Below are 121896 nucleotides of genomic sequence, written 5' to 3'. Positions count from 1 at the left end.
AGCCAGTGATTGATGTGCGACTGCATGCGAGAGCTCGCTCCAAGCGTCTGTCCAGATGAAATGGGAACAATATGAAAACGTTCTCTGAACGATGGAATTTCCCTGACTTTTTAGATCCAGCCCGGCATTTAAAAAATCCACCCAGATATGCAAATCTCCCTCCACCACAAGCCCAACAGCTGTGCCTGGTTTCCATCATTCTTCTGCAAACCTGTAGGTGTCTGTGAAGCCAAAACAGGAATTTGAGGAAGTCACAGACACCGCTGGACAGATTACCATAGACCTCCATCCCTGCTTTACAATATAAGCTTCTAATTGATTAACTTATATGCGGTATAACCACAGAACTTAATTACTGCAGGGAAAGTGAATATGTGCCTGTTCCCATGGGTGGTTTCTGTGTATTCATGCTTTCACACATGCTTGTTTGAGTCTGTGGGCCTTTAGGGATCCCCTGCTGCCTCTGCAGACTGAGACCATTATGGGAAACACTTTGGGACAGGACAGGACCAGACGAGGATGGCGGAGGGGCGGCGGCGGAAGTTTTTCTTGGGTCATTCCCAGCCATTTCCAGAGATCTCAGGTTGCTCCCCCGTCCAGCGTCGGATCCAGATCCTCTTCCTCCCCGACGGGCCGGGAAGGGCTGGCAGCTGCGTCTCCAGGCCCCGGCTCACCCCGCGTGTAATAGTTTCCTTCCTCCCCGAGCCTCTCACCTGAAAAAAGAGTCGGATGGAAGAAGGGGAGGGAAAGAGTCATCTTTTCATCCCTGAGATGGACTGAAGTAACCCTTCAGCTGGAGAGGAAACCCAATACTGCCTCCAGCTCGCTGTCCGAGAGGACAGAAAAGAGAGGGCAAGGGGAAAAGGGGTGTGTGTGTGGGGGGGGTAACCAAAGTGGTTCCATGTGAGAGATGGAAGTGAAGTCTGGGAAAGACGGGGATCGACACCGTGAACACCCCTTCCCTTTTACTCCCCCTCCTTCCCTACTCAAAAACCACCTTACAGAGTCCCATCCCTCTGATCACCAGCATCGCTCGGGTGCCGTTCTGCCCTATTTAATAGACATTTCCTTCCACTCCGTTATGTTCTGTTCATATATGATTGAGGAGTATCAACCCATTAGGTCCCTTAGACCTTTAGGAAGCAGTCCGCTAGTTTTACCTTGAATCAGAACCAAGCCCGGTGACGCTGCATTTACGCTGCACACAGATGCAACTTCCCGGTTATATTCATATTGCCTCAAGTTCTGCCACTTTCCTATCTAAATTAAACCTTAACTTTTAAGCCATAAGAGCTCAAACTGGAAATTTTAACAACAATTTCTATGACAACTCTACATGCTGAGGAAGATCTTATGATACAATCAAAAGCTCCAGAAAAGCTACTGAATGGGCCTTGTGTTATTCTCGGCTGCTTTTAAAGATGGGTCAACTTATTACGATACTTTGACTGAACCATATCTATATATTGTTGTATTGTGGTATTTTAATTCATTTTATTTTACCTAAATGCATTTTTTTTCTGTTAACTTTGTATTTAAATTGTGTTAAATTCATGTCATGTCTTCTCATTTGGCTAATTTGAAGCACTTTAAATTGCTTTTTCTGTTTTCTATTCTATGCTTTGTCTTCTTTTGTGTCCTTGTTTTTATTCTATATGCACTTATGTTCTTTGGTACTGTTTTCTTTTCTACCCTGTACTTTTTTGTCATTTTCAAGTCGATTAAATTTTCATCTGCCCTGTTCTATTCTGCTCTACTCTACTTTTTCCTTTCTCTGCTGTTCTGTTCTTTTATTTCTTTCCATCCTCTGCTGTCGAGCTGTTCTGCACTTTCCTTCTCATGTGATCGTTCTTTTGTTTCATCTTTAAAATCTATTTATGTCTTCATGCACTTTGCTCTCTGCATTATATTCCATTTCTCTGCATTGTGTGCTGTTCTGTTATTAAAATATTTTCTATGGTAAAGGTCTTTCTTTTCTATTTTATTCTAATTCTGTGCCCCCTTTTTTTAGTCTATTCAAGACTGTGCACGTCTATTAGATTTAGTCACAGTCAACTCTGTTGTGACTGTTTTCTGCGTTTAATATAAAAGCCTCTCCGACTGCCTGGTGAACCTGCTGGTGCAGCAGCAGCTCCAGTCTGTTCAGGTAGGATTCTCCCCTGTGGAGCCGCTCTGAGGGGGAGGCGGCCTAATATCAGCAGACATCTATGGCCGCCGCCCAATCTGTTGCACGCTCCATTCATTTCACGCACTGCCAGAAGTGCTTTGTAATTATCCTGATATTGATGAAGGCTGATTCCAGCAGGTAATTGCTGGCAGTTCAGCTGTTTTTACGCATCTCAGCAAAATGTCTCTATCCATTACCACTTGCAAATTAATTTCCACTCAATGGCCATACTTGTTGATAATCTACAAATGTGTGTGTGTGTGTGTGTGTGTGTGTGTGTGTGTGTGTGTGTGTGTGTGTGTGTTTGTGAAGGGGGATGAGTAATCCCTGACAGAGCTCTGAACCATAGCATATAACTTGGTTTACCTCACACAAAGATAACTGTGGGTGTTAGCTCGACACTGCACAGTGGACCGTAGCACACTGCTGCACGTGCTGCAGTGTTACTCCATATGCATTTACTGTTTATTGAATTAATAGTAGTAATGGCAGCACTCTATACTATAGTAACAACATAGTAGCATTAGAAATTATAACATTACTATATTATTACACTAAAGTAGCAGAATATTTGTAAAATAACAGCAAAGTTGCAAGAGGAAATGGGAAAAGGTATGGGAAAATAGATTTGAATGTAGATCTATGAAATGTAAGAAAAGGAAAGGAAATGGGAGTAGGAATAAGAAGAGAATGGGAACAGGAATTGGAGCAAGAGTAGAATTGAAACGGAAATGGGAATAGAAATTGGAATAATGGGAATGATGTTATGAATAGACATGAGGAAAGAAATAGGAATGCAATGTAAAAGAAGTGGAAGTAGAGAGAGGAATAAGAGTAGAAATGGGAAGAGAAATGCGTATGAAAATGGAAAAAGGAGTAGTAGTAAAAATGGGAATAGGAATAACAAATGGGGAAATGAATATCAATAAGAAAGGAATGGGAACGATAAAAGGAAGAGGAATACAAATAGAAATGGGAATAGAAATAGAAATGGGAATAATAAATAGGAATAGAAATAGATACAGGAATGACATGACATTAAATAGATTTTAAATCACATTTGCACGTCTCACCTCATGAAGGCACCAAGGTTATGCATATATCAGTGGATGTTGTGTTTTACACTAGAGCAGCTGTGACGTTTGCAGAAGGGGTGACTCATGAAGAAATGTAACCCCCTGTCAGTGTTTGTGTCTTTCTCTTCACTGACCCGCAGAGAGGATGGATCTCCAAAAACTGACAGAGGTAGGACAACGCTCAATCACTGACGCGAACAGTACCATTCCTTTTTATGACAGACATTCTGCAGGGAAATGGTGCACAACAGACAACACTAACTACAACTTTTACAAACATATGAAAAGCCCAATTCCTCTTTTGATAATGTATCCTGATGAAAAGATGATTCATAAAGGAGTACATCTATATATGTTGTGTACTGCAAGATCAACACATGGTTCATAAATGCAGCTAAGTATACTAAAGATGTGATTTGTGGTATAAATGACCACTTATACTTAAGTACACCATTTCTACATCCTGCTGTGATGTATTGTGGGGCGTATTGGAGATCCCTCACAGTGCCATGGGTAAATAAATACGCTTTAAAAGAGTAAATGAGCTTGAGCAAAGTGGCCCTTTGAGTCCCCATGTTTGTGGAGCAACCATAATGGATTCTTTAGAGCCGTGAACGGTTTATAGGCATGACAGCCATGTTTCGGCACGATGGGCTTATCCCTACGCAAGGCGCTAAGGATATTAGGGAATCAGCGTAAAGCAGCATGGAAATGATGACTGGAGCAAAGCCTCAGCTCGTTGGTATTATAAGCCTTCAATTCTCCAGCACTCCATCCTTGGGAAAGAGGGGGAAGGAGCGGACTTGGCATAGCTCCACGATGCATCATCCTCTTTTATTTCTTGCTCCATCTCTGTTTTAGCCAGACAATTAAAAGGATGTCACTCAATCTGGGGATGGGGCAAATTGAGAGGAGGTCAATGTCGCCTATTGTGGTGTTTCCTTTTTCAAGACGGTGCTGGAATCCCTGTTGTCCATATGGAGAGCTGATGGAACAGTTGGATGAGAGCCAGCTCTCTAATGCCTGGCACTGAGGTACAGCCTCATATAAAGCGTTGATGCCAAGCATGAAAACAGACGCCCGTAAGGTTCCCTAAATTAAATCCTTTTACTTTTGCGACATAGCACTGTTTTCAGTGCAAGTTCATAATTTTCACAGCAACTGTCAATGTTTGGTTCTCATTAACAAGGTGAATGCTTTCATTAACCAAAAAGTGGAATACATTGTGCAGTTTGCAGATCACAGTGTCAATCTACTAAGGCTGCACAATATATTGTTTTTTTTATATAACCCCTTGTGCAAAAGGCTGCGACATATTGCGAAAGACACATTTTTTGGTGTTAGTTGAAAGAAAATATCAGTAGACAACTGCACTTTAAAGTGGAACTGTCATTCTTTTTGCCTTTTATATTCAATTCAATCTTCAATTAGTTCAATAAAAGAATGTTGGAAATTATTTCCTTTCATTTGTATAGACTTCAACAAGCAATTTGTTGTATTTTAGCAGAACACACAATTTCTTTATTTATTGCAAGTAATATCGTTATTGCGATATTCAATGTTATTGAATATGTTATATTTTCCTCATATCGTGCCGCCCTACAAGCTACAACAGTAAGTTGCATCCAAGTCCATGGTGTGCTCACCAAACGAATATCTCCACCCTATCCACCCACGGTGGCTCGCCTGTCAGAGACGGGCCACAGCAGAAGGATGATTAATGTCCCACCTCTCACCCCCCACTGTAAATTAGAGAGCATGGGTCGAAACTATTTTTCTTGGTGAGCAGCACGCTTGTGGCTAAAAAACGGGGCAAACACTGTTTATCATCTGCCTGACGACAGCCCTCCTCGGGGCAAATTAACCACGCGGCCATATCGACTGGCACGGGCCGGGAGTCAGTGCCCCTTCACTTTGATTAATTTCCTCGTGTTCCTGTTCCAACTCTATCAAAGTAATCTAAGTGAAGACACACAGCATTGATCAGTAAACACAGCATACTGTGCAGAATACACACTGAGAGGGAAGGAGGCCCCGATTACCGGAGTTTTTCCTCAAGTTTTGACAAAGAAGGTCCTATTTGCATGAATTATAATTGTATATTTAATTGTAAATGAACTACAATTCAAAAGGACCTGATTTGGGGATACAGTGTAGGTTTGTATCTTGAAATTTAGCTCACAACCGACAACTTTTCATTTCAGATGTTACAAAATTTCTGTTGCAAGACACAGGATAGTGTTTTTGACATCATACTCTATGATTCAAAAGTGATTAAGAAGTCAAATAGGTCAAACAGATCTCCATTAGAAAATATCCTAATTCTGCAGGCACATAGAAAGCCTACATAGACAAAAAAATGTCTGGACAGTTTTATGATTTTGCCAATTCTGAGATTATTCTTTCCGTCAGTATGAAGTGTTGTACATCACATGACTCAGGGAACCTACCCTTTCTTTCTGGTGCAGTGTAAAGTCACCATCAAGCATTCCCTTTGTGTGAGCATGCAATTTGTGGAACTTCATGTGAAATTTGGTGCAAATACACTTATTCCTCAGTGAGTTACAGACATGTATTGGATATTGTCCATTGGCTTTTTTCTGGTACACAGACACACGTGAACATGTGATGTTAAGCAAGGTGCTTTACCACCTGCTGCGACATTAAGAATGGGAAAACTGTGCCTGGCTTAGCTCAGTTGGTAGAGCAGGCGCACACGTATATAGGTTTACTCATCAACGCAGCGGCTGTGGGTTCTATTCAGACCTGCGCCCCTTTGCTGCATGTCATTCCCTCTCTCTCTCCACTTTTAAGTCTTCATCTTTCGTGTGAAAATAAAGACCTAAAAATGCCCAAAAATTAATCTATAAACAAAGCCCTGAATCATCGCTCCATGGAGGAATGAAGAGAAGTTTGGCAAAGGTGGCAGCTTGTGCTCATCTATTTAAGGAATCCACACAAAATGCTGTGTTAATCCATCTTTGCACTGCCCAGCACCGACTGCACCACATATGCAAAACAATCTGTTTTATGTGTAGCCTTGCCAGCATGTTTGGCAGATGGTGACTGAGCATTTTTCATTGTGTTATTTCTGACAACTCATGTGGATCCACTGCTTTAAATACTGTGTTCCATTTACAGTACCCCTCCTATTGTCAGATGGTGCTCACATGCAGTTCGCATTAAACCGGACAGGGCATCAGAGCCTCACAAATGCAATATTGTTAGGTCTCTGGAGTCAAAGTGGTTTCACATAGTTGTTATTAGGAATTGCTATGCAAAAAAAAGAACCTGGCGCCTGACATGGTGATTGTGCGGTGTCAACGTCTGAAATGTTGGGAGTAAAACACCAAATTATCATTGAACTTCTAACATCTAAATAAAGTCACTGGTCTATGAATAATGCAATATCAATTAAACAGTCAACATACTTTTGTTTAATGATCTTTTTTTTGCACATTTCTGATCGTAAAGTAGTGAAAGTGGCAGGTGAATTTAGCCATTTTTAACCTGCACGCAAATACATTTTAAGTAGTTTTAGCATTCAAAATTGAGGCAATGGATGGCGTTGACTGAAAACCTCAAAAGAAAAGGGCATGAGGAATAGTTTAAGTATAGATTTAGCTTTCAACTGCACCATGTGGCCAGCATGTTTTGAATTTCCATAATCATGCTGAACAACACAAGTTTTCAATGAGCTGTGACATTGGGATGCATTGTGGACTGATGTCTAAGAGATGATAAAAAAAGCTGCATAATCGAATCAGCCAAAGCACGTGACTATACTCAATTCTTTTATAATGTTCTGTCCTTTATACATTTTCTATTTCCTCATTTGTCTTTTGAGGCAGATTTTTAAAATTGTGTGGTCTGTTGTCATGTGGCTTACATTATCCTTCTCTTCTTTTTCTTGTCATTTTTTATGGTTTCTTCTCTTTGTTTTTGTGTTTAAAGAGAGGTTTTTATAAAGAATATTACTCTTAAAAACACTTTCAAGCCCCTGGCCATATAGTGGCATGCTGGAAGTGGATGTCTAAAAACTTTGTTTATGATGGTGTGGGTTTGGAATTAGTCCATTTTCTATTGTCATCAAAGAACACTTACTGTAAAAACATACAGCATTAAGATAAGCCTTTATTGATCCTTAGAGGAAAAATAAGATTACACAGTATGATTAATAGCAGTCTATTAGTCTAGCATACATGTAAACAGTGTGTGAATAATATGTACTGTGATACTTGTCTGTATTAATATAGAAAAATAGAAATATAATATAGTTTATTAGTTTAGTACAGCAGTATAACCATAGACTGTAAATATTAAGAGTCTATGAGTATACCATTAACTACTAAACACAGATGCCAAAGCTGTTTTGCTTTATTTTAAAAAGCTGTGAAAACATTTTATTTGGGTGCATTTTGTATTACATGAATAATTAACAGTTTTAATGAATCAATAACAAATAGTTACTAGATTATGAACAATGATTGTCTGGAGAATTCTGGCTATATTTTCAAAATATTTGTATTTTACAATTCCTGACACGTGTCTGTGACGTCTGGGAACTTCCGCCGGCGACGTCATCGTCGTCAGTAATCATGGCGGCGTCCTGTGTGCGAACCGTGGGATCGATTTTCGGAAGATGTGGGACTTGCAGCTCGAGTTTAAACACAGTGACGTCGCAGTTAAGCCGACAGGTAACGTCCGATTTTGACTTCGATAAACTAACATTTATATATATGTTAAACAAAGGTCAACGCGTGGAAATTGACTACCATGCACAAACAGTGACGTCCTTGAGTTAGCATCCTCTTGTAGCTTCTGCTAGCCGAACCTGCTTGACGGATAAGTGAAATAACAGTCAACCAACGTTGCATTTAGCTTTATTATGGTGCTATAGACTTTAAATGATCTTAATTAGAATAAGAGAACTCCTAACCAAAGTTCGGCTGGCTGCTGCTCCACATATTTAGCAAGTAAGCATAGTTTGCGTAATGTTAGATAATTCATAACAGCTCCAGCTGTCCTCCTCCTCAGGTCGTGAGCAGGCAGATATGTGGGAGCTCTGCCCTCCACAGAAAGAACCTGGCGGCTGCAGGACCAGAGAAGTTCACCATGGAGTTCATCCAGAAGCAGGTGGAGGAGTTTAACATTGGGAAACGGCACCTGGCAAACATGATGGGAGAAGACCCCGAGAACTTCACCCAGGAGGACATAGATGTAAGAGACCGAGTGCATAGTGCTTTACTGTTATCTCTGAGTGTCTTTCACGTATCTACTGGCTTGTCTGGCTTCAGTTTGAGGGATAAGTGGCTTCTGTATGAATTAAGAACTTTTTAAGCATATGGAACTTATTTTAAATCAGGGGTGTCAAACTCAGTTTCACAAAGGGCCACACTGGAATATAAGAATCACATCAAAGGCCAGACATTTAGTTTATTCACATGCTTTTATTTCATCAAAAAAGTCAAGGACCTTTGACTGTATTATTGCATGTCTCATATAGCCTTCACACTTACAGTTTTGGTCAACATAAATACCCAAAAAAGTCAGCAATAAAGTAACTCAGCCAGAAAAAAAAGCAACAAAAAAGGTAGAAAAAACGGTGGAAAACGACCCAGTAGCGTCGGCAAAAGTGACAAAAACTTCAGAAAAAGCGACAAAACACTGCAAAAGCTACAAAAAACTAAGTGGGCCAAAAATTATTGCGAACCTAAATTGATAGCGGGCCAGATCAAAATCTGCGAGGGTCCGGATATGGCCTGCAGCCCTTAAGTTTGACATGTGTTTTAAATCAACAGTAAAGTCTCAAAAGTCAACGAAAATGATCTGTAAGTGAGGGCTGCTGTGGCCCGTCTCTGACAGGCGAGCCACCGTGGGTGGATAGGGTGGAGATATTCGTTTGGTGAGCACACCATGGACTTGGATGCAACTTACTGTTGTAGCTTGTAGGGCGGCACGATATGAGGAAAATATAACATATTCAATAACATTCAATAACATTGAATATCGCAATAACGATATTACTTGCAATAAATAAAGAAATTGTGTGTTCTGCTAAATTTGGGTAAGATGCAAGTTTTGGGTTGGGCTATTTTGGGGAGGACCAATAATTCATAGGGTTAGGCCTGTGAAGGATACTTGAGGAAATTTAAAGCAAATCTATTATGAAAGCAATACAACAGTTTTTTTAGGGAATAGACAGTTGGGGGAGATACATCAAGGAACTCTAGAGTACTAATATTGTATAATTTGTTCTGCATTCGTATCACGATTCAAATTCAACAGATTCAAAATTGATTCATAGAATTCCAAAAATCAATTCCTTTTTTTATTGTATGTCTACTGCAATCACATGGGAAAAGTAACTACATTTATTTATTTTTTAAAGATGATGTTTTGGGGCATTTTCAGCCTTTATTTGGATAGAACAGCAGAAGACATGAAAGGGGAGAGAGAGGGGAAATGACATGCAGCAAAGGGCCTCAGGTCAGAGTCGAACCCGGGCCTGCTGCGTCGAGGAGTAAACCGCTAAATAGGGCGCCTGCTCTACCAACGGAGCTATCCGGGCGCCCGTGAATCTTTTTTTTTTTTTTTTTAATCGAGAATAATTATTTTTTATCGAATCGAATCTTGAGCCTAAAAATCGATATCAAATCGTGACATTTTCTGAATCGTGCACCCCTAGAAAAGACCAAAACTAACCCAACCATTGTTGTCCAAAAACCTATTAAAAACGCATCAATGAACCATGCTGTGTCACTGGGTGACATGTTCCTTCATTACGGAACACGCACACACACTGTAGTTTATTTTGATCTCACATACACCATCCTGCTACTGCAAATACTCACTAAAGCACTACGTGTGGATTGATCCGCCACTGAAAATAGTCCCCAAGAAATGCACTATTTACTCCTGTTTGAGTAAAACTTTTCCAAATACAGCAGTGCCCTGCTGTTTTAGCCTTTTTTAACTATATATTCGTGGCCTATTCATATTTACCGTAGTAACCAATGGGTTTGTGACTGAATGAAACCGACAGCATGGGGAAGTTTGGAAGTATTTAGACATGAACTGATGCATTGTTGGTCTTCTCATGGAAATTGTTGACAATAAGAAACATTTTTATGGTGAGCAGGATTTGTTGCTATTGTTGAATTAGAGACATGCCAAAAGTCTGACAGAGCTCATTTGTTTGTTGAGCTCCTGAGCAGTTGTTGACAGGCAGGAATTAAAATTTTCAGTCCCAGATAAACGGGTCTACAAACAGTTTTTACAACTGTTTTGGTGGACAGTCAGACAGACGGCCCACCCCCCAGATAGCCTCCTCTCATGAGACCGAGTTTAAAAGCCACAAGTAGTTAAAGCATTTTAAACAATGATTGGGCTGCCTCTTTCAGGCTGGAGAGGTGTTGTGTTTTAAAGCTCTGTGGTCTCTTCACATCATCATCTTCATTAGCAATCGGTGCTCCAGCAGCAGCCGGCAGGTGGGGCCACCTCTGGCTAATCTGCTGCATCAGGGATATTAGCAACGCCCTCAAACACACACCCGCATGCTTATTCCAGATTTTGGCAAACACATAAGCTCTCACTGCTCCAACCATTTAGCTTGATTTCTCACTTTCCCTCACCAAGTCCCCAGTGTCCCTCATAAATAATGAAGAGAGCTGTTGGCGCCAGGCTGTGAAAGCCAAAGCGACGGCTAGCAGCCCAAACTTAGATGGAGGGAAAAGGGGAACATTTGGGGGGACTGGAAAGGTGCAGAGAGAGGCACCTGATAAATCCCTCAGCCCAGGTTTGGAGTCCAGACTCTTCAGGTGTGACAGTGCTAAAGACCCAGGAAAACTCAAGAGGATGTTTAAAAATGAAGACTGACCACAGACCCATAAATATCTCTTATGACTGAAATATATTTGAAATTATACAGGACTTTCAAAAACTTCTATTATTTTACTAAGCCTTTTTCAAAAAATCTATATTAAAATACCCTTTGGTGGGACTGCTAGTACCCAATGATTAGTTTGAGCCACAGTTAGACTTCCAGTCAGCTTTCTTTCAAAAACCATTATGCAAAAAAACCTTTAAGTTTTTTACAATTAGTTGATTAACTGATCAGTTCATTGACAGATAATAAATCAACAACAGTTTTGATGATTGATTCATTATTTACATCCTTTCTGTTCAATGTCATTGTAAATGAAATATCTTTTGGGTTAGGGACTAGGGCTGCACAATTAGTATTTTTGTTAAATATTTTTCAAAGAAAATGAGAAAAATGATACAGCAGTTATAATTTCCTCTAATATGGTGAATCATATCGCAATATCAGTCAAAATAATCGCTATTAGATATCTTCCTCATATCCTGCAGCCCTATTTTGGACTGCTGGTCAAAACTAAACAGGACATTTCAAGACGCCAGCTTGTCTCTACAAAATACTGTCCGACTTTTTTATGACATTCTGTAAAGTAAAAAATGAATTAACGGAAACAGTACTTGACAGAATAGTCGGCAGTGACACTAATCGTTAGTTGTGCGCTATTATAAACTATCTTGTGTCAGACTCAAAGGACAGCAACATCTGAATGAACACAGGAATTTAGGGTTGTAACTAAAGATTGACATTGGAGCCCTGCCGTGTGTGCAGGCTATTTATTTGTTCATTTCAATATCCGCTCACTTTCGACTCGGCACCTGCCCTCTGTGGTTTGAATGTGCATGCTTACTCCTACCTGCAGCTAAAGATTGTCATCATTCATTAGTCAGTTGACTATTATTGAGATTATTAATTAATCGTTCTGTTTGTAAAATGTCAGAAAATAGACGAACCAAAAATGTCTGTCATGATTTCCCAGAGCCCAAGGTGAAAACAATTGTTTTTCTCTTAATTTGATCTGATTTAAAACTATGAACTGATTATTTCATAAGTCAATTAAGGAAAAAAATAATTCTCAACAATTCTAAGAATTATTTGAATCCTTCATCAAGCGAAAATAGGATTTTCTGCTTGTCTGTCTTGCTCTGTCGATGAAGCAATAATCGACTAATCGTTTCAGCACTTCTGGAAAGAAAAATGTGGTTTTGTAGCTTTTTAAAAAGCTCCTCAGGCCATCTAGCTTGATTTTTGTTGCTGGCCTGTTGAGGCTTTGTATCCCACTTCATTTGGTCACGGGTGACGGTTTTGATTTTGTCCCTGGGCTTGTTCAAAATTTGGCACGATTGACTTCACCATGTCGTTGAAATTAGTAAAAATTCGACACCCTCCTGAGACGTGGCGCTGCTCGGTTTCCACAGGAGGCGGTTGGACTCTTTCTGCCTCTGTCAGTCCGTCTCTGCTCCCTCTGGGATCTCTGTCATACTGGGCTGAGGCTCGGGGGACACACACACACACGGGTGTCTTCATCTGTTCCCTGCATCTCTCTGCCTGTCTTTCCCTCTTTTACTTTTTACCCTTTAACTTCTCTTCCTGTCTCTCCCACCTTTTTTTACACACACACACACACACACACACACACACACACACACACACACACACACACACACACACACACACACACACACACACTTCTCTCGACCAGCCCTTTTCTTCCTGCTTTCCGTTGTTTTGACAACCTTAAAGGCAGCAACCTGCTCCCTCCGTGCAGCACCTGCTGCCTCACTAATTGAACCGACAGAGAGGAGGAAAAGGAGGAAAAGGAGTGGAGAGATGGCGGGATGGAGGAAGAGAGAGATGAACAGACTGTCTCAATAAGTGTGGCGGGGCCAGCACATTTTCTGTCTCCCTCTCTTCTCTCTCACACACACACAAACTTACAGTGCCATCTGTAGCCCTGCTAATCACACACTCACACACACACTGAGCAGAGGATGAACTTGGAGTGAACTGTTGGATGTCCACAGTGTCCTCTGCTCACTGTCACCCAGGCCAGAAACTTGTGCCTTTTTCTGCTTGTTTTCTCCTCTAACTCTACAGCAACACACACACACACACACTCACCCACATCAAGCTCGCCTTTCCTTGAACCCGCAAGCAGCTTGCGTGCCTCTTCCTCTGTCACTTTCACTGTCGTCCGTTGGTGTGACCTCCGTTGTTTGGACATGTCAGCGTTGTCATGATCTGCCATCTCTCAAACTGCCATTTCCCTTCATGTTATTTATTTATTCATTTATTTTCCTCTCTCCCCCACAGAGGAGTATTGCCTACCTCTTCCCCTCTGGCCTGTTTGAGAAGAAAGCCCGGCCCCTAATGAAGGTAAAGTACGTCTGTGTGGGTTAGACTCGTATAAACTTCACTTTCCTAACGTGTATGGCTGACATGAAAGTTTAAAGGCTGTAGATTCTTAGTTTCTAATGATATAAAGTCCTGTCAAACTGATATTACTTTTATTGGCTGGTGTAACATTCAGCGACTTTCTCACATCATATGTCGTTTCCATTCACTTCCATAATAAAACAAGACAAGAAAATGACACATTGGTTCCCAACCAGGGTGTCGGAACCCACCAAAGAGTCCGAATGATAAATCTGAGGGGGTCACAAACAAACAACTTTTTCTGCTTTAGGTGCCAAATAATATTGAAACAAATTTTATGTACCACACTGTTTTACTTTGCATGTACATCAGTGTTGAAGAATAGCTTGAAAAGTGGAGATGAATTGGTCCAATTTAAGCTCATATTTAATGTTTTTACTCTGCAAATATAGAAGTTACAAACAAATAAAACACCATGAAATGGACAGGGAGTTGAATTACATAAATACATGAATGCTGGATATTAAATAGAGCATACATTTCATAAATATTTGGGATATCTATGCCAATATTTATATATATCAGCTGGACCTGTTGACCTAAAATAACATACATTTCCATGCTTAAAGAGAGCAAACTATTTGTATCGTATTCTCTTTACATAATCCTCAGCAAAATGTCTATAATGTAATAATCTGTTTTTATTTCCAGCATCCAGAGGAAATATTTCCGAGGCAGAGAGGTATGTTATCCGTGCACTTGATTACTTTTATTTTTTTATTATTCTAAATGTTTCCAGAATCGTGAGTATTGTGTAAACTGATTGTCTGTCCCGTCTTTAAAGCTATCCAGTGGGGAGCAGACGGGCGGCCGTTCCACTTCCTGTTTTACACCGGCAAACAGTCCTACTACTCCCTGATGCATGTGAGTACCGTGGCACAGTCAGGTTTTTATGTGAGGTGGAGGTAAATCTTCATCCAGCTCAAGTCCCTTGTTCTTCCTCACCTGCCCGCCCCCTCCCTGCCCCTCCCCGTGCACCCTCGGGTCGTACGCTATTCCGACAGAGTGAGTTGAGGGAAGGCTGCGCGGTCCCTGAGGAGATTCAACGTTAGATCCTCTTTTCCACACGGAGAGCTGCAGCTGAATAGAACCGGGGTGAAAGAGAGGTGGGAGATTAGAGGAAGGGAGGGAGGGAGGGAGGGAGGCGTCAAAGGTAGTCCGGTTTAAATGCTGATTCTCTCAGGAATACCTGCATCTGCGTGTGCTCCAGCGCCCGGTCGACAGTGAGCTGAAATTATTTAATATTCCAAAATCAGGCATGACCAATATTATTGGTCAATTCAAGGAGAACTCAAAACCTCGCCAGACAGAACCAAAACTCCCTGCATTGCTCGTGCAGGAATATGTATTTTAAATGTTTTAAAGTATCTCTAATAGCCTGACCGATACTGGATTTTTGAGGTGTATATACTGTACCCATTTGGCAATTTAAAAAATCCAATAACAATATATCAACCGATGGTAACGTCTTGACACAAATCATTATTTATAACATGAAAGACCCCTCACACTCAATGGATCAAAGATATGATGTCTTGTTAGGTATTCACCTAAAGCACAAATTAGGTATTCACTAAGAGGATCGGAAAAACAATTTTTTAAGTTGTGGCGCTCTTTTATTGAATATGTTAAGTCTGTTTAAATAATGCCACTACTATGGACACTTTATTTTATTTTTTTATTATTTTTATTAAATTTTTCTTTTTTATGTATGTATTTGTTGTGTTTGGTTGTAGGTTAATGTTTGTCTGTATACTTGGTTCTTACAATTCTATTTTGATTTAATGGACAGTATGGACGCTATTCTAAGGGGTGGGGGACTGTAAATGTGATTTATGTTAAAAACGAAGGAAAGAAGGGTAAAAGAGAGAACATGAGGCAGCTGATAGGAAAAAGGGGTTATTTATAAGATTACATATTGTTTTTGCATTTAAAGAAAAAAATGTCTGTGCTTTAAAACAAAAAGAACCAACAGGGGACAACACTGGCCCTCTTACTGTGTTGAGAATATTTAATTTTGATATTTGAATGTATAAATAAGAAATGGAAAAAGGGAATTGAAAAGAAAATTAATTTAAGGTCTCAAAACCTTTTTGATGTTCCATTAATAAAACTTAAAAATAAAAACCATGCAGTGAGATTTTGGGTGAGATGGAGAAAAATCAACAATGTACAGAGTGTTTTTGTGTCCGGATTTAAAATAATGTTTGAGGTGTGGCACGTCTGGCTTGTCAGGCTTTGTCCCGCCACGGGGAGCGACTCCTCCATGGGGGATTTTGGGGGGGGAGGCAGGGTGGGGACACAGAGGGTCCTTGATGGGAGGAGGAGGAGGGGGAAGCTGCTTCACCATTCACCTCTGAGCAGACCTCCTCCTCGTTCTTCCGCTTCCTCCTCCACCTTTTGTTGTCTCCACACGCTCGACTGTTACCTTCCCGTCTGCTGCTCACCTTGTTCAAAGACATTTCACGGATGAGAGGCGCGTGTCTGTATCTACAACGCACAGAGAGGTGTGATTTCTGAATATTGGGCCAAGCTCACACTTTTTACACACACACACACACACACGGTTTTGCCCTGCAGCAGCAATCTGCACCCCCTGCTGTTGGTTTAAATAGGTATGTCAGACATGTCTGAGAGCTCGTGCTGCCTGTCAGCATGATTGCAGTCTCAATAACTCCCTTTTACCCTTGTGTTTTATTTCCTCTTCTCTTTGCTGTCTTGTTTTGTCTTCTTCCACCGTTCCTCTTCTTTTCTTAATTCCTTCCATACCATCATTTCAGCAACCAACACACACACCTCCCTTTCAGGAGTGTTGCCAGGAGGGGGCAGTGGCGTGAAAAGCAGCCTTCCTGCTCGGCAGCTCTCCTCTGGCTGTTGTTGGGCTCAGCCAGTGTGGCACATTAACCTGCTCACTGCTCCACTGAGCCCTTTATGGCCATAACCCTGGGGAACCTGCAAACACACCTTCCCCCTTCACTTTAACCCTGTCTACACCTGCATACCGAACAAACACACGACCGTCAGGAGGATATCGTACCAGAGAGCTGCTTCATTGTTACCTTTTTGGTTGACTTTAAATGTGTCTTCCTTTCATAGCCTTAAATTTGAAGGCCTTTCTGTGTATATAAAGACCATTTATTGAATAGAAAGAGTCGAGCTAGCTGTCAGTCTCTGTAACAACTTCGACTTAAATGAATCCAGATACTGGCCTCTTCCATCTGGCCAATCCATGCAAATTATTCCTCGCCATTGTTGGGCCCAGTGTTTGCAAACTTGTAGCGCAAGCCCCCCCCTCCTCTTTTTTTCAGATTTTCTATTACACTTTTTTTTTTCAAAGAAAATTGGATTTTGCTTAATGCTTTTTTTTTGGTACACCCCTCCCTCCTGCCCCTCTGTCGCTGGTCGGTGTGGCAGCGGATTAGGCACACTCTATCAAGAAGGAATTAAAAAAACATCTGGTGAATAATTGACGGGGAAATGAGTTCTCACCCAGGCACTGGGTGGCTGAGGTGGGGGTGCCTGCCTTGGGGACGTGACCGGCGTGCCCCCCCACCCCGTCTGTCTCTCTGCACCCATCGCCTTGACACTCTCCCCCTCGGGTTATTCCCAACGCCACAGTGATCTAATGACAAGTGAAACTGTCCTGTCACTTATTTAGTTCCCTGTTTTTTTTGCTTTTCTTTCCCGTTTTGCTTCAGGCCAAATACAGACACAGGCATCTGGGTCAATTTAGTCCAGAAACTGAACACATGAATGGACAAAGTTTTATTATTGCATCATATGTCATGGGCGTACAAGACACCATAAGACAGATCCAGATGATGCTCCATAAAGTCTCTGGAATTTCAGCGTGTACAACTAAATTCATTACTCTGTCCCAACAACTATTCGCTGTATAATACTGGAGAAATCAGAAGAAATATTAAAGAATCCATCTTGCCTGCTTTCCAGGCTTTAGAGACAAAGTTAACACTTAAACAAAAGGACATGAATCCTCTGTACATCAGGATTTTCTGTTGTGCCATTTCATTGATATCTCTTAAATCATAATGTATACAGTAGAAATGGTCATATTCCAATATGTCAGAGCTGACAAACTTCTGTAATTTAGTGCAGCCTCACATTTGTTTCTTTAGAAAAAAAAATGTTTAATCTGTGTGGGTTACTTCATAGGCTGTGTAAGTGTTATATTATCTAGGTCACATGACACTGATAACCAAAAGCTGTATCCTGGAATTCACTCAAAACTTTAATTTGTTTAAAAAACAAATACTTTTTAAAGTTGGACAACTGTTAATTGCAAATATTTCTGAGACCATTGTACAGCAAAATTTGGAGTGGTTACAGCTCTAGTAGGAATGGGTCATCCTTAAGTGTTTTTGGTGCATTTTAGGAAACTTACGGCAAAACCCTGAAGATAGAGAAATACCAAGATCGTCTGAGAACCAAGGGACTCTTCTCCCAGGACACCAAGCAGCTGTAAGTAGGGGAATGCCGATATGTAGGAAAACTCTGTACAAAACTGTTGGCATTATAGTGACGTTTAGAGCAGTTTGGTTTGTCAGTCCACACAAGCACTAGTACTACAGTCAATAGTCAGTTTTGATGACTGTTAAAATGCTCTTAATATGAAAAAAAAATATGTTAACACCAAAGGTTTGACACCAGGGAAACCTCAATAAATAAGCTTTTAACTGTAAACTGATTAGTCTCCCTCAGCACTTACACTTTTGATTTTGGACTGGAAAATGTAACCACCGGGGTGGTTGTGGGTCTGTCTCCATCAGCTCTCTGGGCACAAGCAGGTGGCTAACAAAGGAGGAGCTCGAAGCGTTGCTGGTCGAGACGATCTCCACTCACGATGTAAGAAGGGGATTTCTTTTCTCGCGCCCTTCTCTTCAGGATTTTCACATGCAGCCGGTGGCGTTGGGCAGACTGACACTTTTGTTGTTTTCTTCAGTACGATCGCTTCATCCGGCTGATGGAGCGCCTGCTGTCCATGCCCTACTGCGCCACCGAGCAGGACTTTGTCCTGCGCCACCGCCGGCAGCTCGAGGCCCTGTCCAGCAAGCAAATGGTGCCGACGCTGGAGCGAGATGACAGGGGCGTGGCCTTCAGCACCGCCGAAGGTAAACTTGCTTGTCTAAAATTTGGAAGATAAGAAAGTGCATGTGTTTTTGCCTGTTGAGATTTCCAGATACCAGCTAAAAGAAATGATGGCCAAATCTAAAAGACAAAAATGTAACTTCAATCTCTTAGCCAAGAAATCCAGGTCTAAGGCCCAATGGGTTTACGGATATTATATTTAAAAAAAAAAATACTCCTATGCTTATTGGCTTTTCCCCTTACCTTAGTTATATTTATTTTGTGCATAAGTTTACAAAGTGAAAAAGTCGCCCCCCCCCAAAGCAACTTACCATCTCCAACAGCAAACTGTTCACAAACTGCTCCAAACAGCTCTACTGTAGTCCAGCCTTTACTTCAGAGACAAACGTGGGTCACTTTGTAACACATGTTATAATGCTAGCCTAGCTGCTAATGTGGCACGCCCTCGTACTTTGCTTCTGACTGGCTAGTAGTCCTTACCTAGGTACTGCACATGAGAGACTGCCAACAAAGATGGTACAGAAGTGAGATGTCTCACTGTAGCTAAAACAGAAAGCTCAACACACAGGGTGAAAAGAGCTGCAGCAATTCAATTTTATTTATAGTATCAAATCATAACAAAAGTTCGAGACACTTTACAGATAGAGTAGGTCTAGACCACACTATAATTTCCAAAACCCCAACAATTACAGTAATTCCCTCAAGAGCAAGCATTAGCAGTGGCTATCGCGACAGTGGCGTTGGTGCCTTTTACTTGTCATTTCAGTGACCGGCTAAGACAAGGCACAAGAGGATGTACCTCCCTTTACTTTGTTGAGAATTGCTCTCTAAACCCTGTTTCTTGTATAGTAAGTAAGTAAAGTTTATTTCTAGAACACATTTAAACACAGTTTAAGCTGACCAAAATGCTGTACAAACAAGAACTAAGGTGCTGTATTAACCCTTGTTTAGAGAGCAATTCTCAACAAAGTAAAGGGAAGTACATAATCCTTGTGTTGTCCTTCGGGTCACTGGGACCCGAAGGACAACACAAGGGTTTAGGAAGAAACCTCGGCAGACCCAGACTCTTGGTAGGCGGTGTCTGACGGGCCGGTTGGGGGTATGATGAACAGTGGTGATAATAGTCACATTAGAGGTCAGTGACTCCGAAGGTTATCGTGGAAGTTCATGTCATAGCAGGGCACAGCAGTGTGCAGTACAACAAAAATCGTGTTTTTTGAAAATTAAACCATGTAAACCTATTCTGGTATAGCCTCTAAATACAATTGTGAACCAGAAAAAGCATAATGTCAGCAATTTAAGATTTTACCTCCTGCTACAATTTCTGGCCACCAAAGTTCAGGGTTACAACCTTTAAGTTTATGTAACAACGTTTACCCAAATCTGTGAAGGCAAGAATAACCAGAACACCAATAAACCAACTGTCGAGACACCTCAAGGCAGTGTAAGAATTTAAGTTTATTTTACAGCAAACAAAAATGACAAGGAATGGTCAATCCACTCAAAGTAGAAGCTGAAAAAAGACCCGGCAGGGTCTCCAATGCCAAAACAACAAACAAAAACCCACGCTACATTAAACAGAACCAGTAACTACAGACTTGAATAAAAATACACAGTACTGACCTCCCTGCAAGCTTCAGATAGCTGGACAGCATGAACAAATAACAGCCACCAACACAGAGTAGTTTCCCCTACTGCAACCAGCATGACAGGCAGCTCTGTGGCAAGAGGAAGGGCTGGGGCCTTGGATCTGGGAGCTTATATGCAGCGTCTCTGATGACCTGATGAGGAACAGGTGTGGATGATCCAGCCAATCAGACACAAGTAGCCCTCTTCCAAAAAGAGGCCCGAGTAATGTTAGGGAACGTACCATTCAGCTTTAATGTAAAACATTTGACAAACGTCTGCATAAATATCCAATTAAACACATTTCTAAGTGCTTTTGGGGTCTGTTTCCTCCTCTGTTGTTTGTAATCAATGATAAGAAAATGGAGACAAAGGTGTTTTTTTTTTTTTTTTTTTTTCTCTCAGGTCGGAGGAAGACGTCGAACTCCTCTGTGGTTCTTCGAGACTGCGGCTCCGGACGCATCACCATCAACGGCGCAGACTACCTGCACTACTTCCCCATACTGCAAGACAGGTAGGACAGTTCTGGGAGTGTTTGCACTGAGAAACAAATAGACGCTTTTCCACATCGCAGGCTCCTGCAGCGTCATTCATAGATAGGTACCATTTTCCTTAAAATGCAAGACCCGATGTGTTTTACTTCCTCCCCTTCAGGGATAAAAAGCAAAAATTAAAAAGCAGCTTTTTCGCTCTTCACAGCATCGCCTCGTTTTTTTTATTTTTTTATTTATCTCCTTGTAGTGAGTTAATTACACAGTTGAGTGGTTGTGTGTCAGTGTGTGTGTTGATTGCGTGCGTGCGTGTGTGAGTGTGTGTGAGTGAATGTCCAGAGCTGGTGTTGTCACGCAGTGTGAGGACGGGCTGTAATTGGAGCAGAGAGGTGACAATTGACTTTGTCAGCAGCCATAGGCCATTCAGCCGAAGACACCATCCATAACACAGACACTTTCTTTTCACACACACACACACACACACACACACACACACACACACACACACACACACACACACACACACACACACACGCGCAATCTTATCCTTTTCCTGCTGAGTCAGAAGTTAGTCTGTAATATGCAGTGGTGAGATTGTAAATGAAAGCTTTTCACAGTGCCAGGATCCTCTATGCTTGTCTGAAAAGTCATCCAACCAGACATTAAATTAGCTAAGCCTCTGCCGTTTGATACCACTATCTGTTAAATAGCACACACTCTCTGCTCTGCCCATTCAACCACGCTTCATTCTTCCACCTCTTTTTATTATCTCCTGGTCATTTTCTTCTTTTGCTCTTTTTATTCCGCTCTCAGAGAGCAGCTGATGTTCCCGCTTCAGTTCATGGGCGTGCTGGGACGCTTCGAGCTGGAGTGCACGGTGAGTGGCGGCGGGCGGTCCAGCCAGGCGGGGGCGCTGCGGCTCGCCGTGTCTAGAGCCCTGCTCAGCTTCCTGTCTGAGGGGGAGGTTGAGACCATGAGACAAGGTGGGTTATTATTTGCAGCGTTTTTTTTTTTTTAAATCACTTCTTAAATATAATTTTAAAGGAAAGCCTTTGTGCTGGAGCTGGGCAATATATCGATAGCATATCGATATCGTGATATGAGACTAGATATCATCTTAGATTTTGGATATGGTAATATCTTAATATGGCGTAAGTGGTGTCTTTTCCTGGTTTTAAAGGCTGCATTACAGTAAAGTGATGTACTTTTCTGAACACACCAGACTGTTGTAACTGTTTTGTTATTTGCCTTTACCCACTTAGTCATTATATCCACATTACTGATGATTATTTATCAAAGATCTCATTGTGTAAATATTTTGTGAAAACACCAATAGTCAACCCTACAATATCGTTGCGGTATCGATATCGAGGTATTTGGTCAAAAATATTGTGATATTTGATTTTCTCCATATCGCCCAGCCCCACTTTGTGCACATTAAATGTTTCTTTCATAACATAATTTTTATGTCCCTGTGTTTTATGATTCCATTTGTTTTTACTTTGCCTTAATACTTTGAAAGCACTTTTATAACTTTATTTATAAAAGTGCTATACAAATATATTTTTTTATTTTAAGTGATTATTTTCCATAATAAGTATTTCCTACCTTCTAAGTAACCATTAGGTTCTGATTGTGGTGTGAAATACAACTCGCAGACACTTAAAACTTGTTTGTAACAGAGTGATCCATCACAATAAGCTTTAAGTTATTAATTGTGTGAAGAATTGATTACCATTGCAAGGTGAGGTGGCATCAAGCAGCAACTGTTTTGCTTGTTTATGGAAAGGTCAAGGTACAACATTCTCACTGTTGTAATAAATCCATGTTTGTGAAGTGATTTCCTGATTTTGACTGAACAAAAATACTTAATTAATACAGCCAAACAGTCTAATCTCAGAGGTTGGTGAACACTGAAATCATATTAAATCAATCGCTGACTTGATTGCACAGTACACTGTTTGTAGTTAATGTACAAAAAACCTGCCAAATTCCCAGTGTAATCCTTTTTTTAAATAGTAACACAATTACATTTTTCTCCTATTTGATATATTTTTGTTTTGTTCAAGTGATGCCAGCAAATCTTTCTACGTCGTCATAGTTCCATCCGTGGCATCCTGAAACTGTGTGCGGTTATGATTTTGTATTGTTCTATCAGCTGGCATGTATTGTCTGTTCTCTGCACCTCACTGCTGCACAGTGTGTTCCCTGTTTGAGTTATTGCTCGGTTGACGATAATATAGATGCATTATGAAAATTCTGCAGCTAGAGTTCAGTTTTGGGTGAGGCTTATTTTAGTATCGTAAAGATAACACCCAAGGAGAAATGCAGATAATGCATTTATGTTATAAAATAACACAATGACAGACTAAGATGCAGATGAACAGAACATTGAAACAAAGAATATTAAAACTAATTTATCCAAAAAGTTACCCAGCGGTGTATATTGACATTAAGGTGCACTTTGTCTCATGAGTCCCTCCTCTTTCCATCCTATTTCATTTGTCTCTTGTTTTTATTTCCAGCCGGTCTGCTGACCCCCGACCCGAGAGTAAGGGAGAGGAAGAAGCCGGGTCAGGAGGGAGCACGAAAGAAGTTCACCTGGAAGAAACGCTGAGGAGGAGAACTCCCCTGAACTTAAATCTGGAACGTTCACACTGACTTCTGGTGTTAATATTTCCCCCGGTTGAACTATTCCCACCTCTGTTTCCCAGATGCTGTATCACTTCAGTTGTCCTCAGTTTATTTAAGCTCTTGGAAGAACACAATCAGAGATGAACAGGCCGCCATGTGTCAATATGCAGCATCGACTTAACAAGCTGCAGTGAGCCTCTTCAGCCACCAGATGGAAGTGTGTGTCAAGGAATAAATGATAAAGATGAATGTGTATCAATGTATTAAACAATAAATGAGGTTTTATATTAAAAAAATCTTGTTTTTTAGTATTTCTTTTTTTCTATTTTTGCTTGCAAATTTAATCAATTTTAGATGTTTTCTACACCTTTTTTTTCACTAAATTTCTTCATGATAAATCTACATATTGGTTTAAAGTTCCTTACATTTCAGAAGCTGGTACAAGCAAAGGTTTTTTGCTTGATAAATTACTTAATTTATAATTTTTACAATTAAAATGATCAATTTGATTATTTTTTTTAGCAATTAATTGGCCAAACTTTTCCAAATCTGCTGATGCATACTGTATTTTCCATCTCGTGTCATTGCCATCTTCAGCCACAAGATGCCGCCAAATGCACATGCATGTTTAGCAGACGTGCTTCTGCTAATTATAACCTAGTTGTATACAGTCTATGATTATAAGCCATATTTATCTGTTCAGAATAATTAAGCCATCAACTAAACGGATGCTGACTAATAACGTTAACAGGTGTGGGCGCAACTGTGCTTGAAACAATGTCTTAGAAACCATTTGAAAAATGAAATGGTGAAAGTTTACTATGTCAAATGAAATCGTACTCTTATTTTGGCTACTAGCCCATCATTTATCCTGCGACAGGTGCAATGTGTACCTGTAGTCAGTGCAGTGAGTTAGAGAGGCGGAGGGTGGGGTGTGCCGGAGGGGTGGAGTCATATTCTCACATTGGGTAACCGTCCAGACGGGCTCACGAGACAGATCACTACGCTACCGGAATACAGAAAGCAGTCTGAGGGCGACGGGTGAGCCATTTCTCATCTCATTTGGAGGTGGAAGTAGCGGCTAGAATAGCTTTATTTCTTTTTGTTCTGCTCCAATGGAGGCAGCGGTACTGAACCACGCCATAATGACCGAGGTCGACTGCAACAGCAACACCTTGAACGCCGAGTTGGAGGTGAAGAAGCTGCAGGAGCTGGTCCGGAAGCTGGAGCGCCAGAATGAGCAGCTGCGGACCCGGGCGAGTAGCTGCTCCGGCGGCGGCCCGCAGGTGCTGCCTCCATCCTCGGCGTGCGTGCTCGGCAGCGCCGGGGGATACCGCCTCCCCAGCCCGCTGCCCACCTTGCTGTGTCAGTCGTCCTTGGAGGCATTCGTGCCCCCGGAGGAGCCTTTCGACTATTTCCAGCCGCACTCCGGTGGGGATGGAGCGGCTGCTGCTGCGGGGGAGGCGGAGGACGGATCCGAGCCGTCGCTTCTGGACGAGCTGGAACTTTTGGATTTTGATTCTCTGTGCTGCTCAGACGAGTCTGATGAAACATGGTAACTCTTTTAAATTTCCCAACCATTTGTTGCTTTATGCAGTACTTAAATCATGTCACATGTGTGATGTAGATGCTTCTCCTGTTAATTACGCCTGGTTTTCTCATTGTGTCTGGATGTAACCAGCCCGTCCAGCCTAGCTACTGCAAGACAAAGCCACGCACATTGGCACTGAGAGAGAGAGAGAGAAAGAGAGAGAGAGAGAGAGAGAGAGACCACTTGTTATCAGGCTTGTCATCGGGGCTGCACAGTGCTGCCATTCTTCCTCTGTGCAGGAGACAAATTAATATCAAAATGCCACTGGCTGAATGCTTAACAGTATTTGCCATGCTTTAAAAACACAATTTCAAACAGATAGTGTAGCCTAACTGTTGCTGCTGCTGCTGCTGCTGCCATTTCTTCCCAAAAAATACTATAACCTGTCATTGCCTACTTCCAGTAAAAAATGACATGTGAGGTTGTTGCAAAGAGACCAAATCAAAATCAGGAACTCACATTTGGCTGACCATGTTGCATCTTGCAGAGTGAACTGACCATCTCATGCAAATAAACCAATGGGAAGCCAGTTTGTAGACCGTTATAGGGCTGCAACTAACTAAGTTGTTTTCATAAGTAACCAATTGATTTAGCTTTTTCAGTTAATCAATACGTTGGCTATTAGAAAGTGGCATTAAACAGCAGTCCTGCAATAAATCCCTACTTTTAAGATTTGTAGAGAGGTGTTGATTCACCACGTTGGAGGATGTAGTTTATGGTTACACTGAGAGGTGCTTCTAATATTTTGTCTTCCCCGTTTATATCAGTAAGGTCAGAGTGCATGGTAGAAACCCAAGAGATCAAAGTTATCTTTGAAGAGTAAAGAGTACTGCTGATTCTGCACTGCAGCACATTTGCATTCATCTTTCGTTTTGTGTTTGGTGTATTCACATTGCAGGCATGTCCCCTCCTTGTGTCTCGGAATAGTAACCGAGATGTTTTTTTGTGTGTCCCCTTCCACCTCTCACCTGATGTCAGTGAAAGTTTTAATCTATAATTCAGCTCCCTCCATGTTGCCTGCAGAGCCAAAAAAAATCGTGGAGTTCAGGGCTGTCAGAATAATCTGATCCACTCCGTTTGAACAGAGCGGCTCCTCTTCCTCATATCGGAAAAGCTTAGCATCACCTTAAGACAGGGCAGAGATTGATTGGTGGCACAAAAGAAAGATCTCTCAGGGACTGCATGGAGAAATAGTCCCAACAGGGCAATTTTTATAATACTTTAATAACATTCAAATCCTACAAACAATGCAAAATAAACCACAGTGATTTGCATAGAAATGGCACCTGTTACTTGTCATCTCTGATTGTGTTTCTATGGAAAAAACCCAAACAAAAGACAATAATAATGAGTTATTTTAAAATAGTAAGATATCAATGTTGCAATCTTTCCTTTTTGTTGCGTTTTCAACTTGGATACCATCACATCTCTGGCTATAAATAGTTATGTTTCCATCCAATGAGCAACTGAAATGAAACTGTTGCTGCTTTTCTCTGATTTATATCATAGTAATCCAAATATCTTTGAGTTTTGGACTGTTATTTGGGCAAAAAACCTTTTACTCTGGGAAACTAGGATTGGCATTCTTTCAGTATTTTCTGGCCTATTATAGTGTAAAAAAAACCCCGAAAAACTCATGGCTGAAAATAATCATTAGTACCTTTTGTAAATACCTGCAGAACTAATGACATTCCCATCAGCCTCAACTGCGCTTGTGTTAGTGCTAATAAGCATGCTAAATTGAGATGATCAGCATGGTAAACATTATACCTGCTAAACATCCACATGTTAGCGTTCAAACAGATCGCAGAGCTGCTAGCATGGCTGCAGACTCCTCAGGTGCTTTTAAATAGTAGCCTACGTTGTCCTGGGACAGTTTAGGCGATTGTTTGACTCTCAGCATTTCAATCTGTGACTCTCTCCAGGTTGTACGTGCCATCAAAAGCCAGAGAGCCCACAGCTGGCTCCCTCACACCTCTGCAGTGGTGCCGGCAGGTTCTGGACAAATCAGAGGTGGAGGTCGCCAGGAGATCGCTGTCCCTCCGCCTGGAACAAGGTACCAAATGACACCCCGTTTGTGTGTGGAAAGAAAATGAGTGATTGGCCCCGGGGCAGGGTTGCGTTGCACAGCTAAAGATTTGGCAGTGCAAGAGACTGTTGTAATAGGGTGTTGTTACATTAGAAGTTATTGTGTGTAACCACGCATGGATGTGTGTCTGCAACGAGCTGAGTGAGTGACATCACACCTTGCTTGCAAGAAAGGGGACAGCAAGAAGATGTCAAATGTGCAGACAAAAACAAGGGCCGTCACCATGTCGGGGCTCTGGGTGCTTACTGTAGTTCCATTATCCCCTGCTTGCCGTTTTCTCACTGGGAGATGCCCAGTACATCCAGTTTAGTTAAGTTGATTGGTTTACACATATACAAATACTACAGATTAATATACACATAATCAATAAAAGATGTGATGGAGAGATGAAAAAAAAAACTCACAGGGGCTTAATCTGGGCCCTTTCCAATGCATAATCAAATTGAAATAGAAAGAAACTGAAAAGAAAAGGGGGGGGGGGGAAGTGAAATTAAATGCAATATCAAATCAACAGAATCAGTACGAAAGGTAAAATAATATTTAACAGCTTTGTGTGTTAGCTTTGAAGAATCTGATGGCAAAGCGTTCCGTATTAGTGTGATACTGATCTTTGGTCTAAGATGCTCGTAGCTGGTCGTCTCTCTAGCAGACAACTGGTGGCCAACAACAACTGTAACTGTTAAGGCTCTGACACACCAACCCGACAGCCGATCGTCGGCAGGATAGGCAGTCGGACTGATCAGTCGGCCCCCCGAGGTCCAAAAAGTGCCTCGGAACACATATTTCTGCATACAAAAGTTGCCAGATGACACAATCTTCTGAACATAGTCCTACTGAGAAATCCAGAGAGAGTTGTGTGGAGCTGAATGTAACGGTCATTAATATCAGAAAGTTACGCACTAAAGCTTTAAAGGGTGTTTGCATGTAGACTCAGTACATGCTAAAATCACCAGATTGACCAGAATGCAATGCAGATGCAAGCATCTTTTTTGTTTTTAAGGAGTTAAATAGCTGTGTTCCTTTGGCGTGCGGAGGTCTGAGGGGTGAAGTCTGTCTAATGAACAATGCTGGCAACGTCTTCGTGGAGTTCAGCTGGAGTTCAGTCTCAGGGTGTTAATAAATTCAGGTTTGTCACTTTCCTTAAATAAAGATGTGCATTGTAAGAGTATTTCATGTTGTAGATGATTTTACACTTCATCTAGGCCTAGTTGGCATCTCCAGAGGTTATTAGGGCCCGAGCACGAAAGTGCAAGGCCCCAACGGTGCCTTGCACTGAAAGTGCAAAGGATCCTATTGTTTTTGTAAATATTATTATTATTATTATTATTATTATTATTATTATTATTATTATTAGGGCCCGAGCACGAGTGCAAGGCCCCAATGGGGTCATTATGATTTATTTTTCTTGTTTATTACTTATGTTAATTTCATTTGTGTTCAGTCTCTTTTTTTTTTTGTCTTCCTTTATTTTCATAAGATCTCTTAGTAGATTAGTTTGCAGGATGCTGCTCTCCTTCAGGCTGTTTTTAAACTCATGTACACAGCTTTTAGCTGTCTTGCCAGAAGGAACTTGACTGAGCGAATGCTCAATGACTCACACAACTCAAGTGTTGGCCAGGAAGAACTGTTAAATTGTTTCTCATCTAGACTTTATAGCTAGATGCTCTCGCTGACCTGTGTAGGAGGCAGTCTGGCACTGAAAATAATGTCCTTTTCAGGAGTTTCAGATGGAAGTGATCAGATAAAATGAGGGCTTGTTCATGTTAAGCTTGCGTTTATCCTGTCAGCCTCAGGCAGAGATGAGGATGTACAGTACACATCAGTAGTAAGATCACATAGTAAGTCCAATTTCGAATTACTTTGAGTATTTCCATTTTGTGCTTCTTGATACTTTAGAGCTGCCACTAACAATTATATTGTCTTGATTCATTGAGTAAGGGTTTGTGATGTCAGAAAGTTGTCAAAAATGTATAAAAAGTGACTAGATCCACAGGGAACACGCTCCAGGTTGAAGTGCAGTCACCTTCACTGTGACTAATGGGACTCAGCAGGACAGTGGACTTCACAGACTATAATCTGTCCAAACCTTGTAGCATTAAGCAGATCAGTCCCGGGTCACCTGACCTGCATGTCTCGGCATCACCTAATTATATCGTGCACCACTGAAGAAGAGGAAGAACAACATGTTGAGCAGGAAGAGCTGAACTTCCCTAAAAAACCAACCAGCTGTCATGGTTACTTCAAGATCTGAAAAGTCAAGACCTGAGAATCAATAGTGGTGTCTTAGTTTGCGTTCAGCGTTGTCATGGATACCGCAGGCGCCTGAATCGACTTTTTAAAAATAGATTTAATGTCTTGAGCTTATTGACAAAGAGACCTGGAAAAAGCAGATCAGGCTTATCAATCTGTGTGTGTGTGTGTGTGTGTGTGTGTGTGTGTGTGTGTGTGTGTGTGTGTGTGTGTGTGTGTGTGTGTGTGTGTGTGTGTGTGTGTGTGTGTGTGTGTGTGTGTGTGTGTGTGTGTGTGTGTGTGTGTGTGTGTGTGTGTGTGTGTGTGTGTGTGTGGCTGCTTTACCTCACTTTCAAAATAAAGTCTGCAGTATTTTTTTCAAGAAATGCATTCTTGCTGGACTTAGAGCGAGGCAATATATCGATATAGGAGGCTAGATATCGTCTGAAATTTTGGATATCGTGATGCGACCCAAGTGTAGTCTTTTCCTGGTTTAAAGGCTGCATTACAGTAAAGTGATGTCATTTTCTGAACTTACCAGACTTACTAGCTGTTGTATTATTTGCCTTTACCATCCATTTCGCCCAGCTCTAGCTGGACTGCTCTTTTTGTCAGTGGCCGGTTCATGAAAGCTCCTACATTCACTGTTGAGGTCCAGCAGCACTGAGGTCAGGGCTCTGTTCAGGGATCTGTTCAGGGCCATCAACTTCTTCATCGCTTGGGCTGCAACTAACGATTATTTTCGTTGTTGATTAATCTGTCAATTTTATTTTCTCAACTAATTGATCAGTTGTTAGTTGTGGTCTATATAACGTCAGAAAATGGTGAAAAATGTCGATCAGTGTTTCCCCAACCCCGGGATGACGTCTTCAAACATATTTTTTTGTCCACAACTCAAAGATATTCAGTTTACTGGCACAGAGGAGTGAAGAAACTAGAACATATTCACATTTAAGAAGCTGGAATCTAAGATTTTTATTTTTACTTTTTAAATTAAAAAAAATACTCAAACTGAATGGACTATCAAAATAGTTAATAATTAATTTAATAGTTGACGATTAATCTTAGCAGCTCTATTCCACACCAAACAGGGGGAAACCATGCCTGTAAAGACCTTGTATTATCAGCATTGTGTTGTCTGGTGTCCACATACTTTTGGCTAGCTCTGATACTGTATTAATATTTGGGTCACAGCGTCGACCCTTGACTTGGCTCAGTGCTCTCAAGTTGCACCAGCTGGGCGGCTGGTTGCATCAGAGGCGCTGGTCCTTTGCATCGCTGTGTTAGCAGGCCAAGGGATCCGCCCAGCAGCTCGGCCCTGCTATCTCTCTCCGCCTCTCAGTACAGTGAAAATGGGGGAGTTGTTGCCATGGAGACCATTTACATGAAAGGAATAAATGCCCTCCCTGTAGCTTTAAATGGCTTATATTTGACAGGTAGTGGAGAGAAATCTTCCTCCTGCATCTTTGGGAGGATGTAGGCTTCAATAACACACACACACACACACACGCACGCACGCGCGCGCGCGCACAACACAGCACATTTTGATGCTTCCTTAGTCCCAAAATATTTATGTCACTGGTGCTTCAAACCAGCTGTGTGTGTGTGTGTGTGTGTGTGTGTGTGTGTGTGTGTGTGTGTGTGTGTGTGTGTGTGTGTGTGTGTGTGTGTGTGTGTGTGTGTGTGTGTGTGTGTGTGTGTGTGTGTGTGTGTGTGTGTGTGTGTGTGTTGAATACAGCTTTGTCCTTTTGTTTGAAGCTGTTGAATAGAGCGGTTGGTGACAGTCACAGTGCTGCTGAGGTAACCGCTGCACAGTACTGCCCTCTCTTCAAACATGTTTGGTTTGTGTGTGCATTACTGTTGTTAGAGCCAGTTAAGGTTTTGGAGCTTTGAGGTGAGAAAGGGCTTTTTTTATTTTTTTTTATTTTATGAATTGTGTTCTGAAGGGTCACGTTGTCCTGTACTGCTGATGGTTACTGATGTCAAGAATAAATATAGTCTGCACAAACTTTGCACTTCCATCTATGGAATTATCTGGATATCACTGATTCTGTGACTTTAATTTAGCAGGAAAACAAATGTGTAGTTCGATAGCTGCAGAAAAATAAAATAAAAACTGTCATCTGCTTTTCTAAATAGAACAATAACCTCATTTCAAATGACTTGCTCCATCATCAAATAAAAACCTGGTTGGACACATGAATTATGAGGCATTTATATATGTTGTTGTAGTTCATCAAATACTGACAAAGCATTAACACATTACTTTAAAGTCCTAACTAAAAAGAAGGAAATGTGGTCGTATGCAAGCACATTCTGCTAGAAATCTGCTGTACTGCTTTAACACCGTGGAAGACGACAAGAAGCAAGGTGGTGTATGGGAAGTGTAGTCTTAATACTGAGAGAGGTAGACTTCAGCTGCAAGTTCAAACCTGAATAAATGAGTGGAGAAACCGAACAAATGCACAACAACTTTTAACAAAACACAGTAAAGGGGAATGTGTTTTGGATGAATGGTATTTGTGTGATCTATGGTTATGTGAATGGAGGAAAATATTTAACAGAATTTTCTGACCAATGTTGCTTTTAAATGTAGATTAAAGGTCCCATGACATGGTGCTCTTTGGATGCTTTTATATAGGCCTTAGTGGTCCCCTAATACTGTATCTGAAGTCTCCTTTATATAGGCCTTAGTGGTCCCCTAATACTGTATCTGAAGTCTCTTTTATATAGACCTTAGTGGTGCCCTAATACTGTATCTGAAGTCTCCTTTATATAGGCCTTAGTGGTCCCCTAATACTGTATCTGAAGTCTCTTTTATATAGACCTTAGTGGTCCCCTAATACTGTATCTGAAGTCTCTTTTATATAGACCTTAGTGGTCCCCTAATACTGTATCTGAAGTCTCTTTTATATAGACCTTAGTGGTCCCCTAATACTGTATCTGAAGTCTCTTTTATATAGACCTTAGTGGTCCCCTAATACTGTATCTGAAGTCTCTTTTATATAGGCCTTAGTGGTCCCCTAATACTGTATCTGAAGTCTCTTTTATATAGGCCTTAGTGGTCCCCTAATACTGTATCTGAAGTCTCTTTTATATAGACCTTAGTGGTCCCCTAATACTGTATCTGAAGTCTCTTTTATATAGACCTTAGTGGTCCCCTAATACTGTATCTGAAGTCTCTTTTATATAGACCTTAGTGGTCCCCTAATACTGTATCTGAAGTCTCTTTTATATAGACCTTAGTGGTCCCCTAATACTGTATCTGAAGTCTCTTTTATATAGGCCTTAGTGGTCCCCTAATACTGTATCTGAAGTCTCTTTTATATAGACCTTAGTGGTCCCCTAATACTGTATCTGAAGTCTCTTTTATATAGGCCTTAGTGGTCCCCTAATACTGTATCTGAAGTCTCTTTTATATAGGCCTTAGTGGTCCCCTTAATACTGTATCTGAAGTCTCTTTTATATAGGCCTTAGTGGTCCCCTAATACTGTATCTGAAGTCTCTTTTATATAGGCCTTAGTGGTCCCCTAATACTGTATCTGAAGTCTCTTTTATATAGACCTTAGTGGTCCCCTAATACTGTATCTGAAGTCTCTTTTATATAGGCCTTAGTGGTCCCCTAATACTGTATCTGAAGTCTCTTTTATATAGACCTTAGTGGTCCCCTAATACTGTATCTGAAGTCTCTTTTATATAGGCCTTAGTGGGCCACTAATAGCAATGTGCAGAGCTGACTGTAAGCCTGCAGTAAAAACCCCGATTAAGACGCATATTCCCGAATGCGCTGTATACATGTCCACAGAATGCCTCGAAAACCGAATAATACCAGAATATCCCTCATGTCTTAATCGGAAAATGCTATATTCGGGAAAAAAAAGGCCTCATTTGGAATATCCAACCGGAATATGCTGTTTACATGGCCTGTATCAAATCCGGAATATTTTTCATATTCAGAATAATAGTGGAATATTGGTGCGCATGTAAACATACTCCTTGATTGAGTATCTTGATATTTGATATGCACTTCTGATGCATAAAGGTTTTTATGATTTCTTGTATTAATAATATCCCCACTGCTTGTTTCTCCTCCTGCAAACCCACCCCCCTCCCTCCTCAGTGTCCAGGTGGCGTAGCTCCTTGTCCAGCCCCTCTCCCACCTCCTCCCCCGGCCCTCCCATGAGTCGAGTGACCGGAGTGTCACCCATCAGTTCTTCCCCGTCGGCCAAACCTTGCTCCACTCCCCACTCGGCTGAAAGACACGGTAACTCAGGACTTGGCTGTTTTTAATTTGAAAGCCTTTTTTTTACCTCTGGAGCAGCTCTGACAAATATTTGTCTTATTAAACTCCAAATTTCTCCCTTAGTTCCAGCCCTCTCCTCCCCGCTCCACCCAGTCCTCCATCGGACGCTGAGTCCTGTAGGGAAGGATCTCTCTCCTGTTTCGGAGAGGACTCCCACCTTCTTCCCTGCCAACCGCAGTAAGCCCCTATGCTCCTGCTTTACACACATCTTACTTCCTGCTTTCCTCGTCTCATACAGCGCAGAACATCAAACTGAATACTAACTCTGCTTTTTATCGCAATCAGAATATTAATGCGCAGGTAGGTGCAAGACTCTCTGTGTAGAACTGGGTCAGCCACCCACGACTGTGTTGTAATGTAAGTCGTGGGAGTAAGGGAATAGATTTCCGCTGCGGCTTCAAGCAACGTTTCAGTTGCAGAGATCCCACTGTGCCAAAGCCTTTTGTGCATTATTCGTGATGGAAAGAAATAATGTTCCAGACGCAGCAGAGAGGGCAAGGCTGCAGGGAACGAGAGAGCCCACATTGGAGTACTGTTCAGGGTTTTTTAGCTTGAGGCTCAGTTCCATGACGGTGCTCATCCAAACAGCATTAAAAAACCAGGGCTTACTCCTTGATTTTCTTTTTCATTCCTTTTACATATGTTGTGTGTTGTTCCAAAAATAAAACTCCCTTTCATCTATCTGCCACATCTGTGCATCACCAATATGATATTATGTTATTCATGGTCATAGCCAGGATTGCCAGGAGTCCAAATTCCATGAACCAAACTGTAAAAAAAAAAAAGTATTATATTTTTGTTTTTAAAGGCCATTTATGTAATGCATTTATATAAAATTATATCTTTTGTAAATTTAAGCTTTTTTTTGCCTTTCCACAAATACAATAGAGGTGAATGATTTTCAATTTTTTACGTCGTTTTGAAAAAATCCATAGAAATTCAGCAGCAACATGTCCAAACTACTGAGGATACTAGAATATATTGCTGTGAGCTGTTTTAATGCTGTAGGGACTATTTCAGTAGTTCCAGTAAACTACCATTAGAATTAAGTGAGAAAATATGTAAAGTGTGGGTGAAAGATGAGCCAGAAAGCCTCAAAGTCTGAAAACTTTAGACAATTAGAACATTAGAGCAAATGTGAAAAAAGTAATTGGAATAACACCAATGATGGGAAGGATTATTTTAGAGAGCCGTCACAGTACGCAGATATCAGGAATATCATTAACCTTAACAATATTTCTGCCTCGCTGGTACTTAATAGACTCTAATTCTCAGAGCCAAGCATGAGCCTTCATTAGTTTGGATCCTTCATCTTTATGTAGAGGACACTCCGAAGACTCAAGAGCTTTTCTCATTACCGAATGTTGTTGAGCTGCAGTGACCGTCTCGTTTGTCTAACACCGTGTCAGAAAACCACTGGAAAAGGTAAGATAAGGAGAAGTGGCACGAGTCAAACTCCGTTCTCTGACGCTGGTTCTATTTTTGTTTTGCAGGCCGCAGCCTCCGGCGCTGCGCCCTCAGTCTCCAGTCGTCCGTGGACAGTGACCTCGGTTCTTCGGAGGTGGAGGACGACTCCATCACCCTGGGATACAAACTGCAAGACCTCACCGACGTCCAGGTTATGGCCCGACTGCAGGAGGAGAGTAAGTTATCGACTCTGTTCGGATTTAAACAACAGACACCCAACACTAGGCAAGAAAACATGCAGTAGATTGGCTCTTCAACATGCCTAATGACAGTATTTCTGTCCCCAGAACCGCTTCTGCTCTGAGAAATGGTGTATAATTTAAAACTCCAAATTGCAGGCTGGCTGTTCTTTATTTTAAGTCGGTGATTCCCTGAGACATTGAATGGAGTAAATTTAGGGTTAAAAAAACCTTTTTTTATTAAATTTTTTGAAAACTCCTGTTTAATCTTAAACGTATACGTGCATTTCTAAGCTCCAAATGATTTCTGAACATTATTGGTAAAATGTATTTTGTGTTTTATTTTATTGTGTCTGTGTTATTGTGCACCAACTGACTTGTTCTGCTGTTCATCCGTCTCTATTGTTCCCTCCTTTCTAATATTTTAACATATGGCACCAGATCTCAGAGCTCATCGCTACTTCAGCTTCATTAATCCCAGGAGGTGACGTGTGTGTGTGTGTGTGTGTGTGTGTGTGTGTGTGTGTGTGTGTGTGTGTGTGTGTGTGTGTGTGTGTGTGTGTGTGTGTGTGTGTGTGTGTGTGTGTGTGTGTGTGTGTGTGTGTGTGTGTGTGTGTGTGTGTGTGTGTGTGTGTGTGTGTGTGTGTGTGTGGCACGCTGGTCCTCATAATCTCGCTCCCCCAGGTCTAAGACAGGACTACGCCAGCACGTCGTCCGTCCTGGCCAACCGCCGCAGCCAGAGCTTCACCTTCCAGCTCAGCCAGCTCAGCGCCGGCCTCGACCTGGAGGAGGAAGACGAGGACGACGAAGACTACGGCCTCCTGCCCCCGCCGCAGCCACGCCTCACCCGCCTCCCGCACTCCCACACTTTCTCCAGCATCCGAGACTGGCGAAGAAGCACCAGCTCCCTGTCCACCCCACCTTCCACCCCCTCCACTCCCCCTTACCCGTCCGCAGGGTTCGCCTTCCAACCTCAGCCCCAGGGCCTGGGGCTGGGCCTGGGCCTGGGCCTGGGGCTGGGCAGCCCCTGCGCAGCCGAGCTGCACGGCTTCCGACCAGGATCAGGTGAGAAATGACTCTGATGTAACTGCACCGAATGGCAGACAACATAGGTTTGGAGGGTTCAAAATGAGCACCATCTACCAGAAATGCAAGTGGCTGATAGATTTGCTTCACTCACCAGCCATAAAAACAATGGTGATCTATTGAGTGGCTGGTGGACCTAAAATGTAAAACAAATGTAATAACTAAGCCTGAATGTTAGTAAGAAAAGATAAGATGGACTTTATCCCACACTGGGGAAATTCCCTTGTGACAGCAGCTCAAAAATTCACATTAAATAGAAATTTAGTAGGAAAAAAATAGATAAAGTACTATAAGAGATGGAAAAACAACAGGAGTAACAATAAAAATAACATGTACACTATAATCACCTTTTATGTACAGACAGGTAAAATAAATATATACAGATAGATGAGAGAATGTAATATAAATAGTGACTAGCTGGTGTGGCATTTAGCAGCAGAGGAGCCAGATATTTGCCTAAGGAGATGGCGCAGACCAAAACAGCTAAAAGGATATCAAATATTGGACTTATCTTCATTGGATGGTGAAAAAACACAAAAAACTCAAATGATAGACTCAGGCATTCTAGTATTGCACTTCCATAAAGTTGGGGGAGCCAAGAGACAGACAAGTAGAAGTAGTATGTAGCAGTGGCTGAGCTACCCATACACCATGAAGCCTACACTTCCCATAATGCAACCTCAAAACTCAAGTCTTCTGATTCTCACTTTAAATTTTCTAGTCAGAAAAGTGAGGTAGTACATGATTGCTTAGACTTTCTAACTTTGAAATATACTGCTCTCATTGCTGTCAATAGTACTAATCAGATATCTCTCTGTTTATGTTTTGTATGTGTAATATTTCTGTGTATTTGTATATATGTGTATGCTGTTGCGCGTATTGCTTTGGGGGAAATGATCATGGCGTCTAGCCGAATATGAGAGTAAGTCAACATTGTTTTTCACTAAATCCAAAGTGAAATGTAAGTCTTCTAACCTCCTAAACCTTTAAACAATATTAAAACTTTTAACGTTAAACCCATTAATTCATTACCTGTAACTGTGCTTTCTTACAATTAGTCTCATTTTGAGATCCCATCTTCGCTCTCTAACCATGTGTGGACGCCCCGGGCTGACCCCCCACTGATGTCCTCACTGTACCACTTAATAATAACTCTGGCTAAGCCTCTTGTACAGTACAACCCACTGTTAAAGCCCTCAGACAGGCGCGTGTTCCCGTTTCTGAGGCGGAGACGAGAGAGAGTTTGATGGGATTAGAGTTAGGAGAGTATATCTGACTGAGGAGGCTGGAAGCTGTTGTTACGGGAGAGATCTCCACCTCAACATAGAGCTTTATGTGGCCTCTTAAGGGATGGAGTTGGTATAAAAGAACACGCTGACCAACAGCTCCCAAAAAAGCAACCAGAGGTGGAAAGAGTACCAAAATATTCAAGTTAAGAAAAGTACGATTACTTTGATGAACTTTTACTTAAGTACAAATATAATTACCGGCATAAAATTCTACTGAAGTAAAAGTTAAAAGTAGTTCATTTAAAATTTACTCAGAGTACAAGTTACTTTTTAACAGCGAATGGAGATATACTTTTTTTTTTTATATTTATACCTATTTTAATATCTTATTTATACTTATTTAATTAAATGACAGTCTTTTGCGATTTGTTAAGGGCACAGAGCCAAAAAAGTAAAAAATAAATAAATAAAAAATAAGCAATAAAATGTTGATTGATCGACATTTTTGATTTGAGTTTGTTGACAGATATTTGGCCATAACAATGGATTTGATTTAAAATGTAGCAAAGTGCAATACTTCAAACAAAACACACTTAAAATTACAGATTTTAAAAACTACTCTAAAGAGTAATAGTACACAAAAAAACTACTCAATTATAGTAACGTGAGTAATTGTAATTTGTTAATTTCAACCTCTGAAAGCAAATAATGGTTTATTGTATTTATTTGGATCTTGAGACGTTAAGGCCAGTAAGACAGCTCTGTTGTTACATCACAGTCTGCCCTAGTGCAGTTATTAACTTCATTTCTTTATGTGTCTCTTTCAGATAAGCTGCGGAGGAGCATGCCTAACCTTGTCAGAGCTCCCAGCATGCCTAGTGTGCCCATTCCAACCAATCCTAGTGCTTCCCCTTCTTTGCTTCGTAACAGCCAGAGTTTTGATTCGTCCAGTGGGCTGGCTCGACTGCAGTCCTTCAGTAAGATACAGAAGTGCATTTGTATTTTATTACATTTTTTTTAACTTTATTATTATCTTGGAAACAAAGGAACAAATCCGGCACTCTGCTCTTGCTATAGCATCACTGTTTATTTACAACAACAACAAGTCTCTCAGATGTTGTAAATAAAAGGCGATGCTATAGCAAGAGCAGAGTACAGGATTTGTTCCTTTGTTTCCAAGTTATGTTCTTTTCCAATGCACCTGCACAGAAGAACATTTGGAAGTCGTTTCCTCATAAACTTTTATTATTATGAAACCCACATACAGTAGGATGTAATTTAATCTTGTATCTGCTATCTCCACCCACCTCCAGTCCCCTCCCCAGGCCAGCTGCAGAACAGGGTCCAGAGCGTCGGGAACTTCTCCACGTTGTCACGGCAGCCGCTGAAGGCCACCGCCTACGTCAGCCCCACCATCAAGGGCTCGGCCCCCACGCCGGCCTCCACCAGCCTCCAGTGTCTGAACATCAGCAGCGGGGGGAGCAGCGGGGGGAGCAGCGGGGTCGCTACTGGCATCCCTATGCTCAGTAAACCTCCGGGCGGAGCAGGGTGCCGACTTCCACCCCAAACACACCACGCAGCGGGCTGCCCCGCCCCGCCTCCTTTGTTGGCACCCCAAGCTCCACCCCCCGCAGCAAGGGCCAACCAGCGCGGAGGTAAATCCTTTATTTTATTACTAGTAGTGCTGCAGCGATTAATCGATTAGTTGTCAACTATCAAATTAGTCGCCAACTATTTTGATTATCGATTAATCGGTTTAAGCATAGGCGTAATTTACAAGTATTTCCAAATATCTAATAATATGATATATAATATTTGAACCCAAAGTTATGCCCTTGGATCATTTTCTATGAAAAAAAAAGTAATAGTTCTCTGATTCTGGCTTGTTGAATGTGAATGTTTTCTGGTTTCTTCACTCCTCTATGAAAGTAAACTGAATATATTTTAGCTGTGGACAAAACAAAGACATTTGAGGACGTCAGTTTTCACTATTTTCTGACATTTTATATCAACTAATCGAGAAAATAATCGACAGATTAATGGAAAATAATAATCGTTAAGTTTCAGCCCTAATTGCTAGATTAGAAAATGTTTGTGATCTCTTATAAAGGTTGTCAAATATGCCTAATTGACGGTTCCTTTATGATTTTCTGCAGTTTACTGACGCCTCCAAAGAGCCTGTCCACCCTCAGTGCCCTTCGGGACAGCAGCTGGAGGGACGGCTGCTACTGATGGATGGATGGACTGGTGGACACCCCGCTGGCTCGGGTAACTCGCCACACCTCAACATAAAGCTTTTCCTTGGGGACGTTTTGAATGGGTTTGACCAAAAAGTAACTGTAACCTTAAATCTGCTTCAGTCCTGCATACAAGAGTTCTCCAAAAGGGCCACAAGTGAACTGACCTCTCATGTCATCCATTGAATTCTATGCAGAATTTTTTCGGGGAAGGCGGGATGTCTTTTTTTTTTTTTCTGGATTTGAGTGGATGCAGATCAGGTCTAATTTTACCGACAGCTTGATGCTCCTGAGTTTGGTCCGTGCCAAGGGGGGAGTTGTTCCCTGTTGCTCTTGTGCAATAAACCACTGGCTGTAGGGTACCAGTAGTACTAACCTGCTAAAGAGGCCTGCCACTTTTTATAAAAAAAGAGCCTCACAATACTGTATGTATTTATATATTTATTTTAAATACCTTTTTTTAACTAATCAGGTGTTTTCCCTCTGGCAACAAGCGCCAAAGATGCTGCTAAAATGAATCCGTCCCTGTTGGTTTGGGCACATTTGGTCTCATTTTTACAAGGTCGACTGTATGTATCTGTGTACAAAGCTTACTATTAAATGGCTATTTATATAAATATATATTGATGCAATATTATTGAATTTTAAATGTGACCAAAAGGAAAAAGGTGTGAATGTGTTTACAAAATAGTCTCACCATGGTGTCACTAAACTGTGCATATTAACACTTTGAAATAGTTTAAGGCCCTATAAGGGATCTGTTCTTGTTGCACTTTGTATAAATCTCTGAACTTACTGATGTTTTCATCTTCTGTTTACTAATGTTTGCACTTCCTTTTACATTTCATCTTCTGGATATTTTTTTTTTTGTGGGAAGATTTCGGTTCTACACGGCATAATGTAGCACTGTTTCTTTGTAATATTTGGCTTGTGTTTTTAAATGGCCGTCACTATGGCACATTTCACTAAATCCTGAGCCTTTTGTTCCTGTGATGAGCTGAATGAGTGAAACATTTTAATAAAACCCACTGAATCAAATATGACTTTTTTTCCTCAGTACTTTATGTTAAATTTAAACCTGCAACTTTTAACTAAATAGTAAACCAGTTTAAATATGCAATGCCTTTGCTTTAAAAAGCAGTATAACCCTTTAAAAGCAATATAACCCTTTTCTTTGAATACAACCACACACTGGAGTTGGCATGCTCCAATCAGTATGCACCGAGCTGTGGTAATAATTCATAATAATTAATATTAACAGTCTATGGTGGTAATAGTAGCACAGACATGTTGCCGCCTAGTGGTAGAATTAGGGAACTCTAGACTCATAGCCCAAAAAGGTACAAGTTCACTTTGAACCCTATGATTTGTAATGAAAGATCTCAGCAGTTTGAACCTGAAATAAAATGTATACTAAGAACTTGCATATTAAATATGTATTTGAGAGAAATGTGCAGCAGGTGCATGTAACTCTTTGAGACCCAGCTCTCACACTTGTATGTAATTAGCATAAATAAGAATTCCTGTATGGAGGACCAAATTACGTTATAATCAATAAATACATGCTGGAAGATGACCAAGTAAATGAAAGCAAACCTTAATTGAAAAAACACAAATTTAATTAATACAGAAAATGCATTTATTAATTGATAAATAAAATAATACACAAAGAAAAAGGCTTGAATAAATACTGAAATATTCAAATTCATATATAAATGAAAACATACAAAACAAATACACAACTTCTGGTTATTATTCGAGACATACATTTCTTGCATTTATATACATGCAAATAAAGAATAAAATAAATGTAATATAGACATAAGTGTATGTACAAAAGAAGTACAGTACTAAAACTAAAAATGTAAAATACCAACAAAAAAAATGCTGATTTTTAGAGTTTCAGATTGAATTTTTTAAAGTATTCATACATTCATCTTCCAATGAATAACTAACACTTTTATGCATGTATTCATTTTCAAATCCATTCATTTCAGTATTGATGAAGTAATTTTTTGTCTTCCATATTTAAGAACTGTTTAACTTCTTTTATACACATCCAACAAGTTGTAGCCACGTACCAGGATTGTAGCGGGTGACCACCAGCAGAATCTAATGTAATAATGATAGACAAGAAAGAAATAAGTCTGCAAATAATCACTCCCAACTGCAGCTGCACAAATGCATAAATAGAGTAATAGAGTAGTGGGTCAAGCCTGAAAAGTATTTGTGCTCCTAACTTGTACAGGTTGAGAGGACAACTAAAAGCATCCTGTGATTTTGATCAGTGATATTAACAGATGCTTGAGATGGGACCTTGAGTGTGTCCTAAATGTTGAGGTCAGTCAGAGGCTGGACGGTAAGTCCCTTCTTATATACTGTCTATGGGAAGTCCCACACAGCAGTCTCCTTCCTTCGGGTTAGGCAATAATCATCCGGGGAACTGTCCACTCGCCGTAGCCGGATACACAAACACACACACGGTTCCTGCATCCCGTTGCTAACTTACAGCTAGCTTATGCTAACGTCTGTACTGTTGCTACTTTGGCTGTTCGGGGGCGAATAAACAAACGACCCCGCGGTCACATTCACCGGAATGATGCTAGGAGAAAAGTAGGCATCGTTGTGAGAAGGAATATGGCGTTTGGTATCGGTTTTGTTTGTGTTTCTGCAAATAGACGGTTGCAGGTGGACTGGTGTTTACATGGTCCGTGGGAGCTGGAAGTCCGCAGGTTGGTCTTTGCCATTGTATTCATGAACATTTCCACATTCCAGTGCTAATGCAAACTATAAATATAACTATACATTACATAACCGTTGATTATCGTTGTATGCTTTTGACTTTGACTGTCAGCTGTGTGGCGGCTGCAGTGCTTTTATTAGTCTCCTAGCTGCAGACCTGCAGCCTCAATGGATGTCATCTGGGAAGAAGAAGAGGAGCCTTGTAGAGACCAGCTGAAGGAACATCTTCTCTGAGCTGAAGCTCTGAGGTAGGACATGCTTTCTCTCCGGATTAACAGCTGCTGGCTGTAATGTTGACGGATTGAGTTGATTTGAAAGGGTCAGGTCACACAGAGTCCAGAATCTCAACAACATTGTCCACAGTAAGGATTCTAACATATATACCTGGAGGAACTGAGACACTGTTTGGAAATGTCCTCAAACTAAATGTAAATGAGAAAAGACTTGATGGCTCACATGCTTGTGTTGTTAGGTCAGTGGTTAAGTGTTTGCATGTTTGGTTGAATTCCTGCTTGTGGTAGAGATATTTCCAGTGGCAGAACTGTTACCTTCTGTATGTTAGAGCCAGGCTGTGTTGGGTTGTTTCTGCTGAAGAAGTCTAATCAGTCTATGTAGTGATGGAGCAGAGTGTAAACTGCTGTCCTCCCTGTGTTCCATCTTCTAAAACCCGCTGGTCGGGTGGCTGCCTCGGTGTTGAGAAGGTTGGAGTTTGAAGCCCTCGGCAGGTCTGCTGGCTTTGGAAGGAGTAAACACACAAAGCAGTGTGTGAAATGTTTGAGAGAACGTGTGCTGAAGCTGAATGTTGTGTCAGCTCATGACACCGACGGCAGCGTTAGTTTGAGAGTTGTCGGTAAGCTGTCAGAGAGGCCGTGTGAGTGTGCTAGGCTTGGTGGTGTAGTGCTGTTGTTGGTTCTCATCGATCTCTGACAACGTTTAGCCGGCTCCATCTTCTCCACTCAGATGGGTTTAGAGTTTGACGTTTTGTAGACAAAACACCGAAAATAATGCAGCCGAGTGTGAAAGTAGATTTATGTTCTTTCTGGTACTTGTAACCCCAACCTTCATCGCTTAATATTGTTCTCCTCCCGCCCTCAGCTTCACGCATCCCTGAACACACACGTTGCATTTTATTTGTGTAAGTTCCACAGAATGGTTTGTGAAGGTTGACAGATCTTTTAAACCCACACCACTTTGCTGGTTATTTGTCAGCCAACCACAAAACAGTTTGGAATTGACCGGTGCAGATGACATCATTTGTGTGGTTTGGTCATCAAAACATTAAATACTGGATCATTAAATCAAACGCACCCTTCCAAGCGCTGTGTGTGTTTAGTAAGTAAAGAAGAGCGGTCGCCCACCATTATTACGCCAGAGTTCCAGAAGTAGCGTAGCTTGTTGGACCTGCCGTCCGTGGTGTAGGAATAAACCGAAGATCAGGAAACATCACAACTTATTTATCAGTCATTTTATTTGGGAGATTTTTGCCATAAACGACCCACAGCACTGAATATCAGGCAGTCAGCTGTAGGAGAAGTAGACGTTAACCAGCAGTAACTAAACAGCTTTGGACAGGCGGTTCCTCCAGCATGGATTAAAAACCCACAGGTCAACCACTGACCCTGGAACGATTTAGAAGCAGTTGATAAGAAAACTACCTGTTGTTTATGTCAGCAGATGTCTTTTCTTGTTGGAAGTGTGACGGTGACGGGTTGTTGTATGTGGGTTTTGGCAGGCGGCTGCTGTTCCCACTTCCTGCGTACCGGGACTGAATCGTTTAGCGGTACGGGGTATCGGGGCCCTTTCCCCCCCGGTTGCAGCCCTAATATTAATATGTATCACAGCTTTCGTTTGTTCCGGTCTTTGTGTCAGCTGGATTGACCTTAGGGTGCAGCTCAGACACTAAATGATGTTAACAAGACAGGGCCCGTCCTCTGCTTGGGAGCTACAGTTCTCAGCACTAGTAGCTCTACCTTGTGTCTCGGTGTCTTTTATTCCTCCTTAAGGAAAAGAAATGGACCCAGATGTATTGAAGCAGAACAATCCAATAAACTCTTCTTTCTCTTGTTTTCTCCCCAGATGAGTGCAGAGTTTCCGGACCACAACGGAGAAGTTCCTTCACTCCATTCATGCCTTCTTCTTTTCGTACTCACTGTATACTCATAGTATTGTATGTCATGAAATAATTTAATAAAAAGTAAGTAGCTAATATGCGTATTATGTCAAAAAAGCTCAGAAAAGTCATACATAATGTCAAAAGTGTTATTACATAGTTTACATTGTTATAACATGTATTATGACAAAAATCTATCAAAAGTCACAAAAAGTGTTATTACATAGTTATTACATTGTTATAACATGTATTAATGACAAAAAATCTATCAAAAAGTTTAAAAAAAATGTCAAAAAGTGTTATTACACAGTTGTACACAGTACATGCCATAAAAGTGGGCGTAAATTATTTTTTTGTCCATGAAAAAAAAATTCACTTTTTTTTTTCTTAAATTAGGATGTTCTCTTCCTTTGTCCTACTCTGGTCTCTTTCTTTCTCTGAGGTGTCCTACTCTTCTCTGAGTTGTCCTACTCTGGTCTCTCCCTTTCTCTGAGTTGTCCTACTCTGGTCTCTCCCTTTCTCTGAGTTGTCCTACTCTGGTCTCTCCCTTTCTCTGAGGTGTCCTACTCTGGTCTCTCCCTTTCTCTGAGGTGTCCTACTCTTCTCTGAGTTGTCCTACTCTGGTCTCTCCCTTTCTCGGAGGTGTGCTACTCTTCTCTGAGTTTTCCTACTCTGGTCTCTCCCTTTCTCTGAGGTGTCCTACTCTGGTCTCTCCCTTTCTCTGAGTTGTCCTACTCTGGTTTCTCCCTTTCTCTGAGGTGTCCTACTCTTCTCTGAGTTTTCCTACTCTGGTCTCTCCCTTTCTCTGAGTTTTCCTACTCTGGTCTCTGCCTGTCCTTGTCTTTATACTCTCCTACTCTCTCCTTGCCTGCACTTCCTTTCCTAGCCTCTCTTTCCTATCTGGGGGGGCCTATCTAAGTGCACATACGCTGATACCGAGCTGGTCTTGAACCCGTCACTGGCGCCTTTAGTGGCGAGGACAAACCAACCGCGCCACCAGCGCACGTACGCATGCAGCTGTTCTCCGGGTGTATTTGTCTTTGTCATTCTGGGTGTAAAGCTCAAAATAAATTGACTGTTCTTGTGTTGGAACCCATAACCTTTGTGTCTCTTAACCAGCGTTCCATCACACTGAGCTATCAGATCTGATCACCAAGCTTATTGTTAGTTGTGTATTTGTCTTTGTCATTCTGGGTGTAAAACTCAAAATAAATTGTTTATTCCTGTATTGGAACCCATAACCTTTGTGTCTTCCAACCAGCATCTCATCACACCAAGCTATCTGAACTGTCAACAGTTGGCATGTGTTTAGTTGTGTATTTCACTACTTCATTTTGGGTGTTGGACCTTAAAATATAGTTTGCCATAAAGGAGTTGAACCCACGACCTTCTAAACATATCATGTGGGTATTATCATGCTGAACTATCTATGATACTGGGACCTTTTGGGTTGGAGGTTGTATTTAACGTTCACATCACTGAGGTGAGAAATGAAAAAATGATTCTGACACAACCGGGATTCGATCCCTCAACCTCACATTGTCACGTCACCGTCTTATCCTGGTGAGCTATTCCTCAGGTTGGACATTTTTTTCCGTTCTATTATTTGTTCTTCACACTACCGGGGACAATCCTTGGACATCTTTAAATAGACAGGGGGGCCGGGGTGGGGATTTGATTTGATCTGATGCTAGATCAGATCCACTAGACGTGTCCATGTCAAAGGACGTGCCTGGTGGCCTGCCTTATATTGCCTCTGATTACCTTGTCACTCAGTGGTTGTGAGGTCCTTTGTTACCAGCCAAACAAGGCCTTTTCACTGGTAAAAAAACTTTGCCTCCACAGGATGGTTTCTTCAATACTTTATTTCAAACCCCACTGGTCCCTTCTGCACAGCAATACAAAAAAACATGACTAAAAAAGACTAAAAAACACAACTCTCTTGCAACAGGTCACAGCCCCGACTTGTCTTTCTTGGTCCTCCTGTTTGTCTACCCACACACCTGTTTCCCGTCCACCTTTAACAACCACATCGTTAGATCCTGTGGCCAATCATGAGCTGTGGGGGGCAGTCACAGCTGCTCCCAGTCTAGGGGTAGATGCTAGATCAGATGCACTAGACGTGTCCATGTCAAAGGACGTGCCTGGTGGCCTGTCTTATATTGCCTCTGATTGGCTTGCCCTGTTATCCTTACCCTAAACCTCAGCACGTCAACACGTCTAGTGGATGTGATCTAGCATTTACCGGGAGGCATCAGCCTGTCTTGCTGAGCCACTTCTCTCTCTATAATGAACATTAAAAGCACCATGTAAGTGCCAATTCTGACCATGGGGTCAGAGCTTGGTAATAAGCAGCTGAATGCTGTGTGGGACAAAAGGATGTGTAGCTTCTTTTAGTCCCCCGGGGGCAATAAAGGTTCCATTCACTCATTAAGTCATTCATGTGCCCTCCCACTCCTGAAAGTTTTCATTATGAGAGACGTGCCACTGATTTGGCCCGAACCTAACGACGGCAACACTTCTAGTGGATGGGATCTGATGCCTCCCGGTAAATGCTAGATCACATCCACTAGACGTGTTGACGTCGTTAGGTTCGGGCCAAATCAGAGGCAATATAAGGCAGGCCACCAGGCACATCCTTTGACATGGACACATCTAGTGGATCTGATCTAGCATCTACCCCCCCCCTCCCCAATGCCTGAACCTAACGACGTCAACACGTCTAGTGGATGTGATCTGATGCCTCCCGGTAAATGCTAGATCACATCCACTAGACGTGTTGCCGTCGTTAGGTTCGGGCCAAATCAGTGGCACGTCTCTCATAATGAAAACTTTCAGGAGTGGGAGGGCACATGAATGACTTAATGAGTGAATGGAACCTTTATTGCCCCCGGGGGACTAAAAGAAGCTACACGTCCTTTTGTCCCACACAGCATTCAGCTGCTTATTACCAAGCTCTGACCCCATGGTCAGAATTGGCACTTACATGGTGCTTTTAATGTTCATTATAGAGTGAGGAGGGCTCAGCAAGACAGGCTGATGCCTCCCGGTAAATGCTAGATCACATCCACTAGACGTGTTGACGTGCTGAGGTTTAGGGTAAGGATAACAGGGCAAGCCAATCAGAGGCAATATAAGACAGGCCACCAGGCACGTCCTTTGACATGGACACGTCTAGTGCATCTGATCTAGCATCTACCCCTAGACTGGGAGCAGCTGTGACTGCCCCCCACAGCTCATGATTGGCCACAGGATCTAACGATGTGGTTGTTAAAGGTGGACGGGAAACAGGTGTGTGGGTAGACAAACAGGAGGACCAAGAAAGACAAGTCGGGGCTGTGACCTGTTGCAAGAGAGTTGTGTTTTTTAGTCTTTTTTTAGTCATGTTTTTTTGTATTGCTGTGCAGAAGGGACCAGTGGGATTTGAAATAAAGTATTGAAGAAACCATCCTGTGGAGGCAAAGTTTTTTTTACCAGTGAAAAGGCCTTGTTTGGCTGGTAACAAAGGACCTCACAACCACTGAGTGACAAGGTAATCAGAGGCAATATAAGGCAGGCCACCAGGCACGTCCTTTGACATGGACACGTCTAGTGGATCTGATCTAGCATCAGATCCGATCAAATCCCCACCCCGGCCCCCCTGTCTGTTTAAAGATGTCCAATGATTGTCCCCGGTAGTGTGAAGAACAAATAATAGAACGGAAAAAAATGTCCAACCTGAGGAATAGCTCACCAGGATAAGACGGTGACGTGACAATGTGAGGTTGAGGGATCGAATCCCAGTTGTGTCGGAATCATTTTTCATTTCTCACCTCAGTGATGTGAACGTTAAATACAACCTCCAACCCAAAAGGTCCCAGTATCGTAAATAGCTCAGCATGATAATACCCACATGATATGTTTAGAAGGTCGTTGGTTCAACTCCTTTATGGCAAACTATATTTTAAGGTCCAACACCCAAAATGAAGTAGTGAAATACACAACTAAACACATGCCAACTGTTGACAGTTCAGATAGCTCGGTGTGATGAGATGCTGGTTGGAAGACACAAAGGTTATGGGTTCCAATACAGGAATAAACAATTTATTTTGAGTTTTACACCCAGAATGACAAAGACAAATACACAACTAACAATAAGCTTGGTGATCAGATCTGATAGCTCAGAGTGATGGAACGCTGGTTAAGAGACACAAAGGTTATGGGTTCCAACACAAGAACAGTCAATTTATTTTGAGCTTTACACCCAGAATGACAAAGACAAATACACCCGGAGAACAGCTGCATGCGTACGTGCGCTGGTGGCGCGGTTGGTTTGTCCTCGCCACTAAAGGCGCCAGTGACGGGTTCAAGACCAGCTCGGTATCAGCGTATGTGCACTTAGATAGGCCCCCCAGATAGGAAAGAGAGGCTAGGAAAGGAAGTGCAGGCAAGGAGAGAGTAGGAGAGTATTACGACAAGGACAGGCAGAGACCAGAGTAGGAAAACTCAGAGAAAGGGAGAGACCAGAGTAGGAAAACTCAGAGAAGAGTAGGACACCTCAGAGAAAGGGAGAGACCAGAGTAGGACAACTCAGAGAAAGGGAGAGACCAGAGTAGGACACCTCAGAGAAAGGGAAAGACCAGAGTAGGACACCTCAGAGAAGAGTAGGACACCTCAGAGAAAGGGAGAGACCAGAGTAGGACACCTCAGAGAAGAGTAGGACACCACAGAGAAAGGGAGAGACCAGAGTAGGACACCTCAGAGAGAGGGAGAGACCAGAGTAGGACACCTCAGAGAGAGGGAGAGACCAGAGTAGGAAAACTCAGAGAAAGGGAGAGACCAGAGTAGGAAAACTCAGAGAAAGGGAGAGACCAGAGTAGGACACCTCAGAGAAAGGGAGAGACCAGAGTAGGACAAAGGAAGAGAACATCCTAATTTAAGAGAAAAAAAATTAGATTTTTTTTAATTTTTTTTTTTTTATGGACGAAAAAATAATTTACGCCCACTTTTATGGCATGTACTGTGTACAACTGTGTAATAACACTTTTTGACATTTTTTTTTAAACTTTTTTTTTTTTTTTTTTTTTAATACATGTTATAATACAATGTAATAACTATGTAATAACACTTTTGTGACTTTTGATAGATTTTTGTCATAATACATGTTATAACAATGTAATAACTATGTAATAACACTTTTGACATTATGTATGACTTTTCTGAGCTTTTTGACATAATACGTACTATTACTTACTTTTTATTAAATTATTTCGGTACATACAATACTGTGACTATACAGTGAGTACGGAGAGAAGAAGGCATGAATGGAGTGAAGGAACTTCTCCGTTGTGGTCCGGAAACTCTGCACTCATCTGCGGAGAAAACAAGAGAAAGAAGAGTTTATTGGATTGTTCTGCTTCAATACATCTGGGTCCATTTCTTTTCCTTAAGGAGGAATAAAAGACACCGAGACACAAGGTAGAGCTACTAGTGCTGAGAACTGTAGCTCCCAAGCGAAGGACCGGGCCCTGTCTTGTTAACATCATTTAGTGTCTGAGCTGCACCCTAAAGGTCAATCCAGCTGACACAAAGACGGAACAAACGAAAGCTGTGATACATATTAATATTAGGGCTGCAACCGGGGAAAGGGCCCCGATACCCGATACCGCTAAACGATTCAGTCCCGATGCACGAGGAAGTGGGAACAGCAGCCGCCTGCCAAAACCCACATACAACAACCCGTCACCGTCACACTTCCAACAAGAAAAAGACATCTGCTGACATAAACAACAGGTAGTTTTCTTATCAACTGCTTCTAAATCGTTCCAGGGTCAGTGGTTGACCTGTGGGTTTTAATCCATGCTGGAGGAACCGCCTGTCCAAAGCTGTTTAGTTACTGCTGGTTAACGCTCTACTTCTCCTACAGCTGACTGCCTGATATTCAGTGCTGTGGGTCGTTTATGGCAAAAATCTCCCAAATAAAATGACTGATAAATAAGCTGTGATGTTTCCTGATCTTCGGTTTTATTCCTACACCACGGACGGCAGGTCCAACAAGCTACGCTACTTCTGGAACTCTGGCGTAATAATGGTGGGCGGCACGCTCTTCTTTACTTACTAAACACACACAGCTTGGAAGGGTGCGTTTGATTTAATGATCCAGTATTTAATGTTTTGATGACCAAACCACACAAATGATGTCATCTGCACCGGTCAATTCCAAACTGTTTTGTGGTTGGCTGACAAATAACCAGCAAAGTGGTGTGGGTTTAAAAGATCTGTCAACCTTCACAAACCATTCTGTGGAACTTACACAAATAAAATGCAACGTGTGTGTTCAGGGATGCGTGAAGCTGAGGGCGGGAGAGGGAACAATAATAAGCGATGAAGGTTGGGGTTACAAGTACCAGAAAGAACATAAATCTACTTTCACACTCGGCTGCATTATTTTCGGTGTTTTGTCTACAAAACGTCAAACTCTAAACCCATCTGAGTGGAGAAGATGGAGCCGGCTAAACGTTGTCAGAGATCGATGAGAACCAACAACAGCACTACACCACCAAGCCTAGCACACTCACACGGCCTCTCTGACAGCTTACCGACAACTCTCAAACTAACGCTGCCGTCGGTGTCATGAGCTGACACAACATTCAGCTTCAGCACACGTTCTCTCAAACATTTCACACACTGCTTTGTGTGTTTACTCCTTCCAAAGCCAGCAGACCTGCCGAGGGCTTCAAACTCCAACCTTCTCAACACCGAGGCAGCCACCCGACCAGCGGGTTTTAGAAGATGGAACACAGGGAGGACAGCAGTTTACACTCTGCTCCATCACTACATAGACTGATTAGACTTCTTCAGCGGAAACAACCCAACACAGCCTGGCTCTAACATACAGAAGGTAACAGTTCTGCCACTGGAAATATCTCTACCACAAGCAGGAATTCAACCAAACATGCAAACACTTAACCACTGACCTAACAACACAAGCATGTGAGCCATCAAGTCTTTTCTCATTTACATTTAGTTTGAGGACATTTCCACAAACAGTGTCTCAGTTCCTCCAGGTATATATGTTAGAATCCTTACTGTGGACAATGTTGTTGAGATTCTGGACTCTGTGTGACCTGACCCTTTCAAATCAACTCAATCCGTCAACATTACAGCCAGCAGCTGTTAATCCGGAGAGAAAGCATGTCCTACCTCAGAGCTTCAGCTCAGAGAAGATGTTCCTTCAGCTGGTCTCTACAAGGCTCCTCTTCTTCTTCCCAGATGACATCCATTGAGGCTGCAGGTCTGCAGCTAGGAGACTAATAAAAGCACTGCAGCCGCCACACAGCTGACAGTCAAAGTCAAAAGCATACAACAAAAATCAACGGTTATGTAATGTATAGTTATATTTATAGTTTGCATTAGCACTGGAATGTGGAAATGTTCATGAATACAATGGCAAAGACCAACCTGCGGACTTCCAGCTCCCACGGACCATGTAAACACCAGTCCACCTGCAACCGTCTATTTGCAGAAACACAAACAAAACCGATACCAAACGCCATATTCCTTCTCACAGCGATGCCTACTTTTCTCCTAGCATCATTCCGGTGAATGTGACCGCGGGGTCGTTTGTTTATTCGCCCCCGAACAGCCAAAGTAGCAACAGTACAGACGTTAGCATAAGCTAGCTGTAAGTTAGCAACGGGACGCAGGAACCGTGTGTGTGTTTGTGTATCCGGCTACGGCGAGTGGACAGTTCCCCGGATGATTATTGCCTAACCCGAAGGAAGGAGACTGCTGTGTGGGACTTCCCATAGACAGTATATAAGAAGGGACTTACCGTCCAGCCTCTGACTGACCTCAACATTTAGGACACACTCAAGGTCCCATCTCAAGCATCTGTTAATATCACTGATCAAAATCACAGGATGCTTTTAGTTGTCCTCTCAACCTGTACAAGTTAGGAGCACAAATACTTTTCAGGCTTGACCCACTACTCTATTACTCTATTTATGCATTTGTGCAGCTGCAGTTGGGAGTGATTATTTGCAGACTTATTTCTTTCTTGTCTATCATTATTACATTAGATTCTGCTGGTGGTCACCCGCTACAATCCTGGTACGTGGCTACAACTTGCTGGATGTGTATAAAAGAAGTTAAACAGTTCTTAAATATGGAAGACAAAAAATGACTTCATCAATACTGAAATGAATGCTGAAAACACATGAGTAACACATGGATTTGAAAATGAATACATGTATAAAAGTGTTAGTTATTCATTGGAAGATGAATGTATGAATGCTTTAAAAAATAAAATCTGAAACTCTAAAAATCAGCATTTGCATCAGCACATACACTTATGTCTATATAACATTTATTTTTTTCTTTATTTGCATGTATAAATGCAAGACATGTATGTCCAGAATAATTACCAGAAGTTGTGTATTTTTTTGTATGTTTTCATTTATATATGCATTTGAATATTTCAGTATTTATTCAAGCCTTTTTCTTGGTGTATTATTTTATTTATCAATTAATAAATGCATTTTCTGTATGAATTAAATTTGTGTGTTTTTTTAATTAAGGTTTGCTTTTATTTATTTGGTCATCTTCCAGCATGTATTTAAAAGTGTATTTAGTGATAATAACGTGTGAGAGCTGGGTCTCAAAGAGTTACATGCACCTGCTTTTGTACAAGTTTTTTTCAAATACATTTTTAAAGTTCTTAGTATACATTTTATTTCAGGTTCAAACTGCTGAGATTTTTCATTACAAATCATAGGGTTCAAAGTGAACTTGTACCTTTTTGGGCTATGAGTCTAGATTTCCCTAATTCTACAACTAGGTGGCAACATGTCTGTGCTACTATTACCACCATAGACTGTTAATATTAATTATTATGAATTATTATCACAGCTCGTTGCATACTGATTGGAGCATGCTAACTCCAGTGTGTGGTTGTATTAAAAGAAAAGGGTTATATTGCTTTTTAAAGCAAAGGCAGTGCATATTTAAACTGGTTTACTATTTAGTTCAAAGTTGCAGGTTTAAATTCAACATAAAGTACTCAGGAAAAAAAAGTCATATTTGATTCAGTGAGTTTTATTAAAATGTTTCACTCATTCAGCTCATCACAGGAACAAAAGGCTCAGGATTTAGTGAAATGTGCCATAGTGACGGCCATTTAAAAACACAAGCCAAATATTACAAAAACAGTGCTACATTATGCCGTGTAGAACTGAAATCTTCTCCACGAATAAAAAGGAAGTGCAAACATTAGTAAACAGAAGATGAGAACATCAGTAAGTTCAGAGATTTATACAAAGTGCAACAAGAACAGATCCCTTATAGGGCCTTAAACTATTTCAGAGAGTTAATATGCACAGTTTAGTGACACCATGGTGAGACTAGTTTGTACACACATTCACACTTTTTCCTTTTGCTCACATTTCAAATTCAATAATATTGCATCAATATATATATTTATATAAATAGCCATTTAATAGTAAGCTTTGCACACAGATACATACAGTCGACCTTGTAAAAATGAGACCAAATGTGCCCAAACCAACAGGGACGGATTCATTTTAGCAGCATCTTTGGCGCTTGTTGCCAGAGGGAAAAAACCTGATTAGTTAAAAAAAGGTATTTAAAATAAATATATAAATACATACAGTATTGTGAGGCTCTTTTTTTATAAAAAGTGGCAGGCCTCTTTAGCAGGTTAGTACTACTGGTACCCTACAGCCAGTGGTTTATTGCACAAGAGCAACAGGGAACAACTCCCCCCTTGGCACGGACCAAACTCAGGAGCATCAAGCTGTCGGTAAAATTAGACCTGATCTGCATCCACTCAAATCCAGAAAAAAAAATAAATAAAAGATATCCCGCCTTCCCCGAAATAATTCTGCATAGAATTCAATGGATGACATGAGAGGTCAGTTCACTTGTGGCCCTTTTGGAGAACTCTTGTATGCAGGACTGAAGCAGATTTAAGGTTACAGTTACTTTTTGGTCAAACCCATTCAAAACGTCCCCAAGGAAAAGCTTTATGTTGAGGTGTGGCGAGTTACCCGAGCCAGCGGGGTGTCCACCAGTCCATCCATCCATCAGTAGCAGCCGTCCCTCCAGCTGCTGTCCCGAAGGACACTGAGGGTGGACAGGCTCTTTGGAAACTGCAGAAAATAATAAAGGAATGGTCAATTAGGCATATCTGACAACCTTTATAAGAGAGCACAAACATGTTCTACTACTGCACAGTACTTCACATGGTTTCATTTATTTATGACATTAGGCCTTTTTAGGGAAGTGCAACATACTCCTTTTTTACTGTCTTCTATTATTGATGTGTGTAGGTTATATATTAGATAAACAGTGCTGGAGATGTCTGGTTTAATGTTTGTGTTGTGGATTATGTGTCATATATGCCTGTACTGGACAACAAGTGGCCTCTCGGGGACATTAAAGTTTTCTAAGTCTTTTCTAATCTAGCAATTAGGGCTGAAACTAACGATTATTATTTTCCATTAATCTGTCGATTATTTTCTCGATTAGTTGTTTGGTCTATAAAATGTCAGAAAATAGTGAAAAATGACGTCCTCAAATGTCTTGTCATGTCTTGGGTCATCCACTTTTGAGCCTAATTGAAATTTTTGGAATATAAAAAACTTCATACCCTGGATTGTGGTAAAAATGTGTGCCTTTTCTGCCTCAATTTATGGTGCAAATGTCTTTAATTATGTAAAGGAAAATATTATTAGATATTTCGCTTGTGGTGGAAGTCGGCGCCCCTGCTCCACACAGCATAGGGATGCCAGTGTTGACCCCGCTGCTCCCCAGCCGCTGATGTTCAGACACTGGAGGCTGGTGGGGGCCGAGCCCTTGATGGTGGGGCTGACGTAGGCAACGTGACAACGTGGAGAAGTTCCCGACGCTCTGGACCCTGTTCTGCAGCTGGCCTGGGGAGGGGACTGGAGGTGGGTGGAGATAACAGATACAAGATTAAATTACATCCTTCTGTATGTGGGTTTCATAATAATAAACGTTTCTGAAGAAACGAGTGCTGAGATCATCTCAGCTGCAGTAGTCGTTTAAGGGCAGGTAGAGGGTCCGTAATATTATGTAGGGCTAGAAATCAACATGGCCAACATGGGTCGCTTAAACGTTGCGGCTCTCTTGTTCCGCCATACGTTTCTCTTTAGAGAGACAGCCATTTTGGGTGAGGCAGAGGTAAAAATATAAAGACTCTGTAACAAAGAAAAAAAACTCCTCTGTTTCAGGGACACTTTTGACTACATCAACTAACACTAAATTGAGACACTACAATGGATGTAGAAGGCAAATTTTGCCTGTTCTTTGATCCTTGCCTGAACCCCTGAATGCTTACCGCTCATAACGGCAGCGCCATCGTACGCTTGGCCTACGAGGTTATTTTGTAGTTCAGGCCATAACGTTCCAGGAAATTCACTATTTTTCCAGTAAGCCCTGCTGCATCTAACCTCTCTGCAAAGTCAAAATGGAGAAAACTCTCCTTAATGGGCCCACTGTAATAGTACCTGAGTGTGAAAGAAATCTGTTCCCTTTTGGAAATAACCTTTGTTTCATCTGCCATGATGCTAAAATCCTCACCGTCCTTCACTTCTTCTAGGATTTCAGACCGAACCATTTCTGCCAAACAACCCAAAACCTCATTCTCTGGATGATCTTGCTTGTGTACTTTGCATTGTGAATGCAAGTTAATCTTCTCTTAACAAGTGGGTCGTGGTTAACAACTGGGTTAAGAATATGCCTAAAGTTTCCTTTGTTAGTGGACTCTTCAGATTCATCATGTCCTCTTTGTGCTAGGTTTTGTGTAACTGTAAGTAACAACGGTTTTAATGTATGACCGATTTTCTTGTACTTGTTCCGTGTGCTCTTTGTCAAGGAGATGTGCTAGTGTTGCGTCAGTTCTAACAGCTCTTTGATCATCCCTCCACGCTATCATTGCACACTTGTGTCGTTCAGACTTTGCGTGCACTGAAAGCCCCGCATCTCTCATAGTTGCCTTTTTTCAGTTTCTAAAACCAGGTGTTGAAACAAAAACAGTGTCTGGGGCATTTGGTGTGCTAAAATGTCTACATGCACAGCAATATGTAGAGTCCATCATGACAGAATACTCAAGCCATGGATGAAGATATTACCAGTTTGGCCTGAAGCTCCGTCTTCTGCCCCCCATCAAAATGGTTGGGAATATATTCAAGTTGGGCTGTACTGGTACATCATTCTTGGACTTGCTGATATCTGTAGAAAGATATACAGTAAACATAGGGCACAACTACAACATGTATTTACTTATGCATGTACTGTATATCTGCATGCATTTCAAAATGTAGGGCAAGCATTTACTTAAATAAAAAAAGAAACAAAGCCATATTCATACAAAGAAGAAGTTACAGCAGAAGGCCCCATTTTAAGGACACACAGTAGGCCTACCATTACATTGTAATTGCACTGCTTTGCAAATAGTAAGAACCTTCTCCATCCCAAACCTGATGGGGCAGTACTTGATCCACATGGATCCACTTGCTGTCCCCTCTCTCTGTCCCTGTAGGTTTTCTTCCTCCTGTCCTCACCCTCCTCTTCCTCCTCCTCACCCTCTGGAATTTCCCTCTCTGTGTCAGAGCCCCCACTTTCATCACATGCTCTCTCACCAACCTCCCCAGACTCCTCCAGCTCTTCCTCTTCCTGCTCCTCAACTCTCTCAACACCTCCATTTGTTTCTCTCACTGCTGTTCTCTCACTTTTTTGTTTCCTGGGGCCAAAAAAAGGACGCTGTGTCCCTTCCTCGTTTCATGCTAACTGTTAGAAGAAGAAAAAACGTAGGGGCGTGCATTACATTTGGTTGCCTAACCATCCCTCCCTACTTAACACGGGCAGATAGCCTGTTGATTACGTTACTCAAATGTATTTGTTATCTCAATGCAACAGCCGAGACGGATGAAGTTCAGTGGTTAACGTCACAGCAAGTTCACAGTTATGAGCAGCAGCAACAAGTCCCTTACGAGATGATACGTTCTGCTTACCTTGGACTCTTGCAAGAGGAGAAATCGCAGCTCCTCTCTCCAAGAAGAGCTGGTTGCTGAGCTCTCATTGAAGAGTGAGGTTCCCGTCACGTGGGCATCGTGGTGCAACCATTGACATATATATAACCATAGGGGTGCAACGATACCCGCACTTCGGTTCCGCTTTCTTTCTTTCTTTCTTTCTTTCTTTCTTTCTTTCCTTCTTCTTCTTCTTCTTCTTCTTCTTCTTCTTCTTCTTCTTTGGAATTTTACGGCAGCCGGCATCCAATAAGCTGCATTGCTGCCATCTACGGAACTAGCACCTTAGTGCACTATATCCGGTTATATAGCCCAGTGTCGGTCCCATTGACATATATATAAGGTCGGTCCGCATCCGCCGTTAAACAATCAACCGAAGAAGGAGCAAGATGGCGGAGTGAGCGGGCGTAAAAGTTGTAGGTTCCGACAGAAAAAGTGATTTTGACATCTAGAACAGTTAATTTTGAACAACAATCACCCCTCAAGCCATTGTAAGGTAGACAACACTCTTCAAAGACTATTGTGAGACACTTTTTTGAAAAGACGCACAAAATAATACACTCGGAAAAAATGGCTAACACTCAGGACCAAGCTAGTCTCAATGAACATGACTACAGCCTGGACGGGATACGTGAGGCATGTTTTGACGAATATGTTGAAGAGATGCAGATGGCAAAAACTCTGAGCGACCACACTCCGTTACAGAGTCCAAATCCAAAGAAACTGAAGAGGAGCGATACATCGAGAGAAGTAAGCATGGAAAGCATATACGATGCTATTCACTCTCTGTCACAAAGATTTGAGGAAAGACTGGAAACACAGCGCATCCAGAATAACGAAATATGACAGATAATAAAAATGAAATAATTCAACTCAGTGCGCAAGTGGATTGGCTGACAAAAGAGAACAAGGAGCTGAAGGAAAGATGCCGGGAAATCGAGCGATACGGAAGACGATGGAATCTCAAATTGATCGGGCTACCGCACAAGGAAAACGAGGATACATGTGGTGATCGGTATTCTCACAAAAGTGATTCCGATGTCAGTGGAAAGATTACGAGACAGGGTTGGTACTGTCCATCGTCTGGGAAAGAAAGATGATCCCGCCTTCAACATGAGACCACGACCGATCATCATACAGTTTGGCATGCGGACGACGAGGGACGAGATCTGGAGGAGGTCGAGGGAGGCCAGAGTCTGCAAGGAGATGCATGTTCAATTCAGACAGGACTGGTCAAAAGAAGATCGTGAAGCCCGGGCAAAGCTGTATCCAACGGTACAGGAGGCCAGACGTAACGGGAAGAAAGCTTACTTGAAGGAAGGGTATGCTATTGTAGACGGAAAAAGAGTGGAGGCACCTTTCACAGGTTAAGTATAGTGTCATCACCTTGATTCAGAATGTTTGATTAAGGCGACTGTTACTGTTAATGTCAAAGTTTAAATCTATGACAGATTGTTCATTCCTGCCTTAAATCCTATTTTTTAAGCGCATTTAAGAGCGAGTATTTTGTTTCATTCGTATGTCTATTGTTTGTAGTTCTTTAAATGTTCGAGGTTTAAAGAATAACAGTAAGCGTAAGGTCATTTTTTTATTTTGTAAGGAAGTCAAAGCCAACCTTATTTTGTTACAAGAGACACATTCTAACAAGGATGACGAAAAATTCTGGAAGCAACAATGGGGAGACAATATTTTGTATTCACATGGAACCTCTCTCTGCAGGAGTGATAATTTTATTTTTTAGGTTTATAGGGAAAATTATTGATTATAAAAGTGATGAAGCAGGTCACTGGCTAATGGTTGTGGTGGAAGTATTTGATTTTAAAATGATTTTGATTAATGTATATGGGTACAACAACCGGTCTCTCAATGGAAATATGATGTTAAAGTTAACTCAAGCTATCAGGGAATGGAGTGCAACTTATGGCACAGATAGCATAATAATGGATGTGATTTTAACATAGCACCTAATTCCTGGCTTGACAGAAAACCTCCCAAGGGGTTACAACCAGAATATAATGACATGTTACACAATTTTTGTTTATCCAATAACTTGGTAGATTATTGGAGAGTGACACACCCTAACACAATGCAGTTTACATGGATCAGCCCAGCAGATGCTAACCTATGCTCAAGGTTAGATTATTGGCTTGTGTCTCCAAATATTACTAATCTTACACCAAAATGTGATATTCAATCATCATCTCCTCTCACGGAACATTGTCTTATTGGTTTGTCACTATCAATAGTCAAACAAAAACAAAAATCAAACAATATTTGGAAATTTAACAATACCTTGTTGCTGAACAAAGAATTCTGTAGCCAGATTATAATAATATGTTTTGAAACTAATGACATAGATTTGTCAGATATAAGTAAATGGGAGTGGTTTAAATTTCTAGTAAAGCAACAAGCTATTGAAGCTGGAAAGAAAATAGCTGACAACCGTAAACGTAAACAAAAGGAAATAGTTGAAAAGATAAGTTTATTATGTGGAAAACTGTAGAAGAGACACAAGAGTTACACACGCGCCAGAACCGATTTTAGATGGTATATACTTGGAGAAGGCAAAAGGCGCCTTTGTTAGATCAAAAGCCAAATGGATTGAGCAGGGGGGAAAAAAACTCATCATATTTTTATAGCCTTGAAAAACGGAGACGGATTAAAAAAATTCAGTGACGATTGTGATGCCTTTATGAAAAATGAAAATGTAACAAAACTAACAGATGAAGACAAATTTTTACTAGATAAAGATGTAACCTTAACAGAAATTGAAACAGCTTTAAAACAAATGAAAACGGTAAATCACCGGGCATTGATGGTTTATCTATAGAATATCTATAGAAGACTTTTTGGACAGATATAAAAAAATGTATTATTTAACGCGTATCTCGATTGCATAAAAAAGGGTCAGTTATCCCCAACAATGAAAACTGGTCTGATAACCTTGTCGCCCAAACCCAATAAAGAATTATTATTATTATTATTATTATTATTATTATTATTATTATTATTATTATTATTAGATAATTGGAGACCTTTAACTTTAATTTGCAATGATTATAAATTACTAGCTTTGGTATATGCTAACAGAGTAAAAAATGTCTTGAACAAGTTAATAGACGAATTTCAGTCAGCTTTTATTAAAGGTAGACATATTCATAACAATGTGAGACTAACCATGGACATGTTAGATTACCAGAGCCTTATTAACACAGAAAGCCTAATATTGTTTATTGATTTTTTTTCAAGGCATTTGATTCCATCGAACGTGACTTTTTACTGAAATCGCTCCAACTTTTTGGGTTTGGCAATAACTTTTTTTAAGGTAATCAGAATGTTTTATGATCAAATATATAGTTATATTTCACTTCAATCAGACATCACTCCAAGAATCAATGTCTCTTGTGGAATAAGACAAGGGTGCCCAATTTCACCAAAATGATTCATTCTCTGTACGCAGCTTTTGGCCTATTTTGTAGTAAATAATAAAGACCTTGAAGGGATAAAAGTTTGTGACACCGAATTGAAAATTAGCCAATTTGCTGACGATACAGTGATATTTCTAAAGGACAAATCAATTCTTCAGAAGGCTTTAAATGTGATTTCTGTTTTCTCCAGGGCATCAGGCCTTTGCCTTTAATCTGTGAAATACTACCTTTGCATAATTGCACTGAGACAAACTTGGAAATGATTCCATTTAAGAATGATGTAAAATACTTGGGCATTCATCTATCTTAAAAACTTGGCAATAAGAGAATCCAAAAATATCACAGAGAAATTTGAAGAAATAAAAAGAAACCTAAATCATTGGTTAACAAGAGACTTAACTATTTTAGGACGTAACATATTGTCAAAATCGGAAGGGATTTCTAAATTAATTTACGCAAGCTATTCTCTCTATATTAGTTCACAAAACATAAGAAAAGCAAATACTATAATTTACCAATTCATCTGGCGTAATAAAACTTGCTACATTAAAAAATCACAACTTGTAAAGGACTATAATAAAGGGGGGGTTAAAAACAATTGATTTTGAATCTATGGTTGGAGTTTTTAGAGTTAACTGGGTAAAAGCTTTTTTAGATAAACCTGATTCTCTATGGTATCATATTCCCAAAAACATTTTTGATAAAATAGGAGGCTTAGAGTTTCTTTTAAAGTGCGATTTCGAGGTATCCAAATTGCCAGTTAAACTGTCTGACTATCATAAACAAGTTCTTCATTACTGGAAGATGGTATTTACTCATAATTTTACACCACATGGCTTCACCTTGTGGAACAACAGAGTGATAAGAATAAGTAGAAAAACACTTTTTTTTTCAGAAATTGGTTTGAAAGGGGAATTATTTTCATCACAGATACATTAGATGAACAAGGTAATTTTCTTAGGTTTACGGATTTTAAAACAAAATTTAATATACAAAGTTCAATAAGGGATTGTAATAAGGTATGTAAAGCAATACCAAAATATTCAACGGTAAACTATTTAATGATTTTAACCAAAATATAAAAATAAGGCATTTTGATGACAAAATAACAAATAAATACATCAAATTCATGAAATGGCCTATACCTCCTAAAATCAAAGAAATGCAATTCGAAATTATAAATGGATATTATCCAGCAGCAGCAATGCTTAAAAAGAGATTTGGTTTTGAAGTGGAGCCATGTGTGTTCTGTTCCCAGGAAGATGAAACTATTGAACATTTGTTTTTCTCTTGTCCAGTGATAAAAAGGTTCTGGCAAGATGTCATGAATTGGCTGGAAACAAAAATGGAGAAAATTACACAATTAAAGTTAGAGCAAATTCCTTTTGGTAATGAAAACCTACCAAAGAACTTTTTAGAATTTAAAATATAACAATTATGGGTAAATACCATATCCATAAATGTAAATGGCAAAACAAAAATCCATCCCTAATGGTGTTTAAAATTAAACTGAGGGAATACTTTGCTTCTTTGAAACTTCTGAAAGACTCCAGTAATAACATTTACTCTCTATGTGAAGATGTCTCAAAATATTTGTCATTATAATTTGTAAAGCTTCCATGTAATTTTATTTTAAGAATATATGAAGACTGAGGACAATATATGTATGTGAACAACTTTGACATGCCTTATGGACTGTAATGCCTTTGCTTAATTTATTTTATTTTTATTTACTTTTTTATTGTAATTTGTTCTATTTGAATGTGTTTAACTATGTTCTGCACATAAGTCTCCCAATGAGAGATTTTGTAAATTGTGTTTTGTAAATAAGTGTTTAATAAAAAAAAAATTTGAAAAAACGTTTTCCCCTCCCGCTTGATCCTACTTCTAAAATACTAGGCTCGTTCGAGATGAGCCAGATCTGCGCAGTATCGATCACCGGCGATCGGCGCCCAATGCATGCCGGTTAGATTTGTGTCCGACTTGATCCCGACTTGCTCTGACGTCATGCACACGTGGGCAACGATAATCTCACGAGACCAAGGCGGCCGCAGTTCTGAGACGCAGGTAGCGCAGTTGCTTTTCACCAACTGCAAGAGCCAGGCGGACGCAGGTGGACCCAGGGCATGCTGGGAAACGCCGGCCTCTCAGCTGATCAAACAGCTGATTGGTTCAGAATCGACTCAACATGATGACGTTTTATATAAACTTGTTATTGATTTTCAATCGGAGGGATTTTAACTGTGATTTGTCTGATTTAAAAGCTTATTCTGTACAGAACACATGTTGTGTGGCTGATAGTTGTGTTTAAAAGTCAGAGAGACTAAATCTGTTCAGATTACGGATCATCTACAGTCTGTTTATTAAAATCAGCAACAGATCGCATGTAGAGAATTTTGACAGCTACTTTGTCATAATAAAAACAACTGGAGACTGTGTAGGAGCTGATATAGGGGTCTGATAACATTTTATTAAATCGGAATCGGACCACCGTGTTTCTGTCACTTCCTGTTCAGCCTGAAGGCTGCTGGAGTCAGCTGGAAAACTGTCCGACTTGAGAGCGGATTTTTGTCACCGCCCCCTGCTGCTGCCGCCTGCTCTCGTCTACTTTACAGGCGAGGCGCAGTTCATCTCGAACGAGCCTAATTCTAGCCACTGAGCTCTTCTTCTTCTTCTTCTTCTTCTTCTTCTTCTTCTTCTTCTTCTTCTTGTGTTTTTGAATGGTGGTTGGCAACCAGCTTTTTGGAGCATTACCGCCACCATCTTGACTGGAGTGTGGATCAAGAGGTCAACCTACAGTTTCTTAAATCCTTATAAATAACCCAAATTATCTTCAAAAAAGAAAACAAAAAATTTAAACAAATTTCACCAGATCCTTTTTGCAGTGTATCATGTAAATTTAATGTCATCTGGTTTTCACCAAGTTGTGAAATCAATCTTTGTCTGGCTTGACGGTATTTTGGACAATACATGATTACATGCTCTATGGTCTCTTGACTTTTGCAATATTCACACATTCCATCAACATGCTTTTTCATTATAAATAATGTTCCATTTAATCCTGTATGTCCTAGCCTCATTCTGGACACCATATCTTATTCTTGCTTACATCTGTATGTATTCCTGTTTTTCCCCACTGTTCCTTGAATTCTATACAGGTGTCTCCCAGACTGTTCATTATCCCACAAAAACTGCCATTTTGCATTTGTTTTAGCTTTAATTATACTTTTGACTTCAGCTTTACTGTATTTAATATCCACCTCTATATCAGGCAGCTCTGCTGCATTCTTCACACATTTATCTGATTGTTGAGTCAGTAACTTATCTAAGTGAGCTATTCCTAATTAATCAGTTAAGTAATCAACAAATTAATTAATCAAATCATACATGAATCAACCAATTAACAGCTCAATTAGCAGATCAATCAATCAACCAATTAATCAATAAATTTTATTTGTCACATGAAATCAATTAGTCTACAAGGACAAAGTTTGAACAACAAATAATAGAATGGAAACTTGAAATGTCAGTTTCAGGAATGGCTCATTGAGATGAGCTACTGATTCAACCATTTGAGGTTGAAGGATCAAATCCCACATTTGTCTTGACAGTTTTTCAACTGCTCTCCTCTGAAATGTGAACAATGAATACAACTTCTAACCATTGCAGCTTGTCAGATTAGATAGCTCTGTGTGATAGAATGCTGTTTAGAGGACACAAAGGTCTTGGGTTCAATCACCCTGATGGACTGGAGTTTGTATCCTGCATTTCACAGAAAATGTATTTCTTTTCTAAACCCAACAGTTCATCTTAACTGTAACCGCTGGAGGTGGTGGCAGAGTTGAATAGGCATCATCCTTTCACACAAGAGACTGGGGTTCACATCCGGCGTTCCCCAGTAGGATGCGTGTAAGGTTGGCACCACCCAGAATGTGTTGACCTTTTGATGTATACCCTCCTGTTTTTACCTCTTATGAGTTTCTCCTAATGTCAGCAATTGATTTTTAAACCAGCGTACGCAAGCTTTTCGTGCGTACACAACGTTTATACATGAGGCCCCAGGAGAACTGAACTAACCGTAGCAGAGTTGGGATAGAGGGTAGTTAGGGCACGTAAGGGCAAAGCTGCAGGTGCAGGGTTCAATACCGGGTTAGATAAAGTAGGATAGATAGAGGTAGATGATATAGGACAGCTCATTTTCAGCACCATGGACAGCTCTTTCAGCACAACGGACATCACCCTCCATTCCAGCACCATGGACAGCTCTTTTAGCACCATGGACAGCACCCTCCATTCCAGCACCATGGACAGCTATTGCTGAATCATGGACAGCTATTTCAGCACCATGGACAGCACCCTCCATTCCAGCACCATTGACAGCACCCCTCTGTTTTAGTAATGATGCTCTGTTTCAGCACCATGGACAGCATCCCTCTGTAGTGACAATAATCCGTTTCAGCACCATGGACAGCTCTTTTTGGCAGCGCTTCCTGGAAGACACTAGGATTAGGCAATGGTTAGGGTTAAGGTTAGGTGCCTTGAAGTCAACGGTCGCAGCGTTGCCTGGAAGGAGACGTTGGGGGCTTAAAACACCATCGAACGGACAGCCCCCTTCTGTTTTAGTAATAATGCTCTGTTTCAGCACCATGGACAGCCTCCCTCTGTTTCAGTAATAATAATAGTAATAATAATAATAATAATAATAATAATAATAATAATAATAATAATAATAAATGTAAAATGATTACTTAAATATATAAGTAATAATGCCCTTTTTATACTATGAATTTTTTCAACATGCTATACTATGACTTTTTAATCACTTTTGTTGACATACGCCTACTATATTATGACTTTTTTCACTTTTTCCGACATAATATAGGTCACTTTTCTGACATACTATACTATGACTTTTTTTTGACATCCTATACTATGACTTTTTAGGACATACTATACCACAACTTTTTTTGGGCTTTTTCGACATACTATACTATGACTTTTTAATCTATTTTTTTTGACATACTATACTATGACTTCACTTTTTTCAACACACAATAAGTATTACTTAACCCTCATGCCCTCCTTAAAAAAACTTACTCTCGACACCTTCGAGGCAAAAATGTCCACGCACACAAAAACTGTTATTAAATCATCATTTATCAATATTTTTTTCTGCTTTTTTTTCATAAATCACTTAAACAACTTGTAACCTAATCAAAACTACCAAACTTTCAATCATTTTCAGGATTTTAACCCTTTAAATGCCAGTTTATGTATTTGAAGTATTTCACTTTTTATTACAAAAAACACAAAAAATTATTTTTTTTCCATATAATTAATAATATCTAGATTTGGCTTTGGTGGGGATTAGAGGCTTGGATATGTCAAAGATAAGCAACAAAATTAATTTGATTGCATTAGTATTTTTTACATAGTTCCAGATACTCCCTTTCGACACCTTCGAGGCAAAAATGTACATGTCCAAAAAACTGTTATTAAATCATCATATATCAATATTTTTTTCTGCTTTTTTTCATAAATCACTTAAACAACTTCTAAATTGCTCAAAACTACCAAACATTTAATCATTTTCTGGATTTTAACCCTTTAAATGCCAGTTTTAAATCTTTGAAGTAACAATTATTTATGAAAAACCCAACAAAACATTAATTATTTTCCATAAAATAAATCATAGGGGAATGGGGCTTTGGTGGTGATTAGAGGCTTGGATATGTCAAAGATAAGTAACAAAACTGATTTGATTGCATTAGTATTTTTTATGTAGTTCCAGATACTCCCTCTGGACACCTTCGAGGCAAAAATGGCCCCATTGACTTCCATTATAACCACATGTTTTGATCTCACTGCCTTTACAGTATAAAACCATGCATTCTGTAATGTCAGCATTTCATTTGGAAGAAAACTAGTCATATTTGACATTTTTACAGTATTTCACCAGATTCAACCATTTTGCCCTTGTAGGCCGATGCATGAAATTATAGTTATATTATGGAGCTCTGTGTGTGTGTGTGTGTGTGTGTGTGTGTGTGTTTGTGTGTTTGTGTGTGTGTGTGTGTTTGTGTGTGTGTGTGTGTGTGTGTGTGTGTATGTGTGTGTGTGTGTGTGTGTGTGTGTGTGTGTGTGTGTGTGTGTGTGTGTGTGTTTGCGTGAACCTGTAAGCAAGCAATGATCACTTTAGGTGTCTTTGAAGATGTGCTTGAATAAAAACATTGTCTCCTGCATGTGCTGTAAACTGGCGCTTATCATTTCAAATGGTTTGTGGGACATGGTGGCCCTGAAGACTGGTCTCCCACTATGGACATCCCACAGGCTCCGGGTGGATTCCCCTTTGGACCGGTACACACCAGCCAGGTGTGAAGTCCCATGTATGTTCAAATCTCTTGAGCATCCACATCACTCCATCCTGAGATTGAACACCTCCCGTGTAGGTTTGTCATTTCCTGAATCAGCTGGATCAAGTCAAGAGTGAAGAAAAGGTCGAAAGAGGATGCCACATCATGGATTCTTGATATGGCATATCTCGTGGGCTCTGACATCATGCCGGTCGGTGCTTGAATTTTGGCGCGCGTCTCAGTATTAGATGGAGACCAGACTTGCCAATTCTTCACTGTCCATTCAATGTTAGGATGGACAGGATCTTCAGTGTCCTCTCCACTTTCAGAGGAAGGTTAGAGGCACTCACAGAGTTGGAGGACACCAGTGACCATTTTGTCAGACTCCAGAAACTTGTGTCATCTTCAGATGAGTCCTGCAGTTGGCTGGAAGATAAAGGCTCCTTCTCTTTGCTCCAGGTCTTTCTCCTTCTCTAGAGCCAGGTGCATCAACACACTAATAGTTGTTTCTGTTTACAACTAAAGCAGGAAACAATGTTTTTATTCAAGCATGTCTTCAAAGACACATGAAATGCATCCTTCAAAAGAAGAAGCCCCTTTTTTCACCCAGATTTACACAAACTCTCTCTCACACACAGACGCCACACGTACATGCACACACACACACAACACACACATACACACACGGCTCCATAATATAACTGGCAAAAGTAAGGTGCGCTTTTTTCACCACTAAAATTATCATTGTTTGTTTACAGATTTACACAAACTCTCTCTCACACACAGACATGCATACATGCATGCACACACACACACACACACACACACACACACACACACACACAAAAACAATCAAACACACACACGCACACACACACACACACACACACAGAGCTCCATAATATAACTATAATTTCATGCATCGGCCTACAAGGGCAAAATGGTTGAATCTGGTGAAATACTGTAAAAATGTCAAATATGACTAGTTTTCTTCCAAATGAAATGCTGACATTACAGAATGCATGGTTTTATACTGTAAAGGCAGTGAGATCAAAACATGTGGTTATAATGGAAGTCAATGGGGCCATTTTTGCCTCGAAGGTGTCCAGAGGGAGTATCTGGAATTACATAAAAAATACTAATGCAATCAAATCAGTTTTGTTGCTTATCTTTGACATATCCAAGCCTCTAATCACCACCAAAGCCCCATCTACATATTATTCATTATATTATATGTTTTTTTTTATAAAAAATGACATACTTCAAATACATAAACTGGCATTTAAAGGGTTAAAATCCTGAAAATGATTGAATGTTTGGTGGTTTTGATTAGGTAAGAAGTTGTTTAAGTGATTCATGAAAAAAAAGCAGAAAAAAATATTGATATATGATGATTTAATAACAGTTTTTGTGTGCATGGACATTTTTGCCTCGAAGGTGTCCAGAGGGTACAAAATGAATCATTTAAGTATAAAAGACATGTAAGAGTAAAAAACACTGGATTTAAAAAATTTGACTGAAAAGAAGGATTCCTACAAAATGTCATGCCATAAGAAGTAACACAGCAAAAATGATCACAAAATGAAAAAAAAAACTTGAGAAAAATGTACAAAAATGACCGAAGAGGGCATGAGGGTTAAATATATAAGTAATAATGCTCTTTTTATAATATGACATTTTTTCAACATGCTATACTATGACTTTTTTCACTTTTTCCGACATAATATAGGTCCCTCTTCTGACATACGATACCATGACTTTTTTTCAACATTATATGCATATAATCCACACTCTTCTCTATTTTTTTTTCCTTCAGATTCCTGAAACTCTAAACCTATAATGTGCACAACAAAAGATATATATATATAACACAATAAAGGAAAGGGAAAAAGCCAAAAAGCATTATATGAGCACTTTAAGACACTTTCTTCTTCTACTCCGCTACATTTGAGAGAGAAATATTGTACTTTTTACTCCACTACATTCATCTGTTACAGCTTTAGTTACTAGTTACTTTAGTTACTCCACTACATTCATCTGTTACAGCTTTAGTTACTAGTTACTTTACACATTAAGGTTTCTGCACACAAAACACATGTAGTTTATAAAATCTGATGCTTGATTCTAAAGTAAACTAGCCAACAATATAACGGCTACAAGTCCAGCTGAGATGATTAGACCATTAAACACACAGCTGGTTGGATCCTTCTTTCTTTCATACTCTTTCTACAATGGGGGGTTTTTTTTGCATACTTTGGTAAGTTTTGCATATTTACACAGGCATCATCTTTTGACCGTGTCTGTAAAGCTTCACAAGTTTTACGACAAAGTCTAAATGAAGTCCATGTTCTGTGTCTCCTCCTGCAGGAAAGTAGGCTACGCCATGCGGGATCTGGTGAACCGGCTGCCCGGCGGCAGTCCGACGGCGCTGTCGGACGAGACGGTGGTGTCGGTCTGCTGCACGCTGCACGAGGTCACCAGCCGCAACATGGAGAACGCCAAAGCTCTGGCCGACAGCGGAGGCATCGAGAAGCTGGTGGACATCAGTAAAGGACGGGGAAAGGGTACGAAACGGCAAAGAAACGTCACGGGGAAATCTGTTCGCAGGGTTCATCAAGTCGTTCATCAAGTCTCTGCAAAACACGTCAGCTTTTTCGTTAGTAGTGGTGGCATTGCTGTGTCAACTAGCCAGACCTTCCTCCACAGCACTGCGAACCTTTAACTTTAATTCCATTTCATTTAAAAATTTTGCTGCACGATATGAGGGAAATATGCAAACCAATGTTGAATATCTTGATAACGATTACTTGCGATAAATAACCAGATATTAAAGCGTATTCAGTTCTGCTGCTTTCAGTATTCTGCTAAAATACAACAAACTGCTTGTTGAGTTTAAAACAAATGAAAGGAAATAATTTCCAACTGTATTTTATTGAACAAATTGAACATTTTATTGAATATAAAAGGCAGCACTAAAAAACAATGACATTACATTTTAAAGTGTATTTTTCTGCCATTTTCTCTCAACTAACACAGAAAATCTCTGAGTTTCTTGCGCGGTGTGTTTATTGCACAAGTTGATTTTGCGATATTTAAAAAGAAACCTTAAAAAAACGATTAGTTAGTTAGTGTTAGCATGCGGCGTGCGTCTTGATTCGGCAGGTACTCGATGAAGGTTGTGAAGGCGGCAGCGCAGGTGTTGAACACGCTGTGGCAGTACAGAGAGCTGAGGAACCTCTACAAACAGGTCGGTACCAGCAGGAACGTCTAGAAAGCAAGATAAACCCTCTTTTTGTTATAAGTAACTGATGGGAACAACAATCTTTGACATTGGTCCAGTATTAAGAGAGAGAGAGAGATCGCTGCAGTCGGCAGCCACAGACCGGACTGCAATGTAACTCTACAGACCTGGGGCAAATGTGCATCGTCAATTTGGTCCGCTAAAAGTGCTTGCTTTCTTGCTGACAGGCTCAGATGATTATTCTTGTGTGTGACAACATTATGAAAAATATCCCTACAGAGATAGACCTTTAAAACCTCTTTAAGACCTTTCTGTTTAACCAGAAACAGCTCTGAGGTCGCTAGCGCTAAACCCACCATGTAAATAATCAGTACTTTTAGCATGTATAGAACATATTTCCACATGTAAATCGGTAAACGGTGTGTTTATTTCAACCAAAACTAGAGTTGTGATGGTTGGAAAAGTGGAAAGACGACCCAAAACGCCTTTTCGTAGTTTTATTTCTTCTGTCGACAGTGTACGATGCTAAAAGTTCATTTACATGGAGTCTGGTAGTTTAGTGAACGCAATTTGGCGTATGTTTTTATGTTTAAAAAAAGGATCTTACTCTTTAACAGAAAGGTCAACCCCCTTAGAAATCCTTTCCATAATTTTGTCAGACACTTAGAATATTAATCTGAGCCTATGGACGTAAATAGAAAGTGCGCAATCGTCCTATTAACTTACATTGTAGCTGTTTCTCTGACTGCCGACTGCAGCGATCTCACTTAATACTGGACCAATGTCAAAGGTTGTTGTTCCCATCAGACACAAAAACATAGGAAAATAGGGTCCTCCAGGTTGAAAAAAAAACCCAGATGTTACCCTTTAAAAACAACCATAGTAGTTGGTAGTTTTTGAGTCCCTGCACTAAAATGCATGTGTGATACACCCTTATGTAATAACACAATAACCAGCGCAGCGTTCAGTAGAATTTCAACTTTTATTGTTTAACAATATTACGTAGGGGGGAAGCAAAGAAAGCGGAAGATGTCACCATGAATCTATCCAAGGCGGAGGGTAAAAGTATTGTGTGGCAGGGAACAATTTTAAAATGGCAACAGCTCTGGGAGCAAGAACACAAAGGGAGGCACTTATTCTCAATTAGTAAGGTCACTGACTCAGTTAATGTTTGTAAAAGAAGGGCGGGTAGACGTAGGGAAGAGGTTATTATTTTTAGAATGAGGATTGGTCACACGTTTCTGAACAGCACTTTATTTATTTTAGGAAAGCACCAGAGTGGTTTGTGGTCATGTCAGGAACCGGAGACAGTGCAACATGTTTTGATTTCTTGTAGAAATTATGACCGCCAAAGACAAGATCTACTCAGAGAATTGCAAGAAATTGGCTTGGAAGAAGTGTCTCTGAAAAGTGTTTTAGAAGTAGGATCAAGCGGGAGGGGACATTTTTAATAGACACTGGGCTATATAACCGGATATAGTGCACTAAGGTGCTAGTTCCGTAGATGGCAGCAATGCAACTTATTGGATGCCGGCTGCTGTAAAATTCCAAAGAAGAAGAAGAAAGAAAGCGGAACCGAAGTGCGGGTATCGTTGCACCCTGGTTGCACCAGAGACAGTATATAAGGGTTGCACCCTATGGTTGCAACGCGATGCCCACGTGACGGGAACCTCACTCTTCAATGAGAGCTCAGCAACCAGCTCTTCTTGGAGAGAGGAGCTGCGATTTCTCCTCTTGCCAGAGTCCAAGGTAAGCAGAACGTATCATCTCGTAAGGGACTTGTTGCTGCTGCTCATAACTGTGTTCCTTTTGTTCCTCACACTGATAATGAAGTCAAGTTTGGAAATGTCTGGTCTCGATGGCTTTAGAAACGTCATCATATCTAAGCTAACTCATCGTGGTGTTTATGTTCTGCAGAGCAGGAACCTGCTGAAAATCAGTTTTACACGGAGTCAGGCCCGCTTGTCTTTAATCTTTTCCTGTTTAATAAATAAAAAATGAAAAAAAAAAAATGAAGAAGCGAATATCCAAAATGTTTTTTTTTTTTATTGAAATATTAAGATTTACAAACAAACATGGCTGCATAAAACTCGTTATAACTTATATACTGTCTATGGTTATAACAGAGTAGGATACAAGGAAAATATAGCCAGATGGAGCAGCTCTTAATACAAACAGGAAATATACATGTAGACTTAGTAATAAAAGTAAAGTAAGGATGATTATTAAGGGAGAAGAGACATTTAAAAAAAAAAAAAAAAAAAAAAAAAAAAAAAAAAGGATTTCAGACATTGTTCAGCTATTAACCTCAGTTGGGAAGTGTTTTAGGGTATCATATATGTTTTGTGCTTTAGGACTTTTCAGAGTTTTAAAGGATTTCAAATACAGTTTAAATTCATTAAAAAAAACTACAAATTTGTGAGAGGATTTCACAATTCTACATTTGTGAATAAAGAATTTAGCTTGACATTCAATTGTATTAGTACAGAGCTCAACACCCTTGCTTTGTAATAACAATCCAAATGTTATGTCGTCACAGGAGAAAGAGGTTGGGAATGAAGATATCTGTTGCTTAACCCATTTATGTATATCACACCAAAATGTATGTATCACATTACATGAGAAAAACATATGGTCCGTAGATTCAACATCATTTTCACAGAATGTACATTTATTATCATCTATACCAAAGCGAAGTCTCAGTAATTCTTTACAGGGGTAAATGTTGTTCATTACTTTGAAATGTGTTTCTTTCACTTTAGGAGAAATAGGGAGTGTTAGATACATTGTTCTTAGTTTAGTGATTGAAACTTAATCAAATTTTTGTAGTATATTATTTTTATTATGCATTTTAGGGTAAAGATAATCAATAAAACAATTTCTAATAAAGTGGTTAGTGCATTTTTTATACAGAATAGAGAACCCTTGAATTGATAGTGGGGCCAATTGTGGTTGTATTGGATAGTATGCCAAAATGTTTCTTGTTAGAAGGAAAAATCCTTGGGGTAGTGCTTTATGTAATTTAGTAAAGTCTGATTTTAAGGGTTTGAAATTATGTTTGATGCAAAATTGTTCATAATTTAAAAATTGTCCGTTGGTATCCATTAAGTCGACCATGGACCATATGCTTCTCCCATACCAATCCTCAAAGAATAGAGATTTGTTGCGGTGTAAAATATATCTGTTGTTCCAGAGTATAGATGTGTGGGGTGAGAAGTTATGTACGTATAACATTTTCCAATACAAGAGTATTTGTTTGTGAAACTCTGACAATGAAATAGGTAGTTTGTTAACATTAAAGTCTGCTCTGAGAAGAAATTCTAATCCTCCAATTTTTTTGTATAAGGTCTTTGGAATACAATACCTAAAGGAGTTGCTGTGTTTGATCCAAGATTTTAACCAATTTATTTTTAAGGTTCCATTAAGGCAGTCAAAGTCAATAACTTTTAGTCCTCCATCCTTTGTGTCTTTAACCATATTGCTTTTCTTCATATAATGTGGTCTGTTTCTCCAAATGAAGTTTAGGTTGATTTGGTTGATAGATTTAATCAAATTGTTTGGAATGGCATTGGAGTAGGCTGGATAAGTACATCTTGATAAACACTCCATTTTATTTAGGTAAATTCAACCTAGTATTGATAGGTCCCTCTGTAGCCATATATTTAGTCTTGATTTGCATTCTTTAATTTTATTTTCTACATTCAGAAATTGGCTTTGTTTTTGGTCCTTGGAGAGGTAAATCCCCAGGTATTTGATTTCTGATTTAATAGGGATATTACAGATGTTTTTCAGTGAAGTGTCGTGTACAGCCAGCAATTCACACTTTTTTAAGTTTAATGTTAGACCTGAGGCTTTTGAGAATTTTTCAATTTTGGCAATAGTTGTTGATATTTGGTATTTATCTTTTAAGAATATTGTTGTGTCATCCGCTAGTTGGCTAATTATTATGTCTGTGCCAAGTACATTAAGTTTTTTAATATCATTACAGTTTTTTTATATAGATTGCCAGCATTTCTGTACCTAAGATGAACAGGTATGGTGAGATGGGGCAACCTTGAGGAATACCCACATTAATCTTGAAGCTTGGGGTGGTACCACTAGGTAATAGGACACAACTACTAATATCTCGATATAATCCACCAACCCATTTTCTAAATTTGTTTCCAAATCCAAAGTGTTTGAGCGCCGAAAGAATAAACGGATGCTCCACGGAGTCGAATGCTTTATAGAAGTCTAAGAAAAGAAGGAAACCATCATCCTCTATTTGGTTTCTATACTCAATGATATCCATTACCAATCTTATATTGTTGTGGATTGACCGTCCTTTTAAGAACCCTGACTGTGTATCTGCAATAATATTTGAAATCCCTGTTTGAAGACGAGAAGCAAAGATGTAAGTTAGGAGTTTGTAATCTGAATTTCTGAGTGTAATGGGTCTTCTGTTATCTATAATTCTGGGGTCTTTCCCGGGTTTTGGAATTGAGATGATAACTCCATGTCTCATTGTTGGAGGAAGCACACATGTTTCAAATATTTCGGTAAAGACTTGTAGCAGCAGGTCTCTTAAATCTATCCAGAAATGTCTGTAAAAGTCACCTGTGAGACCGTTGGATCCAGGGGCTTTGTTAAGAGAAAGACGACCAATTACTGCATCAAGTTCTGTAATTGTTATTTGACTGTCACATGTTTGTTTGAGGCCATCCTCTATTTTTGGAATATGTTTTGCTATGTCCTGAAAAAAATTCTGACAGTTCACGCTAGAAAATTTAGAGCTATAAAGCTGGCTATAGAATTTCCAGATTTCTGAAGAGATAAATTTTTCGTCTGTGACTTCATTATTATCAACCATCAGGGATCTGATGCTATTTTTTTCCTGTCTTCTTTTTTCAAGACCACAGAAATATGCTGAATTTTTTTCACCCTCTTCTATCCACTTAGCTCTGGATCCAATAAACGCCCCTTGGGCCTTACGACTGTAGATTTCATCTAGTTTAGGTTGTAGGTTTAAAATCATTTGTCTATCGTCTTCAGTTGGGTTTGGTTTATTGCAGTACATATTTAACTGATTAATAATGTCTACTTCTTGTTTTTCACTATCTTTTTTAATTGTTTTACTGAATGAGATGGTAAATTGGCGTATTTTATATTTTAGGAATTCCCACTTTTTGGTAGCAGTTGTTAGCTCCTCAGAATTGCCATATTCTTTAATTAATAATTTGATTTTTTGGCAGTAGTTATAATTTTTGAGCAGGCTGGAGTTAAACTTCCAATATGTGTGTGAGTGGACAATGTTGCCATTGGGTTTGATCTGTAGTAGAATAACACTATGATCTGTTAGTGGTGCAGCAGAAATATCAGAGCTAATATCATAAGCTAGCAAATGATTTGCAATCAACCAGTGATCGATTCTGGATTTATAATTGTGGTTTGAGCTGAATATCCAAAATGTCAGTCTCCTTGCTAGGTCTACACAATGCTGTGATGTTAACCACGGAACTTCATCCGTCTCGGCTGTTGCATTGCGATAACAAATACATTTGAGTCACGTAATCAACAGGCTATCTGCCCGTGTTAAGTAGGGAGGGATGGTTAGGCTACCAAATATAATGAACGCCCCTACGTTTTTTCTTCTTCTAACAGTTGGCATGAAACGAGGAAGGGACACAGCGTCCTTTTTTTGGCCCCAGGAAACAAAAAACAAAAACCTGGTTTTAGAAACTGAAAAAAGGCAACTATGAGAGATGCGGGGCTTTCAGTGCACGCAAAGTCTGAACGACACAAGTGTGCAATGATAGCGTGGAGGGATGATCAAAGAGCTGTTAGAACTGACTCAACACTAGCACATCTCCTTGACAATTAAGGAGAGTTTTCTCCATTTTGACTCTGCAGAGAGGTTAGATGCAGCAGGGCCTGGAACGTTGTGGCCTGAACTACAAAATAACCTCGTAGGCCAAGCGTACGATGGCGCTGCCGTTATGAGCGGTAAGCAATCAGGGGTTCAGGCAAGGATCAAAGAACAGGCTAAATTTGCCTTCTACATCCATTGTAGTGTCTCAATTTAGTGTTAGTTGATGTAGTCAAAAGTGTCCCTGAAACAGAGGAGTTTTTTTCTTTGTTACAGAGTCTTTATATTTTTACCTCTGCCTCACCCAAAATGGCTGTCTCTCCAAAGAGAAACGTATGGCGGAACAAGAGAGCCGCAACGTTTAAGCGACACATGTTGGCCATGTTGATTTCTAGCCCTACATAATATTACGGACCCTCTACCTGCCCTTAAACGACTACTGCAGCTGAGATGATCTCAGCACTCGTTTCTTCAGAAACGTTTATTATTATGAAACCCACATACAGAAGGATGTAATTTAATCTTGTATCTGCTGTTACTCCACCCACCTCCAGTCCCCTCCCCAGGCCAGCTGCAGAACAGGGTCCAGAGCGTCGGGAACTTCCCACGTTGTCACGTTGCCTACGTCAGCCCCACCATCAGGGCTCGGCCCCCACCAGCCTCCAGTGTCTGAACATCCGGCTGGGGGAGCAGCGGGTCAACACTGGCATCCCTATGCTGTGTGGAGCAGGGGCGCCGACTTCCACCACAAGCGAAAATATCTAATAATATTTTCCTTTACATAATTAAAGACATTTGCACCATAAATTGAGGCAGAAAAGGCACACATTTTTACCACAATCCAGGGTATGAAGTTTTTTATATTCCAAAAATTTCAATTAGGCTCAAAAGTGGATGACCCAAGACATGACAAGACATTTGGAGGACGTCATTTTTCACACTATTTTCTGACATTTTATAGACCAAACAACTAATCGAGAAAATAATCGACAGATTAATGGAAAATAATAATCGTTAGTTTCAGCCCTAATTGCTAGATTAGAAAAGACTTAGAAAACTTTAATGCCCCCGAGGCGCCACTTGTTGTCCAGTACAGGCATATATGACACATAATCCACAACACAAACATTAAACCAGACATCTCCAGCACGTTTATCTAATATATAACCTACACACATCAATAATAGAAGACAGTAAAAAAGGAGTATGTTGCACTTCCCTAAAAAGGCCTAATGTCATAAATAAATGAAACCGTGAAGTACTGTGCAGTAGTAGAACATGTTTGTGCTCTCTTATAAAGGTTGTCAGATATGCCTAATTGACCATTCCTTTATTATTTTCTGCAGTTTCCAAAGAGCCTGTCCACCCTCAGTGTCCTTCGGGACAGCAGCTGGAGGGACGGCTGCTACTGATGGATGGATGGACTGGTGGACACCCCGCTGGCTCGGGTAACTCGCCACACCTCAACATAAAGCTTTTCCTTGGGGACGTTTTGAATGGGTTTGACCAAAAAGTAACTGTAACCTTAAATCTGCTTCAGTCCTGCATACAAGAGTTCTCCAAAAGGGCCACAAGTGAACTGACCTCTCATGTCATCCATTGAATTCTATGCAGAATTATTTCGGGGAAGGCGGGATATCTTTTATTTATTTTTTTTTCTGGATTTGAGTGGATGCAGATCAGGTCTAATTTTACCGACAGCTTGATGCTCCTGAGTTTGGTCCGTGCCAAGGGGGGAGTTGTTCCCTGTTGCTCTTGTGCAATAAACCACTGGCTGTAGGGTACCAGTAGTACTAACCTGCTAAAGAGGCCTGCCACTTTTTATAAAAAAAGAGCCTCACAATACTGTATGTATTTATATATTTATTTTAAATACCTTTTTTTAACTAATCAGGTTTTTTCCCTCTGGCAACAAGCGCCAAAGATGCTGCTAAAATGAATCCGTCCCTGTTGGTTTGGGCACATTTGGTCTCATTTTTACAAGGTCGACTGTATGTATGTGTGTGCAAAGCTTACTATTAAATGGCTATTTATATAAATATATATATTGATGCAATATTATTGAATTTGAAATGTGAGCAAAAGGAAAAAGTGTGAATGTGTTTACAAAATAGTCTCACCATGGTGTCACTAAACTGTGCATATTAACTCTCTGAAATAGTTTAAGGCCCTATAAGGGATCTGTTCTTGTTGCACTTTGTATAAATCTCTGAACTTACTGATGTTCTCATCTTCTGTTTACTAATGTTTGCACTTCCTTTTTATTCGTGGAGAAGATTTCAGTTCTACACGGCATAATGTAGCACTGTTTTTGTAATATTTGGCTTGTGTTTTTAAATGGCCGTCACTATGGCACATTTCACTAAATCCTGAGCCTTTTGTTCCTGTGATGAGCTGAATGAGTGAAACATTTTAATAAAACCCACTGAATCAAATATGACTTTTTTTCCTCAGTACTTTATGTTGAATTTAAACCTGCAACTTTTAACTAAATAGTAAACCAGTTTAAATATACAATGCCTTTGCTTTAAAAGCAATATAACCCTTTTCTGGAGTTAGCATGCTCCAATCAGTATGCACCGAGCTGTGGTAATAATTCATAATTAATATTAACAGTCTATGGTGGTAATAGTAGCACAGACATGTTGCCACCTAGTGGTAGAATTAGGGAACTCTAGACTCATAGCCCAAAAAGGTACAAGTTCACGTTGAACCCTATGATTTGTAATAAACTCTCAGCAGTTTGAACCTGTGACATATGCTATGTATACTTAGAACTTCCATAGTAAACATTTCTTTGAGAAAAATGTGTACAACAGCAGGTGCATGTAACGCTTTGAGACCCAGCTCTCACGCTAAGAATTCCTGTACGGAGGACCGAATTATGTTATAATCACTAAATACACTTTTAAATACATGCTGGAAGATGACCAAATAAATAAAAGCAAACCTTAATTGAAAAAACACACAAATTTTTACAAATTAATACAAAAAATGCTTTTATTAATTGATAAATAAAATAATATACAAAGAAAAAGGCTTGAATAAATACTAAAATATTCAAATACATATATAAAAATGAATACAAAAATACATGACTGCTGGTAATCTGGATGTAAATTTCTTGCATTTATATACATGCAAATAAAGAATAAAATAAATGCTATATAGAAATAAGTGTATGTAGAAATGTAGAAGTACAGTACTAAAACTAAAAATGTAAAATACCAAAAAAAATACTTTTTAAAGCATTCATACATTCATCTTCCAATGAATAACTAACACTTTTATGCATGTATTCATTTTCAAATCCATGTGTTACTCATGTGTTTTCAGCATTCATTTCAGTATTGATGAAGTCATTTTTTGTCTTCCATATTTAAGAACTGTTTAACTTCTTTTATACACATCCAGCAAGTTGTAGCCACGTACCAGGATTGTAGCGGGTGACCACCAGCAGAATCTAATGTAATAATGATAGACAAGAAAGAAATAAGTCTGCAAATAATCACTCCCAACTGCAGCTGCACAAATGCATAAATAGAGTAATAGAGTAGTGGGTCAAGCCTGAAAAGTATTTGTGCTCCTAACTTGTACAGGTTGAGAGGACAACTAAAAGCATCCTGTGATTTTGATCAGTGATATTAACAGATGCTTGAGATGGGACCTTGAGTGTGTCCTAAATGTTGAGGTCAGTCAGAGGCTGGACGGTAAGTCCCTTCTTATATACTGTCTATGGGAAGTCCCACACAGCAGTCTCCTTCCTTCGGGTTAGGCAATAATCATCCGGGGAACTGTCCACTCGCCGTAGCCGGATACACAAACACACACACGGTTCCTGCGTCCCGTTGCTAACTTTCAGCTAGCTTATGCTAACGTCTGTACTGTTGCTACTTTGGCTGTTCGGGGGCGAATAAACAAACGACCCCGCGGTCACATTCACCGGAATGATGCTAGGAGAAAAGTAGGCATCGCTGTGAGAAGGAATATGGCGTTTGGTATCGGTTTTGTTTGTGTTTCTGCAAATAGACGGTTGCAGGTGGACTGGTGTTTACATGGTCCGTGGGAGCTGGAAGTCCGCAGGTTGGTCTTTGCCATTGTATTCATGAACATTTCCACATTCCAGTGCTAATGCGAACTATACATATAACTATACATTACATAACCGTTGATTATTGTTGTGTGATTTGACTTTGACTGTCAGCTGTGTGGCGGCTGCAGTGCTTTTATGTGTCTCCTAGCTGCAGACCTGCAGCCTCAATGGATGCCATCTGGGAAGAAGAAGAGGAGCCTTGTAGAGACCAGCTGAAGGAACATCTTCTCTGAGCTGAAGCTCTGAGGTAGGACATGCTTTCTCTCCGGATTAACAGCTGCTGGCTGTAATGTTGACGGATTGAGTTGATTTGAAAGGGTCAGGTCACACAGAGTCCAGAATCTCAACAACATTGTCCACAGTAAGGATTCTAACATATATACCTGGAGGAACTGAGACACTGTTTGGAAATGTCCTCAAACTAAATGTTAATGAGAAAAGACTTGATGGCTCACATGCTTGTGTTGTTAGGTCAGTGGTTAAGTGTTTGCATGTTTGGTTGAATTCCTGCTTGTGGTAGAGATATTTCCAGTGGCAGAACTGTTACCTTCTGTATGTTAGAGCCAGGCTGTGTTGTGTTGTTTCTGCTGAAGAAGTCTAATCAGTCTATGTAGTGATGGAGCAGAGTGTAAACTGCTGTCCTCCCTGTGTTCCATCTTCTAAAAACCCGCTGGTCGGGTGGCTGCCTCGGTGTTGAGAAGGTTGGAGTTTGAAGCCCTCGGCAGGTCTGCTGGCTTTGGAAGGAGTAAACACACAAAGCAGTGTGTGAAATGTTTGAGAGAACGTGTGCTGAAGCTGAATGTTGTGTCAGCTCATGACACCGGCGGCAGCGTTAGTTTGAGAGTTGTCGGTAAGCTGTCAGAGAGCCGGTGTAGGTGTGCTAGGCTTGGTGGTGTAGTGCTGTTGTTGGTTCTCATCGATCTCTGACAACGTTTAGCCGGCTCCATCTTCTCCACTCAGATGGGTTTAGAGTTTGACGTTTTGTAGACAAAACACCGAAAATAATGCAGCCGAGTGTGAAAGTAGATTTATGTTCTTTCTGGTACTTGTAACCCCAACCTTCATCGCTTAATATTGTTCTCCTCCCGCCCTCAGCTTCACGCATCCCTGAACACACACTTTGCATTTGTTTACGCCTGTATGGCATAGAAATAAATTAAAAATACTTGTTATCATGTATATAAAATCCTTTATTTAAATAGTGTAAGTTCCACAGAATGGTTAGTGAAGGTTGACAGATCTTTTAAACCCACACCACTTTGCTGGTTATTTGTCAGCCAACCACAAAACAGTTTGGAATTGACCGGTGCAGATGACATCATTTGTGTGGTTTGGTCATCAAAACATTAAATACTGGATCATTAAATCAAACGCACCCTTCCAAGCGCTGTGTGTGTTTAGTAAGTAAAGAAGAGCGGTCGCCCACCATTATTACGCCAGAGTTCCAGAAGTAGCGTAGCTTGTTGGACCTGCCGTCCGTGGTGTAGGAATAAACCGAAGATCAGGAAACATCACAGCTTATTTATCAGTCATTTTATTTGGGAGATTTTTGCCATAAACGACCCACAGCACTGAATATCAGGCAGTCAGCTGTAGGAGAAGTAGACGTTAACCAGCAGTAACTAAACAGCTTTGGACAGGCGGTTCCTCCAGCATGGATTAAAAACCCACAGGTCAACCACTGACCCTGGAACGATTTAGAAGCAGTTGATAAGAAAACTACCTGTTGTTTATGTCAGCAGATGTCTTTTCTTGTTGGAAGTGTGACGGTGACGGGTTGTTGTATGTGGGTTTTGGCAGGCGGCTGCTGTTCCCACCTGCGTACGGGACTGAATCGTTTAAGCGGTACGGGTATCGGGGCCCTTTCCCCCGGTTTGCAGCCCTAATATTAATATGTATCACAGCTTTCGTTTGTTCCGGTCTTTGTGTCAGCTGGATTGACCTTAGGGTGCAGCTCAGACACTAAATGATGTTAACAAGACAGGGCCCGTCCTCTGCTTGGGAGCTACAGTTCTCAGCACTAGTAGCTCTACCTTGTGTCTCGGTGTCTTTTATTCCTCCTTAAGGAAAAGAAATGGACCCAGATGTATTGAAGCAGAACAATCCAATAAACTCTTCTTTCTCTTGTTTTCTCCCCAGATGAGTGCAGAGTTTCCGGACCACAACGGAGAAGTTCCTTCACTCCATTCATGCCTTCTTCTCTCCGTACTCACTGTATACTCATAGTATTGTATGTCATGAAATAATTTAATAAAAAAGTAAGTAGGCTAATAGTACGTATTATGTCAAAAAAAGCTCAGAAAAGTCATACATAATGTCAAAAAGTGTTATTACATAGTTATTACATTGTTATAACATGTATTATGACAAAAATCTATCAGAAAGTCACAAAAAGTGTTATTACATAGTTATTACATTGTTATAACATGTATTAATGACAAAAATCTATCAAAAAGTAAAAAAAAATGTCAAAAAGTGTTATTACACAGTTGTACACAGTACATGCCATAAAAGTGGGCGTAAATTATTTTTTCGTCCATAAAATTTTTTTTTTTTTAAAATCTAATTTTCTTTTTCTTAAATTAGGATGTTCTCTTCCTTTGTCCTACTCTGGTCTCTCCTTTTCTCTGAGGTGGCCTACTCTGGTCTCTTTCTTTCTCTGAGTTGTCCTACTCTGGTCTCTCCCTTTCTCTGAGGTGTCCTACTCTTCTCGGAGGTGTCCTACTCTGGTCTCTTTCTTTCTCTGAGTTGTCCTACTCTGGTCTTTCCCTTTCTCGGAGGTGTCCTACTCTGGTCTCTTTCTTTCTCGGAGGTGTCCTACTCTGGTCTCTCCCTTTCTCTGAGGTGTCCTACTCTGGTCTCTCCCTTTCTCTGGGGTGTCCTACTCTGGTCTCTCCCTTTCTCTGAGGTGTCCTACTCTGGTCTCTCCCTTTCTCTGAGGTGTCCTACTCTGGTCTCTCCCTTTCTCTGAGGTGTCCTACTCTTCTCTGAGTTGTCCTACTCTGGTCTCTCCCTTTCTCTGAGTTGTCCTACTCTGGTCTCTGCCTGTCCTTGTCTTAATACTCTCCTACTCTCTCCTTGCCCGCACCTCCTTTCCTAGCCTCTCTTTCCTATCTGGGGGCCGTGCACATAGCTGATACCGCAGCTGGTCTTGAACCCGTCACTGGCGCCTTTAGTGGCGAGGACAAACCGACCGCCAGCCACCGCAGCGTGACGCGATGCAGCTGTTCTCCGGGTGTATTTGTCTTTGTCATTCTGTGTGTAAAGCTCAAAATAAATTGACTGTTCTTGTGTTGGAACCCATAACCTTTGTGTCTTTTAACCAGCGTTCCATCACACTGAGCTATCAGATCTGATCACCAAGCTCATGGTTAGTTGTGTTGTTTGTCATTCTGGGTGTAAAACTCAAATAAATAGTTTATTCTTGTTTTTTATTGGAACCCATAACCTTTATGTCTTCCAACCAGCATCTCATCACACCGAGCTATCTGAACTGTCAACAGTTGGCATGTGTTTAGTTGGTATTTCACTACTTCATTTTGGGTGTTGGACCTTAAAATATAGTTTTCCCCAAAAGAGGGGGAAAAAACCCCTTTCTAAATATATAATGTGGGTATTATCATGCTGAGCTATTTACGATACTGGGACCTTTTTGGGGTTGAGGTTGTATTTAACGTTCACATCACTGACGGTGAGAAATGAAAAATGATTCCGACACAACCGGGATTCGATCCCTCAACCTCACATTATCACGTCACCGTCTTATCCTGGTGAGCTATTCCTCAGGTTGGAAAGTTTTTTCCGTTCTATTATTTGTTCTTCACACTACCGGGGACAATCCTTGGACATCTTTAAACAGACAGGGGGCCGGGGTGGGGATTTGATCTGATCTGATGCTAGATCAGATCCACTAGACGTGTCCATGTCAAAGGACGTGCCTGGTGGCCTGCCTTATATTGCCTCTGATTACCTTGTCACGCAGTGGTTGTAAGGTCCTTTGTTACCAGCCAAACAAGGCCTTTTCACTGGTAAAAAAACTTTGCCTCCACAGGATGGTTTCTTCAATACTTTATTTCAAATCCCACTGGTCCCTTCTGCACAGCAATACAAAAAAACATGACTAAAAAAGACTAAAAAACACAACTCTCTTGCAACAGGTCACAGCCCCGACTTGTCTTTATTGGTCCTCCTGTTTGTCTACCCACACACCTGTTTCCCGTCCACCTTTAACAACCACATCGTTAGATCCTGTGGCCAATCATGAGCTGTGGGGGGCAGTCACAGCTGCTCCCAGTCTAGGGGTAGATGCTAGATCAGATGCACTAGACGTGTCCATGTCAAAGGACGTGCCTGGTGGCCTGTCTTATATTGCCTCTGATTGGCTTGCCCTGTTATCCTTACCCTAAACCTCAGCACGTCAACACGTCTAGTGGATGTGATCTAGCATTTACCGGGAGGCATCAGATCCCATCCACTAGAAGTGTTGCCGTCGTTAGGTTCGGGCCAAATCAGTGGCACGTCTCTCATAATGAAAACTTTCAGGAGTGGGAGGGCACATGAATGACTTAATGAGTGAATGAAACCTTTATTGCCCCCGGGGGACTAAAAGAAGCTACACATCCTTTTGTCCCACACAGCATTCAGCTGCTTATTACCAAGCTCGGACCCCATGGCCCCATCAGAATTGGCACTTACATGGTGCTTTTAATGTTCATTAATAGAGAGAAGTGGCTCAGCAAGACAGGCTGATGCCTCCCGGTAAATGCTAGATCACATCCACTAGACGTGTTGACGTGCTGAGGTTTAGGGTAAGGATAACAGGGCAAGCCAATCAGAGGCAATATAAGACAGGCCACCAGGCACGTCCTTTACAGCACGTCTAGTGCATCTGATCTAGCATCTACCCCTAGACTGGGAGCAGCTGTGACTGCCCCCCACAGCTCATGATTGGCCACAGGATCTAACGATGTGGTTGTTAGAGGTGGACGGGAAAACAGGTGTGTGGGTAGACAAACAGGAGGACCAAGAAAGACAAGTCGGGCTGCGACCTGTTGCAAGAGAGTTGTGTTTTTAGTCTTTTTAGTCATGTTTTTTTGTATTGCTGTGCAGAAGGGACCAGTGGGGTTTGAAATAAAGTATTGAAGAAACCATCCTGTGGAGGCAAAGTTTTTTTACCAGTGAAAAGGCCTTGTTTGGCTGGTAACAAAGGACCTCACAACCACTGCGTGACAAGGTAATCAGAGGCAATATAAGGCAGGCCACCAGGCACGTCCTTTGACATGGACACGTCTAGTGGATCTGATCTAGCATCAGATCAAATCAAATCCCCACCCCGGCCCCCTGTCTGTTTAAAGATGTCCAAGGATTGTCCCCGGTAGTGTGAAGAACAAATAATAGAACGGAAAAAAATGTCCAACCTGAGGAATAGCTCACCAGGATAAGACGGTGACGTGATAATGTGAGGTTGAGGGATCGAATCCCGGTTGTGTCAGATTCATCTTTTCATTTCTCACCTCAGTGATGTGAACGTTAAATACAACCTCCAACCCAAAAGGTCCCAGTATCATAAATAGCTCAGCATGATAATACCCACATGATCTGTTTAGAAGGTTGTTGGTTCAACTCCTTTGTGGCAAACTATATTTTAAGGTCCAACACCCAAAATGAAGTAGTGAAATACACAACTAAACACCTGCCAACTGTTGACAGTTCAGATAGCTCGGTGTGATGAGATGCTGGTTGGAAGACACAAAGGTTATGGGTTCCAATACAGGAATAAACAATTTATTTTGAGTTTTACACCCAGAATGACAAAGACAAATACACAACTAACCATGAGCTTGGTGATCAGATCTGATAGCTCAGAGTGATGGAACGCTGGTTAAGAAACACAAAGGTTATGGGTTCCAACACAAGAACAGTCAATTTATTTTGAGCTTTACACCCAGAATGACAAAGACAAATACACCCGGAGAACAGCTGCATGCGTACGTGCGCTGGTGGCGCGGTTGGTTTGTCCTCGCCACTAAAGGCGCCAGTGACGGGTTCAAGACCAGCTCGGTATCAGCGTATGTGCACTTAGATAGGCCCCCAGATAGGAAAGAGAGGCTAGGAAAGGAAGTGCAGGCAAGAAGAGAGTAGGAGAGTATTAAGACAAGGACAGGCAGAGACCAGAGTAGGAAAACTCAGAGAAAGGGAGAGACCAGAGTAGGAAAACTCAGAGAAGAGTAGGACACCTCCGAGAAAGGGAGAGACCAGAGTAGGACAACTCAGAGAAAGGGAGAGACCAGAGTAGGACAACTCAGAGAAGAGTAGGACACCTCCGAGAAAGGGAGAGACCAGAGTAGGACAACTCAGAGAAAGGGAGAGACCAGAGTGGGACAACTCAGAGAAGAGTAGGACACCTCCGAGAAAGGGAGAGACCAGAGTAGGACAACTCAGAGAAGAGTAGGACACCTCAGAGAAAGGGAGAGACCAGAGTAGGACAACTCAGAGAAGAGTAGGACACTTCAGAGAAAGGGAGAGACCAGAGTAGGACACCTCAGAGAAAGGGAGAGACCAGAGTAGGACAACTCAGAGAAAGGGAGAGACCAGAGTAGGACAACTCAGAGAAGAGTAGGACATCTCAGAGAAAGGGAGAGACCAGAGTAGAACAACTCAGAGAAAGGGAGAGACCAGAGAAGGACACCTCAGAGAAGAGTAGGACACCTCAGAGAAAGAAAGAGACCAGAGTAGGACAAAGGAAGAGAACATCCTAATTTAAGAAAAAAAAAAAAAAAGTGATTTTTTTTTTGAATTTTTTTTTCATGGACAAAAAAATAATTTACGCCCACTTTTATGGCATGTACTGTGTACAACTGTGTAATAACACTTTTTGACATTTTTTTAAACTTTTTGATAGATTTTTTTGTCATTAATACATGTTATAACAATGTAATAACTATGTAATAACACTTTTTTTGACTTTTTGATAGATTTTTGTCATAATACATGTTATAACAATGTAATAACTATGTAATAACACTTTTTGACATTATGTATGACTTTTCTGAGCTTTTTTTGACATAATACGTACTATTACTTACTTTTTTATTAAATTATTTCGTGACATACAATACTGTGACTATACAGTGAGTACGGAGAGAAGAAGGCATGAATGGAGTGAAGGAACTTCTCCGTTGTGGTCCGGAAACTCTGCACTCATCTGGGGAGAAAACAAGAGAAAGAAGAGTTTATTGGATTGTTCTGCTTCAATACATCTGGGTCCATTTCTTTTCCTTAAGGAGGAATAAAAGACACCGAGACACAAGGTAGAGCTACTAGTGCTGAGAACTGTAGCTCCCAAGCAGAGGACGGGCCCTGTCTTGTTAACATCATTTAGTGTCTGAGCTGCACCCTAAGGTCAATCCAGCTGACACAAAGACCGGAACAAACGAAAGCTGTGATACATATTAATATTAGGGCTGCAACCGGGGAAAGGGCCCCCGATACCCCGCACCGCTTAAACGATTCAGTCCCGGTACGCAGGAGTGGGAACAGCAGCGCCGCCAAAACCCACATACAACAACCCGTCACCGCCACAACTTCCAACAAGAAAAGATATCTGCTGACATAAACAACAGGTAGTTTTCTTATCAACTGCTTCTAAATCGTTCCAGGGTCAGTGGTTGACCTGTGGGTTTTAATCCATGCTGGAGGAACCGCCTGTCCAAAGCTGTTTAGTTACTGCTGGTTAACGTTTCTTCCTACAGCTGACTGCCTGATATTCAGTGCTGTGGGTCGTTTATGGCAAAAATCTCCCAAATAAAATGACTGATAAATAAGTTGTGATGTTTCCTGATCTTCGGTTTATTCCTACACCACGGACGGGGTCCAACAAGCTACGCTACTTCTGGAACTCTGGCGTAATAATGGTGGGCGAACGCTTTTCTTTACTTACTGAACACACACAGCGCTTGGAAGGGTGCGTTTGATTTAATGATCCAGTATTTAATGTTTTGATGACCAAACCACACAAATGATGTCATCTGCACCGGTCAATTCCAAACTGTTTTGTGGTTGGCTGACAAATAACCAGCAAAGTGGTGTGGGTTTAAAAGATCTGTCAACCTTCACTAACCATTCTGTGGAACTTACACTATTTAAATAAAGGATTTTATATACATGATGCCAAGTATTTTTAATTTATTTCTATGCCATACAGGCGTAAACAAATACAACGTGTGTGTTCAGGGATGCGTGAAGCTGAGGGCGGGAGGAGAACAATATTAAGCGATGAAGGTTGGGGTTACAAGTACCAGAAAGAACATAAATCTACTTTCACACTCGGCTGCATTATTTTCGGTGTTTTGTCTACAAAACGTCAAACTCTAAACCCATCTGAGTGGAGAAGATGGAGCCGGCTAAACGTTGTCAGAGATCGATGAGAACCAACAACAGCACTACACCACCAAGCCTAGCACACTCACACGGCCTCTCTGACAGCTTACCGACAACTCTCAAACTAACGCTGCCGTCGGTGTCATGAGCTGACACAACATTCAGCTTCAGCACACGTTCTCTCAAACATTTCACACACTGCTTTGTGTGTTTACTCCTTCCAAAGCCAGCAGACCTGCCGAGGGCTTCAAACTCCAACCTTCTCAACACCGAGGCAGCCACCCGACCAGCGGGTTTTAGAAGATGGAACACAGGGAGGACAGCAGTTTACACTCTGCTCCATCACTACATAGACTGATTAGACTTCTTCAGCAGAAACAACACAACACAGCCTGGCTCTAACATACAGAAGGTAACAGTTCTGCCACTGGAAATATCTCTACCACAAGCAGGAATTCAACCAAACATGCAAACACTTAACCACTGACCTAACAACACAAGCATGTGAGCCATCAGGTCTTTTCTCATTAACATTTAGTTTGAGGATATTTCCACAAACAGTGTCTCAGTTCCTCCAGGTATATATGTTAGAATCCTTACTGTGGACAATGTTGTTGAGATTCTGGACTCTTCTTGTGACCCGTTCTCAAATCAACTCAATCCGTCAACATTACAGCCAGCAGCTGTTAATCCGGAGAGAAAGCATGTCCTACCTCAGAGCTTCAGCTCCGAGAAGATGTTCCTTCAGCTGGTCTCTACAAGGCTCTTCTTCTCTTCTTCTTCCCAGATGACATCCATTGAGGCTGCAGGTCTGCAGCTAGGAGACTAATAAAACACTGCAGCCGCCACACAGCTGACAGTCAAAGTCAAAAGCATACAAACAATAATCAACGGTTATGTAATGTATAGTTATATGTATAGCGTTCGCATTAGCACTGGAATGTGGAAATGTTCATGAATACAATGGCAAAGACCAACCTGCGGACTTCCAGCTCCCACGGACCATGTAAACACCAGTCCACCTGCAAACGTCTATTTGCAGAAACACAAACAAAACCGATACCAAACGCCATATTCCTTCTCACAGCGATGCCTACTTTTCTCCTAGCATCATTCCGGTGAATGTGACCGCGGGGGTCGTTTGTTTATTCGCCCCCGAACAGCCAAAGTAGCAACAGTACAGACGTTAGCGCTAAGTTAGCTGTAAGTTAGCAACGGGACGCAGGAACCGTGTGTGTGTTTGTGTATCCGGCTACGGCGAGTGGACAGTTCCCCGGATGATTATTGCCTAACCCGAAGGAAGGAGACTGCTGTGTGGGACTTCCCCATAGACAGTATATAAAGAAGGGACTTACCGTCCAGCCTCTGACTGACCTCAACATTTAGGACACTCAAGGTCCCATCTCAAGCATCTGTTAATATCACTGATCAAAATCACAGGATGCTTTTAGTTGTCCTCTCAACCTGTACAAGTTAGGAGCACAAATACTTTTCAGGCTTGACCCACTACTCTATTACTCTATTTATGCATTTGTGCAGCTGCAGTTGGGAGTGATTATTTGCAGACTTATTTCTTTCTTGTCTATCATTATTACATTAGATTCTGCTGGTGGTCACCCGCTACAATCCTGGTAAGTGGCTACAACTTGCTGGATGTATATATTCATTGGAAGATGAATGTATGAATGCTTTAAAAAATTCAATCTGAAACTCTAAAAATCAGCATTATTTTTGGTATTTTACATTTTTAGTTTTAGTACTGTACTTCTACATTTCTACATACACTTATGTCTATATAACATTTATTTTATTCTTTATTTGCATGTATATAAATGCATTAAATGTATGTCTCGAATAATAACCAGAAGTTGTGTATTTTTTTTGTATGTTTTCATTTATATATGCATTTGAAAATTTCAGTATTTATTCAAGCCTTTTTCTTTGTGTATTATTTTATTTATCAATTAATAAATGCATTTTCTGTATTAATTAAATGTGTGTTTTCAATTAAGGTTTGCTTTCATTTACTTGGTCATCTTCCAGCATGTATTTATTGATTATAACGTAATTTGGTCCTCCATACAGGAATTCTTATTTATGCTAATTAAATACAAGTGTGAGAGCTGGGTCTCAAAGCATTACATGCACCTGCTGCACGTTTCTCTCAAATACATATTTAATATGCAAGTTCTTAGTATACATTTTATTTCAGGTTCAAACTGCTGAGATCTTTCATTACAAATCATAGGGTTCAAAGTGAACTTGTACCTTTTTGGGCTATGAGTCTAGATTTCCCTAATTCTACCACTAGGCGGCAACATGTCTGTGCTACTATTACCACCATAGACTGTTAATATTAATTATTATGAATTATTACCACAGCTCGGTGCATACTGATTGGAGCATGCCAACTCCAGTGTGCGGTTGTATTCAAAGAAAAGGGTTATATTGCTTTTTAAAGCAAAGGCAGTGCATATTTAAACTGGTTTACTATTTAGTTAAAAGTTACAGGTTTAAATTTAACATAAAGTACTGAGGAAAAAAAGTCATATTTGATTCAGTGGGTTTTATTAAAATGTTTCACTCATTCAGCTCATCACAGGAACAAAAGGCTCAGGATTTAGTGAAATGTGCCATAGTGACGACAATTAAAAACTCAAATCCAGAAGATGAAATGTAAAAGGAAGTGCAAACATTAGTAAACAGAAGATGAGAACATCAGTAAGTTCAGAGATTTACACAAAGTGCAACAAGAACAGATCCCTTATAGGGCCTTAAACTATTTCAAAGTGTTAATATGCACAGTTTAGTGACACCATGGTGAGACTATTTTGTACACACATTCACACCTTTTTCCTTTTGGTCACATTTAAAATACAAGGGGAAACCAGACTGTAGGGGTAGAGTTTGGTTGTCAGGACAAACTGTAATGGTATTACAGTAGGAGGAATGTTTTAACTGTTTTTAGATTGAAATGTTTTATGTATATATTCATTCAGGGAAGATCAGTTGCCCAATAGACTACTTTTAACAATCTGTAGATCTGTCTCTGTGACTTTAAATATGCGTTTGTTTGCTTTCATTGTAAACTGAAAACGTTGTAACTATTGTTGTTTCTGTATATTTACAAGTTGACTTCAAAAAAAATCACAGCACAAAAAAAAACCTGATTCTTCGTCTTATTGTGTGATTTGAAGGGTGGATTTTTACATTTTGTCAAAGCAGGGGAGATAAAAATAGGCAACCAGGATCTCAAGTTACCGGTAGAGGGCCACGCAGACCCCAATGATGTAACAGCATCTTCTGTCTTACCAAAGATAATCAGGACAGAAAGACCTCTCACTCTGTAGCCTTTTTTCGTAGTACGGCAATGGTAATCACACTCTCTTACAGCCTATTACTAATTATATTAGAAAATAAATATTCCGTTTACAATGATTTAAAAAAATCAAAAAGCAGAAAATCTTCACATTATCTGCCATTGACTACAGGCTGCTTGTTTCAGCACATATGCACGTATAGGTATGCATTATTGCACCGAAATACACACAAGGAATATATTTAGATGTGACATTTTAGGATATCAATTATAGTGATGAACCTGTGCTGTATATTTTCTTCTTTACCGTGTGACACATCCTTCCCATTATAAACGATCTTCGACCACACACGCCCAGCCTCAGCACCAGCGCATCCTTTCTCCACGGGGTTTGGGTTGTCCCCCCCTCTGTCCGCACCAACATTACAAGAAACCATGAGAGGGACGAGGCCTTCGTGATAAGGACAAACCCTACTGGACCTCGTTCTTCTCCCCCCCTCTCCGAACCTGTCGTGGTTCGTTATGTCTTTGAGCCTGCTCCCCCTCTCGCCATGCCCGCCGCTGAACGCTCCGTGCTGCCGCCGCCGCCGCTGCTGCTCTTTCTGCCGTCGTTGCTTTTGATTCCGTGCCTGGATGGGGCGCTGAGAGCAGCGGAGGAGGGCGGCGGCCTGCCCTCCTCCTCGCCCGGGGACAATGGCCTCACCATTGCGGTCGGAGACCCGTCTGTCACCGACCCGAGCGCCCCGGGGCGACTCCTCAGCCCCTCCGCTGCGATAGAAGGTAAACACAAACACATATTAGGTCTCCATCGGTCCGTCATTGTTAGACAAAATGGAAATGAGCTGCAACAGAGGGAGCCGTGGGACTCAGAACACAATCAGGTAGCAGTGCATGCTATGTAAATAGGCTGTTTGTTTCTGTGGAACTGACGAAAAGAACTGGCTTTTAAATCGCACCTTGCTTTAGTTTTTACAGCCTAGCTCTGTTTAGGATATATACATTCAAATTAGGTTTGCTGCAGCTTTCTGTGATTGTTGTGAGGCAAATGCTGCAAGCTATGTCTATAAATACATTTTAAGTTGTGCCACAGATTGCAACATTTTATTCAATCGGACACTTTTAATTCATTTTGAGTGGCAAAAGAGTAGATTAACTTGCATATATGAAGGTAGAGCTGGTCAAATATGTGCCATTTTGTGCAGAAACAATTATCGGATTGTTTTTTAACAGAGTGTCTTTAATACTGTATTCTGAATTATACAAAGCTATGTAGCAATATGCTCAATAGGAAGGAGCTCCTGTTATTAAAGTAAAGACGTCTTCACTAAAACCATCCTAAATGCCAAGGTATTTGTCTGAATGATCAGCTATTTCTATTGATAAGCTACTGGATGTATTCACAGGCAGTCTGGCCAACAAGCTAATAGGGTTAAGATATATAATGTGGAGGTTTGGGGGATTAAGGTTTTTATCTTTTTGATGTATTAATGGGGAGCATGGTGATCCTGAGCTGCTCTGCTGATACAGCAGGTGAGCCTGCGCACATTGATGGCCTCTGTGTATTTTCTATGATTTCATGTGACGTATAAAATGGATTGATTGGTTGTGTACAACTGGTCTGGGCATAGATGGTGGGTTTACATACTGTAAAAAAAGGACTCCAGCAGCTATGTTAGTGCCAGTTTTACAGACCACAACATATTGTGGGATGAGATGTAATTAAGCTTAATACAGCCATCAGTTATACTGCTAAAGATTACAGTACATTACAACAAAAAGTCATTTTTTCAACCCCACCAACTACACTGTAGACAGCAAAATACATTCTGATCAAGATTAAAAAAAAAAAAAAAAAGACTGAAAAAGGTTGAAAACTAGAGTAAAACTGTCTCTCAACATATGTATGCGACAGTGTTGGAAGGGAAGAAACGTCTTAACGTGGCACTTGGTTTTGATGTATTTTTCATTCTCCCACTGGTTCAGCTGTGCCTGCCTCATCACTTTTTCATGGGAAGAGAAAGGTTACCGAGTACTGCTGAGAGAGGAAGTGGTTGAGGCTGGTCTGCATACAGATCAGAACACATGCAGAGACACATGAATTACCACAATCAAACTCTTGGATGTCTTACGCTATAGGAATAGCTTACCAAATCTAAACTAAAAATACAATTGGGTTTTCCCTACCATTGTAAGACTTCGGTGCAGTACCCAAGCGGTTTTTGGCAGCACCTAAGCCAAATAAAATCAATCTGAGCATCAAAACTAATGAAATGACACTCAGATACTCCGAAATACTAAGATCTAAAAATTGTAGTTGGTCCCCTGTGGACTTCTTTGAGTCTTTTAAGTTTTTTTTAGTGTTATTTATTTATCTGCTCTAGCTTTTCCAACGTTTTAGACACAGATATGGCAATAATAATTGTCCAAAATGATGTCAAATTGCATTTTTTTATTGAAAAACATTAAATATTTTGACCCCTCTGCCAAATATGCGCACACAATTCTTCAGCAAACCCAGGTAAAGAACTGCAATTGTTTGTTAGATTTGCTTGTGTGATTTTGAACATTTAACAGAACGTGGACATTATGAAAGTCTCTATCATCATACCTTCTGGCATTTTCTCTCCAGAGCCCCAGTTTGCCCTGAAGGTGCTGGTGAGGGACCTAGTGACCCGCCAGGCGCTGCCGGGTGCTTCAGTGGACGTTTACGTAAACCACACCCTGAGGAGCTCTGCCCGAACAGACGAGAAGGGTGAGGTTCTGCTCTGGGTGACGTACAGTCCCGGCCTCAGTCTGACTCTGCTGGGCACCATGGAGGGCTATGCCCCCAGCCCCGTGCCCTGGAGCACCGCCAAGAGGCCGAGTGAGTAACACACACACACAACCTTTCGTTAATCCAAGAAACACTAACTGACTCCTCATTGTCTCTTTATGTCCACAAATTCAAACAATAATTGTTAAGTCAGGGGCACCATCTTGGTAGTTTCTGAGGAAAACATTCATTCGCTTGGCCCAAATCAGCCACAGACTGTTGGATCCCTTATGGACGTTAACATCTGCTCTGCTGAAATGCTGAACACCGTATCCTGACCAGCTCCAGGGTCACAGCTGACCCTGGCGCCCCCCCCCCCCTCCTTAAAAGGGACACAAGTAATCAACAAGGATCGATTCAACCATAGAGAAAAAAAAACACAATTAAGGCATTTAGCTCACACCTAGTCATATAAAAAGTGCTTTGCTCAAGGATGCATTTCTCTCTCACAAACACTATTTTAGCTGTGTAAATATTACTTGTGCATAATAGGCCGTGCAGCCATTTGTGAGTACCCTTTCCTGTACTGCCAGCCACAGTGTTCACACGACTGCATTATTCATGGTCATCACAGATTAATGAAGTGTCTGCGACAACATCCAACTCGTCACTGAGGTTTGTTCATGATGAAGCATTTTATGTTCCTGGCGTACAGTCAAGTGTAACTGAACGCCGTCATCGTATTGATTGTCTCTACAGCAGCGCGCCGAGTCGAGATGTCTGACTCAAGCCTGGGGGAAACATATCCCTGCCTCAGCAAACTCTCTTTGTCCTGCACCCAATCAAATGCAGATGGGGGTGGGGGCTTTTTAGTCACACCGATCTCATGTTGGTGTAAAAAAAAAAAAAAAAAAAAACATGACTCTATTGTCTGTGTATCCACTTCCTCAAACTGGTCTGTCTCAGCCAGAAAAGAAGCAGGGAGGCTGTGTTTCAAAGCAAAGATGGAGCAGGTGTTATGAGGGATACAAAGCAGATGGGATGATGAAATTGTGTCATCTGTCCAGACCTGCTTAGCTCTGCGTTATCAGAGGCGCCTCCCTTTTGTGCTGCTGAGCCAGACAGCTGAACCCTAAAAAGAGGATTGAGGTAGTATTGCCACCTGCTGGTGGTATTACAGGTCTACAAGAAGGCACCATAAACAGCTTGTTTAAAAAAAAAAAAAAGTGAATGACTTGACATCGCTATCTCTTGTTACATATTTAGAACTAAATGTTTGTAGTAATTTTTCTCAATTTCTCTCTCATTTATAAATAAAGTTTAACTTTGTTAGTTCTATAATGGTGACTTTTATCTATTGGAAAGAACTTGGACATTTTGTAGTTGTGATAGTTGGAAAAAACGTGTGTTTTGTCTGTCTTCCTGCAGTTTTCTCTGCTGTGACGGTGCTGCTGCTCCCTCACAGTCAGGGGAACATCTGGCTGTTTGAAGACTCAGTACTCATCACAGGGAAGTTACCTGGTAGGTTCACACTTGTAGAGGTCAGAAACTAATCAGCTTCATCTCAACGAGCAAATCACAACCTTCATTTGTAGAAGAACACTCCCTTGCATCGGAAAAATAGAAAGATCTTTTTCCTGAAATGACTGAGCTAAACGTGACAGCTTTAACCGGTTCATCTGGGTAGCTTTTAAGTTTTTGACTTGATCAGATTAAAGTATAAAATTAAGAAGGCATTGATGGTCAAGATGCAAGAATACAGCAGAGTAACTGCACAAATATCTACTGTATTGCAATATTAAAATAGGAATAGGACAAAGTCACCACTGACATAAGTGTAGAGGTAAACTATGATACTGTTTTTGTCCCTCAGATCAATTAGAGGCATTTAAGCCTCCAACAATAATCATTTAAATAAATGCCAGATAAAGTAGGCACCTCTACTAGGGCTGGGCAATAATTCCATATGATAATTTATCATCTTTCAATGGAATTATATCGTGATATTATTCGTCATATGTCGAGATATTGTGATATTTGTCTAAATTGATAATAACAAGCACATACTAACTCAATTCTCTCAGAAAATCTGTTGTGAAACATTCTGAGGGAATATCATTTGAAGAATTGCAGATTTGTTTTAACATCACACAGTTTTTGTGCATGCATGTAAACATAGTCAAGATATAGCTTTTTTTTTTTTCTCTATAATTTCCCTTGCAACTGTTTACCACATCATTGATGATTATTTATCTAAAATCTCATTGTAAAAAATATTTTGTGAAAGCACCAGTTGTCAACCCTACAATATCGTCGCAATATCGACATCGATGTATTTGGTCAAGAATATCGTCATATCTGATTTTCTCCATATCGCCCAGCCCTAACCTCTACTGTAAAATAAAGAAAGCCTTGTTACCACTTCTCTTTCATCTTTTCTGTCAAAGCACAATCACTTGTAGCTTCATATACACATTTAAAACATACCGCATCATGTCTCTAGATTTACTTATCGGATGCCATCTTGTTTTTACAGACAGCTCATGCCAACCCAAGGTTAAGTTCCCCAAGAACCTCCTCACAATGTCTGATAAGAGCAACGTCTCCTCGGTGACAGCGTACCTGACTGTACCACAGCACCACCTAGCGAAAGACTGTGCCAACTGCACTCCAGGCATCATCAGCAAAAAATCATGTGAGTGGTAACTAAGACCATCCTTAGTGTTTTAAGCGGACGCATTTCTCAAAATTGCACTAAATAAGTTTTACAAACAGTTATTTAAAGACTTTGTTGGGCATGAACGGTCAGCATCTTTAAATCAAGTAGATCTCGCAGCTTGTTTCATTGTTTTACGATAATTCTTTACAAAATGGATAAATCTAATGTTTAAACTACAAAAGTTGTTAAACATTAAACACAACATAAAATAATTCACTTTACCATTTAAATGTCTGAGATTGACTCCTCTGACTGGATTACTCCTCCGTGTGTCTGAAGTGGTCCAAATCATCGAGCTGAAGGCGCTGGCAGCCGTCAATGTCCTGTTGTACTCTGGCGGTGAGGAGCTCCAGGTTCGAGGGCCCATTCAAATCAGCCTTCCCCTGGGACACGGCACGCACCTCAGGGCCTCCGACACTGTGCCAGCCTGGGCCTTTAACCTAAAGACAGGTAAGTATAAAAGATTACAGGTTTCATTAGAAAATAAGACTGACGCATGAAAAACGCATGTAAAATAAAGTTGGTACTGTACATCGTTACAGAGATCTAGCATTTGGAAGAACAACATCTGCAGGGTTTTTCCCTGCCATTTTAAAGTTAAGGTGCAGCACCCGAGCTATTGAGGGCAGCACCTAATCCGAATGAATGTAACTAGACTTTTCTCAGATCTAATGATTGTAGTTGGACTTCTTTAGCAAGTTTTGTCTTGTTATTTATTGTCTTCTCTACCTTTTCCAATGTTTCAGACACAGATATGGTTAGAATAATGGTTTAAAGTAATGTGAAAAAGAGTAATAAAACTACCACAAAAGGGACACAAACCAACGCACAAACCCAGAGACACAAAATGTATGGGGATATTGCATTAAATTGAAAAACATTTTCTTAAGAAAGTAAGCCTAAACCCCTTTTTGTATTGTGTGTGTATTTTGCCAAATACGCGCACTTAAGTCTTCCACAAACCGAAGGAAAACGATTTTGATAAATTCAGGGATACTTTAATGTGCAATAACAACAGGTGCCTGGGAGAACCAGGGTCTGGGGATAGTGAAAACGGTTGGCGATGAGCTGGTTTGGACCTACACCGCTTCCCATCTGGGCTACTGGATCGCTGCCCTTCTTCCCTCATCACACGGTACATAACTCATATACCCTCATTAACTTATGAAATTTGTATTGGTAAGTGTTTCATGCCCATCTATGAATTTGACCATTAGGTAACCTGGGACATGGAAGCTCCATTGATTTCATATCACACCACACCTACCTGTTGATGGGAATACTGGGAGCCATGCTGGCTATAGTGATTGGACTTCTTTCCTTGCTGCTGTGTCACTGCGGGTAAGAAAGCTGCTCAGAGATGTTATCGCTCGATTTCAATTTACAGTACATAAAACATATACTTACTTATTTTCAGTTTAAAATTGAAACACATTTTTAAGTGTAACTCTTTAAGAATAAAACCTATGTTAGATCTTTGAATAAGCAACTTTTGTTGCTGTTTATTTAGACATGAATATATATATATATATATATGTTACATAAGTTACTGAAATATCCTTAACATTTCCAGCCAAGTGTGTGTCAGGGGCTTTAAACAAGGTAAAGAAAAGTCCACTGACTATGGTACTATATCAAATAAATGCTTACAGTGCATTCGATAACACCCTCAAGAAGAGACCGAATAGAAATAAGTGGTAGGTTAACAATATCAGCTTAAAATAAAAAAATTAATAAAAAAGTGTCCATTTAACTTGCCCTTAACATTTGGAATGCAACCCTATGATTTAATTCTGTTTCTTCTGTATAGGAGAAGTTCTTATCGAGAGCCCAGGAGGGGGAGGGGAGCACGCTTTTCCAAACTCACGGTGGTGAAAAAAGACCAAACCACCTCCACCCACATGGAAGAGGGTTTGTTGTTCCGTTCTGGCGACAACGGCCTCGCTTCCTGCAGCGTCCAGTGTGAACCCTCGTCCACGCCGAGGCACAAAGCCAACTACAACATCTATGTGGAGGATCCAGGGAGTCGCCCCACGGCTCCTCTTTATGAGAACATTGCTCTGGATCGGATCAAAGGTCCCCAGCCGACGTCTCACTACATCAACAGCGAAGAGGCGGCCCGGCTTCGGGAGAAGTCAGAGCAGATTCGGGTCAACATAAACTCTGACAACTTCTTTCCAGATAAGCTGCTTCATATTTACAACCAGCCAGTGGCTATTATTCAGGCGCCGGAGCTTTTCGGTGCTCAGGAGCAGCAACTATCAGGCTGCAAGTCTGCTACTTTCCCCCGCAATGGAGTTGACTATGATGCTCACTCAGAGCCTGCAAGTAAAGACAGCTACACCCAGACACTACCCAAAGTCCCTCACCACCACTCCCAAGGTGGGAGCAGCCCACAGCAGAGCAGCCAAGATGAGCCCCAGCCTCTGGAGACTCCTCCGCAAGGCCAAGGCCCTAACGCCGTCGTGTGGGGACGCTACAGTAACCTCCTGGAATCCTCCGTCTCAGTCCCTGGGACTCTTAATGAGGCGGCTGGTATGGAGGCCTTCAGCAGTGGGCATGGTGTACCCAGCGAGCTGCAGGGGATTTCAGAGCGCACCTTGCTGGAGCTGACCCGGGGCAAGTCTCACCCCAGGGCCTGGTTTGTCTCCTTAGACGGGAAGCCGGCCGCCCAGGTCCGCCACTCCATTATCGAGCTCCAGAGCCGCCACCGCCCGCCGAGCAGCAACGACACCAGCCTGGACTCTGGGGTGGACATGAACGAGCCTCAGCATAACATCCGCGAGGCGGAGCGCGACAGGCGCTCCATCAGGGCCTCTTCCCTGCCGCACCACAGCCGAGGAGGGCGTTATGGTGAGGAACAGGACCTGAGCAGTAGTGAGAGTGGCACGACAGCCACCTGTACACCAGAGGACCCTTCCTTGAGGAACATTTTAGACGGTAGCAGCGGGGCTATTCCTAACATTCCTGAAGAGCGAGACGGGATGGATACGTCCAGCGCTCAGGAGGACAGCGAGTCCAGAGGTACACCGCCTCCGCGGCGCCTGAGGAAGGTCAGAGAGAAGGGCAAGACTGAAAAGAGGAGTGCCAAGCATGTCCGCGAGGGGAGACCTCTGACCAAGCGCAGTTAGGGCACGGCTCGTTGCAAACATCAAGCCTTTTTTCATCAGTGCTTAATTTAAATGTCCCATTAACCATTTCACCCACACTGAGCTATTTTCATCACATGGCGTCATCAGTGCTGAGTGATCCAAATTAGTTTTCACCACTTGTGCTCACGCAGGCATTGTTGTTGTTGAGTTATGTGATTGTACAACTTTGCCAAAGAATGCATACGCTCCAAAAAAAAAAAGCAGGATCTATTGTCATGTTGAAGCATCATGTAGCTGCTGTTAAGACACATTTGTGTGCACCATGTTGTTTCATTCTCCAGAATCTAAAGATCACCAGCGAGATTCTTCACATGAAAATGTCCGTGTGAACACGATGTCCCATAGTCCCCAGTGCTGGCATTATAAAGGGTGCCTTCTTACTGCCATTAAATTTAAATATGGTCACAGTATTTGACTATATTTTGTAAAATCTGGTGAGTTTGCAGGATGGACACAGATACAGGTCTATGCGTAGTGCACTTATCCTCATCATAAATGCCTGCTGTAAAATTAAATAAGATATAGAAGCTTTCCCAGTTTGCAGTACTGACGTCTCGTTTCGATCATTCTGCCTCATTTATATCGGAATCAGCTCTGTCCGAACAATGAATGACTGATCGTCTTAACTTTCTGCCTGTCACTGACTCCAATGGATTTTTGGAGTAAAAACACTGATGTACATTGTAAAGCTAAGCTGCCATTTACATACCTGATATTCAAGGTTTTAAGCCTACGATTATTTTAGAATGCATGAAAATGAATGTTTCCTTGTGTGTATGAAAATTGTTCTTGCATTTCACTGTAGAGCTAACATTACGTCATCGTAGCGGTTATATTACTTGGGGACTGAATGGTTTATTTCATTGTCTAGTCTTGGAAGGAGACTCGGTGTTGTGCTGCCAACTGTAATTACTGTAACTACAACAACAACAATAATACCCCAGGACTTCTACACTATGATTATGGGCCAATATTTAAAAAAAAAAAACACACCATCTAGAAGCCCAGTAATGGCTCAGATTGCCTGTCTGAAACAATTCATGGTACAACCAGCTACAGCCTGAGGAAGTGCTGTTAAAGTTATTACATTACATTAATTTGCAAATAAGTTATGGAGATCAGCACCTTCTGCTTAGCCCCCCCTCTGATAATAACAAAGTATAAGCCCTTGTAATTATTTTATTTATAGCATTAATTCGGTGCCTTGGAGTTTTACTTTCACAACCTGTATTCCTGTATTTACTTCCTGACCATGGGATACTTTGGTTTAACCAATTCATAAACAAATAAGTGTACAGCAGTACAACAAAGTCCCAGGTACGCCTGCCTTTTACGTCTGTCCTCTAATTGACATGGCAGCTTTAGTCTCGATCTCGTCACATAAAGCACACTTCACTTTAATATGTGCCCATTTGTTCCACTGGCACACAGCATTCCCAGAAACATATTCAACTTTGAGTGTAAATACTACCACAGCATCCTGAACACTGACATCATTGGCCATCAATGATAAGGTTTGGCAAAACGTTTACCACGAATACCACAAAGCTGTTTTACTAGCAATATTTACCATGAATTCAAATTTAAAATGGAACTTTGCAGCGACAATTTTGCCATATTCAGTCTTCCGTCATACTGTAAAAGTTTTCCCGGTTGAGTTTGTATGTATATTCACACATTCGTGTGTTCTTTTGTATGTATATACTAAAGCAACATTTTATGTATTATGTGGCTGTGATTTCAATTATTTTGTGCCGTTTTTCTCTCAGCTGAAAGTCTGAGAGGTGCATCAGTGTGTTCCAGTGAACGGATGAATGACAAGGTTTTTGAACCAGAGTCATATGACACGTTATCGATATGATTTCTATTTTTTTTTTAAGTTAGCCTAAAGAGCGAGCCTTTTAAAAGGGAGTGTAAAACTGAGCTTTGTAATTTTTAAATGTAGCAACAAGTTGAGCACTTAATCATTCAGTATGCTTACAAATGGAAGTACTTTCTCCATCAGCTTGAAAACACAGCACACCCCAGCTTACGCAGCAACACGAGGAGTAGTTGGTGAAAACTTTGTGTTGACAATTCTTGACGAGCAAATCAAACCTACTGCCACTCCTGTTTTAAAGTGATCTCGCTGAATGTATTTGTATTGATTTTAATGTGTTCTATATGCTCCTTTTGTGTCTAGACGTTGAACCTTATGGGGATTTAGTTTCTTCCAAAATGGGCACCTCTTGTGTTTACCTCTGTAATGATGGTAGTGTTATTAGTCTTGCCTTTTTGTGCACTAAATTAATAAACTTACTTGATACCATTTATTGTTCAAAAGCTTTTGTCATTTTTTTCTCCAACTGTGAAGTACATATTTAATTATGTATAAAATACATTTCAGCAAAATGACACAAACACTACATGTCAAATATATTTCAGATTTACACGTTATTGTATAAAGGGTTACACATCATTTTTGATTTCTTTCACTGCGTTAACAGTACAGTTAAGTCTTCTTCTGTTGCTGTGTGTTTATTAAAACTCCAGTCATTGTTAGCTCTGAAATGAGTCTGCTGTTTGTTTCTTTGATGGTTAGCGTGCCTGTCCTCTTGGGTTGCAGTCTAGTTCGCCTGGCAGAAGAGGCCACAGTAGCTGTGTGGTCTGACTCAGGTCTCTGCAAACCTACAAAAAGGTTCAACTGGGGTTGCGCTCTGATTTTTCTCACTGCGGGTGAAGCAGGGCTGTGTTCTGTCGCCGTCTTTTTTAAGAAATGTGCACTTGAGTCAGATTTACTTTGGTGATCAAAAGGTGAGCCGTTTTCAGGATTAAATTGTTTTCTCTGCAACTCTCTTTTTCCTTCTTTCACAGTGGCTGTATCAATGCACAAGCCTTGAAAACGGTCAGTTATTAACTTTTGTGGGGTGTTTAAAGTTACTGAAGAACCCGTTAGCACCTCTAAGTTCAGAGAACCGTGTGAGGGAGTGACTTTAGTGTTCCTGTCCCGCAGTGCCACTCCTGGAATAAAAAGGTCCTTTAAGTTATTTTCTGGTCGTTTGGCACAGTCACTGGAAAGGCAGGAGGCCAACTTAGGGGAGGTCTTCCTTTCACTGGCTGTCCAAGTCAAAGGGTTATAAATGACATATCCATCCAAAGGGCAGGAGTTTGATTTCCGCAGGATCCCATCCACACAGTCGGTGTGGAACTGAAGGGTGTGAACATGCGAGGAGGGAGAGAGGAAGGGACTCTGTGAAGTTTTTTGCATTACATTTGTTTAAATCATTATGATTATATAGTTTTATATTTGATAAGTCTCAGCAGACTGGGTTCTGATATGCTTTAAGTAACTTGATGCACCTCACAGATTCAGAATAAAGGGAAGTCACAATCCATTTTCACTAACAGTTATATTTAAATTTTCTCTGATTTAGTATTGAGCTTTGCCCACTTCTTTTTGGTGTACAAAAACAGAATCTGTAACTATGTGATGAACATAAATGTGAGTTGATGTGATTTTAAATACTTTGTATTATACAGACATTAAGATAATGCGAGCACACATTGATAAGTTTTACCTTGTGATGGCAGGGCAGAGTTCGGACACGTTGGCCCAGGCTGAAATCCAGCAGACAGATCCGACACTGCTGTCCCACATCCAGGAGCCGGGACCCCAATCTCACCTTGACCGTAGGTAGACACCCCAACACATTTTCAGGTAAAGGGTCTGCAGCTAGAGGGATGATGCTGAGTAGCGAGATGGGAAAGAGTCAGCAGAAATTAGCATATCATCAGTAAATAGCAACAGTTGTTTGCCTAACTAAGGAATATTTTGTACTTCCTGTATGAGTGACCATTGTTTTTGTTTCAGCAATATTATTATAAACTGCAAAGTCACTGCCAATGTGGTCACAGGTGTGAGGTATTTAACAACAGCTTTGGGACTCAGTAATTATATGTGTGGACACTTTATATCATCCTCCGGAAGCCATCAGGGTTCAGAGTGAATCTGTCCATCTTCATATACAAAAGACAGAATACTTTTTCTGGATGCATTCAATAACTCACCTGTCATTCGGCGGGTGAGAGGTTGCTCCCCTCAGTTCATCACTGGGGTCCTTGGCCACAAGGTGCCACTTTTCTCTCCTTTTCTGTTTGAGGTTAAGTGAGAGATTTTTTATTTTCTTCAGGTGTATTTAATTAGCCCCTTATTATTCAAGTTATACTATCAGATATTCTTGTTCATTAATACCTCTCACAACCAAGAAATATGACAATTCACTTGACAATTGCCAGTTTCATTGGGTGTTTGCAGTATATTACTGCGATTTGTGGCCTTAAGGCCACTGCAAAGTTAAGGGTTATCTGAATCATTGTTTTTTTCAAGACTGAGGTGGGAGATTAGCCAATGTAGCACGAGTATTGTTTTAAAGTTGAGTACAAATAGCTTACCTTTCGTGACGCAAATGGATGCTGTGGGTGGCAGCCCTTCTTTGAGCAGTCCTCACATAGATAGAAGTACCTGCAGACTGTGCATCTGAAAAGATGATAACAGGGATTAAATAAGACTTGGCATGACACGTTATGACTAGGAAATTATAGTTTACTGAATTGATCCAGCAACACAAAACCTAAAATGTTAAAATACGCTTTCATATGCTCATTACAGCAGACTGCTAATTGCCATACTGGGAATACTGTGATTAAACGACGGTTTATGACTGCCACTTGCTTACTTAAAACACCTGCCAGTGAGAGGGCCGACCCGGCAGCTGTGGCAGAGGACTCCCAGGTGTCTGTCTGGCTTCTCTCTCTCAGCAGCAGTGAAGAGCTTCGCTGCGTTTTTCACCTGCTCCTGGAGCAACTTCAAGGAGCTGAAGTCCTCCCTGCACAGAGGGCACTTCACGGTTTCTTCATTGTCTAAAAGTTTCTGGTGATCCGCCCACACCTTCATGCAAGAGATGTGGACATTATTGCCACAACCGAACCTGGGAGAGACAGGGTTGGCACATGAGAGCGCAGAACATCCGTTAGCACAATAATACAAGTAACATTTTCCACATCATGTCTTTGTGTTTGAATGAAACGTCCTCTTCTGTGAATATCAGGAGAGATTGAATCTAATTTTATAACATCCGAAAATCTGTGCTGGTGGTTTCCGCTAAACATTCTGTATGTCAACAGCTGGATGTGCTGTTTTGGGACTGATAATGCTTTATGGGGTCATGTTCTGGCCAGTAGTGCAACAAAAGTTGACTGGAACATCTTACATTATTCTGAAACATGACTGAACTGAAATAATAACCGACCCACACAGCAGCCTACACACCTGCAGTAAGACACGGGCTGTTTTTTCTCCAGCAGCTCTTCTTGACAGATAGGACACACATCCTGGGCTTGGATCACTTTCCGGCAGACACTTCCAGCCTCCTGGCCAATGGCTGGCTGGCTCGGGGTCCATGCAGCAGCAGAAGAATCATTTTCCGTCCGGGGGTCTTTGGTTTGGTGTAAACCATGGAGCACCTCCAAGATCTGTCTCTCCACAAGTCCATGCTGAAATGAATCTAGAGGAGAGTTTATTTTTAACGTTGCAGGTCAACAGGAGAACATGTACAACGGTGGGTCAGTTATTTGAAATTGTTTACAAGAAATCAGCAAATGTGTGAACACATACTACAGGTTCAGAAGGATTTGTTAAATGTTTATAGGGGTTTATAAGTGTCATGAACGAATCAAATCAAACATTTTAACAATGTAACTGAATTGACGGTACAGTATTATGCAATCAGTGTAAGAAAAAATTAACAATTCATCAAAACAACTTACATTCATGTCCTCTGGGCAGTCTGAATTTCCGCAGTAAAACCCTGTAACGATAAAGATTAGGTTAATTCTAGTTAGCAGTGTTCATATGATGAAAGTGAATATCACTGATATTTACACATAAATTCAGTCATTAGTATCTTATATTCAGTCTGGATATCATCATTTAAAAAATATATTTCAGAAAAGAAACTACTTGCCAAACACCCAAAAAACGATTTACCATTTAAAGTTGTAAAGTTTAAACAGCCACCCCAGAATATTGCCTACATAAAATACAGTAAATAAAGTAACACAATTTGATTCAAATGAGGTGATATCTTATCAAAAAAGTAACTAAGAAAAAAATATACTAATAATCCAACTTATTTTACAGTTTTATACTTTGTACTACAGACACAATTTGGTATGTGGCCAAAACGTTTAAATACCCAACCCCAGTTATTAGGTTCTGCAAAAACTTCAAAATACAATATGGTTTTCAAAAACAACTACTTGTTTTGCATCAACTACAAGACATTTTAAGGATAAGCTTTCTTCCTAAACTGTTTTACATGCTACCCAGTCTAAATAGAATCATCAGTTCACCTCACAATGCTGCACATAGATAAAAAATAAAAATAAAAAAGGGACCTTGGGAAATATTACTGACTAAAACCTTGAGGTGTGTTGATTTGTGTGTGTGTTATTGATACCAGCAGATGTGTTTGCATGGCTCCTGCTCCCTGGTGAACACAGGGCAAGTGCACGTATGTGGGTCACCCAAGTACACCTGAACAACATGGACACGACTGGAGTAAGGATACAAACATGGAGTTTGTGGAGTTTGAGCAATGTGCATCTTGAATCACATATTCATTCACCTTGAAGTTTCTAGCCTCTCCCTCCTCTCTGAGCAGAAACCCCGTTGGGCCGAAGGAGTTCAGGAGGAATATGGTTGTGTTGAGGGCTTGGTCTTGGTGGAAACTCACTGCATCACTGACTGTGTTCCTCCACACAGTTTTCCTAAACATCCCGCTGCTGCAGAATAAAGATATGGATCAGTCAGTCAATCTACCCTGTAGCAATGATTGTTTTGGGTCTTGGCTTAGCGTTAGTACTGCAGATCTACATCTCTATAATCTCAAATTTCTATTTATCTTCATCCCTACCTTACAGTTCACTGTGTACAAACGTTTACATGCAAAGCCCAAAGCTATACTTGTACTTGAGCAAAGACCTTCGGGATTACCCCCTTTAAGCAGAAACCAGGAAACACATTGCATGTGGTTTTTAACAGATAGCGTTACACACGAGAAGGTTTTTTTTAGGTAACGATAACGTTGACGTTAGCTAACGTTAGCAAAGTAAACGTTACAGTAGTTAGCTATACTTCAAAACTTGTATGACTAGCTAATTAAATACTCAATATTACTGTACCTGGAAGTAGGTCGGAACTCTCAGCTATCACACAGGCACACGTTATCCCATTTTAAGACAGCACAACGACGGTTAGCTTAACATTAATTAACATTAGGCTAATTTACATACACCTTTTGACTAACGTTACTTCCGGTCAATTTCCGTTAAAGAAACTAAACTAACAAACTGTTACTGTTTCCTTTTAAATGATAAACTTAGCTCAGGATGTGGACGCATCTCAAAAAGTACTCATTTGTCGATAAGTTCCCAAAAAACAAGCCGAAACTTACCCTAGCTAGCTACCTAGCTAGTTACTTCGCAGTTAAGGTACCAAAACGCCGTGGTCATGGTAACCAACATGGCTGTTGCCAAGGAGGAGGATTTCACCTACAGAGGGCGCCGTTGCTAAGGAATAGAAACACTCTTGCTGATTGGTCAGTTTTGTGCTTCCAGATTCAAAGCAGTTATGTAGTGAAAATTATCTTTTTTTAATTAATGAATACATTGTATATGGCTAACACATTTAACAGACAGCCTATAATCTTTGAGGTCCATGGGTCCGGGACTCTTTCTGGGAACTTGTTGACCTAATAGGATTATTAGTCATCTTTGTTTTTAATTTTTATTTAACCTTTATTTAACCAGGTAGGCTGTTGAGAACAGGTTCTCATTTACAATGGCGACCTGGCCAAGAAAAGCATATGTGTGCAGGACAACATACAGTTTCACATTCAATACAATACAGGAATACAGAATACCATAGGCTACATAAAGTGCAGAATAAGTAAGCATTACAAAACTGGTGCAAAGTGAGGTGTAAGTAAGACGTAAATCAATATTCCCCATTTGCAATAGTATTCATCACCGTAACAGCCAAAAGAATCTCCCCCAGGGGTCCTTGATGGAGTGGGGTGTCCCGGGGGGGCCAAAAAAAAATTAAAAAATTTTTTTTCCCTAAAATTCCACCAAAAATAACAAAAAAAAAAAATTTTTTGATAATTTTTTTATAAATTTTTGTAATATCATCTAAAAACAAAAACTAATCAAATGGGGGTCCATGGTGTAATTTGTGTCAGTTTAGGGGTCCTTGATATGAAAAAGTTTGGTAACCACTGCTCTATGCAATAAAGTAAATTCATTAGTTACTCATGACAAAACTCAGACTCTAAAGATTGACCTGTTGACAGCCAGGACATTAAAGTTGCCTTTACATCAGAAATGACACATCATACATAATATAAATGATGCAGTGTAATGGGGATCAATTATATCAACACTTTGTATTGCTCAATACTCTGTAGGGATGTCCCTCTGTCTGCCTCCACAAAAGGCAAGCATGATGTCATTCACAGCCCTAGTCAGTTCTTATCAGGACAGCTCAGTGTCGCCTCTGCCTCTGCTGTGAAAACACACACGCTGACGGACTACTCTTAAAGAAATCTGGAAAACAGTTGTCTTTCTTTTCCTGCAAAGGTAAACTCTCAGACTGAAGGATTACTCTTCAAGAGGTGGCAACCACTGTGCTTTTTTAAAGATATTTTTTCTGCCCCTGCAAAGGTACGTTTCTTTAATAGTTTCAGTTTTTCAGCATGTAGACATCCCATTGAACTGCAAAATGTTATACTTTAGGATTTACGTTGCAGGGCCCGTGGAAAACAGGGGTACACACATGCACATTAAAGTGTTAAGGGGTAGAGAAACAATACGAAAAAAGTACAAACTTTACCTCTTCAAGTTGCTGTTGGCAGGGGAAAACGTGATAAAACACATGAGTAGAGATTAGAGAAGGCTACTTGGTGTGTAACAGAAGAGTCAACCCCTTTTTGGATGACTGTTTCTCACATTTAAACACAACATATTAAGGTTACATCAAGTGGTGTTTCTGGAATGGGATTTCCTAGACCTAATTTAGGGTACTTCACATGGAGCATTGTGAAAGTCCTCGTGTTCTGGTACAGATGGCTCACACAATAAGGGAGTTACTTTACTGTCAGTTATTGAGTGTATTTGTAGGCCATTAGAGAGATAAACAGTATGTCTTTGGGTGTGTTCAAGAAGATATTAATCTTATAAACTGACAAAGATTTCCTGGATTAGCTGTTGGGGGAGTTGGAAATTAAAAAAAAGGTTTGTTGGTCTGTCTTATTCCAAATAAAAAGCCCATCATTTGGGAAAAGTATTATTGTAAAACTAAATTTGTTAACTTCATTTAAAAATATTAAATGTATCCATAAATAGTATCCTAATGTTTCACTGTATTTTGTGTTGTTAGGTAGCGTTTACTTGTTGAGTTTTTCTTGTATTTTATTTGCAGACTGCAGACTGCCTAAAATCTAGATAATGAGATAAGAAAATATTGTCAGGAGAGGCCAAGTTGCTTACACTACAGACAAACTACAACAAAAAGGAAAAAAGATGAAAAAAATAAAACTAAGCCAACATGATTTAGAAAAATACGACAAAAAGTGAATGACAAGTTGTGTGTTTTTGTATTTAGAGCTATAGGGACGGGTGTCGCAAACTACCTTACGCTTTAAATGCTGTGGACATAGGTCCCTGGTGTACACTTAATATCTATTAAAAAAACATCAGATACCCTAATAAATATTAGATCTTAAAACATTTACCCATTGAAAACATATACAACACTCAGTCTCTGTTACCACTGTAAACCAAGAACACCATACACCACCATCACTGCCATATTCCTTTTTTAATAACAGTGGTTGGCAAGGGCGTAGCTCATTATGGATCACACATTTTCCCCAAAATAAAACAACTGATCTTGATTTTATATTCTGTGCAGCAACTAAATGAGATGAAGAGTGACAGGGATGGTTTTCTGTCACTAGAAAATAGTCCAATACGCTTAGATTCCAACACTGACAGATGCTCGTGCCAATACAACCTCTATCACTACTACTGTCACTTCTTTTACTATTTTTATCACCATTAGAACTGTCATCGTTTCCACTGTCACATCACACAACATTTGGATCAGCATGTGACGCATTTAGTTAGCTGATGAAAACATCTGTGTGTCAGTTTGCAGCACATGCTCTTACTCCATTTGCCACATTGATGTCTTTTGGCTAAACCTTAGTCAAACTTGCTCAACATGCTTAATAAGCATGCAGGAAGGAAGCTGCGGGGAACAGAGGAAGCCAAAGGCCAAATCCGCAACCCTAACATCCAAAAAGGGGAGACCTGCCTTTACAAATTAAAAACATGTTGGAGAGTTGTACTGTTAGTATTGTTTACATGACTTTTGAATAGAGAAAAGGTCACATCATTGTGTGTGTCTATTGTTTTGTTGTACAGAAACAGAGTACAGATTACAAACTCTAATATGCTTTCCTTTTCTCAGTTACAAACATTCCTCAGAACCCCCACGGTGACCAGAGCACAGATGGACCTTAGCGGCTTCATGTATCTCCTGGTCATGTGCGCTCTCCATAAGGTAGCTGTTGTATCCGAACTGTGCAGTCGCCTAATAATACACAGTTTTCTGCTAAATTTGTCACTTTCACATGATTGTCTTAAATGTTTTTGCAGCTTCACCATTGATTGTTAGATCAATCAGGTTCAATTTTGAAGTTGTTTTAGATATTCTATTGTATTGCATATTTCTTTAGTTGTTAGGGTTTCTGTATTTCATGTATTTTGGCCATGCATTGGTGACATTAGATCAAATATGATCCCCTGTGTATAATCTGTCTAATTAACAAATGAATAATTAATGTGTTTTTAGAATACTAACTAAAGTTATTTGCTTCTAAAAAGCATCAGTGCCTTGCTGTCATTCAAAATTCTTTATTTGATTGGTTTTATTCTCTAATCTTCCTAATGCACTCCCTAAAAGGCGTACTCCAGTGATTTAGTATTGTACTTCTGTAAAGTTGAGGTACTTGTGAGAGACAGATTAAAAGAAGAATGGTCAAAATTGAAGCAGCGGAGGCTGAGATGTACTTACCTTTAGGTCCTGATATGGGTCAAACTTCATCCTACACTTCCCATAATGCAACTTGAGAGATGTTAGCTCCCCCAGAGCTCCAGAAGAAATTATACTTTCGTTTGGGACTTTGTTGTTTCAGTACAATGATCTATTTCATGTATTTTATCTACTAAAATTCTTGTTTACTAGCGCTTGCTTGACAGATGCACTCTAATTTCTGTATATGTGTGTATTTGTGTGTGTATGCTTCTTGAATTTCAACAATCTCTTTTAAGCTGCTTGTGGAGGCAAACGTTAAAGATGATGACCAGCAGCATCCGAACCATTGGGGAGAACAACAGTCGACGCCGAACCAAATCGCCACGGCCCAGTACGAATGTTTCCAGAAGATTTTGAAAAAATCGCACCGCAAAACAAAAACAATAGGTGAGAGGATGATTTTAAAAAGGGGATTCTGGTGTTACTATTTTCAATTTTAAGTCACTCCAATGAGTGATGGAGTACTCAAGTACTCAAGTCGCTATTCTCTGGACTCGTGACTCGACTTGGACTCGAGGATTTTTGAAATCGGACTTGAGCATTCATGAAATAGGACTCTGAAGTTGGATGAAGTTTCTGCTAATTTTATGTGTAATAGGCAGTGATGGAGTACTCGAGTCCTGGACTCGGACTCGAGTCCAGGTAATAGCGACTCGACTCGGACTTGACTCAGACTTTTCTTTGGTGACTCGGACTTGAACACTGGGGACTTGAGACTCTGACTTGACAGTTGGTGACTTGACTCCAACACTGACTAACACATCACTGCGTGTCCTTTGTGGTCAGCAGGGCCCGTGTGCAACGCGACATGGGATGGGTGGCTGTGTTGGGACGAAACTGAAGCCGGACCGACAGAGCAGGGCTGTCCCGACTACTTTACAAATTTTGATCCTCATGGTAAATAAAAAATCCCAAAAAATGATGTCAAATTGGACATTTGGCAAGCTGTATCTCATTTGTTCCATCCATACACAAACTTGTGGTTGCGCATTTGTCGACAGCGATGGCGTCCAAAGTGTGCTCAGAGACAGGCGAGTGGGGACGCCACCCCGAGAGCAACAGGACATGGACAAACTTCACGAACTGCCAAGCCAACACGACACATCATGGGACAGTAAGCAGGAATAAAGACAATATGATAAATATATGAAGAAGCTTTGGCTGTGAAGTTGTATTAATTTTGTTTTCTAGGAGGCGGCAATGACTCACTTCTACTTGGTCATGATTGGTCACGGCCTGTCGCTGGTCTCATTGCTCATATCATTGGGAATATTCTTCCATTTTAAGTAAGTAAGCTTTCTTTATTTCCCTTTTATTTGTAAATGCACTTAAGCCAATTGCCTTTTAATGTAATGTATATGGAAAGCATCTGAGTGGGTAAAATGAGTTATTGCCACTTTTCAAGTGAAGGATACTTTTACGAGCCGTACTGTGCCTAAAAGATCCAGGATCATTGAAGCTGATGAACTATGTGAAAGCCTATGTGTCTCCTCTTTCACTGCCCTCAGGAGTCTGAGCTGCCAGAGGATAACGCTCCACAAAAACCTCTTCTTCTCATTTGTGCTGAACTCCATCATCACCGTTGTCTGGCTTACAACAGTGGTAACGAAACAGGGACACGCGTATAACGATTCTGTGAGTGATGTGACTTCTTCTTCTTTTTACATTAAACCAGAAATCTTCAATGGGGGTCCTCAAAATTGATGCAGGGGGTCCGCCAAATTATTGGTAATTATTTGAAAGTTTAAAATCCAACATATCAGCCATTAGTAGCCATCCACAAATACAGTTCATCCTAAGGATTCACTGTGCCACATGTATGTTCAACATTAAAACAACAATTATTATTTTAATAGCTTAATATGCACTATAAAGGTATGTATAAAGGCTTTAGGCAGTTTAATATGCAACTTAATTTTATACAATATATGCAGTAGGGGGTCCCTGCTCCGTCTCTCTTAAGTGGTCCTTGGCTTAAAAGATGTTAAAGACTCCTGCATTTAACCACATATTGCTTGGCATTTCTGTTTTCAGTAAAAAATGAATATATATATATGTTGCTTTTTCCCTTCTAGGCAAGCTGCAAGCTGGTCATGTTCATCCACCTGTATCTGTTGAGCTGTAACTACTTCTGGATGCTCTGCGAGGGCATCTACTTGCACACTCTGATCGTTGTGGCAGTGTTTGCAGAAAAACAACATCTCATGTGGTATTACCTGCTCGGCTGGGGTAAGTAAGGAGGACTTGTGCATGTTAATATTTAATTATGCACATTTTACTCAAATGTCATTAATGTTCTAATTTGATTTTGCAGGTTTTCCACTCGTGCCCACGGTGATACATTCAATAGCACGCCACTGCTACTACAATGACAAGTGAGTCTCCATCATGGCCATTTCTAAATATCATTGTACCTCAATCATGTTTTTTCGACTGGGCTGCAACTATTATTTCAACGATTATTTTCATTGTTGATTCTTTTCTGTTGATTCTATTCTTGATTAATGGATTAGTTATTTGGTTTATAAAATGTCAGAAAATGGCTGTCACAGATGAGTGAAGACACTAGAAAACATTCACATTCAACAAGCTGAATTCAGAATTTATTTGACTTTTTTTCATAAGAAATAACTCAAACCGATTAATCGATTATCAAAACAGTTGGAAATTAATTTAACAGTTGACAACTAATGGTTTAATCTTTGCAGCTCCAGTTTCCATTTACTGTATAACATGATGATCTGATTCATGCATTCATAGATGTTGGGTCAGCTCCGATACTTCCTTGCTGTACATTATCCACGGCCCCATCTGCGCCGCTTTGGTGGTAAGCACTGAGACCCTTACTTCCCTGGTACCTACCCCCCCCCCCCTCTAAACCCTACTGCACACATGCACACACGCTCACATCCATGACTCTCTTACCTATCCAGATCTCACCCAGATCCCTCCCCTCTGCCCCTTCCTCCTCCTGTTACTGCACTTTAATATATACTATGCAATTTGCACAAGTACATTTACAAAATTCTGAGTCTGTAAATAATGTTGATAGTGTTAATAATATGTTTGTTGTTTTATATGTATACTGTATATTCTTTATACTGTATATGTGCACTATGTTTGTTGGAAAGCATTGACCTCCCAGTGTTTCCTTTAGGATTTTTGTTAGCAGTGGGGGCAGGTCCGAACACCCCCCCCCATGAAACGGAACTGACACTTTGCTGCAACACAAACAAATATATTTATTCACCTCTATTCACACACACAATGAGGCATATTTTCAGTTGTGATTGAACTGTATTTTTTGAGTTACTATATAGGCCAAATTTGAGCTTGACATATAGGCTAAGCATTCTGTAGCAAATACCAATAAACCCACTATTAATTACATTATCTTAATAATAAAACGTTCTCCGACATGCACTCTAACAATGCAGCCCTATTTCTGATACCGTGGGAGGCAAACATGTTGCCGTGGGGGGCCGCCACGGTCAAATCAACATAGAGGAAACACTGCCTACATTTCACCACATCTGGCATCAGGCATTTCCTCTTGTCTGTGTATGTAATGTAATGTCTTCTTTGATTCCAGGTGAATCTGTTCTTCCTGCTGAACATCGTTCGGGTTCTGATCACCAAGCTGAGAGTGACGCACCAGGCCGAGTCCAGCCTCTACATGAGGGCGGTGAGAGCCACCCTCATCCTCATCCCTCTACTCGGCATCCAGTTTGTCCTGCTGCCCTACAAGCCCCAGGATCACTGGGTCTCTGAGATCTATCTGTACGTCATGGAAATCCTCATGCACTACCAGGTCAGTGCGTATACTATCTAACACTGATGATAAAGAATTGTTCCGCTGCACAAAAACATTGCAAAAAATGCTTTCACTCCAAAACAATCCCTAGTACATGAGATTAAAAGCTCTGCTGTAGGATAATTTTGCATAACTGTCAAATAATAATTTTGTGGTTTACAACTACAAATATTTCTAGAATAAGAGCATGAACATGTGACAGCTGTTTGAGCTTAAGGGATTTCCGAACTTGTGTATTTCTCTCAAGAAACTTTTTTTTTTCTCATGCAGGGTCTCTTGGTTTCTACAATATTCTGCTTCTTCAACGGGGAGGTGAGTAATGAGTCAGCATTTTATGACTAACAACATCCCATATTTAAAGCTTAGATTTTGAATTTGCGACCCATTTACAAGTTTTTAAATCATTAGGCTACCAATTCTAAACTTCTCAAGATAGTGACGGTTCGGGACCAAGGGTGTCTTTCTGAGGGACAGTTTGAGAGTTCACATGGCTGGTAATGGTAACATTGGCCCTGTTCACGCTTGACTCTAAAATGCAGCATGAATCACAGATGGACACAGGGCCAGGATTTTAAAAATATTGAAGTTATGAGCCCCAACAACCCACCCAGAAACCAAAAAGAAGGTCAATGCTAAATTCTGTTTAAAAGCCCTTTCCTTGGTCTCAGGAATATACCTCCATGTGTTCACCTTGAATTCTTATTATTTTGTTGGCCTAAGAGAAGTCAAATTTACATTTACAAATCAGAAAATATAAGATCAGCTTATAGAATATCCACTATGCATACGTTTTCAATTTCAAAACTCCCAAATTCAGAAGCAAATAGAGAGAGCACATGACCTGGTGGCTACGGCCCTAGATGGACAGCTTTAAATATGGATATGGATGCACCAAAAATAGCATCAAAGATGTCCTTTAGTTGTAGATGTACGAGAAGGACTCTGTGTGATTGTATTGTGTACTGACTGTATTGTTCTTATATATTATGTCTAGTTTGGATGGGTTAATATACGGTTTGATTTAACTGACAGATGAAACATGGATACCGATAGGATATAGCTGGGGGGAGAAAAAGTGTATATGTATGTGTGTATGCATGAGTATATGTGCGTGTAAGTATGTATATATGCATGTATGTGTATGTATACATATATAAATAGGTGAAGAATCAAATTGTTTGTATACAAATACAAAAGTAGAAAAAGGGGGTAGGAGTAGAAAAGTTTTTTTAACTTCTTCCTACTTCTTTTTGAACATGGGAATCCTTATTTGAACCATTTACAATTATTTTGAAAGATATGAAATATATGAGTATTTAGTTTTTGTTGTTTTTTCTTGCTTGTACTGACATGTCCATGTTCTTATTCATCTTTTATCTTTTAAGTGAACTAAACTCACCATAGATGAAATGTGAATGGTGCCATCTCTGCCATACTTCTTACATCCAGGCGCGGGGCTATAAGGGGGGCACAGGGTGCCAATAAATGTGATGTTTTATTTAGCACAATTACAGATTTTCTATGCGGTATTCTGTATTCTGGGCCCTCCCTGACTGATTATTGGTCTCCCCTGTGCCACCCCTACTTAAAAAATCCTGGAATCGACCCTGCTTACATCCTCTTTGTGTCTCTTCCTGCAGGTCCAGAGTGTTCTGCGGAGAAACTGGAACCAGCAGCGGATGCAGTTCGCCGGCACGTTTGCCAATGCCGACTTCTTCCGCTCGGCCTCCTACGTGGCGTCGTCGCTCACAGAGGTCCACCGCTGCTACAGCATCGAAAGCCAAACTGAGCACATGAACGGCAAGAGCTACTCAGACATCTTCAGATCGGACAGCCCTTTCGTGTGAAGCGGGCACTATAGAGTCTTTGACTTCTCCCAAGATGTTACCAAGATTGAGGTCTTCTTGGAGTTTTACTACTGTTCATGGCAACTGAGTACAAACTTTGTTCTTCTTTGACATTTTTTCTCCATCTCCTAGCCACAAAAAAACTCACATATTTTACTTTTTTTTATTTTAATTTTTTTTACTATTTTCACATGATTATTACCAGAACAGAAAGAGCTTGATGCCAACGAAACTGTTTCTTTGTCATTATTTACATCCCTTGAGGGGCTGTTACCGGACAGAAGGAAGAGGCCATGTATCAACCAACACTGTAAAGCATTAACACAAGGAATTATTAATGCTTTTTTTGTTTTGCCTCACATGGAAAAAGCTTGAAGAGACCTCTGTGAACAAGAAGCTGTTCTGTTGAGCTCACTGATACAATCTTGCAAAGAGAGAGTTTTTTTCTGGGCATTTTGAGGATATTAATGCAATTTAGAAGTGGGTAGTTATGCCATGTAGTTGCTGGGAGTTAGCCTAATGGCAAGCTCGAATAGCAAAGAAGGCAAACTGTATGCCTTTAAGAAAGCGAAATAACAAAGTATCATGATGTCTGTGGTGAAAAATAGTACACAAAAAGGAAGAAGAAACAATTAGCTAGCATGCTTTGCTACAACTTTGGAATTAAACTCAGAATATAGGGTGAGGAGAGTTTACTATTTATGTATTATTTACTTTAGTTAAGTTCAAAACAAACAATGAGGTCACAAAAAGCCTACATCGTCTTATCACGTCATGTTAATGCTCCGTTAGGCTCACTTTTTTTCATGCTTTATATCTGATAATTCCAAAATGCTGGAGATATTGTGAGAGTCCCAAAGGTAAATATGACTGCATGAGTTCATGTGTTTGTACATATACGTGTGTATGAATATGATAAATATCAAGGCACAAAATATGAAGTGTACTTTGTATATTTTTTTCAGATAGAAACACGTCAGTGTGTATTACTTATGTTACATTTTTGAAGTCCAGAAAACTGCAGCTGGTTAGTTAGTAGTAGTTGTTAAATGTTTTGGATGAATTCCCTAAAGATTTGAGTGTCCAGGAAACAAGTTCAGCAGGAACTGACTCTTGTTGATTCGCTGATAAGATGAAGTTAGTCCGTCTCCTCCAGCCTGAGATAGTGGGGAACTTTCCTGACGAGTGATGAGCTGCTGGTTTCAGCCCTCCAAAAACAGGAAATACACTTATTCCCTTCTTTGCTGAGGGTCATGTGAGAAGATCGATACCACTCCCGCATGTTCAATATGAAGCCAGGAGATGGTTAGCTTAGCTTAGCATAAAGACAGGGATGGAAAAAAAACAGGGGGAAAAAGCTAGCCCGGCAAGATGGATAACGTTCGGCGAAAATGTGGAACTATTCCTTTAAACGTGCAACACTGAAGCCTTAAATCAAAGTGGCTAAAATGCTTCAAACTTTCTTCCTCTGTATCACAGAATATTTATGTTCATGTGTACTATTACATTTCTGACATGATTTCTACAGTGATTTCTGAGCTGATTTTTAGCGATAGAAGAAAAACTCTCATGATGTCACATGTATTGTATTTTACTATTAAAGAAACCCTAAATATAGTATCTGGATGTGCTTAATAGTGGGCACACAGTCAGATATTTATAATATGTAATGTTACACTGGACACAGTTAAATAGCCTGTATGTTGTCTCGGCTCTAATGTATGATTGGTGGCATTCAGTTCTTAAAGCAATAGTTTCACTTTTCGGAAAATGTGCTTTCTTGCTGAGCGTCAGATGAGAAGATTGATACCACACTCGTGTATGTTAGGAACTCACTGCCAGCAGCTGGTTAGCTTAGCTTAGCATAAAGCCAGACTAGCTGTTTCCCTCCATTCTCCGGTCTTCATGTTATGCTAAGCTAACCAGCTGTTGACTGTAGCTATATGTGCCCTACAGACATTCTTCTTATATAACATCCAAAATGTTTGCAACGTAACTATTTCTTTAAAGAAACGAGTCTAGCTTGGGTTTGTAGATATCTGTATTATTTTGCAACACACAGAGTATCAATAATAATAGTATTGCTATTAACACAGGCTGCATTAGAAAAGAAAGAAAATGTATATCTGTACTAAAATATCCTAAACTCAAAGTTCAATTACCAGCGTTCTCTGGAGCTTTCAACCATATTCTAAGACAATGGTATTGGTCGAAAACCCAGCAAAAAGCAAGTAAGTGAACCTTGAGTTTAGAGAATTTGATCACAGATGTGTCAAGAATAGATTTCTTATATATATATAAAACACAAATATATGCGTTTTAATATGTTGGAGGGGTTAAACCAGATCATTTTAGTTACAGTCTGAATCCCATTTTCATTTTTGTAACATAATTGTGTCAATAAACGCTTGTCTATACTGAAGTAATAATGCTGTAAATTAAAAAAAGCTTTTTTTTAAACAGAAAAACAGAGACGTCGTGTTTTGTTTCCTTAATGTCTTTTCTCCTGTTCCACTCAAGGACAAATGAAAGAAAATATGCAAGTATATTTTCTTTCCCACATGTTAAGGGTGGGATTTCCTAGTCTGACCTTAGAAAACGTTTCCCACTGAAACGAATATTGTTTCCAGACAAAGCAGGGCGTGTTGCTGTCTGTTCCTCGTCCAGAAACGTATATGTGACCAGGTGCAATTAGGAAGTCTCAAAGGAAAAAGTGCTATATCTGTTCTGTCAGTGTATTATTCATCTAAATCAGAACAGAGACACTGTTAAAGCACTTAACATGCCACTTTTCTTTCATCTGTCTGATGATCAAAAGCACGTGTGCGTGACGGTTTATCATTGCACGTAATATTTACGAGCTACTTGAATGCCTCTCATAGTCATGACCTCAATCCACAAAGGATACTGTGGTTTTTTGGGAACAATACATGGGGCTAAGGGCGTAGCGGACACGGGGTACGCAGAAGACATGTCCCCCTGCACTTTCCTTGTCAGTCCCCTCTGTCCCCCACACTTGCTGCACAACACGCCTGAGTTTATTTGAACGCACCATAAGTGTTGGCGACGTGCATGTTACTCAGGTAGTGTCAGTTTATTGATAGACTCACAATGATATAGGCATTGATAAAATAATATATAATAAACTACACACAAAAAATGTAGGGAGAAAAACTAATTGAAATATGCAATAATTGGCGCCTGGTAGCTCACCTGGTAGAGTGTGCGCCCATATACAGAGTCTTAGTCCTCGACGTAGCGGTCGTGGGTTCGATTTCGACCTGCAGCCCTTTGCTGCATGTCATTCCCCCCTCTCTCCCCCCTTTCATGTCTAAAGCTGTCCTATTTAAAAATGCCACACCAAATCTTTGAAAAAAGAAAGAAATATGCAATAATTAAGATCAGTGTCTTTTTGCATATTAATGACCTCAGTACCACATACTTGGTTCATTGACATGCTCCACCTCCGTGTGGCTAGTGGAAATGTTAGCAGGTCTCCCATTGGGCAAGATGCAGGCAGTAAAACAGTATGGAACCGTTTATGGAAATGTCTGTTTCCATCAATCATCCACGATTTTGCGAGACAAATGGGAGAGGATCAATCAACAAAACCCCTCCTCCTGAACAATCTGTCCACCTCACTTCGGAAATGATGGCTACGCCCCTGCATGGGCCACCGCAGAAACCATGTGGAAAAAAACTTCTGACATTTTTACATTTAAGCACAACTTTTAATTTTCAACATCCTGTTGAGAGAGAGCATCCTGTGTGGTTTTCTGATGGCTCACATTTCCTTCACAATGGAGATCGAAATGATGTCAACTTGAAGCATGAACATGTGAGAGATCACAGCAAAGATTGTTGTTTAAGTATCACAACACCAGTCCCCCCTCCCTGTATTTACCTCAGTGGAAATCAGACCAGTGGATGTATTGCAGGCTTCCTGTTTCTAAGAATACATTGCCATTGAACTCTTGATCCATTGGCTCTTGTGTGCTGGTAGCAAACACTTCCTCAGTCTCATGACT

General features: G+C 40.6%; 5 protein-coding genes and 8 long non-coding RNA genes across 22 annotated transcripts; 8 read left to right on the top strand and 5 right to left on the bottom strand.

Annotated features, from left to right (window-relative positions):
- Positions 1-7809: 7809 nt before the first annotated feature.
- mrps9 (mitochondrial ribosomal protein S9) lies at positions 7810-23711 on the top strand. Its single transcript, XM_039793299.1, has 11 exons — positions 7810-7940; positions 8281-8463; positions 13436-13498; positions 14210-14240; positions 14343-14422; positions 17952-18037; positions 18346-18421; positions 18519-18687; positions 20696-20804; positions 21595-21764; positions 23307-23711. The coding sequence occupies exons 1-11, from the start codon at positions 7842-7844 to the stop codon at positions 23396-23398; spliced, it is 1158 nt and encodes a 385-aa protein (XP_039649233.1). The 5' UTR covers positions 7810-7841; the 3' UTR covers positions 23399-23711.
- A 666-nt stretch (positions 23712-24377) lies between these two features.
- Positions 24378-40863, top strand: LOC120554397 (SLAIN motif-containing protein 1-like). The gene is given in 11 exon segments (XM_039793289.1): positions 24378-24970; positions 26932-27062; positions 33445-33588; positions 33691-33804; positions 35121-35270; positions 35958-36338; positions 37270-37281; positions 38416-38565; positions 38902-39135; positions 39138-39243; positions 39745-40863. Coding segments are annotated over 11 exon segments (1938 nt in total). The 5' UTR covers positions 24378-24530; the 3' UTR covers positions 39821-40863.
- Positions 40864-42207: 1344 nt separating this feature from the next.
- LOC120554416 lies at positions 42208-44754 on the top strand. Its single transcript, XR_005638417.1, has 3 exons — positions 42208-42557; positions 42680-42815; positions 44644-44754. It is a non-coding gene; the product is annotated as an uncharacterized LOC120554416 (long non-coding RNA).
- A 90-nt stretch (positions 44755-44844) lies between these two features.
- Positions 44845-45918, top strand: LOC120554426. Its single transcript, XR_005638438.1, has 2 exons — positions 44845-45235; positions 45456-45918. It is a non-coding gene; the product is annotated as an uncharacterized LOC120554426 (long non-coding RNA).
- A 2813-nt stretch (positions 45919-48731) lies between these two features.
- Positions 48732-49721, bottom strand: LOC120554421. 2 transcript variants are annotated; one of them, XR_005638424.1, is made up of 2 exons: positions 49330-49721; positions 48732-49277 (listed from the first exon to the last, which is right to left on the bottom strand). It is a non-coding gene; the product is annotated as an uncharacterized LOC120554421 (long non-coding RNA). The 2 variants fall into 2 exon arrangements; XR_005638425.1 differs by having other exon boundaries at positions 49362-49721.
- Positions 49722-49931: 210 nt separating this feature from the next.
- Positions 49932-52465, bottom strand: LOC120554415. The gene is made up of 3 exons (XR_005638415.1): positions 52118-52465; positions 51860-51995; positions 49932-50028 (listed from the first exon to the last, which is right to left on the bottom strand). It is a non-coding gene; the product is annotated as an uncharacterized LOC120554415 (long non-coding RNA).
- Positions 52466-53731: 1266 nt separating this feature from the next.
- Positions 53732-57916, bottom strand: LOC120554422. 3 transcript variants are annotated; one of them, XR_005638427.1, is made up of 4 exons: positions 57691-57916; positions 56830-56929; positions 55326-55620; positions 53732-54825 (listed from the first exon to the last, which is right to left on the bottom strand). It is a non-coding gene; the product is annotated as an uncharacterized LOC120554422 (long non-coding RNA). The 3 variants fall into 3 exon arrangements; XR_005638426.1 differs by having other exon boundaries at positions 57712-57914; XR_005638428.1 differs by lacking the exon at positions 57691-57916 and adding an exon at positions 57178-57600.
- A 19440-nt stretch (positions 57917-77356) lies between these two features.
- Positions 77357-79031, top strand: LOC120554424. Its single transcript, XR_005638436.1, has 2 exons — positions 77357-77442; positions 77943-79031. It is a non-coding gene; the product is annotated as an uncharacterized LOC120554424 (long non-coding RNA).
- A 1260-nt stretch (positions 79032-80291) lies between these two features.
- Positions 80292-83557, top strand: LOC120554417. Its single transcript, XR_005638418.1, has 4 exons — positions 80292-80679; positions 80801-80936; positions 82829-83321; positions 83406-83557. It is a non-coding gene; the product is annotated as an uncharacterized LOC120554417 (long non-coding RNA).
- Positions 83558-86444: 2887 nt separating this feature from the next.
- Positions 86445-89835, bottom strand: LOC120554419. 3 transcript variants are annotated; one of them, XR_005638423.1, is made up of 3 exons: positions 89782-89835; positions 87230-87893; positions 86445-87177 (listed from the first exon to the last, which is right to left on the bottom strand). It is a non-coding gene; the product is annotated as an uncharacterized LOC120554419 (long non-coding RNA). The 3 variants fall into 3 exon arrangements; XR_005638422.1 differs by having other exon boundaries at positions 86445-87125; XR_005638421.1 differs by having other exon boundaries at positions 86445-87893.
- A 2846-nt stretch (positions 89836-92681) lies between these two features.
- Positions 92682-103320, top strand: LOC120554395 (protein FAM171B). Of its 2 annotated transcripts, none has more exons than XM_039793286.1 (8): positions 92682-93167; positions 95017-95250; positions 96568-96660; positions 97676-97834; positions 98138-98308; positions 98877-98993; positions 99076-99199; positions 99669-103320. In XM_039793286.1, the coding sequence occupies exons 1-8, from the start codon at positions 92939-92941 to the stop codon at positions 100987-100989; spliced, it is 2448 nt and encodes an 815-aa protein (XP_039649220.1). In that variant the 5' UTR covers positions 92682-92938; the 3' UTR covers positions 100990-103320. The 2 variants fall into 2 exon arrangements, with proteins under 2 accessions (XP_039649220.1, XP_039649221.1); XM_039793287.1 differs by lacking the exon at positions 92682-93167 and adding an exon at positions 93183-93268.
- On the bottom strand, positions 103306-108611 carry zswim2 (zinc finger, SWIM-type containing 2). 3 transcript variants are annotated; one of them, XM_039793291.1, is made up of 11 exons: positions 108504-108552; positions 108232-108255; positions 107676-107832; positions 107508-107584; positions 106816-106856; positions 106319-106553; positions 105726-105977; positions 105442-105526; positions 105058-105140; positions 104568-104736; positions 103306-104197 (listed from the first exon to the last, which is right to left on the bottom strand). In XM_039793291.1, exons 3-11 carry the CDS (start codon positions 107823-107825, stop codon positions 103502-103504), a joined length of 1788 nt encoding a protein of 595 aa, XP_039649225.1. In that variant the 5' UTR covers positions 107826-107832; positions 108232-108255; positions 108504-108552; the 3' UTR covers positions 103306-103501. The 3 variants fall into 3 exon arrangements, with proteins under 3 accessions (XP_039649225.1, XP_039649226.1, XP_039649224.1); XM_039793292.1 differs by lacking the exon at positions 108232-108255 and having other exon boundaries at positions 108504-108611; XM_039793290.1 differs by having other exon boundaries at positions 108232-108572.
- Positions 108612-109559: 948 nt separating this feature from the next.
- On the top strand, positions 109560-120285 carry calcrlb (calcitonin receptor-like b). Of its 2 annotated transcripts, none has more exons than XM_039793295.1 (13): positions 109560-109770; positions 111581-111673; positions 112444-112594; positions 112994-113104; positions 113209-113321; positions 113399-113493; positions 113716-113842; positions 114283-114436; positions 114522-114582; positions 114968-115034; positions 115800-116018; positions 116292-116333; positions 117662-120285. In XM_039793295.1, the coding sequence occupies exons 2-13, from the start codon at positions 111623-111625 to the stop codon at positions 117866-117868; spliced, it is 1398 nt and encodes a 465-aa protein (XP_039649229.1). In that variant the 5' UTR covers positions 109560-109770; positions 111581-111622; the 3' UTR covers positions 117869-120285. The 2 variants fall into 2 exon arrangements, with proteins under 2 accessions (XP_039649229.1, XP_039649230.1); XM_039793296.1 differs by having other exon boundaries at positions 109561-109770; positions 112997-113104.
- Positions 120286-121896: the final 1611 nt, after the last annotated feature.

The sequence above is a fragment of the Perca fluviatilis genome, chromosome 24, assembly GCF_010015445.1.
Source record: "Perca fluviatilis chromosome 24, GENO_Pfluv_1.0, whole genome shotgun sequence".
NCBI classification, from domain to species: domain Eukaryota; kingdom Metazoa; phylum Chordata; class Actinopteri; order Perciformes; family Percidae; genus Perca; species Perca fluviatilis.
This window is presented reverse-complemented; position numbering and strand designations above follow the sequence as displayed.

Coding starts and splice junctions, on each gene's coding strand:
- mrps9 (XM_039793299.1), top strand. CDS start 7,842: ATGGCGGCGTCCTGTGTGCGAACCGTGGGATCGATTTTCGGAAGATGT. Junction 13,499..14,209: donor AAGCCCGGCCCCTAATGAAG/GTAAAGTACGTC, acceptor TTTTATTTCCAG/CATCCAGAGGAAATATTTCC. Junction 20,805..21,594: donor TTCCCCATACTGCAAGACAG/GTAGGACAGTTC, acceptor TTCCGCTCTCAG/AGAGCAGCTGATGTTCCCGC.
- LOC120554395 (XM_039793286.1), top strand. CDS start 92,939: ATGCCCGCCGCTGAACGCTCCGTGCTGCCGCCGCCGCCGCTGCTGCTC. Junction 95,251..96,567: donor GAGCACCGCCAAGAGGCCGA/GTGAGTAACACA, acceptor GTCTTCCTGCAG/TTTTCTCTGCTGTGACGGTG. Junction 98,309..98,876: donor GGCCTTTAACCTAAAGACAG/GTAAGTATAAAA, acceptor CAATAACAACAG/GTGCCTGGGAGAACCAGGGT.
- zswim2 (XM_039793292.1), bottom strand. CDS start 107,825: ATGTTTAGGAAAACTGTGTGGAGGAACACAGTCAGTGATGCAGTGAGT. Junction 107,585..107,675: donor GAGAGGCTAGAAACTTCAAG/GTGAATGAATAT, acceptor CATGTTGTTCAG/GTGTACTTGGGTGACCCACA. Junction 105,527..105,725: donor CTCACTGGCAGGTGTTTTAA/GTAAGCAAGTGG, acceptor TCATCTTTTCAG/ATGCACAGTCTGCAGGTACT.
- calcrlb (XM_039793295.1), top strand. CDS start 111,623: ATGGACCTTAGCGGCTTCATGTATCTCCTGGTCATGTGCGCTCTCCAT. Junction 112,595..112,993: donor CCGCAAAACAAAAACAATAG/GTGAGAGGATGA, acceptor CTTTGTGGTCAG/CAGGGCCCGTGTGCAACGCG. Junction 114,437..114,521: donor GTATTACCTGCTCGGCTGGG/GTAAGTAAGGAG, acceptor TTGATTTTGCAG/GTTTTCCACTCGTGCCCACG.